This window comes from Aedes aegypti, chromosome 2, assembly GCF_002204515.2.
Source record: "Aedes aegypti strain LVP_AGWG chromosome 2, AaegL5.0 Primary Assembly, whole genome shotgun sequence".
NCBI lineage: Eukaryota > Metazoa > Arthropoda > Insecta > Diptera > Culicidae > Aedes > Aedes aegypti.
The window spans coordinates 96,497,539-96,624,114 of NC_035108.1; the positions used below are offsets into that span (position 1 = coordinate 96,497,539).

The window sequence follows — 126,576 nt, forward strand, 5'->3', positions numbered from 1 at the left end:
ATACAGGTTCCCCGAACACACCTATCAAGGTATTTTTTCTATCTCGTCTGATTACTTGAACTCATATTTGGGGTTGAATGACGCATAGTCTCGAAAAAAAGTGTCACTAGTAATAAAATAGGAAAAGAAGGAAAGCAAAGTAACTCATTGCAGATGCATTGATAAAATCAAGCCAGTAGTCACTACAGGTCCTTTTTCTTAAAACGAGCAAAACCAACATTGATTGTCAATGATGTAACGAAAGTTGACGAACGAGGCCGCAAATCTAGTATTATTTGAATGATATTTACAGATCTGCTAACACAGCGTAACAAAAATGACGTTTTTGCGTGTCGCAAGGATCAAATTATGTGTCTCTAGTAGATTTAAGGTTGCTGAATCTGATGCCATTCTCAGAAATGTTCCAGCACGTCACAATTTTTAGCTACAGGACGCCAAAGTTCTATGAAACACTGGTTTTATTGATGTTCACATAAAATCATATCAAACTTTTTTGTGATCTAATCCACCAAACATGTAAAATAAGACTTAAACTTTCATTTTAGATATAATTTGTTTGAAATTGCACGATTAAATTTAGATTAAATCGATTCTTTCAACATGCTTGCTGTTTCCATACAAAATTCTTCCTTTTTCTTATATGGGAAAATATAATACTTTTTTAAATCATCAAAACATAAATATTTCGCATCGAAAGTATTATAAACTTTGTTGATGAGTATTGTTATCCACATAAAGTTTGAACTCTGTGGCAAATTAAGCAAATTAATTGCCTTACAAGCTAGCAAACTTGCATGCAAGTTGGCTGAAATAGTCATTTTTTACATTTTAAACTGGCAGTATCTCAAAAACTAGACTTGCTATGATATTTTTGAAACCGAAATGGATTCAGCAACACTTAACTAACTGAGTAGCGGTATTTTGGTGCTAGAGACAAAAACGTGTTCCGCAGTGTAATTGTAATTATGACCCGATTCGATCCAAATGATTAATATAATGCGATTTGGTTTGTTTTCGTGAAAAAATCGAGTGATGTTACAGTGGGTAATAAACGTAATAAGCAATCGAATTGAAAAAAAAAGCTTTTTCATGAATAAATTTGGGAAAATTTGACCAGGAAATACTAGGAGTCAGCAACAGAACCATTAGCTGTTGCAGAAATAAAATATTTTGAAATCATCTTTTAGACAATCACAAATTTCTTTTCAGCCTTGCTTTTCAAATAAAACGTAAATATTAAAAATTTCAAATTGGTCATGAAAAACTGTCATGCTTTTAGAAGGACCTCGAACTTTAGATTATGTTTAGCAGACATAAATTTGTAATCCATTTTCCCATACTGTCGTTTACGAGCTTTCGCACATGCCTTGCTTGTTCCGTAACCAACAGGCGCAAAGAAGACCAAAGCGATAATTCGCAGAGTTTTAATATAACACTTATCGCTATAGGGTATAACACTTATACGACTACAGTTTTTGCTTCTGTTTCCACCAAAAAGATAAAAAGGCGGACGACATAGCGTATGAGGGTTTTTTTTTTGAAATTTTTAACAATCAAATTATCACGTATGGCGAAATTGGGAATCACGAAATTACAGATACAGTTAAGAAATTACTCCAAGAGTCCGGTGAAGTTTCATTTGACTTTCGCTAAAAATTCCTTTGAAATATCAACATTTCGTACTATTTTCTGCTTTTTTTTTGTCGAAAATGTTATCGTATTTCTTCAAAAACAGATTTTAGCCGTTAGTAATAACTTTGAGTGTAATTCAACCCAATATTAAATGCAAAAAGATGACGTTTGAAGTTTCATCAACATCACATACATCCAGTGGCGCGGGAAGTGGGTAGGACATGTACTACGCACAAAAATACCTGGGTAGGACAGTCAAAAGACTGTTCTGCCCATGACTCAACAAAAACAAAGATCAGCAGAAAGCTTGAAAAATCAATTAAATTATTCATCATCTGTTCAGTATACAAATAAACTCAATCAAGATCGTTTTTATTCTTATGGAAGATGGAATACACTATAAGGCTTTTCAACTAGTGAAACGTGATATGAACCCCAAAAGTAAACTGTAAGAATTGTAACAAGACCGTTAGAAACACTAATGGAGCAATCGTCTATGGAATTTCTGAATGAATCAATAGAAACATCTACGGACAACCCTGTATATGTTCTGCGAAAAATTTCCGTGAGCATTCCTGGAAGTAATCTTGAGAAGCTTCTGGAACATCCATAGAGAATTATCAGAAGATTCTTAAAGAATCTTTGGCAGAAGAAATAGAAGACAAGTCGCATCACGAGAGTAGTGGTGCTAGCGATTTCTGAAAAAAATTCCCATAGAACTTGCACAGCACCCTTTCTTAAAAATTGTTGGCTGATTCAGAATTGCCGTAGGAATTTCTGGAAGTAGTTCTTAGTTGATTCCTGAAAAATTATTGATCAAATTTCCACTGTTATTTTGTAGCATCGTGCATAAAAATGTTTAGAGTAGATTATGATGATTTGAAATTATGATGGGTTGAAATTTGAAAAAAAAGTCCGGATTCATAAAAAAGTGCCAATGATTAAGTTAAAAAAACAGGTTTTTATACCATTTAATAGCATCTCCCCACACCCACAAATTGCATGGTGCATGCACATTGTCAACATAATCATAAAATTTACCCTTATAAACAAGTTAACCGGACAATAACCACTGCTTTTTTCCATATCTTGCGTTGAGTACATACAGGCGTATTTACAATGATCAATATCTCTTCGTCGATTTACTCTTTGGATTAGTACACGAAACCTAATTCGGGACATTTTACGATACTGCATGGCGGAGGCTATTTTCTAATAAATAAACATTGTATTAGAACTGGAATTGGATTAACAAAACAATCGCCCGGCAAAGTAATTTGTAAAAAAATCGACGAAGAGAAATCGTAGATACGCCCTCATGATAGTGAATGCGAGCAATCATTCATTGACATTAAGACTCATTCAATCATCAGCAATCATCAAAAACGAAAAACCAGTTTTTTCGTTCATATTCAAAGAAATCCTCATAAAAATCTATCATCGTAATCCAGATAGCAAGTGTAATGCAATGATAGATTTTCTTGAATATTGCTTGAATTTTTGGCGAAAAAACTGGTTTTGAAATTTTGAAAAACTATGATGGTTTTTTTCCTCTTAAAATCGGATCTTAATGATCAGATTTCTCTCCATCAAGAGGGCGTACAATCGAAAAATTTTGCGAACTGGTATTGGTAATAGGAGCTGTCCATAAACCACGTGGTAATTTTTTTTTTCATTTGTCCACACAAAAAATATATATAATTTGTATGGACCGTAACAATTGGCCAGAAATCCCCCCTCCCCCCATTAATGATAACGTGGTTTATGAACGACCCCTTAGCATGGTGAGAGGCCAATGACTCACTTTTGCTCATTCGTTGAAAACAAAAAGGGCTAAGCCTTGGGCTAATGCAAGCTAAAAAAAAATCAAGTTAGCTTATACAAAAGGTTGAAATTCGAAAATGGGCCAAGCATTTAAAGTCACCATTTTTCCACATTTTGGGCAGTATGAAAAAATGTATATATAAGCGTTTAGTAATAGTTTTACTTTACACAACAAGCAAAAAATCACATTTTTTCTCTTTAATGAATGTCCTCGGATCCTCTGAGCAGAATCTCAAATAGAGAAACTTTAAAGTAGATGGAGTACCGTGTACCTTTCAATTCCGCTCCTAAATTCTTATCTTTGACAGATACGCGTATTTCGACTACCACTTGCAGTCTTCTTCAGTGTCAGTTACTCGTATCCACTGAAGAAATCGTCGCATCTCTCTACCTTAAATACTAACACCAGATAAGTACCTACACAATCAAACTACATAGGAAAAATTTTTCGACAGGAGTATACCTGTCGTGGTCAAAAATTGAAAAGGGGGGGGGATAACAATAATTATACAAATCCCTAACTACCTACCTATGTGTTCAAGCTCGTTTATATTTCTTAGGTACAAACTTAAACAGCCTTGATTGTCCGTTTCCTTGATCCCTATTAAGAAGTAGTGAAGGCTTTTGTTTGTAAATTTCTAAACTTTCAGCGACGTCTAGTTTCCAAGATGAAGATACGCTTCGTACGATGTTTATGTTATCGCTTGTCATTTGATGTCCATCCTGGAAAACATGTTCAGCCACTTTTGATTTAAAATCATACGCTAATCCCTTTTCTAATTCCTTGTCCGCTTTTTTTACCTCAGCAATATGTTCTTTGAATCTTATTTCTAGAGTTCGTTTTGTTTGTCCTATATAGATTTTATTACAATGGGGGCATGAAATTTTATATACTCCTGCTCTATTCAGTTTATTAATTTTATCCTTTGTTGATCCTAATCTAGATTTAAGCTGACTACTCCTACTGCTGAAAACCAAATCTACTCCATATTTTCGAAATTTCTTAGCCAAAGGCTGTGTAATCTTGGTATCAAAATTCACCGCTACTCTTTTTATTTGAGTTCTGAGAAATAGGAATTGAAAATGTGGTGAAATATTGTTCATTCACCTCTAATTTTCCCGGAACCAACGATTTACGGATTGGCCCTTTTGAAGAGATCTACGGCTGTGTTTAGAATAATAATAGTGAAAGACGATTTTCATACAAAATGCTCAACTTTGGTATGCTGTAACTTTGTTTCCCTATGATCAATCGGCATAAAATTTTGGCAGAAAACTACAAATATCCTTAATTTCATTATCACAAAATTTTGACGGTTGAAAACTTAAGGACCAGGTGAAAGCACTCAAAATAATAGTAATTTTAATATTTCAAATACCTGCTATATTTTGAGCTTTTCGTTTTTTATTTACTCATAATTTCAACAACAATTGGGTCCTAAAATGTTTAATGAATTCTTGTTTTTATTTAATAACACGTCTTGTTTAATAATCGTCACTGTGAGTGTCGACACAAACTCTGATTCATGATTTATTTATGTTTAACATTTTTTTTCAGAACACCCCTTATATACCTTTATTTTTGTAATTAAAAAAAACTTTGAATGGTTCGACACTACAAGTGTAGACTTGCGAAAGGTTCACTTTATTCAACAAACTTTGGATGGTTCGCCGCTGTAAGTGTCGGCATAAGAATAAGAGTGTTCTATGATGTCCCAACCAATTGAGTCTTTTGTTTTTTTTCAAATGAGTAAAATATAATAACACATGCTTTCGTACTGACAGCTGTAGGAATGTTACATTTAGGTATTTGTTCAACAAACTTTGAATGGTTCGTCACCTCAAGTGTCGGCATAATTTTTCTCTACATAGAAATTATATGAACAATTATATTTACGTATAAGCATGTACATATCTCACAAATCATTGTTTATCATGGTATAATCGCTTATCAAAGTGAATCCTTTGACCCAACGATCCTCCCCATTAACAAACATCCCTCCCAGTAACCTTTGTGGAGATGCAGAGGCAAGCACGGTCTCCAAATAGCAAAGGTTACACACTAACATTCCTTCCCCCAATCCCACCTGACTGCAAGGACGTGGCCGGCGCCGTTATTGACCCTGTATAAATAGAGGCTCTGAATTATGCACACTGAAGAAGATTATGGCCAATCCCAGCCGAACTTCTAGTTGATTCTTTGTGCATTTTCACTGACTTCGGTCAATCACGGAATAGCAACCATTGATATGTGTAGTCAGTCTAAGCTAAGCTAAGCTAAGCTATTTATTTGACAAAATTTAAATTCCGAGAGATAACATAACAAAAAATTGTGAAATAGTGATCAATTTGCCCCTGGATTACAGTACTTAATATGCTAACGTTTGTAACAATGATTTAGAAAAATAAATATTATAATAATTTAAAAATCTAAATAATTCCCAAATACATGGTATAAGGCAACACACGGAATTAGAGCAGGTCACGGTAAATGTATAAACAAGCCATTTTTTTACAAAAGTGTTGTTGAGTAAAAAACTTACAAAAGAAAAACTACTATTATTTTGAGCGATTTCACCTGGTGCTTAAATGTTTACCCGGAAGTGTAATTTTGTTATAATGAAATTGATTAATGGACACCCCCTGTATCTTTGCAAATGCGAATAATTTTACACTTTAATTGCGAACAATATTTCAATAACCTGTCAAAAGAGTAAATTATCACCTAAAATTTCAGAAAAAAAAATCATCACTAACTTTTAATCGAAAAGTTGAACTTTATCATATTGGGCTCGAAAATTATAACTTTCATGCCTCATGAAATAAGGGCTGAGAGGCGAATGACTGCAAGTTGCTTGATAATTTACTGCCCATAACTGCATATTTGTAACATTCGACAAAAGTAGGCATTGAGTAAATGGAATACCAAGTGAGCATTTTATAGCAGTAAGGGAGGAAACTAAAATTTCTAAAAATTACCAGGAACTCAAAAGTGATTATTTGAGGCTGATTTTTTGTACAACTTATATTGCATACTTGGTAAATAATTCCGATAGAAATTTCGAGGCTCATTTATAATCTTAATGTGACTGTTATGCGGTTATAATTACCAATGTGACAAAACAACTTGTAATTTTTTTTCGAATTTTCTAGAACAATATCACAGATTTTAGTAAGTTGATCGAAAGTATTTTATCATTTGATGACTCTCCTTGGTATTAACACCAATTTGTCAAAAATGTCGAATGTGACTGCAGTTATGGGCAGTTAAGCTTTTGATTGAATTCTTGATTATTTTTGTTGCTTTCGAAGATTTAGTTGATTTTTTGTGTTTTGCAAAATTGGTAATAACTTTCATATTTTCTGGTAATGCAGCATTTAAAAACCTAATTATAATCTATTGGACCATTGAACACCCCTTTGATTGCAAACATAGCACAGAAAATAAAAAGTATTCGCCTTTGTTTCTTGATCAGAATGAGAGTGGGTCAGCGAATGTTACAAGCACAGACAAACAGACGTAACACTTAGAACAAATCGTGATCAAAATCATAGTCACGAGGACATGTACGCCCAATGCTAAAATCTGTGTGTTTGGCCGATCGGCCGATGGCGGCAGTGTGTAAATGTCAAACGCGAACAAAAACGATGCGAGCGCTGCGAGTGGTGGATTGGCCACCTACCATATATTTGAATCGCCCGTTAAAAAGGTGGTCGATGGACATCGGTGATAGTGTGACGTCTGTTTGTCTGTGTTACAAGTGTTGACACACAGTGATCGGCGTCAAACAGTGGGTGGAGTGTGTCTGTCTTGTTTTCGTTCATGGCTCGTTATCTTCCTCGAACGATAAATGTCATGCGTGTTGTATTAATACAGGCGGATAAATGGGATGAAATTATGGCTTGTGTGTCAATGATCGTTAAATTTTCCCAAAGCCTGTGTTGAGGTATCCATACTGCCCCACAGGGGTGTCTACTTTGCCCCGCTAGCTTAATGATGATTGCCAAATATAACTTTTTATAAACCTTTTTTCTGGAAACAAAACAAGTTGTTAATGAATATACAATAATGCTCAACAATGCAACGAATAATCAACGAGAGAATGCGAACCGGGTGATTCGCGAAAACCACAGCGACGTAAAGGGACCAGCGATTGGAAGCTCGGTACGTGGAACTGTAAACTCTCAACTTCATCGGGAGCACACGCATACTCGTCGACGTGCTGAAGGACCGCGGTTTCGGCATCGTAGCGATGCAGGAAGTGTGTTGGGAAGGTCAATTGTGCGAACGTTTAGAGGTAAACATACAATCACGAGCTGAGAACAGCTTTCATAATGATGGGTGATATGCAGAGGCGCGTGATCGGGTGGTGGCCGATCAATGAGAGAATGTGCAAGTTGAGGTTCAAAGGCCGATTCTTCAACTTCAGTATAATAAACGTGCACAGCCCTCACTCCGGAAGCACTGATGATGATAAAGACGCTTTTTACGCGCAGCTCGAACGCGAGGACGACTGGTGCCTAAGCCACGACGTCAAAATCGTCATAGGAGATCTAAACACTCAGGTTGGTCAGGAGGAGGAGTTCAGACTGACTATTGGAAAGTTCAGCGCCCACCGGCTGACGAACGAAAACGGCTTATGACTAATCGATTTCGCCGCCTCTAAGAATATTACCATTCGTAGCACCTACTTCCAGCACAGCCTTCCATACCGATACACCTGGAGATCACCACAGCACCACGTTCTGATTGATGGACGGCACTTCTCCGACACTATCGACGGGGAAGTCGGTCCTTGCGACACTGACGAAACGAGTCTTCTCACCATCACTACACGAAGCTATATTTCATGCGCTCACTTCGTCACGTTGCAATGAGGGAGCTCTCACGAGAACAATTTTAATGTTGTTCTGCTATTAAAATTTCTATCCCGTTTTAATGAATTTCGGGAAGTAAATGAAGAAGAATGCAGCGTGGGTGGTCATACTGCAGCAAGGGACCCATCAGAACGTGGAACGTTATAGACGAAAACGGCAACAGCAGACCCGCCTCTTTCTGGAGAAAACGCCGCCTGGAGAAGACGGAGTGCGAGGAGATGGAACAGCTGTGCCGGTCCCAAGAAACACGTAAGTTCTATCAGAAGCTCAACGCATCCAGCAACGGCTTCGTGAAGCGAGTCGAAATGTGCAGGGATAAGGATGGGAGCATTTTGGCGGACGAGCGTGATGTGATCGAAAGGTGGAATCAGCACTTCGACGAACACCTGAATGGCGCTGAGAGCACAGGCAATGAAGGAGGGGACAACGGAGGAAATGCCTTCGTCAGTACTGCGGGCGATGGAAACCAACCAGCCCCCACTTTGAGGAAGGTTAAGGATGCCATTCACCAGCTCAAGAGCAATAAAGCTGTTGGTAAGGATGGTATCGGAGCTGAACTCATAAAGATGGGCCCGGAGAGGCTGACCATTTGTTTGCACCGGCTGATAGGCATAATCTGGGAAACAGAACAGCTACCGGAGGAGTGGAAGGAAGGGGTGATATGCCCCATCTACAAGAGAGGCGACAAGTTAGATTGTGAGAACTTTCAAGCGATCACTATTCTAAATGCGGCCTACAAAGTATCATCCCAGATCATCTTCCGTCGTCTGTCACCTATAGTAAACGAGTTCGTGGGAAGTTATCAAGCCGGCTATCGACAACGGACCAGATCTTTACTGTACGGCAAATCCTCCAAAAATGTCGTGAATACCAGGTCCCAACGCATCACATTTTCATTCGATTTCAAGGCGGCATACGATAGTATCGATCGCGTAGAGCTATGGAAAATCATGGACAGCTTTCCCGGGAAGCTCACGAGACTGATAAGAGCGACGATGAAAGATTTGCAAAATTGTGTGAAGGTTTCAGGCGAATATTCCAGTTCGTTTGGATCCCGCCGAGGACTACGATAAGGTGATGGACTTTCGTGCCTGTTGTTCAATATTGCGCTAGAAGGTGTTATGCGGAGAGCCGGGCTCAATAGCCGGGGTACGATTTTTACGTGTTCCAGTCAATTTGTTTGCTTCGCGGATGATATGAACATTGTCGACCGAACATTTGAAAAGGTGGCAGACCTGTACACCCGTCTGATGCGCGAGGCAGCAAAAGTTACACTGGTAGTGAATGCGTCCAAGACAAAGTACATGCTAGCTGGTGGGGCCGAGCGCGACAGGACCAGCCTAGGTAGCAGTGTTACGATAGACGGGGATACGTTCGAGGTGGTCGACGAGTTCGTCTAACTTAGATCCTTGCTGACGGCTGACAATAACGTTAGTCGTTAAATACGGAGGCGCATCATCAGTGGAAGTCGGGCCTACTATGGCCTCCACAAGAAGCTGCGATCAAAAAAGATTCACACCCGCACCAAATGTATCATGTACAAAACGCTCATAAGGCCGGTAGTTCTCTACGGGCATGAAACGTGGACAATGCTCGAGAAGGACTTGCAAGCACTTCAGTCTTCGAACGTCGGGTGCTTAGGACGATCTTTGGCGGTGTGCAGGAAAACGGTGTGTAGTGGCGAAGGATGAACCACGAGCTCGCCCAACTCTACGGCGAACCCAGTATCCAGAAGGTGGCTGGGCGGATACGATGGGCAGGGCATGTTGCAAGAATGCCGGACAGCAAACCTGCAAAGATGGTGTTCGCTTTGGATTCGGTTGGCACAAGAAGGCGTGGAGCGCAGCGAGCTAGGTGGGCGGATCAAATGCGTATCGATTTGGCGAGCGTAAGGCAGAGCCGAGGAGGGAGAGATGCGGCCACAAACCGAGTATTGTGGCGTGAAATTATTGATTCAGTGTAATCTGTTTAGATGTTAACTAAATAAATGAAATGAAATACACAGGAAAATAGTCATGTTTTTAAGTGAGTTTTGAAAAAATGTCACAACTTTATGTAAAAATTTTGTTAAAAAATGCTACACTTTTTTATATTAAACTTTGCAAAAAGTGAAGTGTTAAAGTTCATTTGTAGTTTTAAAAAATGCTTTTGGAAAAATACAAAGTAAGAATAACTGATTGCCTTTCGAATGCGCCATAGAGAGTTTCGATTGGACGTGTAATCACAGAGCATGGACACCTAAACTTTCGTACGGGATGTCAATACCATCAAGCCCTAGAAAGCTCAAGACTGCTTGAATAAGACCAATGGGATAGGCGTTTATAAATCTTTAAAAATATCAAATAAAACTTAGGAATAAAATGGTTACATATACAAATTAAACTAAACATTAAAAATTCATGTTCAAAAAAAAACCTAATTCTCAATCAATAACGTTCTCCTGTGCTTTAATCCTAACTGCATTTAGATAGAAGATACATGTAGGACAAATATAATTCTAAGTATTCAGAAATCAACAGACTAAAGCGCAGTTTTGGATTCAAAACTAACAAATCTTGCTGAATCACAGTTTCATCGCTAACAACGATGATATCTTATCTTGCACTATACTATAAAAACGCAATAATTTCCAGATGCTATTCCTGTTTACCCTCGATGATGTGTAAATTAGTTCACGCGTTTCGATGGAGCGAATCGTCATTATTCTCACACGTCCATCATTTATTAGCAAACAAGGATAACACATACCAGGTTTATCAACACCTTCCGTTCTGAATCGGCAGTTAATTTAACGCCGAACTCCAACTCGACAACATCCAGCACATTTTTCGTGTGCATCACACATACTCTCTAAAAGTTGGCAAAAATAAATACAAAATATTCTTATCATTCCGAAACTGTGTGTTTCTAACATCATCACATCGCGAGACATCGAATCAAAGTGGTTGTAGATGTATTAAGCCGATCCTCCACTGTACACACCACATAACGCATTTGTTATTGCTGATCGACGACATCGAAAGCTGCTCGCCATTCCACACGCGCTGCCGGTTAGTTTTGGCTATAGGTCGTCGCCTCAGTCTGCAAATATCGTTCAACGAGTTTGGCAGTCATCGGTGACCCACGGTGTTCGGTTCGATTATTTCCTGAAAGTATTAGAGGCAAGTGATATCCCAAGGCAAGTCCAGCAGTGCAACCATGGCTTTCCGAGTGATGGCGTTCTCCAACAGCCTGAAGCAGGCCACCGTGATCTCCGACCTGCTGGCCAGGTCCTTCTGCAGCGGTCCCAAGAATGTCGGCTTCATCGGGCTGGGCAACATGGGCGGTCCCATGGCCAGCAATCTCATGGCCAAGGTGAGTTTTTTTGGTGTTACGTAATGCGTTTGGAGAGGTCTGTAGATATGGGACTATTGTGTTTCAAATTTTGGATGAATGATCTCCTCTAGTAATTGATCAACGTTCTGAATGACGCAGCTATTTTTGATACGTGTATAAGTGTATTACTCCTGAGTTGCACATGTGTTGATAGGAAGGAGTTCCATAACATATGGCCTTAGAAACAAATAAATTTTATTATATAATTGGCCATAAATTTGAGGTCATTGGTAAAGAGCGATTTATTATCAGCGTAGACAGTGCAATTTAATTAACCCAAATTGTTCTACAGTGTCAATGATTCTATCACTTCAAAGCCGGTTCTTCTTATTCGTGCTCCTCATTAGATTAGAAAACCGGCTTTCTAACCGACCAGAAACAGCCGATCAGTCTCGGGGGCATGTCAGTGGGCTTGAACCTGAACAATCGTTTCCTTCGACTAAGGCACACACACACACTTGCGCATGCCTTCCAGAATTATCAAATTTATTACGTAAATTAATGTGCGCCAGGGTTTCCACATGATTCCATCGTCATCACCGTCAAAGTCAATGTCGTCGTCGCGCAAAAACGGCCGGTCGTTGTTGATGGGGTGATGTTTTGCATTTGCTCCACCCCGGCATTCTATCGGCACTGTGTTGCTTCCTATGTATGTACCACCATACCTAGTGATAATGGGAGATTTTCTGTTAAGGTTGTTTAAAAATAAATCCCAAAGACAAGCCGCGACGATTTTGTTTTTCATGCTGCTTCTTGTTAGCAGCCGACTTGTGCGTTCTTACTTTTTGTGAGACCAGTGGTTCTCAATCTTCGTTGAATGTCGATTTTGTTAGATTAGTTTCAAGATATATTAATTCTTATTGAATATGACTCAATTAGATATTGATATTGATATGCCTATTCATTTTCAGGCTTTAATTTTCGACATGACCACAGTTTATGCACTAAATTTTATTTTTATCCTATTTTTGGCACTTTTGATTCACTCCGGCAGGTGTTTTTCAACCTACAATATGCATCGTATAGAAATGTCTCTTATTGCAAATTTTCAGACGATTCGGCCGGGAGAAACCCCTCTTGCTAAAGTGAATCATGGAAAATTCTAAGTAATTCTATGCCCTTTATGACTTTGGGGCCTTTTTTAGCCTAGTGGTAAATTTTGCGGGTACACTGCAAAGCCATGCTGAAGTTGTCTGGGTTGGAAGTCCTGGATCTTTTCGTAATGATCTCTTGATTTCTTTTAGCATAGACTATCATCGTCTCTGCCACACCGTATATCGTATGCGAAAATGGCAATTTAGGCTAAGAAAGCTCTCAGTTAATAACTGTGGTAGTTGGAAAACTAAACGAAGGAGCAGGCTTTGTGCCAGTGGGGACGTAATGCGAAAAAGAATAAAAAAAAAAAGGATGTAAGAGATTTGCAGCAGCAGAAAACAAATAGCTAGTAAATATCCCAGAGCAGGGTTTGAGAAACCCTGCTCTAGGATATTTACTAGCTCGCGCGTCACTCGATGAATGACCGATACTCGGTCGGCCTTGATCTAGACGTTACACGTGAATCTATTTACTGTCCGATACAACAGCTGGGATTGTCGCTGCCCGATTGAAGTGTTGTGCCGTGCATCTTAGCAGGGGATATGCTTGGGGTGTGAAAATTGCCGGCGCCAGCGTAAGCTTGGCAAATTTCCCAGCTGACTTTTAGCAATACGCTTCCAGAGTTCCAGCAAACGAACTAGCGAGTATCGGCAGAGAAATTTTGTTTTTCATATGATTGGATTGGAACAGAACTTTCAAAATTCTTAAACAAATCTTGTACATTTTGCTTAAGGTAAAAACGTTTCATGTAAATTCGGAAACTACTTCGGACTGAGGATAATAATACTTTCAAGAATCACTATTTCCAACAAAAACTCACCAAAGTCACATTTTTCAAAAATGAAATGCTAACCAAATTCACTATTGTTGTTATGAAGAGAGAATAATCAGGATTTGATTTGATTTGGTTAACTTAGTGTCATTCCAGCTCGAAATCTTGACATTTGCTTCAGATGATTCCTGGTAGAATTTTCAATTGAATTTCCGGAATCTCTATAGGACATTTTTGTAAAATGCTTTGACAAATTCTAGAAGAACTGTTGAAAGATTACACAGCGTAACAAAAATGACATTTTTGCGTGTCTCTAGAATCAAATTATGTGTCTCTAGTAGATTTGGGGTTGCTGAATCTAATGCCGTTCTCAGAAATGTTCCAGCACGTCACAATTTTTAGCTACAGGTCGCCAAAGTTGTATAAAACACTGGTTTTATCGATGTTTACATAAAATTTAAAAAATGATTTATCAAAAAATATTATGATCTAATCTACCAAGCATGCAAAATAGGACTTGAACTTTCATTTCAGATATGATTTGATTGAAATTGCACGATAAAATTGAGCTTAAATCGATTTTTTCAACCTGCTTGCAGTCCATACGAAATTCTTCGTTTCTCTTATATGGCAAAATGCAACACTTTTATAAACCATCAAAAATTAACTTTTGAGCATCGGAAGGATTATGAACTTTGTTGATAAGTATTGTTATACACATGAAGTTTGAGTTCTGAGGCAAATTAAGCAAATAAATTACCATACAAGCTGGAAAACTTGCATGCAAGTTGACTGAAATAGTCAAATTTAGCATTTTCAACAGCCAATATCTCAAAAACTAGACGTGCTATGATATTTCTGTGAATGGCAATGGATTCAGCAACCCTTAATTAAGTAAACAGCGGTATTTTGGTGCTTGAGACAAAATCGTGTTCCGCAGTGTTATTGTTGTCTTTATTATATTTGTTGTCCTGGGTAATTTAACCAATTCAAATTCGTGGAAGAATTTCTTGCGGGCACCATGACAAAAATCCTGATCGAATAGATGAGAAAACTCTGAAAGAAATAAAAATATTTTCTGTATTTTGTATTCTGTATTCAGAGGTTTTCAAGGATGAATTTTTCATTTAGTCAGGTTGCTTTTCATCACGATTTTTAAAGAGACTTTGCCACCACGTCTATTAGAGATATTAGAGACGATATTTGGAGGAATTATTTAGCTGTAAAAAATACCTTGAGAAATTACCAAAGATGCCTTTAAAAGAAAATAAAAAGAAATTTAAGAAAGTATTTTTTTAAAGCGATTATTCATCAAATATTCATCCAAATAATCTGTATGATTCCTGTACAGGTAAAAGTTCTAAAAGAAATGCTTGAAAAATTTACTACAAGCTACTACTGGTGGTTATCTTTCGAGGTTGTTACTCATGCTTTGAAATTATGGAATCAAGTGAAAAAAATACATTTAGCATTTCGCATAAATTCGTAGGTGGTACAGTCCTAGACCATTGTATGAGGGTTGCCTCCTTCCCGTCCGTTACCTAAGTTAGAAATTTGGGACTAACCTCTAACTCTTAGACAAGATTGACGCATCCTTCAATAGTCGAGAACTGTCCTAGCCACGTCCTTGCGAAAGCTGGGGAATGGGAAAGGATGATTGATTGAACACCTACTTAAGACATATGCAGAGAACTCTACGACCTCTCATAGGTGTTACGGGATGTTGTAGAATGGTGATGGAAAGGGTAGTGCCATAGGATACGTTCGGTAAACGTTCTGGCCGACAAATGGTTAATTTTTACACATTTTGATCTTGCGCTGCTATTCAGAACAAACTCATCGAATTCCTTTTTTGAAACTCCTCTGCAATCCGTAGCTCCTCTAACAATTAACACTACGTAATACCGCCCGAAAAATCGACAAAAAACTGCAGTTGGTAATCCATCCCGAACCGAGTATCCACAAACCTCAACACGCTTAGCACACACAGGAGATAAAAAAACGAGTCGCGCGAAACGTATTCTACACGAGCAAAATGCGGGCAAATCGAAAAAAAAAAAACAAAACTGCACAAATCAACTTCAGAAATATTCTCAGAAAAGAAAAAATAACACTTTAATCGTTTTGATAAACGTGTTTCTACAGAACATTTGCACGTTTAGCACCATCCGCCGAATCTAATTTTCACCAGCCGAAACCAGAGTTGCTCGATGTCACTATCAATGCTTAAAATTTGCCGATTTGTACAGGCCGACTGCGATACAAATCGGATCATTCCATATCACATCAACATCATGCTGTCTACTCCATCACCAGTGCATTGATGGCGATAGACTATGGGCGAGATTTGTTCTAAGCTTTTGAAGAAGCATGTCCTCTGCGGTCTGTAAAGACTACAAGAGGGACCCCATGGTGGAATTCCGATCTGACTAGACTCAGGAAACAATGTAGAAGGAGTTGGAACAGACGCCGTTCAGCTGGATCAGAGTCGTTCAAGTCAGCTCGCAAGGCTTACAAGAAGGCTCTTCGTTCTGCTGAACGATCCGGCTGGAAAAACCTTTGTACAAATGTTTCCAGTTTGAGTGAAGTCAGTCGGTTGAACAAAATTCTTGCAAAATCTAAGGATTTCCAAGTGAACGAAATTCGCTTACCTAATGGTGACTTTACTTCTTCCGATGAAGAAGTTTTAGAATGTTTATTCAATACACACTTCCCCGGATGTGTGGACATAGCATCTACGGATGAACCAAATGTCTTTTCATGTAGTTACGAGTCTCTGGCCTCGGCTCGCAGTATCGTAACTACTGAATCGATTCAATGGGCACTTAATAGTTTTGCTCCTTTCAAATCTCCAGGAGCGGATGGGATTTATCCTGTTCTGCTCCAAAAGGGATTTGAGTCTATCAAACATGTTTTGAAAAAGCTACTTGTAAGCAGTTTTGCTACCGGGTACATTCCCAAATCCTGACGTGATATTACTGTAAAGTTTATCCCAAAAGGAGGACGTGCGTCGTATGAGGAAGCAAAGAGTTTTAGACCAATCAGTCTGACCTCTTTTCTTCTGAAATGTCTGGAACGCATTATCGATCATCACATCCGTGATGTTTATTTGGCAAACATGCCTCTTCATGTGAATCAACATGCTTACCAATCTGGAAAGTCCACTGTGACTCTTTTACACAAAGTTGTATACGATATCGAGAAAGCATTCGCTCAGAAGCAATCCTGCTTGGGTGTTTTCTTGGATATTGAGGGTGCCTTTGATAACGTGTCTTTCGATGCCATATTGGAAGCCGCACGAAACCATGGGCTACCTACAATGATTACCAATTGGATTCATCAAATGCTCAAAAACCGACATCTCTTCTCGACATTGCGTCAAGCAGCGATTCGAAAATTGAGTGTTTGCGGATGCCCCCAAGGGGGAGTCTTGTCACCACTTTTGTGGAATCTCGTAGCAGATACGCTATTGAGACAACTCAATAATAGCGGTTTTCCAACTTATGGATTTGCCGACGACTATCTAGCTCTGATAGTTGGTATGTGCATAAGCACCCTATTCGACCTGATGCAAAGTGCTCTTCAGGTAGTCGAGAGTTGGTGTCGCCAATATGGCCTTTCGGTTAACCCGAATAAAACATCTATTGTTCTTTTTACGGAAAGACGAAACCGCGATGGAATTCGACCTTTACGTCTTTTTGGCACTGAGATTAATGTGACTGATCAAGTAAAGTATGTCGGAGTCATTCTAGATTCCAAACTTTTATGGACAGCTCACATTGATTTCAGAGTCAAAAAAGCTTGTATGGCCTTCGGTCAATGCCGGCGAACCTTTGGTAAAACTTGGGGCCTTAAACCCAAATATATCAAATGGATTTACACAACAGTTGTTCGACCAATATTGGCATATGGATGTCTTGTGTGGTGGCAAAAGGGCGAAGTGAGAACAATCCAATCAAAATTGGGCCATCTCCAAAGGATGTGCTTGATGGCGATGTCTGGTGCGTTCTCTACAACTCCCACAGCAGCGCTCGAGGCCCTTTTCGACGTTGCGCCACTACACATATATCTTAAACAAGAAGCATTTTCTTGCTCTTACCGTTTATGGGTACTGGATCAACTGGAGAAAAATCCAGTGAATCGTAGATCTACACACACTTCGTTGTTTCCACTTTTGGTGAATTGGGACAAAATTGTCCTTGCTCCAAGTGATCTCACAATTGTTTGTCACTTTCCTTGCAGGACATATACCACACAATTCCCTTCACGGGAAGAGTGGACGTCTGGCTATTTGGAAAGAAGTATATCAAACAATATAGTATGTTACACTGATGGCTCCCTTCTTGAAGGTAGAGCTGGTGCAGGAGTATATTCTCGTGAGCTAAGGCTGAATCAGTTTTACTCACTTGGTAGAAACTGCACCGTTTTTCAGGCGGAAATATTTGCTCTTATGTGTGGAGTGCAATCAGCACTTCAACAGCGCGTAATGGGTAAAGTCATATACTTCTGTTCAGATAGTCAGGCTGCTATAAAAGCTCTCGCTTCGGCCAACTCAAGGTCGAAGCATGTTATCGCATGTCGAACTCAAATTGAGGAACTAAATTCAGTCAACTCTGTAAACCTTGTATGGGTACCTGGCCATTCTTCCATCGCTGGAAATGAATTGGCTGATGAGCTAGCTCGCGATGGAGCATCGCATGACTTCATTGGCCCTGAGCCGGCTATTCCAATTTCGAAGTGCTGGGTGAAGCTTCAGATAAACTCTTGGGCAGCAACTCAGCACAAGCAATATTGGAATAGTTTGGAGTCGTGTCGTCAAACAAAATTGTATATTACTGAGCCATCTCCAAAGGTGGCGAAGTATTTAACAAATCTGTCAAAGCAGAATTGCAGTCTCTTGGTCAGAGCGTTGACAGGCCACTGCCGACTCAACTATCACATGGCAAATATTCAGCGTGCTGACTCATTTGTGTGTGATAGTTGTGACTCCGATTATGGAACTTCGTATCACCTGATATGTAACTGTCCAGTTTTTGCGCAAATGCGATTCCAATTACTTGGTAAACACTTATTAAGTGAAACTGAATACAGAAGCCTGAATCTTCAGGACATCTTGTTATTCGTAACCCGCTGTGGTAATGAGCTATAGACTCTCTTTACGCTCATGCGTTTTGCAGTGCCCTTTTTAGGGCGCTGTTCGAACCCATTGTGGTATGGAGCTACATGCTCTCATTTCGCTTATGCGATCTTCCCTCTTCAAGGGACCCCACTCCTATTTCCTCCCATCTTTCCCTTCCCTTTCCTCTCCCATCGGGTAGATGATGAAATAGGCTCAAATATGGCGATGGCACAAATCTCCCAACTGGTGGGGAACGTGCCTTTGGAGCCGGCCTTCTGATACCTGATACCTGATGGGCACAGACAAACAGACGTCACACTCTCATCATTGTCCATCGACCATCTTTTTAACGGTCGATTCAAATGTTAGGTGGCCAATCCGCCACCCGCAGCGCTTGCTTCGTTTTTGTTCGTGTTTGACGTTTACACACTACCGCCATCTGTTGGCCCGTCGACCAAACACGCTGATTTTAGCATTGGGCGTACATGTCCTCGTGATTATGATTTTGATCGAGATTTGTTCTAAGTGTTACGTCTGTTTGTCTGTGCTATGGGTATCACTGATGGGTTAAGTTTAGCTTTAAATTAAGCAGATAAAATGGCAATTTATCAGTACAATATTTTCGACAGTGTTGCAGATAGATTGAAACTATGTGTTGGTCACTGAAAAACATCAATAGCATGGATAATGACCACGTGATCACTCATTCTGCAGTGATTTTGATCTAGAGTGCGATGTCGCATCACTGCTGTTGGTTGTCAAATCAAAGTGATATTGATAGCTCGCAAGTGATATTGATAGTTTTAGACCATCAGCTATCAGCTGATATGATTGATATTAAGCAACTCTGGCCGAAACGCGGAACGATGTAAACCGGACACAAAATTCATAACGCAGTCTCCTGCGCGCACGACTTGCTGCGATCCATCAAGTGAAAAAATTACATTTGATTAAAAAATAAAACACGATGAAAATTTAAAAATTTTAAAGGTGCTCTGAGATTTGCATAGGGATTCTGAAATTTCAGAAAAAGTTTTCGGATTCCAGTGATTTGAATTTACGAGAAAATTCTAGCATTACGATAGTCATTTCGATATTTTCCGGTGGAAATTTTTGGGGCTACGAGCTTTCAGTTATGAATCTTTTATAATGCTGTGGGAATCTTTAGTGCTTGGTTAGAAATCTCTGAGATAACGATGCTTGTCATCTGGTGTCTAATATTTGGAATTCTGTTCTATCCTATCAAATTTCAAATTTTTTTGAGATTCCAGAAGGAATCTGAGATTCTGGTAAGAACCATTCGAAATCCTGCGATTCCGATGAACATCTTTCGGATTTCAGTAAGAGTATTTAGGGTTTAAGTGAAAATCTTAGGGATTCAGAGGAGATCTTCAATGAATTCTAACTTTTATCAGAGGATTCACTACAATTCCCATAAAAAATCTATCATTCTCAAACTTCAATTCGGCACTTCAAAGGTTCTCACTAAAATCTCTTAGTTTCCCATTGAAAAACTCTATCTTAATTTAACCTAAATCTTAGCAGATCTACAGTGTTTTTTAAAGCTACTTTAGCAACAATATGCTTTAGCAACAATATGCTTTTTACTAAAGTCTATACTGCTGCCAAGACAACTGACCGTTGGCTCCGAGATGAACAAACCCAAGGCTAAAAATATTGTCAATAAAGATAGAAGAAAAAAAAACTTTTAATCCATCGGTTTTTTCCATAAAAATGAAAAATTCTCTAAAACAAATAAATTTAATTAATAAATCAGATAGATAAATATATTTATTTGAGAGTTTGCAGTCCGAGCCTGGCTCATCTCAAATCGGGATTTATTGTGGCATAAATGATCTGTAAGTAAAGACAATTTTTGAGTGCTAAAATTTTCTAATTAAACTTTGATTCATAAGCGACAAAGCAGTTTTTTTTCTCTGTTCGGATGCGCCACTGCGACCAGTACTTAGATCTATTGTGGCATTACCCGTATCCTTAGTGTATAGTGCATGTCGAATTACTCCATTTCCATTGATAGATAATGATAATGAAGCATCGATTTCTGTACAGTTTTTGTTTTGATTCCTCAGATATTGATAAAAATCGACTATGATGAAAAGGTCCCGCTGAGGGTATATCAAAGAAATTTAAATCTCAGCGAAGGCGCGCCCCTTAGCAAACATAATCGATTAAATTTCTGAGGAGCGAAATCGGTACTACTGATTTTTGACCATGCAACGGAACTCTAGTCACATCTTTGTTTCGCTTTTAGTTTAGTCCCAGAAAAATACTAGAAAAAAGGGGCTTTATGCTAGCAGAAACCGAATCAAGCTAGAAAATTTGTTTAGTAATCAGAATTTACGTGAGTCCTTGAATTACCAGTACTTACAGTCCTTGTTGAGTTAATACTCATGATTGTTATCCTGGCTTCAAGTGTAGTCTCGGGACTGACCAACTCCGAGTTGGACAAAGCAGTTAGAGAAAAGTTTTAAACATGTTACCACTGACCTTGACAGTAGAGAAATGACAAAGGTGAAAATTGTTGAAGAAGCATTGTGTAGCAAAGTAGTAATTAATACATTCATCATTTATAATCAGTGCATCAAATTGTCATCAGAAGAGACAAAAACAAACAACAAAGCAAGCGCGCTCACAATCGTTGTCTCAACTTCTGCGGTTTGGCATATAATAAAAAAAAGTGTCATGACAAACACAGGGAGCACCTGAGTGAGACTCGCGAAGTGGAAAAATGTCAACGTCATTTGGAGCCCAGATTCCGTCAAATGCAGCCCGTTGTTTTTATGGCAGAAAAAGTGAAAAGTATTGTATTCAAAATAAACTCAAAATAAATTCAAATTAAAAATTTCAGTCAGCAGAGTAGTTTTCCCTAAGAAGCTGATAAACCTAACACGGCTTGTTATTTATAATGTCTGCTACGTTTCCTAACACGGCTTGTTATTTATAATGTCTGCTACGTTTCCTTATATGAAATTTCGCTCAAAAGCCTATTTTTGCTTCGGTGTAATGCAAAAGCAATAAATTTTTGCTAAGATGTCCATGAGAAAATGAAGTACTCAAAAGTGAGTTCATTCCACTCAATTCCGGGGGTTCGTGCGTTAACCTAATTTTGGGTTGACGGGGTAGAAGTTGTTTTCATTTGCAGCCGTGCGAAAAAATACATACTGGCTAAGTTCTTTTCACTCAACCGGCAGATCAAATAACTCAACTTCCAGTACTGTGCCACTTACTCAAATTTGAGGTAACGCACTAAGGTTCGGTTTTTGGGTTGTTTTGCTCTTCGCTCTCTGACAACAATAGAAGGAGCGAATGAAATGGGGAGAGAAAAATAACTCAAAAGTAAGTTAAAAAATACTCAAATATGGGTTTTCCGTTTTCTCCGTGCAGAGTGGAATAGTAAAAAACTCAGCAATCAGAGAAAAAGAAGACCGTCTTCGCGAGTCTCGTCTCAGGGAGCAACTAAAAATTAATCAGTTATTTAAAACACAATGTCTGACAATGTCTTTGTTGTTGTGTGTTGGTTGAAAATTGATTCACTGCACCCACATAAAAAGATGAAATTTACTAAAGAAAACCAGTCTTTTAATGCTTGTAATATCCGAAGATATCAACTTGAACTTCTGATGGTATTTATCTTCAACTAATTTAATTTTAAAGCCCAGATAGCCGTAGCGGTAAACGCGCAGCTATTCAGCAAGACCAAGCTGAGGGTCGTGGGTTCGAATCCCACCGGTCGAGGATCTTTTCGGGTTGGAAATTTTCTCGACTTCCCAGGGCATAGAGTATCTTCGTACCTGCCACACGATATACGCATGCAAAAATGGTCATTGGCACAGTAAGCTCTCAGTTAATAACTGTGGAAGTGCTCATAAGAACACTAAGCTGAGAAGCAGGCTCTGTCCCAGTGGGGACGTAACGCCAGAAAGAAGAAGAAGAAGAAAAAAAAACTTTCAATAAATTTTTCGGATTTCATTAAAAAACGATATAATTTTTTGGTTTTTTAATACAAATTATAAAAAAAAATAATTTTCGCAGATTGGATACCGTATGCTAAGCTTGTAAACGAATGTGGTTTTATTTATGGTTTTATGATTTTCCACTTTTACTCAATTTTGAACAAAGTGCTCATCTTGCTTCGAGGGTTGATATACAGTCAGGTCTTCTATAAGACGCTGCCACCCACTTCCCTCCCATCGTTATTTTTCAGCTGTTTTCAATCGAATGAAGCTGGCTTTTCCTTTGAGATTGAAGCATTATATAGAAATTGCGGTGGGTGGTAGCGTTCAATAGGAGACAATAGATCACCTGACTGTACTCAAAATAATTTACTTTTTAATTATGATTCATGGTTTACGGCTAACCAGTCGAGTGGAAGTTTTAACAACTACCGAAAAATTATACAATACATATACTTTGCAATTGGATTAAATGGACAAATTTGCGAAAAAGTTACATGTCTTTTCGGTGAGAAACGAACTCACGACTCCCTGTTTACTAGATAGGGTGCGTAACCGTTACGTTAATTTTTCAAATTTGATAAAAGTTTTGCTATAATGAATTTGTTTACGCAATAAAAATTTTACTAATAAGGTGAAGATAAATCGAAGCCAAAGTTCAAATTTTCAAAAGCACGGATCTGGAGAACCAAACATCCGTTTGAGCTGAAAACCTAATCGATTGATCACCACCAGCTGCTGACCAATCGATTAAGTTTTCAGCTTAAACGGATGTTTAGTTCACCAGATCCGTGCTCTTGAAAATCAGAAGTTTGGCTTCATGAATCGAAATAATCAAATATTATATGAAAAGCTATATTTTTGGACTACTTCGTACTTTTGACAACAATTACATTGTAATGCTGATTTTTTAGTAGAAATTTTTGACCGTCATATCAATTTAATGTTATTCATCAGAACCCCAAATATTTTATTGAAAAACTTCGGTAAGAATCTCACAAACAAAGGGTGCTCATTAGAGTGGTTCAAAAAATCGTTTTTGCTCCACACCGCTCATTCGATTCTAGATCAAATCCTGAGTGTCCTCCCAAAATTTGAGCTCATTTGGATAAAAACTGAGACTGCACAAGCCCCTTGAAGTTTATATGGGAATTACTATGGGAAAAGCTAGCAATTCATTCAATCGGTCATAGTGTTTGCCCATGTGCTTTTGGAAATTAGAACTATGTTGATACTGTGAGATACAATAATCAGCTACAACTTTGCCGAAGACCGTTTTTAAATCGGACGCCCCAGGAATTAGCTATTGATTTTTGAATGAGTTGTAAAACTTTGGCTATAATTATTGGGCTGTTCTGCAGGCATCACTGGATATATGCAGTAAAACATAGTAGCCATGATTTGTGCGTGCTATCTTTCGCGCCAGGTGCAGCAATGTTGCCTGTTCAGAAGTTAAATGAGCACTGCTGAAGAATTTGTGACTGGATATAAATCAATAACTAATTATTGAGGCGTCTGATTTGAAAACGATCTTCGGCAAAGTTGTAGCTGATGAATGTATCTAACAGTATCAACGTAGCTCTAATCTCCAAGGGCACATGGGCAAACACTATGACCGATTGAATGAATTGCAAGCTTTTCTCATAGTAATTCCCATATAAACTTTTAAGGGCTTGTGCAGTCTCAGTTTTCATCCAAATGAGCTCAAATTTTGAGAGGACACTCAGAATTTGATCTAGAATCGAATGAGCGGTGTGGAGCAAAAACGATTTTTTGAACCACTCTAGTGCTCATATCATATCAACAATGTAGTAAGCTCTTTTTAGGTCGAAGTTACATGCTGTAAAACTATTTTTTCAGACCACCTAATTTTTTGGAAAAATGTTTGCCATAATTCTTGGAGGAATTCGCGGGGATTTTTTTTAAGAATCCATCTAAAAAATTCTGAATTTGACAGCCAAAACTGTAGTGTCATTCTCAAAACACACCCAAGCCGTTCCCATAGGGGACGTTAGCCACAAGGAAGGATGTTTCTGTTTCATATGGTATGCCCTCTTCAACATCTAATCCAATTTCTCTCGCCGTTCTCTTACGGTACCTATCCATCTAGTATTCATTGCTTTCTTCTCCATGCTCCTTCTTACTTCGAGCAAAATAGACCGATATGCCGATAAACAAATTCAAAAAAGTAGAATATTCTTAAAACTTAAAAATGGTAGAACATAATTAAAACCAACTCATTTGATTCACCTTCTTCTTTTCTGTTCCATTCGTCAGGGCCACAAGCTGCACGTGTTCGATATCTCGCAAGAGGCCAAGGACAACCTGAAGGCCAAGGGTGCCGTCACGTACGACAACGTGTCCGAGCTGGCCAAGGCTTCGGACTTTGTCGTCACCATGCTGCCAAACAACGATATTGTGGCCAACACCTACGACACCATCCTGGCCGGAGGAGTTAACACCAAGACCTTCTTCGTCGATTCCAGTACCATCGATCCCAATGTGGCCAAGGCCGTTCAGCAGAAAGTGCAGGCTGCTGGCGCTACCTTCGTCGATGCCCCGGTTTCCGGTGGTGTTCCCGGAGCTCAGAATGCCACTCTGACCTTCATGGTCGGTGGAACCCAGGAAGAGTACGAACGCGTCAAGGGACTGCTGGAGGGTATGGGCAAGAAGATCACTCACTGCGGCAGCTACGGCATGGGACAGGCCGCCAAGGTTTGCAACAACATGATGCTCGGTATCTCGATGTGCGGTCTGGCCGAATGTATGAATTTGGCCATCAGACTCGGCTTGGACCCCAAGGTGTTCAGCGACATCATCAACGCCTCCACCGGTCGCAGCTGGGCGTCGGAAATCAACAACCCCGTGCCCGGAGTGCTACCCAATGCCCCCGCTGGCAAGGGTTACGCCGGAGGATTCGCCACCGGTTTGATCACCAAGGATCTGGGAATCGCCTCCGCTGTTGCCACCACCTCCAACACTCCCATCCCGCTGGGAGCTCTCACACACCAGATCTACCGCACCCTGATGGCCAAGGGACTGGCCAACAAGGACTTCTCCGTCGTGTACGATTTCATGAAGAACGACAAAGCCTAAGAAGGCCTTCAGCCGTCTCCAATAGGGTCGTTCTTTCGGTAATAACTGTCTTCCAGAGCATGCATTTAACCAGTTTAATTATGACGAGCTTGTATCCTCGATGGGAGGATACAAGGCGCAGAGTTTGGTTTATTATACAGAGTATATGAATAAATGGTAACATTCACGTATATTGTCTATTCGTTGGTTTCCAGTGCCTTCGGTTCATCCGTGCTGATGACATCCTGTTTGTAGACGTATTCCTTCGCATAGGAATGGTCAGGCGTAGAGCAACTTTGCTCGCACGTGAAAACGGCCAATGTTCCCCAATCGATATTCTCGTTTTTCAAACTATTGAGCAGCTGAGGCATTATCTGAGGTAGTAACAAGACATATAGTTGTAGTTGTTGGTTGAATGATGAATATTACTATGAAGTATATCGTTAGGCCCTAACAAAAACTAGGAAATATCCCTAAGCTTTAGTAAATATACCACGAGAATCCATCAAGAATTTATAGGAAATTCCTTGGCATTACGTCTTACCAGCACAAAGCCTGCTTCTTAGCTTTCAATGAGCACTTCCACAGTTATTAACTGAGAGCTTTCTTTGCCAAAGTTGCCATTTTCGCATTCGTATATCTTGTGGCAGGTACTATGATACTTTATGCCCAGGGAAGTCAAGAAAATTTCCAATACGAAAAAACCCAGACACCTCCATCATGGTTTTGCTTTGAAACCGCGGACTCTGCCCACTTGGCTAAGGAACGCCCCGTCGGACATTATGCTGCTCTATTAATGGTTTTCAATAATTTTCTTCAGAAATTAATCAGAATTTAATTCAAGTGTTTGGTTTAGACATTTATCCAATTATTTTCAATGATCCGGACTTTCTATGGAATCCCTTCACGATTGAAAATCAGGTTACCTTTAAGAATTTTTCCATGAAGATTTTCGTTGAGGAGTTCTTCAAGAATTCAACCAGTAATTTCTAGTTAAAAATACACAAGAGTTTCCTCCTAGGATTTCTTAAGATTTCGCGAATATTTTCATTCTAAATTTCTGCAAGACTTCAACTATAAATTTCTTTTAGGATACACTCAAGAATTCCTCCAACTTTTCCCAAGATTATTTCAAGGAATAATGAGATGATTTCAGAAATTTTCCAAGAAGATCTTAAAGAATTTATCTAGGAATTGCTACAATTATTTTTCCAGACCATCGTCAAAGAATTTAAGAAAATTCTACGATTACCACTGATTGAACTACTGGTACAATGCATATAATAATTGAACTCCTTCAAAATTCTACGAATGAACTTTTATCCCCTAAAGAATTCTCAGATGATTCTCAAATTGCTTAAATAATATATTGAACGAAACTTTGGATAACATCTCACAAAATTTTCATAAAAAAACAAGACACCCTTAAAAAAATGTTAGAATAATCGTAAGTATTTCAGGAACAACAAATACTTAAGAAAATCCTAAAAGAAATTCCTGGAGAAACTGCATGGGAAATCCTCAGACGAATTTATCAAGGACACAGTGAATATGGAATAATCTCTAAAACAATTCCTAGGAGAGCCTATGGAGGAAAACTTGAGAGAAATTCTTGTAGGATTTTCTACACTTATCCTAGAACGACATTTTTTCAACCCTAGAAAAACACTTTTGGAATTTATTCTGTAAAACTAGCGATATCTGTAGACACATTTCTGAAGGAAATCTTGGGGGATTTTTTGAAGTAATTCCTGTGGAAGGTATGATAGTTGGAATGCTAAAGGATTTCCGGGAGCGAGTTATGTAACAATTCTTCTTAGTATCACTGGGATTATTTCAGGACGAAATCTTTGGGGGGTTTGCTGAAGGAGCCTCTGAGGTACAAGGACACGTACGAATATCCGAAAAGTCCTTGAAAATTTTCCTCGAACAACCTTTAGAATTAACTCTAAGATTAATAGCAAGAAGAAAAAAGAAAAGGTAGATAGATATCAATTTGCTTAAAAAAGGAGGCTTTAGAGACCTCTTACGCAAAATATTGAAATAGTGACCAAGTATCTATAACGAGACATGTTACAAGCAAACTAAAAATAGAGCGAAAGTCTTGATGTTAACCTTCATCCAACCAACATACTTTTGCATGCTGAAAACACACTAAAACCACTAAATATTTCGTTTCTTATGGATTTAGCTGAAATTTTAAGAAGTTCCCGAAAAGCACTTCTAGTTTAAGGTCTGAAAGTTTTAGAAATATGATTCACGTGGTTCCGGATTGTCTTTGGGTACAAAAATCTGTCACATCGTCCCTGCAACGGATATCTCAGGATCCTGATGAGCTAGAAGGTTGGCATTTTCGACGAAGTTGTTCAATAGAACAACTGAGAATTGCTGTCTGGAAATGGAAAATCTGTTTGGGAATTCATCCGCTAGGTGGCGCTAGTAATATTTTTTTTAAATTTTCTATAACTCAAGATCTTGATGAGCTAGAAAGTTGATAATCTCGACAAAGTTGTTCAGCAGAACAAGGGCTACCTGGCACTGAAAAATCTGTTGGGGATTTCGTCCGCTATGTGGCGCTATCAACACTTTTTCTTCAACTTTCTATAACTCAAGATCCTGATGAGCTAGAGAGTTGGTGTTTTCGGCAAAGTTGTTCAGCAGACCGTGAGCTATCTGACAGTAAAAAATCTGGTTAGGAATATGACCACTAGGAGGCGTTAATAACATGTTTTCTTAGTTTTTTTTATAGCTTAAGATCCTGATTAGCTAGAAAGTTGGTGTTTTCGACAAAGATGTTCAATATAACAAGTGCTATCTGGAAATGGGATGTCTCCAGGGAAATTTTAAGGAAAATTTTTCGAAAACTTTTGGAGAAATTTTGAAAACAATCTGTTGTCGATGTCCTAGATATATTACCAAGATAATTGAAAAAAAAAAGTAATCAATCGAATCACTGGAAAACATACTGTAGGTTTTTCTGAAGGAACTGGATTGCTGGAATGATTGCTGTTGCATGAACTGGTGTGGAATCTTAAATAAACTGTTGAAGCACTTATTGAGGAATTTCTGTAGAGTTCCTAATAAATTTCCTCGAAATATTCCTGGGGGTGAAATGCATGGAAGAATAACTGGAAAAATCGGCGCAGGATTTCTTGGATAAATCCGCCAACGAATTTCTTGAAAAACCTAAGAATAAATCTCCGTAGATTTTCTTGGAAGAACTTCTGTACAAACCTGAGAGAGAGGAGACAGCTGGCTTAGATTGCGAGCTCCCAAAAGTCAAGGGAACCTGTCATCAACTGTCACTGGAAAACCGCACATTCGAAGGGCAGAGCGTGAAAAATCGTCAAAATTTAGCCAAACTAAAACTGGATGTGATTGAAAATTTAGGTTGTTTTCTTGGGCTCTCGCATATAGAATCGCTGAATATTTATATATTGTCGATTGAACTCAATTTGCTATTGATTTTTTTAAATTCTATGATCTTTTTGATAACAAATGGGAAGTGAAAATGGTTTTGACCCAATTTATGCTCTCCGAACCATTATGCACAACCCAGGGGGTGGGAAACTCGGCTCATCTAAAATTGTGCCGATTTGTGCCGACTGTGCCGAAAAGAGCGACCGTATCGATATGTCATATTTGTCTGATTGCACTGTAATAACTGGCAACTCTGTTTAATCTATGGCAGATTGTTTTTGTTTATTTTAAAAATCACCGATTGAACGAATTCGACTGAACAGCATAAAATCTAAGGTTTTTGATTGACGGAGGTCGCTATTTAGATTTCTGGTAAGTTTTAAGTAAAAATGTGCCTTTGCCTTCAATAACACATTAATATAATTTTGCAGTCCAGTGGCAAAGATATCGCGCGGATTATGATCGTAAATTTGAATGCCAAGCATTGCGTTAAGGATCCGATGGATGATAGTGGATTTGCAAAATAGTTTCCGAATTGTAGTGGGTGGCAGTGATCGTGGAAATGCGGGCTTCGAGGTTCATCTACAGTGTGTTCGTTGTACTGCTAGAAGTGTTAGGATCAGACAATGGTGAGTCTTTCGGATTATCCTCCGGCAGAGAAACTGGAATGACTCAAACTCCTCTTCCGCATATAACCAGTACATTCTCAACAAATCAAGGACAACACGTACACCCTGATCAGCAGAGCGCACTGCTTCCGGCGATTGAACGGAACGCACATAATCGGGTGCAGTTTCAAACTAAGCGGATCCGTGGGCGTTCTGAGTCGGACATTGATTTTGTGGTGCGAAAGCATCCTGCCCCTCCTCGGTCCGAATCTGATGCCGCATCTGTTCACGCGGGAATACACCAACTGCGTAACCAAAGTGGTCTTCAATATTCCACTGTAGAACTGGTCAATAAAACAATGTTACGGAGTTGGTGCAGTTTAGCCAGGAATAGCGCTGTCCGAATCAATGAAGCAGATTTTTCGGAGAGGAAGAAGATACGTGTGATGTGGAGCGACCGGAAGGCAGTTGGACTCCTTGGGGGACGAGGCTGTTGGAACTGCTAGAGGATTTCCCCTTTCCGATCTACTACGTGGCTGATCCGGATGATATGGACAAGCTGTACGACTGCTTCGAGCTCAGAATCTCCGATCGTAGATTTGGATGCCCACCAGAACGCTAAGGATTCTAAAGATCTGACGAAACAGTGGAGTTTCACGAAAGGAAAAGCTGCTGTTCAAAAATGGCGACTCATCTGAAGCCCCATATGGTATGGGCGCATTCACAAATTTCAAAACGCTGAAGGGGGTGGGTCCTTCTGATGTTACAGATCATACAAAACCTCTAGACTATTTATACAAATAGCATTACGAGAGGGTGGATGAGGGTCAAAAATGACCATTTTCTGCGTTATACAGTTTATTAATAAACCCTAGATGAGAAGTTCTTGTGGAAATTCTGGACATTGTTGAGAACTAATCTGGCACGGTCATTATTATGAGTTGCGACCACACTAACCAATCAACAATGCACTGAAGGACGACTCTTCGGGAACGTAATATTTAGGCATTGCCGGCCTCTAAGAGTAGTGGAGAGGGAATAAAATGTATTGTAATAAAATGTATATTTTTATTATTACTGATTTAATCGTTTTTGAGATGAGACGTGACAATGGAACGCCGTTGACCATGCTCCTCAGTGGAAGCTTCAGTACACGGCGTGGGACCTGGAGCGGGTCAATGCAGACTCGTATTATCGATGTCAATTTTAAGCACTTTCTTCATCATTAGACTCCTCCATAACTTCCTCCTCTTCTTATTCAGCTGCCTTACCTCTGCCAGCATCTCCTCCAAGGAGGGGGGGGTCTTGTATCGACCGAGCACTGGATTTCATGCGAGTACCATTTGATCATCTTTTCCAGGTTTACTCCCAGCATTCCTTGGCGGAGATTTTGAAACTTCTCTTCAGAAGTGGGTCACAATGAAATCCGGCAAGATTTTGGTCTGGACGAATAAACTCTCTGAGACTTGTAACGCCGTTTTGACCCTCGGTGATCACGATAATTTTTCGGGTTTCATCGTGGATGCGATTGTTTACCTGTATAGCAGAGACACGTTCGTTAGATTGACCCTCTTCGGATGGTGGTACGTGGTACAGAAGGGTCTTCTGAGCCGTATAAATTCTTAATTTTATACTTACCAAACAAATTCGGGATAACAACAATCTGATTGAATCGCACGACCACTTTATGTAGTTAGCAAAAACAAAGTTGTAGCTGTCAAATCCAATTCATTGTCAATTAGAAGGGTGCCCAGATGTGCCGAATACTGTGCCGGGCACAGTGAGCCGAGTTTCCCACCCCCTGGCACAACCCAAACATGAGAAGAAGAAATCAAAGAAGCCAAGAAATTCAGCCAGTTGTCAGTGAGCTGTCTCCTCTCTCTCAGGTACAAACCTGGGAGGGAGAAACCAATACAAAATTTCTGTACGTCATAGTGAGCCGGTATTCCGCTGTCACAAACTGTCACTGTGAGCCCAGATCTCAAAAATTGGACTAACATGAAAAAAGCGCGTAACTGATTAAAACACATTTTCGCATTTCATCAAAAGTGACAAAAATCGAATGAAAATCAATTCATGCACACAATGCAAGTAATGTCACGTGAGCACCTTTCAATCTGATTGAATATAAAGCATTGCAAGCAGTTTTGCTTTTTCCAATAAAAATTAATATTTAGTGCATTGAAAACTGTGGCCCTTTTTCCATGTTTGTCAGGAAAGATCGAAAATACACAACAAAAGAAAACTAGCAATTTTCCCCAAGCCTGCCTTGATTGTTGTTGGAAAACTGAAGTTATCTTGCAGTTCAAGCAAACGTTGTTCTATATTTCGTGTGTAGTATCTGTGCCTCCCTCCCAGGTACAAACCATTGGAAGATCTCAAGAAACCACTAGCCCGCTAAATCGCCTTTTGGGGACTGTTATATGGCCATTATAGGACATGTCAGCTGTATAATAGCACTATATTAACACTCAGGGCAAATTAAAGTGCTATTTGGTTACTTGGGATGTCTACAAGTAACAATTAAAGAAATAGATGGAATGACCTGAGAGAGACTCGCGAAGAGGAAAAATATCAACGTCATATGCAGCCCAGCTTCCCCTCTCACGAAACGTCAAATGCAGCCCACCGTTTTTATGGCTGAAAAAGTGAAAAGTATTGTGTTCAAAGTAAATTGTTATTAAAAATCTCAGTCAGCGGAGCAGTTTTTTCCAAAGTTGCTGATAAATCTAAGCAGAAGATTAATTATTTCTAATGTCTGCTACGTTTGCTGGCATGAAATTTTACTCAAACGGCTATTATGATTCGAAGTGATGCAAACTCAATCATTTTTTGCTGAGAGGTTCATGTGAGGATTTGAACGGCTTGCGCATAATTGGTATAAACACAAAGTGGAATAAGAAAAAACTCAGCAATCACAGAAAAAGAAGACCGTCTTCGCGAGTCTCGTCTCAGGGAATGACTAGTGAAAACATATCTAGAGAAACAGCTGGGATAGTATCTGGGAAAATTTTCGGAGTAATTCCTGTGGAAATTACTGGAAGTAGAAGCGTTGGAGTGCTCAAAGATTTCTTGAAGCAGATTCTGGAGAAATACCTCTGAGTATTCCTTGCAAAACCGATGGCACAATTTCTGAGGAACTGCTGGAAGAATCTCTTGAGGAGTTTGTGGAGGGATCTCTGGAGGAGTCCCTGGAAGTATTCGAGCAGAAATCTCTGGAGAAATCATTACAATAATTCCTGAAGCTTCTCTTCAAGTAATCCGAGAAGAAATTCCTGAAGAACCTGAGGAATAGTCGCGTAATAGTCTTTGGAGGTTCCTCTTGAACATCTAGAATTTTACACCAGGATTCACTGCAAGCGGAAAAAGAACTTTGAAGACCATTTTGGTTAAAATAGATTGCATTGAAAAAATTGTCTTTAAAACAGTGACCAAGTCTTCAAAAAGAGTCCTGCTACCAGCACAGAAAAACAATGATGATACTTCAATGGGATGAATCTTGCAATTTTGAACACTACTGGAAATGCCGAACATATCGATAAAAACCAAAACCCTTTAACCCATGATTTCGAAAACATACATAACATTCCAGCGATCAACTATCAAGTATACTCATAATCTTCAATTCTACCACTTACCTGAAACTCGAAGACTCGACGACTGCCACAAAGTTCACAATTCGGAACTTCACTTGGCACAACCGGTGACAGCCAAAGCGGAGTTCCTTTCCTGTCGTACCGAAGCACCTGTAGCAAAAATTAAAGATTTTAGAAACCTAACGTTTTAACCAATACCTACATAATTACCTGATCTGGATCGAAAGCCACACGCTTCTTGAACTTATCGAAATGCTTATCTTCCACCTGTTCCGCGTAGGTGTCCATTTCACTCTCGGAGACCTCGCTCAGTTCTCCGATTTTTCCTTCTTTGACCAGCTTGTCGTATTCCTCCATTTGCTTTTTAACGTTCTCTTCCTCAGACAGCTTCTTCGCTGGTTCCTGTAAAATATGACCGTTTTATGACGATGCACGAACTGACATACAAGTGTCTTACGATTTCCTCCGGTTCCGTCACGATCTCGAACTGGGGAAACAAAATGGACGAACACTGGCCATCACTCGCCGTCGATGTCCCGCATGCCGCCTTGTGACTCTGCTTCCAGTCTATGCGTTGATGGATGACCCCGCAGTAGTTCACCTTTCTACATTTGGAGCACTGCTGTGGCCCACGGCAGCCACAGACTGCACAAAGTGGCACCGGAGATGGAACCGCCTCCGAGGGCTTGTCTTCATTCGGGGGGTTGAAGTCGTAGTAGTCATTCTGGCGAGGCAACTGACTGCGGAGGACTTTGATGTTACTGTATGGATTTGGAGAAAGGACGGTCAATAAGAATTCATGAATAGCGGGTCTGGTAGCGCTAACGTAGTAAAATAAAAGTGAATTTAGGTGACTGAAATCATTAAAAAAGGGAGCAAATAGAGTACATGATGTTTGGTCCATCGATTGTGTTGCTTGACTCCGATTAGGCGTGATTATATCATGGATCGCATCACTATTACCACCACCTCATCCCATTGACCAAATATCCTTTTCATGACAACTGTGGAGACGCAGAGGCATATTCGATCTCTAGTAACAATGGTTGTCTAACTAATATTCCTTTCCTTCCCCTATGACCGTATTGAGCGTGGCAGGCGTCGTTATTGACTTTCAAACTTTGAATTCTCTATTTGTGCACATTGAGAATTATTAGCTAATCCTGACTCCCGTTTATTAAACATCCTGGACCGACCGGGAATTGAACCCATACACCAGCATGGCATAGTGACTAAAACGTGACCTTAAAACTACCAAGACTTAAAATTGAATTGACTTGAAATTAATTACAGTATCATATCAAAATTGGCAGACTGTAATAATTTGGAATTATTCCTACTCTTAACTACCCCGTGACAGCATCCTCCACTAAGATCATAAAGATACATGCAGCTCGAATTGAACTTTTTTTGAAAATAAAATAAGCATTGGGCTTTAATGTTAACAGAGCTTTTGTGTACGATATTGCTTTTCCCCATCTTAATCCTCATTAAGACATCGATCAGTTGAGATATGAACAAAATAAATAAATAAATAAATAAAAAGGGCGATAAAATCATCTACGTTTGGTCTTCACCAATTTTTTCGGCTATGATAGATTTCTGCAGTGCGACTATGAATGCCGAGACTGACCCGCTCCACCAGCTTGGAGCCGTTGGTGTATCGGACCTAGTACCAATTGAATTTTCTGTTCAGTACCTCTCTGAAAGCGGTCTGTACTTCCGTGGGGTTGCACTGTCTCCGGAAATGGGTCTTAATGTTCTGGGCTATCTGGGATGTTGGCCACAGCGGTAAGAGCAGAGTTCGCATTCTGTTCGAGGATGCAAGTTTGCCCATCTTCCTTGGTCTTTTCAAGATAGCTGACGGTGCGGTTCCCGAGGGTCAGAGCGGCTTTATACCGGAAAGGTAACACACCGACTTCTGCGTAAGCTGAGTCAGCAGGAGTGGAAGGCAGCAGTCCAGAGATCGCCCGGATGGTGTTGTTGTACGTCGGCGCCAGTGTTTTCACTAGAATATCCAGTGCTAGGTTGGTAAACTCGATTCCGTAAAAGAGGCGGCTACAAATTACGGCGTCGGCTACCCGGTGTCGCATGGCGCGGTCACGGTGCTCCCCTGACCGTTATTATCAGAAAAAAATCTCCATCAAATCTGTACTCACCAGTCGTTTTCTATAACTAAGCTGCATGTCTGGGCAAAATTTTAAAAAAATCGTAGGGCCCGTTTTGAAGTTACGCCCTTTTGATTGTTTATGTCCACAAATTCAAAGAAAATCTGAAATATTTGAACGGGTTTTCATTAGCCGTGACTACCAGAAGCAATATACCATCAAAATTTAGTAATTAGTTGGTTTATTTATTTATTTGTAACTTATGGGTGGAGTTTTGAATGAGAAAATCAACAAAATTTGGAGTTACGCCCTTTTGGAGGTATAATAATTAAAAATACTAATTTTAAATAGAAGAATTAGGCATTCTAATACCATTAAGCATGTTCAAATGTTTTCAATGGCACATTGCATTTACATGCAGCAAAAGTGTTTCACCATTAACTGATTTTTCAATTATGTACCACATACAAACAGACGTAACAACTAGAACAATTATCAGCTTAAATCATAGTCACGTGAACATTTACGCCCAATGCTAAAAATACTTTATTTGGCCAACAGCGAACTAGGTGGCGGTAGTGAGCAAACGTCAAACTCGAACAAAAGTGATGCGAGCGCCACGATTGGCACGTCGGACAACTACAAAATATTTGAATTGGGCGCTATTCTGCTATGTTATGAAAAAATAGAGTGTTACGTATGTTTGTCTGTGTATGTATGAACTGCTATAACTCAACTAGCTATCCCCTCGGCTTTTCCGGCTAACTTTGTACTACCCTAGAACATAAACTTCAATTGGGTCCTAAAATGTTTGATAAAATCTTGTTTTTATTCAACAACACGAAAGAGCATATTACTTCAACTACTTTAGCAATTTTTCCCGCTCAAATAACGGCTATATCATGTTTAAACATTAATTTTAAAATTGGGTTCATAAATGAACCTTGACACTTGAGATCATGTTTGACGTTCGCTTAGTCGACAAAAACACCACAGGGGTTTTAGTTTTAACACTGGGTTTGTTCCTATCTGACATTTCGGAAGGGACACGGAAAACAAAATTCACCCAAAATTTGAGTTTAAGCCAAGAGGTGTGACAAAATCTAAAAAAAACATAAAAAATGTTTTTTGGACGTAAACCAACGGAAAACATTGGAAAATTGAGTAAACATGTGTTTTTGGCCTTAATTTAAGCGTTTGGCACTAAAATCGGGACAGGGCTTTAGGACCCTATTGCCGAGTAATGTAGTATGGACCAAAGTATGTCATTCAAGACCACTGTCAATACTTATGTTATCATTTATAGCATTTTTCACAAATTCATTTAGATTTTTCAAATATCTACAACTTTACATATATGTTCCCCGGTCTTTTCGATTACACAAACACGTAAAAGCCCTAGATAAATACAATAGTAAAAGCCTTATTTTACTTGTCTACCTTAACAATCAAAACTCTCTTGAGATGATTCTATAACTTAACCTCGAATTTCATTCCCCCCAATATCATTAATCCAAGTGAACGCACTATTACGCTGAATGCTATTGACCGGAATATATAAATACTTTGAAATGCCCCGTGAAATTCGAAGTAATACCATTCAACGAACTGGAACTCGATGTGATGGTCTTCAGGTTTACAGTATTTGGGGTAATGGAATTCAGAGTTAAGGGGTATATTTAAAAAAAAAAAGGTTTATAACATATGGTAAAAACAGAGTTCTTCATGAATTCTGCGTAAATCCCAGTTTAGGTTACCGAAAAATTGTAAATTGTTCTGTGGCCCTGTTGGTTACTTGTTGGTCTACTGATCATAACATGGTTTGAATCCTACACAAACTGAAGATTTCTATGTAAAGACTCAACAGCTGCTATAACCCTGCACAAACAAAAATCATACTTTGGGGACGACCCAAACTTTCCCAGGTTGACGAAGACAAAACAATTAAAATTAAGCTCTGTAAGTGCTGCGATTTCAAATTCCATTAAACAAAATGACAACGGATGCTGTAAACTTTGCATTATTTTTTTTTCATTTTGTATCGCTGCTTTCTACGTTGTAAATTTTGTTCTACTACTGCTACCCATAACGCCTACTATTTGTATGAAGTATTCGGAGCCTGTAAGGATTTCGGTTCCCCACTGTACGTATACATGCGTTTCGTTACACAACATGTACCAATGATTTGCATGAAAACTAATCTAAACCGTAAGTACATGGTGTTATATCCTAACATTTGTCAGTTGTAAGTTGTATGCGTGTAATCGAAGATGTACTAAAAGATATCGGCTCATGAGAGAAAATATAATTGAGTTCAGTCGAACTTCAGCCGCAGTTGTAAGCGGAGGCTATTTATATCGGTGTACTGTTTATTACAGCAGAAGTGAGAAAACCCCTTAAAAGAATTATAAATCAAAAATAAGTCTAATCGGCAAGATAAAAAAGTGGCGACGAGAAGTGAAACGGATCCACGGATAATCAGCTCAGACGGAAAGTTTCCAGGGTGAGCTTGGGTAAGTAAAGTGTACGGCCTTTGTAGACAACGTGCTTGTAAGCAAAAACTTGCTAGAGTAGTTGTTGAGCATAGGAAAAGCTGTGATAGCCCTAGAGGTGTCTATCTAAGCCATTTCAGTGAAATAGCAATTCCTGGTGGTGAAAAAATTACGTACATTTCAAATTTCTTAAACTATCTTTTATTTTATTTATAATTACTAATCTCCATTTTGAATTTTCATTCGCAGTTCTCGATCTGTATTCAAAGTCATTACGCTTTGTTCGCTAATAAATAGGAGACGACTATCAACGCCGAACAATATTGAAAGGATCGATAGCGAGAAGAAGGCTGACGGTCGTATACAGCAAGAGCGTGAGTGATCATCCCGAACAGTGAGAAGGCCAAACCGCCGAGAACAGCAAAAGCGTGAGAGATCACCTAGAGCAGGGAGAAGGCCAAACCGCCGTAAACATCAAGAGCGTGAGTGACCATCTAGACCAACTGAGTCGTGGGAAGAAGTCAGACGATCGAGAAAATCGTTGAGGCTTAGTGCATGAGCGAGCATCAGCGAGCGAGCAGTTAATCATCAGGGCGTGAGCAGTGCATGTGGAACACCGAACGAAGATTTGCATGATCGTTTGGATTGTAACAATATCAATCATAATCGAACGGAGTATCGTATCACCATCTCCAGAGCAAGTGAACGGACGACAGATCGTCGGGAAATCAGCAAGTGGCAACCGTCGTCGGCGGTCGAAGTATTCAGTCCAGCAAACATTTCCAGAGCGTGAGCGACAGAGAGTGGAGTGACGTCAGTCAGAGAACTGCGCCGGTGAGGAGTTGCATCGGTGAGAGCTAGTGAGTAGTGAGCTGCACAAGTGAGTAGTTAAACTTTTCATCTCATTAGTAGACGGTGATTTTACAGAACAATGTCTGTTCCTGGCATGATCGGAACGATAGACCACTATCATGTTGGTAAATCGTTTTGTAACTACATCGAGCATTTTGAAATCATGTGCAAGTTAAACAAAGTAAAGCCTGAGGAGAAAAAGCAATGGTTTATATCCCTTAGTGGTGATGATGTTTTCGATGAAATAAAATTGTTGTTTCCGAAGAAAAACGTAGATGATTTAGACTATGAGGAGATGATTAAAAAGTTGAAGTGTCGTTTTGACAAAACCGAGCCTGCACTTATGCATAGGTATAAATTTTACAATAAATTTCAAGGGCCAACGGAAAGTGCGGAAAATTTTGTTCTTACGGTGAGACTTTTAGCTGAAAGTTGTAACTTTAAAGAATTTAAGGACGAAGCCATACGCGACCGGCTCATTTTCGGTTTGCGAGATAAAAAATTGCAGCGTAAGATACTGATGGAAGATGAGATAAATTTAGATGCACTAGAGAAGTTGATTATTAGTGATGAAGAAGCAGGTCAGAGAACTAAAGAAATTGTTGATCCGAATGAAGTTGGAGCAGTTCTGTCGGTGAAGCATCGATTAGGCCAAAGAAAGGAAGAAAATGTAGGTAGAAGTTCTGACCACCGCAGCGGGCGTTTCAGGTCAAGAAGTAGAAGTTACGATCGTTCAAATAGTCGTTCTAAAAGTAGGGACAATAGTGCATCCACACGAGGTAGAACGGACTGGAATGGACACAGAAGTGCAGTGTGCAACTATTGCAAGCGAGTGGGACATATTAGAAAAAACTGCTGGTTCTTAAATAATAACTCGGTGAAAGTCGTTAAGCAAGAAGACTCTGCAGATGCAGCACCGTTCGACAAATTCAATAGAATACGTATAAATAATTCCAGTGACGAATCGGATATAGAGTGCATGAAGATAGGAGGTAGTTCTACAGTGAGCAAGCCGTGCTTAGTAGAGGTGGAAGTTCAAGGGCGAAAGTTGTTAATGGAAGTGGATACGGGATCAGCAGTTGCTGTGATTAGTGAAAAGTTGTATAAAAAACATTTTCGTTCTGTTGATGTTAATGCATGTACCAAGAGATTAGTAGTGGTTAATGGAACCAGACTTGAGGTTACTGGACAGCTGTTAGTAGAGGTTAAACTCAATGGACGTAGTAGCTTGGAAAAACTTGTAGTTTTAAAAAGTGAAACTGATTTTACACCCCTACTGGGCAGAGACTGAATGGAGACCTTTTATCCGGAATGGAAACAAGTTTTCATGAGTAATGAAAACGTTAACCATCTAGCTCTTGAACAGTTCCGTGAAAAAGCTATAGGTTTCAAAGCCGATCTCACCTTTAAGTCAGAGCAACCGATATTTAAGCGTGCATATCAAGTACCATACAAACTTAAGGAGAAGTTTTTGGACCATCTTAACATGCTTGAACAACAGGGGGTGATTTCAGCCACTAAAGCTAGTGAGTGGGCATCACCCGTTATTGCAATTCCAAAAAAAGATGGAAAAATACGCATGATATCTCTTTGTGGCCATAAGCTAACAGCTCATCGGAATCAATTGAAGATGATGCATGCACCATGCCGTCAATCGAAAGTGTTCGTAACCAACGCTGCATGGAATCTGGGAAACGCCGCAGAAGCGCGCACCGTGCCGTCAATCGAAGGAGTTCGTAACCAAGGCTCCATGGGATCCAGGAAGCGCTGCAGAAGCCTAGCAGAAGAAGCAGATTTCCTAGGATTTCTGGATGTCCCTTTGGTACTAGAAGATGTCCCGCCAGAGAAGAAACGTCATGTGCAGATACGCAGTCCTGTAGTGACGAGATCAAAGGCAAATTCTGACAACAAAGAAACATGAAGAGAAAGTAAAGAAATTTAGGGTCGTAGTTTTATCACGACGTCGAAGTATACTTGAAGTTATTGAAATGATTGTAATACATCTAATCGAAGATTGTTTTCAAATAATTCTTTATGAATTTATCTAAAAAGGGAAGAACTGTTATATCCTAACATTTGTCAGTTGTAAGTTGTATGCGTGTAATCGAAGATGTACTAAAAGATATCGGCTCATGAGAGAAAATATAATTGAGTTCAGTCGAACTTCAGCCGCAGTTGTAAGCGGAGGCTATTTATATCGGTGTACTGTTTATTACAGCAGAAGTGAGAAAACCCCTTAAAAGAATTATAAATCAAAAATAAGTCTAATCGGCAAGATAAAAAACATGGGTTCGCCAAACTAGCCGGAATATTGTGCTACAAAAACTAATTTGGTTAAATTGTGAAATTGGCTCCGTAATGCCTTATAGCACTTGAGCCTAAGTAAAATCAGCTAATTGTGAAACACTTTGGCGGCATATAAGCACAATGTGTCATTGAAAACATTCGAACATGATTAACGATATTAGAATGCCTGATAATTCTATTTCACATTAGTGTTTTTAATGATTACACCTCCAAAAGGGCGTAACTCCAAATTTTGTGGGTTTTCTCATTCCAAACTTCGCCCATAAGTTACAAATAACTATATAAACCAACTTTGATTCAAATTATAGCAATATATTTATTCTGATAATCACGGTGAATGAAACCCCATTTAAATATTTAAGATTTCCTTTGAAATTGTGGAATTAAACAATCAAAAAGGCGTAACTTCAAAACGGGCCCTACGATTTTTTTTAAAATTTTGCCCAGACATGCAGCTTAGTTATAGAAAACGACTGGTAAGCACAGATTTAATGGAGATTTTTTTCTGATAATAATAGGCAGGTGAACACCGTGGCGGTCACTGCGCGTCAGTGATCAATGCTACGGATCAACTGGACACGGTTTGTACAACTCTCCTTGACCGCAAGAAAGTGACTGTGGAAAGGAAGTTTTCGATCAAGTGTCACTCTTAGCACCTTAAGAGTTTTCTTTGAGACGATCGTCTTTCCGTTAGCCGTGATAGGTGTTTTTGGTGGGCGGTGATTTGAGTTGCAGATGTGAAGTCTCGGGCTCTTTTCAGGGGTGTGTGGCCAGCCCATTTGGCAAGATGTCGTCCGCGTATACTAATATATATATACCACTGAGATCTCAGATATACCCCTTTCGGTAGCACCAGAAAGAACCCACTCATTAATGCAACGAGGAAGAGTGTGACCGAAATGACAGAGCATTGAGGCACTCCGGTCTCCTCCCTCGTGACCTTTGATCGGTGATTTCCTATCAGGACCTCGAAGTTTCGGTTTGTGAGGAAATTCTTAATAAAATTCAACAGGTTACCGAAGGCGACAAGTTAGATTGTGAGAAAGTTTCGAGCGATCACCATTCTAAATGCGGCCTACAAAGTATTATCCCAGATCATCTTCCGTCGTCTGTCACCCATAGTAAGCAAGTTCGTGGGAAGTTATCAAGCCGGCTTTGTTGATGGCCGATCGACTACGGACCAGATCTTTACTGTACGGCAAATCCTCCAAAAATGTCGTGAATACCAAGTCCCAACGCATCACCTTTTCATCGATTTTAAGGCGGCATACGACAGTATCGACCGCGTAGCGCTATGGAAAATCATGGACGAGAACAGCTTTCTCGGGAAGCTCACGAGACTGATAAGAGCGACGATGGAAGGCGTGTAAATTTGGGTGAAGGTTTCAGGCGACCATTCCAGTTCGTTTGGATCTTGCCGGGGACTACGACAAGGTGATGGACTTCCGTGCCTGTTGTTCAATATTGCGCTAGAAGGAGTTATGCGGAGAGCCGGGGTACGATTTTTACGAGATCCAGTCAATTTGTATGCTTCGCGGATGATATGGACATTGTCGGCCGAACGTGAAATTTTGGACGATGCTAGATGAGGACTTGCAAACACTCGGAGTCTTCGAACGTCGGGTGCTTAGGACGACCTTTGGCGGTGTGCAGGAAAACGGCGTGTGGCGGCGAAGAACCACGAGCTCGCCCACCTCTACGGCGAACCCTGTATCCAGAAAGTGGCTAAAGCTGGAAGGATGCGATGGGCAGGGCATGTTGCAAAAATGCCGGGCAGCTACCCTGCAAAGATGGTGTTCGCTTCGGATCCGGTTGGTACAATTAGGCGTGGAGCGCGGCGAGCTAGGTGGGCGGATCAAGTGCATATCGATTTGGCGAGTGTGGGGCAGAACCGAGGATTGTGGCGTAAAATTGTTGATTCAGTGTTATCTGTTTAGATGTAAACTAAATAAATGAAATGAAGGTTACCGGATACTCCCCACTTGATTAGTTGCTTGAGGATGCTGGGGCCCAAGCCCGGTTGTATGCCTTGACAAGGTCGAGGGATACGATCTCTTCGTGTTCCTGGACCTTCATTACGTCATCGAGGATACTTCCGAGGTTTGTTAGGTATATATGTTGGCCGGAATGCATGTTGGCGGTAATCTAGTAGGCCATTGGACTCAAAGTGTTCCATCAGCCGACGATTTGCCATCCGTACTGCACAGCAGAAATGCCTCCACAGATTTCTAGTGATTTCATCCAGCAATTACTACAGCTTCTGTAGCACGACTGGTAGCGACTGAGTGGATTTATATAGACATCTTGGAAAAAAGAGATCTCTCATCTTGGAAAAAAGAGATCGAACAGGAACCAAGAAGAGAACAATCCAAACAAATAAATAAAAGAGAAACTTAAAAGTACCGTGTTTCTTTTAATTTCGCTCCTAAATTCTTTGACAGATACGCGTATTTCGACTACCACTTGCAGTCTTCTTCAGTGTCAGATACTCGTATCCACTGAAGAAATAGTCGCATCTCTCTACCTTAAATACTAACACCAGATAAGTACCACAATCAATCTACCCAGGAAAGTTTCGACAGGTGTATACCTTCCATATGGTGGTCAATTCAAGGGTCGTGGGTATATTCAAGATGATGAAATTATGGTTTCTTTTGATGTTAAAGCATTATTTCCTAGTGTGCCAGTAAAAGAAGCCATAAACCTTTTGGAAGAATGGTTACTTAACCAACCCAATGAGTCAAATTGGAAAAACAAAGTTCGGTATTATATCAAATCAATCCGACTTCCATACAAAAAAAGAACTATTTTAGCTTCCGTGGTAATTTTTATAAACAGACAAAAAGTGTACACCTATGGGTACATTGTCTCCGTTTTTGAGCGAGTTGTTTATGGCCAATTTTGAAAGCATTTTGAAAAAGAAAGAATTGTTACCACTTTAGACATTATTTTGGTAAGAGACTTCAGAGACCTTCAATTAAAAATAGTGACTTTTCAGAGACTTTTAGACCTAGGATTATCATTTCTATCATCAGATGCCCGTTTGAGTTTTGGCAGCATTACATTTTTGGGCATGTCAAAATCGAAGGAACACTGTAGTGATTTTAGTGACATGTTTTCCAGATGAAGTGTCTTTATTGATTTTTTGTTTCAAACAGTGACTCAAGCGAAAATAATGACTACTTCTTCTTTCTGGCGTTACGTCCCAACTGGGACAAAGCCTGCTTCTCAGATTAGTGTTCTTATGAGCACTTCCACAGTTATTAACTGAGAGCTTTCTTTGCCGATCGACCATTTTTGCATGTGTATATCGCGTGGCAGGTACGAAGATACTCTATGCCCTGGGAATCGAGAAAATTTCCTTTACGAAAAGATCCTCGACCAGTGGGATTCGAACCCACGACCCTCAGCATGGTCATGCTGAATAGCTGCGCGTTTACCGCTACGGCTATCTGGGCCCCAATGACTAATAGTCACTAAAAAGTGATTCGCTATCAGCCCTGTATTTTTTTATTTTTTTTTTACAGACTGAATAAGCTTAAAACTAAAATTCTCAATTACATCCTACAGTCTACTCACCACAATACCATAGACATAAGAATCGAAATCTTACTTGTTCTGATTGGGTTGATAGCAGGTGGCTTTCAGGCACACGAACAAATACAGCATCCGATGGAAGCACTTGTCCTGTTCTTCTAGAGGAGCATAAACCTGCAAAAAAAAAAGAGATCAATTTCAACATCCATTAACTTCAAACTCAAAATCGTTCCCCTCACCTGGCAGAGGAATATGCACGGCTCGCCACATTCGTCACAGGCCAAATCCTTCGGGGCGGGAATGTTTTTCAGCTCCAACCAGGCCGGTTTGCCACCCACTTTGCTGCGGAAGAACTTGTTGGCCAGTAGCCACTCCTCACATGATTCCAGGAACCCCAGGTCCACGCTGGTTTCCATCGTCTCTGGTGGATTATTGCAGCCGAAGCTTGATTTTTGATTCTAGGAAAATCTGTTATCACTCGTATCACACACTACCGGCACTGACCACAACATAAACACGTGTGGACGGCGCTTTTTCGTTTTGTTTTGATTACGCAGATTCGAATGTGACAGCTGGACTGGTTACCAAAAAATCGGGAAAAACCGGCCACCCTGTTTGCTGCAGTCAACCTAATCTGGTACTTCACGATTCGCTCTGAAGCACTTTTGAAAGAGAGGTGCAATTGCACTTCTATCTGTTTTGTTTTCACATCGATATTCGTCTACAAAGAGCATCCCCTTACATTAATTTTATTAGACTTTTTGAATTTCACGGAGCTTTAATTCCAAAAAAATATGACCGTGTTTAAGTTGCAACGCTTCCCGAACGTGTGCCGCCTTTGTCTGCAGGCGAAATCCTCCGCTGAAGTGGTGTCGCTGGACAGTTACCATCCGTCCGCCGGATGTTCCTTGGCCGAGATGCTCGAGGAAATCACCATCAAAATACCCTTCGTAAGTATCTACAGTGACTCGAATTAATAAGCGTACAGGGCACCGTTTTTACATCAAATTGGTGGGGTAAAGGTATCAAATGGTACAGGGTAACGTGTAACTTAGATATGCTTATAATTTGGGCAGGCTAATCGTTCTATGCTCATTTTCAATAGGATGGTGAGGAATATATGTACGGGCAATCACTTATTGCATTATTAATACACTACGGAACTTATTCATGATGACCATTATCATAACAATTACAAATTGGATGTTGTCCAAAATAGATTATGTTGATACACTCAAAATAATCCAAACGTCATTGCTACGAGAAAAATCACGTAGATCATTCCGAATTCATTTCACCTCCACTTCACCTGACTAAGAAAAAGATCACTAAACCATTCATAACCACCAAATAGTGACTCGGTAATTTTTACTGAGGTTACCTATCGCACTTACGTGAAATTCACGTAGGTGCCTAAGTTCATTTTGACATCTGCATATTGTACGTACATTCGGTGTTGAGCTCAAATCCTAAGATGGCGCCCGCTTGATTTTAGAAGAACACTGTGTAAGATTGATTCCAAGGTAAATATGCTTTGAATACCGTAATCCGGGGTATCATTGATCGGAATGACCCATCTCATAAAAAGTTCGCATCATCATTTGTTGATGGAACATTTCCAAATCATGAATGGTGCTTCTATTTCTTATATTCATCAGCAGATAAAAGTGAAGATTTTTGCGAAAATTGCGTTTACCTTATGCGTAAATTTGGCAACTTTTCGAAACAATGATTTCAATGGTTAAGGATGACACTACCAAACATTCATGTCTCACATAAGTTCTGTAAATGATATGAGCAAAGAAAATGCGGTTCTTACTAAAAACGGCATCGCCGAAAACGATTCCGGTGTCAAAACTTTCATAAGTATGTTCAATTTGGCAACATTACCGATATACTGTTAAGAATGTAACTTTCCCTTAGGAAATTGCCTATTTTTAGGCGTATTCCGTGGTTCGAGATGTTTTTAATTTTTAAATAACTCAAAAAGTAAATGACTTGTAAGCATTTGGCCTTCATATTCGGCTTCAGGGGCCATGATTTTAGTAGGTAACGACATTTTCAATATTACCGAACGTTGTTTACATAGGTGATCAATGTTACCCCATACAGCTAAATAAAAAATCACTTAAAACATTTTTTTAACATGCTTAAACTTTTCAAAAAAAACAAAATAAAGTATATAGTTACGAGCTATGGATGGCAGTACTTGTTTTAAAAATATAAAATTTGCAACTATTGCATTTTCGAACCCAATATTTAGGAAATATTCAAAAAAATCTCGCGTAACTTTTCAAAACGTCCTAAGTAACAAATGTAAACAAATCGAGATTATCATTGTAAATCATTTGCGTTGCACCACTTAGCAGCACTCGTTCTGATATATTAACAATAAATTAATCTATTAAAAGCTTAACAAAATGACCAATGTTCAAAACTGCATCGCTTTTAATCAATTGTTACATTGGACCTTTGATCAGAGAACCAACCACATGTCCTATGTAACATTTATGAATAAACACGATTCTAATGTTACATTGGACATTCCTGAATAAAGCTTTGGAATGGAGTTTAAAAGGTAGAATGATTTGTAGAAGCGTGTCTGAGACACTACTTAGATGTATAGAATGCCACAATAACTGCTTCTCAATCATTTCAGTCGATATTTTCAGAGTCGAACTGCCTCGCAAAATTGAAAACGCTCAAGTGACAAAAACAGAATGAGTTACACAAAACTGTATTTTGGTCTTCTTGCCAAACCATGTTTTACCGTTTCGCTGGATTGGATCAGCTGCAACTTCTCTTTTCATATTATTAGCGCATTGCGTGCATATAGGGGAATGATATTGAGCACAAGATTGAGCATCATGATGTCATTGTATCAATCTGATTCAGATGCATGATCGATCAAGCATATGAATATGCTTCCCGGCAGCAACACGAGCAACGTACATGCGCGACTTGCTCACACATATTTTCTGAGCGATCAATCCCCGAAGGGAGGAGAAGCTGTATGTATTTGTTAGGCGTGGGCTCCTTTCTAAAGTTCCTACAACAAGATGGACGGCGTCGTCATCGTCATCATTCCCCACCGCAATTTCTTGTTTCAACCGACGGCTGGTGCTGATTGCAACACAGCCGTCACCACCACCACGTCATGCAGTGGGAAACTCACACATGATCATGTGGGCGAAACCGTCCTAAAAACGGGGGGAAAATTGAGGGAGAATCAGTGAGAGAGCAAAATGTCCTACATACAGCTCAACGTTTCCCCTCCTTCTGTTGTTACATAGGACACATAGACGGAGGGAAGAAGTGATGTCGTGGGATTGAATGAATCAAAACAAAGCACAGCTGGTGTCTCCGATTAGCACACCGCAACAAAATGTCGATATTTTTCAGAGTCGCTCTGCCTCGCAATATTGAATACGTTCAAATAAATAACAAAAAGATAACGAGGTACACAAAACTGTATTTTGGCACGGCAGCAACACGAGCAACGTACATGCGCGACTTGCGCACATATATTTGCAGAGCAATCATTCACCGAAGAGCGGAGAAGCTGTATGTATTTGTTTGGCATTGGTTTCCTACAACACTGTGATGTAAATTCAGCAATCGATCCAGCAAAATAAAATTTGCTGAATCTTTCAGCAAACCCAATTCTCATCAAAGTGACAGCTAGTTTGCTGACCATCCAGCAAAGCATATTTGAATTTGCTGATCAACCAGTAATTGATTATTAGTTTTTCTTGTGGAATATTTTGCTGATTTCCAGCAATTTCAGGTCGCCAGCAACCGCTTGATGATAAATCTATAGCTAATGTTCATTACTGTTCTTATGAAAATTAAATAAAATGCTGTTGCGTTGCATTTCGTAGACATTTATTTTCACAAAAATAAACACTGCGCTTTGGGGACAATCATAAGGTAGAGGCAAAGCACCGTCTGCCGTTCCGGTTTTGTTACCATCCTAAAAAAAACACTCAAATGATTCTTCAATATTTAATACTTTACTGAATATAGTACTTACCAGAAATGATATTCCGAAGGATGTACGAAAAATTTGACTAGTTGGTGAAATTTGTATCGCAATTTCATGCTAATAACGAAACGAGTGCGAGAGATTTTTTTTTTTAATTTTAAGTTTGTCGGTTGACAAGAACAACTACTGTTTGCTGGTTTTTCAGCAAACAAAAAAATGCTGATTCGAGTACAGCAATTGTGTTTACTGGTTTACGGCAAATCTTCAATTTGATTGCTGGTTATCAATCATCTGACAAACAATTTACTGAAAATCAGTAAATCCGATGACGTTGACAGGTAACCAGCAAGTTAGATTGCTGAATTCCAGTAAACAATTTTAGAAATGCTGTAGATCAGTAAAATGGTGAATTGCTGAATTGGTTCCAGCAAACGAAATTGCTGGAAGATTGATGGAAAATTTGGTGTGTATGATTCACGTAAGAGCTACGTTAAAAGTGCGATGGAAAAAAATCACGTATGTTTTCACGTAACAATGACGTTTGGATTATTTTGAGTGATATAATAATTGATCCATACACCATATACAGTTAAACCTCCATGAGTCGATGTTCCATGACTCGATATCGACTCATAAAATCATACTAAAATCAAAATTTCATGGTTACTTTGATTGCTCCCTCAAACAGCTTTCCAAGTCATTTCTGTTCCATTACTCGATATTTCCATGAGTCGATGGTCCCTTCAGATATCAACTCATGGAGGTTTGACTGTAATCATTTATTCTTGATAAAGTATTTCGAAGTTGATGAAGGATATTTTTTTACCAACAAAAGAAAATTAATTTTCGTACAGAACACCATTTCTATGTTCTGAACGAAAATTAATTTTATATTTTGCAACTTTATACTGAATCGGCATTCACCGAAACCGGATGAAATTTGTTACTCACATTCATGTCCCCACAGGAACTGGCCTGCTATCTCCCGGTGGAGGTGTGCGAGACTTGTCTGGAGGTGTTCGAGTTCGTGTTCAAGTACAAACGGAAGCTGGATTTGATACACCGTTTCTCCCGCGCCCTCGCCGAGGTGAAGAACGGAAATCCGGAAGAAATGGTGGAGCTGTTCGACAAGGAAAGGAACAGACTACAAATTCTGTTCAAGGATTTGGACCTGTGTGACCGGGAGGACGTTGGTGCAGAGGACCTGCTGGCGGAATTCGACCAGTACGACATAGCTTCGACGATTTGCATCAAGGTAGAAACCGTTGACGATGATGCGATCTGTGAGGAACTGATGGATCTTCCTGTGGATGAGGTCGAGAACAAAACAATACCGTCTAGCTTTCTGGAAGAATTCCAAAGGGCGCTGGAAGATCAACAGAATGATGACGACGTTTGTGCTGAGGTTGATCCTGATTCGCAGGAAGAGCCTTGTCCGATATGGAAGTGTCCAGCGTGAATGCTAGTCAGAGTGCTGGCATTGAAGAAGATATGAAGTCTGAATACACGCTGATCGAAGGCGCCGAAGACGACGAAGATTACGAAATGGGGATGGATGCTGTTAGATCAGATGATGATATGGATGGACCTCCCACTAGACGACGACAGTTCCGAATACCAGAGGAGCAGGTGGAAGAGCAACAGTGCAACCTGAATTGCACTTTCAAAACTACATTCCCTTCTCAGTTCGAGTTGCATTTGGCGAGGGCCCATGCCGATGCGACGGATATACTTTCCTGCCATCGGGTGGCTTGCGAAGGGGAGCTGTGCGATTCGGTGGATCTGCTGAGGCAGCACAAGAACGACGTCCACAGTACGCACATCTGTATGGTGTGTGGCAAGATCACCAAGCACCTGATTGCGCTGGAGAACCATCTGCGGAGTCACGAACGCCTACGGGAACCGACGATCCGGTGTACGATGTGCGACGAGATGTTCCGCAGCGAGCTGGAACAGCAACGGCACGCAACCAAAGTTCACGTGGGTCGGTGTCTGTTCGAGTGTCATGAGTGCGGATTGGGATTCAAACAGTAAGTACCAATTTCAAAAGCTTTAGATAATTAATAGCAGTGTGAGACAAGATTTCGAAATGTGCTCTGGATACCGGGTAGTGGCTTTCGAAGGCCTGGGCAGATCCTAAATGTGCTGGAAGTATGAGGAAACGGGTTATCTTACGAGCACGAGATTACATGTAGAAACTGCCAATATACGCTTAACTTAAAATTATCTGCATACTTGAAGGCGAAAGCAGATCTTAGGCCAATTGGCCAATACACATAACTCACATATATCAAGAAGCTTTGTGACGATGCGATTATTGCAAAGCCGTATCAAGTTCCGCCTGATAACGAGCTCTGGGTTGCGCATAGAAGGTGGCAGCCGCGATACAAGTTATGAACAGATTTCCTGTTCAGGAGGTTGTGGCCAATTCTGGTTAAGGCTTCGTGATCGCCAAGATCATCAATATCATGTTATTCATTTGCTACACATCTGCAAGGTGGGCAGGTAAGTGGGTAGGATTTTGGTATTCACAGCTCTGGTTCGGAAAAGTTTTGATCGTTAATAAAATCAGCTTGATAACTTTCCACGGACCGTTTGCTGCTATAGGCGATAGAATCTAGATAGCGCGTTATAAGCGACATTCAGGGTAATTATAGCACAAAAATTTTTACATTCCATTTATCACCCTTTTAGTTTATCCTTGCGGAAACCTTCGGTAGCTGTTCAGACGCCAAGATTCTGACTATTAGCCGATGCAGGCAAACGACCTATACCTCCATGACCATCTTGAAGAATTCTGCTCCCAACCATCCTTGCCAGTGTCCTTGTTGTTCTTGAGCTGTTGATTTTTATTCTTGACATCCTTGACTTCATTTATAGGAGCTGGTTAGATTCAAATGTTCACTGCTGTGACCCTCTGTTCCTGTATCATTTGTACAATTCAGGTGCTCATCGTGGTGCTGTACCCACCATTCAATCGCTCCACGTCTGCCCGTCAAGTTTATGACATGCTCATCCCTGCATATTCAAGATCGCGGTACTTGGGAAAGGTGCAGCAACTCCATCTCTCGATAGCTTTATTTACTTCCGAAATAGGTGGGATGGCTGTTTCCGCTTCGCAGGTTTGGCTATCGCTTTACTTGAACATATTCTTCAGATCCAGAGTGACAACCGCGCAATAACGGATGCCCATTCTTTTTACCAAATCGTTTATTTAAAGGGTCACACGTCGTCGCCTGTTTGTAGCTCAATTGTGCTCAGTGGAAGAGTTTGATGCATTATCATCAGTCCATTCGTCAAGCCATCTGGATCAAGCAACACGTCGAATGATTTTGATGCTGCCGATATTTGTGACAATTTTTCAGCAGGTGGATACTTTGTGCCAGGGTGATAAGGTCCGGTAGATCGTTGGCATGATTTAGGCTGGTCAATGTACGAGACCATCGTGATCTCGTTTTCAATTGTAATAAACGATGGAATTTGCCTTAATAGATTCAATCTAAGGACTCGCACTCCGTTAGAAATTGTAATTGCTGTAATTGCTCAATCCACACCCTGGCAGACAATTATCCGCCCATCTAGACACGGGCTGGGTGAGGACCTACCAAGCCTCCCCCGTTAACATGTCCTATACCGTTTAGCACACCGGGATCTTCCACAAGCAGGCGCCGGAATTAAAGCGGTCCCACAAGCTTCAGATACATTAAATAGATATAGTCCCTCTGGCACTAAACCGAATGGCGCCCTCCGCTTCACCACTAGTACTGCTTCCCCACACGCCAAGCACAATATCGAAAGTAGTGCGTTGTATAGCAAATACAGTACACCACCTCCGACACTATGCCAAATGTACAGGAAAAACAGCACCAGTAAGAAAGCGGAAGGCGCACCACTCGGTTCAGTGCCAGAAGGACTATAAGTATAACGAAGAAGAAACGAAAAGATAGTAGAGTTGGATCGGTTATTTGATTGCTGAAACGAAAAAAACAGAAAAAACAGAAACAAAGTGTTAACATTAAAACGGGGTTTTATAATTGATAAATGTATCGATAGTTTCTCATCTGTTACGTTTCCTTATCGTAGCGCTGTCGATTTTTTCCATCTCCAGGGTGTTCGTCTCCGCTCGAGCAATGAGGACCATGATGAAATGAGAATATAAAAATGTGAGCATTAGTGTTGATCTAGTAATAGATTAATTTAAACTGCTTTTCATGTGCTAAGTAACTTGTAAACTCCTACTCAATTATGTTTTGTTGGCCTACACGTTTTATTTAGATACAATTTTTATTTAGAAAACTATTTGGATCCGAGATTTTAGGTGCAGATTGAGCATGTTTGATAAAACAAGCATCCTGTTTTCAGTTGAAGAATGTTCAAGAAGTTGATGATTCTGTTATTTATACTGGCTACATACAAGAATTCACTATTGATGTAATATATGGATATTGAAAGTTCCAACGCGCGATTATAATACTTCAGTTTTCGTGCTGTTGTATTGGTGTAAGTAGTGGGAAACCAATCAGTTTGGTGATTCTAACGGTAACAAATAGCAAGACGAAAGGAAAGTTGATAATCTATCATCATTATGATTTCAGTCCTAATTTCATGATCAGTTTAATAAATTCCGCGTATGATTCGGCAATTTTAACAATTTATACATGTGTATTCGAATAAAACAGACTACGGGCATTTATTACCTGTTGCAAGGTTCCTAAGTGATCATTCATTTTCATTTCATTTTGCAGCGTTTGGTGGGGCAATGAGAGCGCAAGTCAGTCCAAAGCCGGGGTAAGGGATAGGTAATGGCCGTAATAGTCTATGCGGACCACTTGAACACCATCGGAAAGGATAAGAAGGGTTGGGGTAGGGTATAGGGAATGGAGAAGACTTGACACAGTAATGCGATTAATGCTGCAAAATGTAAATGTGCTGAAAGCAATTTAATTTGAGTTTTGAAGTTTGATTTGACTTATTAAAATTCCAAATAGATCGGCCATTGTACAAGTAAGAAAGAATATGCTGATCGCTTTCTAGAAATTTTATAAACAACAAAATAACAACAATATGAGAGTGATGCTAAGGGCTGCTGATGGCACAATGCGACGCTTTAGGAGATTTTGATACTGAATGAACATTACTATACAGAGCGCAATTTAATCGATGGTGATAACTTTACAAACTTTATCTGTTTTTACACTGATTGACGATGCTGATTTACATAAAAATATTTTAAAAATAATTGATATTATTAGTTCATTTGTTTGTGTGATCTAAGTGTTAATAATGGAAAAATTTTACATACCCTTGATAATAATACTTCCCTGATCAGAAATATTATATTTTGAGCGCCCTTTTCGAAGCTATTCTATCCAGGTATCCATGTACTGCTTTCAATCCTGAAATTATTCTTATTGTGCATGCTCATGCATTATATTAGTGATGATCATAATCATGCAACAGATAAGAAGGAGAGAAAAAGAGAATATAGGAACAGTGATTAGTAATGAGTTAATTATGTAGTTTTGTTAGAATTATAAACAATTAAACAGCAGTAATGAATAACTTATAAAATTACTTTGCAGCATAGCTGAGCCTTTCGGAACGTAAGACCGATGTATAAAAATAATTTGTTTCGAAATTGTCCGCGTGGTCTTCTAGTGCCCCTATTAGATCAGAATCAGTCATAGACATACATATCGAATGCTCGCCATGACCCTATGACCAACATTTGTATATGTATAGACTTAGCTGATGTGGCTTTTCTAATAGGTAGTTCTTTCACTCATTGATTGTCTTCAAAACCTTGTCAAGTATAGAAAATTGATTTTATTTCATTTATTACTACATTAAAGCTACATTGTACTTATTAAGTATTAGGTATTATTTTATGTTTTTATCACTATTGATATTATCAAGGCCAGAATTCCCAGTGAGTGAAGAATTTTATAGTACTAGAACACCATAGAAGATCGCTTAACATTACCTAATCATGGAACGGCTTTTTGCTCTATTATTTTAGGTAGATGCTATTGAACTCCCTTTGCTCCTATCCGCAACCCGGTGCACGCGCCCTGTTGGTTTTCGAAAACCTCGTAGAAGATTACAAACCGTCAATGGCATTCCCAATTACTACCCCACATTGCACATTCAAGGGTCTGATTGTGCTCCTAACCCACCCTCAGTCTGTAATCTTCTCGCCAGTTTGAAATTATATTTTCCCGAAGTGAAAGTAATTTTGATGAGTGATAGCGTAGTGCAGCCCAACTGCATAGTACAGTAGTTTAACCAGAATCTTTAGGTCAGAAGATAAAATCTAAATTTTGTAATAAAAAGGTTGCCATTGCTTTGAAATTTACCCAACATCTAATCAAAACTACTAACAACAGCGATCAATTATCAAAATTCATCGCTCCCTGGAAAATATAATCCCAAGCCCAGGGTGTTGCAAGGTTCCTAAGTGATCAGATATTTATCATTTTCTACAGCCTAATTTAATAATACCTACATTGGGTTGTAACAAAAATTTGATCTTGGGATGTTGATTTGCCTCCTAATCATAGTTTCGACAATAGTCACATGCTTACTATCCCTTATGGCAGTGTTGTTGATTCTATTGTCTATCGCTCATCAGTTTCGCGCCACCCGGCAGGGACTTGGTCCTATGTACCCAATACTCTGCTGTGTCTTAACTTCACGCAATACATTCTGTAGATGTGTGATACAGTTTGCGGAATATTATGATTTATCACTTCGTTCAGATGGAAAATTCTGTTATGGTACCATATTCACATATCAGATAACTCCCACCTGGAACGATGTAATACATCGGAGACATGTAGATTCAGATGTATGTAGACGATCTATGCCTAGTTCGGCTCTGATCGACAGGCAATCAGTGTATTCAGTTTTTCAACTAGCTTGAAGCGATGAACGTATCAAGACAAGCTCTCCACTATATCTGCTAGCAATCACCGGTCGTCGATAGACATTTCGGTTCTTTTCTGCTAAAGAAAGACCCGATTGTATGCCAAAGACTATGGCTCATGCTTTTCAATACAGCTGGAAAAACAAGAACTACACCCAGCACCAAATAGTACGTAACTATGAGGCGGACCGGAAGGTTTGATAAGCAATCCCCACCAAGGACTCGCACTCCGTTAGAAATGCCCGAAAAGTAGTGCTTCCACTCCTCATCCCTAATGAAAGTAATCATGTGGTCGACGACGGTTGCGTGACTCATCGACGGTTGGAGGTCATGAACCCGCTCCGTCACTGCGTCATAATCCGCATAGACTGGAATTCTTGATGTTGTGTCATTACACAGCATTGACCGCTTCCATTTAAGGGTCAGATTGGTAGCGTGCGACGATCTCCTTCTATTTGATCTCTAAGAGCACACAGTTGCGAGAGTGGTTGATAGGTTTGACCTAGTGGTCCTAGGATCTAGTCCTCATACACCCTCAGCATATCCAGATGATACCTCGCTGCGTCTGATAGTGGCCGTAAGCTTCGACTCCGCGCCGAACCGATTTTTGGTCGTCGAACTTTGGGTCTCCACTCCTCCTATGCAAGACACAGTATACCAGATGAGTTTCCTGCATTTCGTTTCCAAGAGTACAATGTACGATTTCTCCCGGATCGCGAACGACAAACGATCTACTTCCTGGTGCGACGGAAACGTTTGATGACCGCAAAAAAATCCTCAACATCTGGTGAGAGTCATGGGCTTTGACTCTTTGGTTATAACCGCATGGCGTGTGCTTTCATCTTCGATAGGAAGAGCGTGGTATGCAGGAAAGCTGTTTTCATAGCTCTGTCAAGGTGGAGCGGTAGTCATCAAGAAGTTATTGCTCATCACACCTGACTTGGCTGCCATTTTCCAGATTTGGCTCGGATTTTTGGAGCGTAGAACTCATTGTTGACAGGCTTTGCCAAACATGCTTAATCCGCCTTGATGACCTTTGCATAATAGTGGCCTACTTTCCCATCTTCGACGTCCTCCAGTAAGTAGATGTTCTTCCCCAGGATCTGCCTCGCCAGAGCTGGAATAAATTTCGAGTCTAGCTTCTTGTTTATACGATCTGCTTTGGAAGATTGCGTAAAAATGCGTCTCCAAACGACGTCGCCAACCTTGAAATCCACCTGGAACGTTCTTCGATTGTATCTGTTTGATTTTTTCATGTTTTTTCTCTATTCGCTGCAGCACAAACTCCTGGATTCTTTTCAGTGTCGATAGACGCATGTCCTGTGCCTGTCTTTGAATCTTCTGGTGATTCAACTCCTCCTGAGTGTACAGGTGTGAAGTAGAAGGTCTCTTCCGAAGTTTGCAAAATGGGGACTTACTCCTGTTACTTGATGTTTGGCGCTGTTGATCGCTGCCGTTATAGCGGCCAAGTTGTCGTCCCATCTTGCATGGTTCTCATCCAGAACACAGGTGATGAGCACCCGATTGACGCGTTCAGCGTTGTTTATTATCGGCGAATAGAATGCTGTTCTCATGTGCGTGATTTTGTGCCGAGAGAGGAGAGATTTGAATGCCAAAGACTCAAACTGTCTCCCATTATCTAGGAGAATGATCCTAGGACGTGAGAACTTCAGAAAGACTTGCTGTTCCAAGAACTCTACCATTTTACCTGAAACTGCACTGCGTATGAGATGAGCGATGACGCACTTCGTTATCTAATCCACCACAACTAGCAGGACTGTGTTACCACGCTTCGAGCGGGTCAGTAGACCAACAAAGTCTACCGAACACTAGTTCCCGCGGTTTTCTAGCAGGTTTTAGACTTTGCATATTCGGGATCATGGTGGCATTTGGTGCTTTGCACACTTCGCAACTTCTGACGTACTGTCCAATGTTTTCTCTCATTTTAGGCCAACAGAAGTGAGCTTGGAAAGTGTTTATGAAACCCTAGATGTCCAGGAGTTGGTGCATCATGGTATCGTTTGATGATTTCTGCGCGATCCTTTACGAGCTGCGAAGGAAAGCAAGAGGCAATAAGTACGTCCGACGCGAGCGATGTCTGGTTGTTAACTGTCACATCCCTTGCTAATGCAATTTCGCGATCTACTCGGCTAGTCCCCGACAGTGACCCTAGTCTACTCCGGCGGAGATAATTCCCAACGGTGAACATTTTCCCGAAACCATTTTCTCGCTATAAGGCGGTCAAGTGCCGGGGTTTGTTCTTGGAATTCTGTATGGAGGGTGATTTCCGCTTACAGGCGCGACTCATTATCTAGTGCTTGGCGGATCTGCTCAACTACGCGCCTGATCAAAGATGGAAATCTACTGATCATGATAAAACAAATGATGCATCGTGGTTGTTCTTTGTCATGCGATCATAGCAACAACGATAAACCCTTAGTCGTCAAGCCATCACAACAAACTTCGCTCCGCGAAAAATGAATCGCTCGGCATGTGTGCTAACGATCAATTGTTCGCAAAGCGAATTCATAAATTTTGGAAGATTTTCACGCTTTCACTCTGCGATATGACTTCTAGCATACAATTTTTGATCCTAAAGTCAATCGTGCATGGAATGTGAGCAAGTTTATCCGTGAATTTTAAATTGATTCGCATTAATCGCAACTTGTTACAATATCCGACAAACCCTTTGTCCTACGACAAACAGTTTATCGGATGCTCGATATATCTATGATTAGCGCGCGTGGTGAGGTGTTGAAATCATGTTGCTGCAAGAACGATGGCCCTCTTGGACCGTTCAAATACCGTGTTGTTTGTCGTTAGAGCTGATTTTTTTCCATCCTTGCGCCTGATGGTCTCCTTAATCGTACGTCCTACGGTCCGACGAGTCCCGGCGTAAAGCATTGCTCTCTACATTTCGTTATGCGCTCTATTCGCCAGTTAGTCGTAAGCCAGACATTATTCGCACCACCAATCATATTCCAAAAATCGTGATCGCTTGTTGAACCTCCAGGCAATCGAACTTAACATGTTACAACGTTTTTTTTTATCAACTCGGAACCAAATGGTTTCAACTCGTGTCCGATACAAAGCAGATACTTCTTGAAGAAGTCATGGTCTAATAGGAATTGTGTCAGGTGGGAGTTCACTTCGTCGTGCTGGTTGTCCTTGGTGCTTGCCAACCGGATGGTAATAAGTTAGAACGCGCTGTTTATCTTATCTCGAATCCGTATGGCCTATAGCGCCGCGCTCCAGGTTTGGGTACCGTATCTTAGTATCGATGGTGATACGCCCCTTATTGCTTCTTGGACCACCTATGTTGGGCATAATATTTGTAATCGAATTGATCGCTTTCACCGCCTTTTCACATGCATGAAGTGTTTCTGCGTTTGCTGTAATAGGGGACTGCATGCCGCGGTTGCTAAGGTAAAAATTTCTAAGTGTTTGACGTTTCGTGGCCTTGTTGTTTACGGTTTGGACTTAGAAAATTTCTGTTCGCGTTGGTGAAGCAACTTAGCTATGCAACGCTTCCTGAGGTTTTCAAGCACTTGGGCACATCCACGTGTTCAATTATGTTGATCGGTTGCTATCAGGACAAATGAACATGATATTAATACGGGTGAAGTAGCGGAAAATCATTCGAACCACTGATTGGAAATGCCAAAAGCGGTCAAACACAGTGTAAACGGTAAACTATGCATTACGATATCTCAGCATATAAAGAAGACCGATTGAAATTGTATGCAATCATGGCTGAGAATCGTCCACAAAATCTGCCCATCTCCCGTTTGTTCCAAGTAAGTTAGTTATTATTATTGGGGCCGGACTCCACCCATTTAGATGGGTAATGTCTTCCCGGATAAAAACGTATCATTCAGTGAATGGAATAAATAATTAATGTACAATATAACGTATTGGATACAAAACAGCGTATTGTAATTGAATGTCGAAGCAATATTATTCTTATTTGGATATACAATTCAAAAACAATATAATATATTGGAACAGAACATTTTATTGTTTTTAATTGGTTTTATACCTTACAATTTTGGTCAAATTCCTATTTTCGCGTAAAACAACTGTTGCTTTTTTCTATGTAGCTTTGCTGAAAGAAATAAACAAAACAAGTTCAGAAAGCAAGAAATGTTGGGTGAAAAATATTCAAAAAGTAAAAATAAGTAGTTTTTTAGAAGTCACTTGACATTAGCTGTAACGACGTATGCAACCATGATACAGTTCGTTGAATTGTTTTTGTATTGTACAACAATACAAAAATTGCTAATCAAGACATTACATAAACATTATATCGTATTGTATTTTCAAAATGTTTGTATGAGAAAATATCTATATTTGTATTGTTACGATACTTAACCACCCATACATTATATTGCAAAAATCTCATATACCATACAGTGAACTGTTCAAAACAATATATTGTACTGTAATTGTATTGTCATTTTACATATACTGTATTGTATTTCCAATATATTGAATGGTACTGTTACAATACGTTATATAGTTTTTGTATTGTATTTTTTATCCGGGTTGGGTAGCCTTGTACAGGACAGTGCTCGCTTCCTTTCAGAATATGTCATGCTAAAAAACATCGACAATTACGTGGCTTTTGATCATGTTGATACCGTGGTGAATCAAAATCCGGACGGTACCAATATCCGGACACTCTGATAGTATTTAGCAAATTAAATATAAAATTAAACAATAAATGTAGGTTTGTAATTTATATTCATAGCTTTCAATATTGCTCTTCATTTTAATTCATAATTTCATCTACACGCAAAAAAATGTGCGGTAAAAACTACCATTTAGGGGGTTAACTTAAGCGCTCGCACCGGCAATTTTCAGCAGACCAGAAATGCGCTTAATTTTACCATGTCTGTAGTCGAAATCAGATTGTTGTAAATTATTTCTGTCAAATGTACCAGTAATGTGGTGGGATGTACCGTAAGCATAGTAAATTGGTCTGAAATTCCATGGTAGTTTCAAGAATGGGCGTAGTCAGCTAAAATAGTATTTTTTACCACAGAAATTTTTTTCGTGTAGTAATCCTTGCAATAAAATATTAAAAATAAAAACAAAGAGGCCTCACCAGTTGAACATCGTTCCTCAAAAGCACCAAATCCAATAGTGAAGTTTTTGACAAGAACGTCAGCTACTTTTGACTTACGAAGAAGTTACTCAATCGTGCAATTATAATATTGTACGTCTCTGAAAAGTGTTCGGAATAATAATGTTGAAGTGTAGTGCACGAAAGGGGGGGAAAACTTGTGCAAATAAGCATGTGCGTTGTGAAACTAGGCTGCCTCGAACGCTGTCCGGATTTATAGCCTAGTGATCATTAATCCGGACGCATCGAAAAACCTTATATTTATTGAGCTTTTGGAAAATATTATAATGTGAATTGGTGCAAAAATGTACAATAACATAACAAAAAGTGTAACAAGTTACCAGATAATGGATTTACGCAAGGAAAGTATTAATATTGAGGATCATTTCAGTGAACCAAAACTGCAGGCTGTTGGCACGGGGTGCAGGTAAAACTATAGTAATTTTCCTCAACGTTTTAGCCTTTCATATATTTTTAAGCATATGAATGCATCGAATTCTATTTTATTGAAGATTTTAGGTTTAAGTTGTATGTCTTTTATTAGTTTTTCATATGTTTTGTCTACCCAAACACTTCTGTCTGGATTTCGATTCAAAAACGTCCGGCATTTTGGTGCATGTGTCCGAATTTAAGAACACGACATGCTTCAGTAATTTAATGTTTTACATGTTATATAAATAAAAATAACTATAATTTTGGTCCATCATACAAAGTTTAGACGTGTACCTATGTGAATGACGATAACACATGTACTAAATGTGGCAGAAACATATTTAAAATAGCGTTTGAACTTTCGGCGTTGCTTAAGTGTCCGGATAATGATGCATCACGGTACAGGCTAGATGTAGCCCAAGCAACCAAAAGTTCAATCAGTTCACTTTAGAAGTAATTAATCAAACTCCAGTTTTCATAAAGTTTGTTCAAGTTGCTTATAGAGAGTTACATTTAACTGCGGTTCTGGAAGTTGTTCTTCAAAATCTTTCACAAGTAGTTAAAACCCCTATTCTGCTATGGCGACAGTCTTTAAGCCTCTATGACAATTATGGTCTCAGCCATTACCACGGACTCGAATTGACATTCAGGCAAAGGCTATCAAAGCATGCCCGTTTTCACTCTTGATTTCCTTTTTGAGAGACCTCGACACCGGACTGATCAAAAACGATTTACAAGGACAGTCTTGTAAGATTTACATTTTACTGTTTCAGGAAATTATTGTTAAGCCAACACTTGCTTACACATTCCTCAGAGCGCAACTTTGCGTGCGATCAATGTGACTTAGCGTTCAAAACTTCCAATCACCTCAAAAGGCACATACGGACGGTGCACGCTGAGATTCGATACCCTTGCGAGCATTGCCCCATGACCTACGGACGGAGGGATAAACTGCGGATGCACATAGAGCGGGTTCACGACGTGAGTATATACAACTAATTTCTCAGGTTGCATTCCAACACACATGTATTCCATTTAATTGCAGATTCAAACCTACTTTGTGTGCGACATTTGCTGTACCTCATTCGAATCGGACGACAAACTCCAGGAGCACAAAGTTCGCCACGAGAATGCCCAAGATCTCGAGTGTGGCATATGTTTAAGCACTTATTCAACACCGGAAGATTTCAATGAGCATCTATGCATCACGTATCAGTAAGTTTCCTTGATCTCGACTTTGGCCGATGGGTTTATTGTTCGCATCTTTGTAGGGACGACTACGTTTGCTGTAATCGTGACTTTCGGTACCATTCCTTCTACAATCGACACATGTTTTTGGCGCACGGATTGAGTACTAATGCACGTGTAAAACCGAAGGCCGGAGTCCTCATGGGAAAGCAACGTGCTCTAAGGGTAAGCGAAAACATATATATGTCTAACACCAGATGTACCTAACATTTCATTACTCCATGTCCGTTTCACAGAAACCTGTCGAGCGATGCACCAAATGCGACTACGTGTTCCCAACGCGGAAGCTCAAGAAGCAGCACATGGAAACCTGCGAAGGGCAGGTGGTCATTTTCGAAATCGAACCCGTTGCTGACGGAATCGCCGTACCCGAGACTTAGCCCTTATAAGATGATTTCTCTATCCATTTCCTATATAGGCAAAAGAACGATCAAACAAATTTGTAATTGGAGACATTGCATTATTCTTGGTTCGAGAAACTGGGGCCGAAATATCCTTTCTTACAATGAGATTTATCTAAAATACACTTTCGATCTCTTCCAAGGTACGTACTAATTGTCTAGCGTTGGCAATAAGCGTTTCGAATTACTCTGTGGATTAGATAAAATGTTCTGAAGGAACGTAAAAATATGTGCCCTCTCGGGCTCTGATACGACCAGTTTGGCAACACGAGTCCATGAGAATTAGCTTTTACGAGCTTTCTTACCAGCCGTTTCGGCGCAGTGGGCTTCCTAGCTGTCGAAGTTATCACTGTAGTAGGAATTGAAGTTAATTCTGAAAAAGGGAAACAGGTAATGTCATCAGCTTCAAATTTTACTAATACTATACATTACCTGTGAATGAGATTGATGAATTTTTGGGAAGGGTTTTGAGTTGCAATGTCGGTGATCTTCCGCAACAGCGACATCAGCTGGTTTGTGAAATCCGAGTGGAAGCGCTCAACGCGTTCGGAGAATGTTTCGGTCGGTTCCATCGATGTGGCGTCCTGTAGAGGGTACGATATACGTTGGGGTGAGTTTAGGTCTGATCTAGGCAATAGGACTATCCAAATCAGTAATCAAGTTTTGCGTTCTTGTGAACATAAAATAAGCTTGTTAAAATTGACATTTAGTTTTCTTTTTTTTTGAGAATGGTCAGCCGATACTGAGATGAACGATTATTATTTATGGAATGATTTTTTCTCCTTGTAATTAGTGTGGCTATCCAGGGATAGTGTGTTTTATGGCGTGTTATACCCAAGTTTTATTTTTGTGTTTATTTTTCTAACATGCCTTTTGACAAAATAATATGAATGTGTTAAAAACATCTTAGCAAATGCCAATATTACTGGAACATTTTCCAATAATGGAGGAAATGAAAGAGTCAATTATTTTTATCGTTCTAAGGTTATTTTAAATAGAACAGACTAACTATTCTCCAGGCTTGATAATACTCCTCAATATCATCAAAGTTCGGTGACATACTCTAGAGCAGCGTGCCTTTGCCTCTCTGCGAGGAAGCGAAAAAATACTAATTGTAAGCAGAGAGGCAACGAAAAACGAGTGGGGAAGATGCAGCACAAAACACAACAGAGCAAAATTCCATCAGAAAATAGTGCCATCACAACTCTGCGAGGCCTGTTTTGTTCGAGCGGGTTACTCAAGAGTTCTTTTAACGTGTGGGTTAAGGTGAGCATAGCAACAAGAGAGGAAGAGTACCTGCGGCCTACAAAGTTTTATCCCAGATCATCTTCCGCCGTCTGTCACATGTAATTAACGAGCGTGGAAAGTTATGAAAGTTAACGGCCGATCGACGACGGACCAGGGCTGCACAGCTTTTGGTGAAATAAAAGCCTCATTTCCTTTGACTCGTTTTTTAGCAGGATTTTTTGCTAAAATGATAGTAATGAATATTCGTAGCTATAAATCAGTTTATCCATCGACTTTCTGGACTATAAACTAACATACAATGCTTAAATTCATAATTTAAATTTGATTTATTGTTTGACAAAACAAGATTGCATTTTTCTCATTGTTTACTTTTTTGAGATGATGCCTTTTGAATTGTTAGTCTTGAAATATGTTAAACGTTTTTTTCTTCTGTTTTAATGACTTTTTGTGGAACATATTAGGTTCCTTATTTGACGCATCAATTCTTCAATGTGCCTAATTTGACGCACTATGTTCCTTATTTGACGCACTAAAAAATAATTGCTAAAGTTTAAAATATACAAGAGTTTTAGTATTCAATATTTCAATTTACTGAAAAAAGCTCACTCTAAAGCGCTAGAGTGAACATTAAAGTTAGATCTTTTGAAAAAAAGTTTTGAATGATCGGTAGTATTTTTGCTGTGCATTCAGTTCAAGTCAGAAAATAAAACCATTTAAGTGTAGAAAATAAACCGATTGAGTTCAATCCATAGTCAAGCGTTACTGTTTAGTTTAATGTATTTTCGTCGTGGTATCAAACAAGGGAAAGGTTTGAAAACAACGTTACGCTGGAACGGGGAAGAAAGTTGAAAAAAAGGAAACATTGGTCGAAAACTAGAACGAAAACAACCGATTCCAAAAATGGTTGTTTGAGAGTCTTTATTACAGCACGTGAACTACGCATACTTGTTCCTTGTTCTATGTAAACTTTATGGGCCGCGGCCCGCGGGACAAATATGCGTGCAACCAACGGCAGTATGGCATCTAAATCGCTCGAGAACCATATAAGGACTGTTCATTTTATAAAGTGGACACTTTGTTTATGCTATATCTTTTTTAATTATTGATAAAATCGTAATCGGTTTTCTGTGTACCGTTGAACTATTATTCTATAATGCTATGAAAATATAAAATCTTAGAAAATGCTTTTGGTTGAAGAGCAAAATAGTTTTTCAAAAAAACTGTTCGTCAAAGTTTACCATTATTTTTCGCAAAACAAAAATCCTTATTTTTATGAACAAATTGTATGTTTGTATCCTTTACTATTCGACTAAAGGTATAGCTTTAAAAAAATCAGTTATATTCCACCATTCTCTGACATTAGGTAACTTTTGTGATTTACCCATTTATGGCCAAATTTGCTGATACACCATCCTTTCACTCTCAGCAACAGAGAAAAGTGAAAAGCGTGTTCAAAACTAGTTTGGATTACTAAAGAAACTATATTTGTATTAAAGAGAGCTAAATCATGAGTTTAAACCACAGTCTTAAGTATAAATTTTACTGTTTATGGTAGTTTTACTAAAAAGTCTCATACTTTTAAAATCATGTGCGCATATTTATCATTCTACAGCAAATTGTAAACGGTTTTCTCCGATTTTTTCAATTGGTAATCTCAGAATAACATATTATGAAAATGATATATGGAAAATAAAAATGGATTTTATTACAGCAGTGTTGCCAATTTTGATGATTGTCAATGTACTTCGATAGGTCTTCTAGGAATAAAGCAATCGTGTTTCTATTGTGCTTTAAATGTGACGTGGGGACTTAATAAGTAACTCTATGAAGGCGTAAGTTATTTTTCATATTAATGCTATATTAGTACTTCCGTCAGGACGTACTTTTAACCAACACATTCTACTTATATCAATTCCCTTCAAATTTAAAATATTTTTCTTCAAAAATATACGGGAAAAATGATTTAACTATATCTGTAAAATTGTTGCTCCAAAAATAACTTGATTTTTTCCATCAGGATTCTGATTGATGATGCTTTCGAAGAACAAGCCTTTTTTGAAAATAAAAAATATAAATTATCGAATTTTCCAGCCAATTTCTAACAATCATTGATTTTGATAACCTTCAAAAATCGACCGTTCTAATCGTTGTTACACATTTGTGTGAAATTTCATTATTTTGGAGAATTTGTATTTTTACAACATTGTACAATACTAGTCGAACGATGTGCAGAAAACCGATTGAAATTTCATTGATAAATTAAAAAGATACAGCATGCACAAGCAGGGTGTCTACTTATTTACAGAAATAGAATCCCCTGATATTTCCAGGTTTTTCCAGGTTCTGGAATATAATTCCAGGTTCAAGAAATTATTAAAAATCCATAAGTGTTTGGTGAATTTTTAATATTAGATGATTAAACATTTGTTTTCAAAGATAGGAGTTTGGCTTTGAAACACTTAAAAAAAGTGTAACGAAAAGTATTTTCAAAAAATATCTGTTTGTTTTACGTGTGTAAACAACTCAAGAAAAAAATGGTTATTTTGTAATAATTCCACGAAAACCAAGAATTATTATCAAATGATCTGAAAGTGCCTGTCATCGTCAAAGTCAGATATTAACAACGATTGAACTTAAGAAAAAAAAAATTCCCTAAAATGGTATTCACTTTTATGAACATCAAAAACGTACTCGTGCCATTACGATTGCTCGTTGTGCTGTAAATTTTATTCACATATTACACCGATAATATTTCCAGGAGTTTGATTTGTGATGTTTAGCGAATTCTGTGAGTAATTCTGCCAAGAATTTCGTTTTAGATACCTTCATGAACTCGATCTGGAATTTTTCTAAGGATCAGAAATCCGTCCAATAATCGTTTCATGATTCAACGAATCTACAAGTTTTCCAAAAAATTGATTTAGATCATCTTCAAGAATTCTAACCTCGTTCAGAAATTCCTCCAAGTTTTTTTGATAAAGTATTTAAAGATCAAGAGATGTCTCCAGGAAAGGATCAAAGAAATTTGTCAGATTTATTGTAGAAAATTTTGAGAAATCCACAAGGAATGTCGAAATTTTGGATACTTGATGAAGCGCTTTCTAAGATTCTCCTCGTAAATTGCTAATATAACTGAAAAAAAAAAACATTTCAATCTCTGAATAAAGTCTTACAGTCTTGTTTTTGAAGAAATTCGGAAAGGTTATAATTTTAATAATTACTATAGTGTTAACTGGTGATGAAGTTGAGAAGAATTCATTGAGATATGAAAATTTCATTTGAAAAATTATTCAAGAAATGGAACCACAGGAATCATATTTTGATAAAATGATGGAGAAATGCCGAGAGAATTTCTGGAGAAATTTTATAAGAAATCGCAAGTTAAAATTATCAAGATATTCTTGGAAAAGTTTATAAGTTTATAACTCCGATTTCACCGAACAATGCCTGAAGGATTTTTGGAGCAATTCCTGAGTGTAATCGCGAATAAATTAAAAAAAGAGTCCTTATGAAAAAGCTTAGAATAAATGGAAAATAAAGGCGTATAAATTAGTATAGGGTTTCTTGGAAAAATGTCGAAAACATTTTTTTTTTTCAAAAACTCTGAAATAAATTTTAGTGGAAGAGCTCCTTTAGGATCTCTGCGAAACTTTCTAGAAGCTACAAAAAATCAGTGGGAAAATCATGTGATAAACGCTAGGTTTTTTTTCAGGATAATCTCTGTGAAAATTACTGTAAGTTTTTTTTTGTTAAGCTCAGGAATAAACCTTTGTGGAAGCGGTGGAAAGCTCTAGCAACTCTGGGCCAAATTCTTAAGAAATTATTTTAAGCATTAATTGAAAAATTGTTGGTAGCATTCCTGGAAGTATTCCAGAAGAAATCACTGGAAAAATTACTAGAATTCCTGAAGCATTCCTCGGGGTCTGAGAAAAATATCATTAAGAACTTGTGGAATAATAGTATTTGTATAATTTGTATAATAGTATTTGTAGGTTTCTCTTGAGTTTCTAGAATTTTGCATCAGAATTTACTGCAAGCAGATTCTCTAAAGCTGAAACTAGTTCTTCTCATTTGTTAAAACTATGCGTATAATAGTATTTGTAGGTTTCTCTTGAGTTTCTAGAATTTTGCATCAGAATTTACTGCAAGCAGATTCTCTAAAGCTGAAACTAGTTTTTCTCATTTGTTAAAACTTTAAAAATTGTTGCAAAGTCTATTTTTAAATAATTTTGAAACAAACATATGTCTGCATATGTTGAAAAATATATGCACTTTTCATCTCGTGATTAAGGCAAGATGCTTTATAAATTTAAGTTTTATAGAAAAAAAATCAATTTCCGGCGAAAAAATTTAAGTAATCCAAAGATATTTGATTTTTTCATTAAAAATCATGTTTTGGGTAGTTTTTGTTGAAAAGCTAAGTCAAAACCATCTTTTTAGAAAAATGTGTTGTATGAACAGTTTGAAAACAACTAAATTTGAAAGTAGATGAAAAACCGAATTTAGTACTATACCATTTAATTCCACTAGAGTTTGTATCCTTTGACAGATACGCGTATTTCGACCTCAACTGTAAGGCCGTCTTCAGTGTCGTGTACTAGAGTCGAGTCTAGTACACGACACTGAAGACGGCCTTACAGTTGAGGTCGAAATACGCGTATCTGTCAAAGGATACAAACTCTAGTGGAATTAAATGGTATAGAGGGGCCCAGATAGCCGTAGCGGTAAACGCGCAGCTATTCAGCAAGACCAAGCTGAGGGTCGTGGGTTCGAATCCCACCGGTCGAGGATCTTTTCGGGTTGGAAATTTTCTCGACTTCCCAGGGCATAGAGTATCTTCGTACCTGCCACACGATATACGCATGCAAAAATGGTCATTGGCATAGTAAGCATCTCAGTTAATAACTGTGGAAGTGCTCATAAAGAACACTAAGCTGAGAAAGCAGGCTCTGTCCCAGTGGGGACGTAACGCCAGAAAGAAGAAGAAGTACTAAATTCGGTTTTTCATCTACTTATAGGTATTCTACTAAACAGCTCGAAGATTTATTAACTAAATTTGCTTTGAAAACATGTAAAAATATTCGGAATCGATTTATAATTTTTAGTAAAATGAGGGAAAATTTGGATAAAAATATTTTTAACTTAGACTATTTTAGATTTTAGACAAATTTGGTGTTCTACAAAATTTTTATAAATTTAATTCGGAAGATAATGGTGCTAAGAGTTTCAAAACTGGTTGAAAAATAACAAAGTTAAGTTTACTTCACTGAAGGTCATTTTTTATAACTTGAAAATTCACCTTCAAAACGCTTGCGCCACCTTTAAATGTTAATATTTTTGGCTCAGATTTTGAGGTTTCTCTTATAATGTGATTTGAATTCAGTGAAGCACACGAATTTTTGGTTTTGAGAGCTTTTGAAGAATAAGCCGCGCCCTACTAAACATGTTTATGTTGAATAAATAAAAATCGTTAAAAGGACTAAACATGTCATCTAGCGTTTTGATAGCGGCGCAGCCGAAAATTTTTTGATTGAAAAGATTTTGTTTCACAAAAACGACATATTCTACCATGCACTATTGCTTTAAAATAATTTCCCTGAGTGTAGCCAAAATTCCCTGAGAATTCCAGGATTTTTCCAGGTTGAATAAAATTCCCTGATAATTCCAGGTTTTCCAGGTTTTTCCAGGTAGTAGACACCCTGACAAGGTGTCCACTTTATAAAATGAACAGTCCTTATGAGGTCATCCATTAATTACGTCATGTTATTAGAGGAAGGAGCTGTTCTGCAAAATGTGACGAATCATACATTTTTTTTAAGGTTTCGTAAAAAAGTGTGACGGATGGGCAGATGTTGTAGAAAATGGTATGTATTTGTGACACTTATCTCATGGACACCCCCTATTCTATAAATTTTACTTAACCAACCATTGAACCAACACCTCACCTCCTGACGTATTTATTTAAGCTTCCTCGAAACATTAGGGGACGTCCATAGACCGCGCTAAATTGTACCATTTTCAACCCCTCTCCACCTTGGCCATATTTTGTGTATGGAAAGTGCGAATATTTTGTATGAATCTTTGCGTTTCCATGAACCCCTCCTCTCCCTAAAACAGGGTGTCCATTCAAAATCAGTTTTCCAATTCCCGGATTTTTCCCGGATGCCTAAAAACTTTAAACCGGACTACATCAAAATCCTTCGACTTGCTATTTTTCCGACCTTTGTTAGTAGGTGCTGATATTTGATTTGACTTTCAAAATATTCGTTTTCAATTTCAAAAATCAAAATGCTCTAGCATGTTGAGTAGTTCAGAATTAGGTACGCAAATCATTTGCCACTTTTTCGTTTTGTTTTCATTCCATTAGTTCAAATTCGGAGGACTTGATCTAAGTTATTTATGAATTGTTTGAATGCAGTGGTGATTCCCTAACCTCAAATCTACCTGTTCCACGATTAGAAATTCTTGAACTTCAGCAACAAATTTGCATCTAATGGGTAGAGATTTTTAAAAAAGAAGGATTTTGATCATAAACTTTTTGATTTATAATCTAAATTTGTCGAAATAGTAATTTTTAGAAACGTAGAACAGGTAGAAAGAGAGGTTACGAGTCGCCACTGTTTGAATGATATTTTTAAAATTCTTTGGGTTCAAAATAATATTGGTTTGAATTCCGCAGGAGTATTGGACAAACATAAAAAAATGTCAGAACTAAGAACTGCTGCTTAAACTATTTTTATACTAGGTCTTTGACTTTGTTAAAATCAATTCAAATTGTTGATCAAAAAAATCAAAAGTCCCTTAAAATTTTAGAATCCGGTGAAAAAAGTATTTGGCACGGCGAAAATAACCTCCCAATTGATGGCTTAGTTCCGTTCAGATTAGACTTTATTAGTGAACTCATAAGTTCAAATTTGGTCCGGAATTAGGTTTTTGGAACTTTTATGCTGATTAAATCGTTTATGATGAACTCGTTATGAACTTTAGTATCAAGTTCAATAAAAGCACTAAACACACCTATAATGAACTTTAGTTTGATATGGAAGTACACATTAAGATCAAATGGTAACTTTGAAGCAACTTGGAAAGGATAAAGTTGAACTGGTTTCGAACTTCGTACAGTAAGATAAGATTAAGTACTAACCGTACCGGGTTGGAACTTTTTTTGGACTTTGGAAAAGTAAACAGAACAGAAGAAAAAAAAATTAAACATGTTTACACACTTAGATTTTTTTCACGAGCTCGGCTGTGCGAATCTCGGTTTCCCGAATTTAACCGAGACTCAGCTAACAAATTGTCCGGTTGCTTAGCAACGAAGCACGATTTACTGATACTCGGCTTCTATTTGCTGAGATCCCATGAAATTTGTTTGCCGACTACTCGGCTGTGCGGATCTCGGTTAAAATTAGCCGAGATTCGGCATTCTGAATTAAGTGTGTATATGAGTAGTTTGATGCACTGCACAGTTTCGACTGTATTACATAACACACTAAAATTCCAATTCAAATAGATGTAGGAAGAAAAGAAAATTCCAGCGCTAAATAGCGAGTGCATCAAACAACGGCATTTTCATCGGCAACAAGCAAAGTTCCTACAGCTTCTTGGGAGTTTCAGCTTTGTTGGTAATCCTCATTTAATCTTTAACCACAAACCTAGTCACTGGCGTGTATTGCATTATTACGTTTATTTTATTTTGTTATGACTTTATAATTACTTTTATTGCACAAGTATTGTAGCCCGTAGTTTACGAATTTGATAAATCAATCGCGATTCAAAACAAACTGAGGAATGTCATATGATTCAAGTTTACAAAAAATTCGTAATAAACTTGTTGATACTTTCAAATTTATATTGCATTCTATCTCCACTTCTTGAAGATTTCAAAGTTCCGATAATGTTCTATCTCTAATGTGTAAAAGCACAAATAGACGTATTCAGCATATTAGTGAAATCATAAGGATTTGCTCAACGCATTGAAGTAGCAGTTGTATGTACTCAAGATACAAAGCGGAGGATCCGTGTTCAAAACTGATGTAATGTTCTTCATAAATTTAACTAGAAATAAAATAGTGACGGGTGTTTCCTTTCAGAAAATCCAGCAGTAATAAAAATAATTACAATAAGGAAAAAAAATGCAACAGCTGCTTTTTAATGTTTGTGTAATATTTTTAAGTTTTTTTATTGAGTTTTACCATGCCTACACAGTTACGAATCACCCACAGTGACGGATCACTTTGGCGTTCAACATCGGATAACTCGCTCAAAACATTTACGTTGACGTAAAACATATTTTTCCCATGTTATACTATTTGTCTTCTACCATTTGTAATGTTAAGCACAACATTCAACCACTAAATAACGGTGTATTTGACAAATGTTTAGTTGGTAGCACACAGCTATCATTATATGGTGGTTTCCTGTAAGAAGTGCCGTCAGCATTCATAAGTTCCCACAGGTGGTAAAATTAAAATGTTATAGCATGTTTTATGCTCGTTCGCTTCGATTTAATATGAATTCATCTTTGGAAAACATTTTACTTGAATGTTTATTCTAAATACCGAATATTAGCACTTCTAACTAGTGATCCATAATATGGACCAGGAAATGATTGTTTACCACGGTTATGGATCACTTCCAAAGAATGTAAATTTCTGTTATATTATGCATTTATTTCGACATTTTCAGACAATAGCACTAAGGATAAAACTAATAAAACAACAAGGTTTGTAAATTTCATTTTTTAGCAGACAAAAATGGGTGGAAAACTTGGTGTGTAGCGCAAACAGTTCATGTCTCAGTTACTTCAATGCAGTATCACAATAAAAAGGGCATTTTACCTTTGTTTCCAACTCTAACACTGCTATTTTTGGCAGTAATATATGACACATTGTTAACATTCGCCATACCATGCAATACAGATGCATTGAGTTGAAAATCTCTTGATTTTGCGCACTGATCCGTAATATGTCACAATTTGATCCATAATATGAAAATTGATCCATAATATGGTTTTCAGGAACCGATACAATTTTTAATTTTTATGCAATCCTATGTAAATATTACACTCAAAACAGTTTACTAACCGAAGTTCCAATTTGAAACGATTCGATTCGTGGTTTTAAATTACAATTTTACGTTTTCCATGTCGTTTTATTGAATTTTATAGGTTGGACTCCACACTATTTGATCCATAACTGTGGGGTCATGGTATAGCATTCTATCAAGCGCAGAAAACAACTTGTTGTGATCTCAAGTTCGATTAGTAATTCAAAAAGTAATCTGAATAGCACGCTATTCATTAACTTATGATCAACTGATTAAGCCTAATTGTTCTGTGTTATCCGAAACATTGGTTGCTTGGGCTTCCAGTATTTATTTTCAGTCGGTAGCACTAACTACGAAAAGTCAAGGGAAATATCTAAATGTTGACCATAGCACACCAAAATAGAAAATTTTAATAGCCAATCCATTCACTTCACACCTTACAAATTATGCGTTAGGCATGACCCATAACCCTAAAAAAATCTTAATCTCATTGGATCCAAGGAAAGATGTTTTTAGCAGAAACTATACTTCGCCAAATGAACATTTCGACAAAGATTTTTTCATCGATTCACCGTTGCTCACATTGCATTATTGCAGAAAACTGATTTACTTTTCGTAACATGTTTTCGTGCTGTAGGAAACAGAATAAGTAACTTCATAAACAGCAAATATTACAGATTTGATTAATAAGGCGAAGTTAATAGCGAAATAGAGGTTCGAAGAAAAGAATCCGCTATGAAGGAACAGTGTCGATTTGATTGTTCCTCTATGAAGCTTACTAAAAAATTGACAAGTTGACATAAATCCATAACAGCATCTTTCTAGCAATCCATCTGCCCAAGAATAATTTACCAAGCCTTAATCAAGAATAAACATCTCCAATAATCCGCGGAACAGAAACTCGTAATAAATTGGCCCATACTTTTACTTTTAGTAGTAAAATCACTCCAGAAAAAAATCTTTTTAGATCAGCTTTCCACTAAGGGCATGAATTCTACTGAGAATAAAAAAAAATCTTCTATAAATCTTGTTTGTAGTGTTATAAGCTATCCACTACTTAACTTCCAAGTTATTCTCCAAAGCACCTTAAATTACCTGGTCAATTATCACATAGATTCCCGTAATAATCTCATCATGAATATGCCATGAATCTTTATTTAAACCTATCAAGCATCTCACCTAGAAGCTTGTCGGGAATCACTATGTGTCCTTCTTAAAATTTTTCAAGGATCTCAATGATGTTTAACAAAATCTTCTTTGAATTGGCTCAATATCTTGACGCCAGAAATGTTTAAATCATCTCAAAAGAAATCGGTAGAAATTGATACAAAAAATGCCATAAATCTCGTCAGGAAACCAACGATTTTCGTTAATTAGGATCACTAGAAACCATTTACTATCCCTCTAGCATCGCACCAAAAGTTAATCATAATGCAAAGTTTGAGTTGTCAGTTGTGTATCTTGTGGCAAAATTTTTCAGTTTTTCTACAGTACCTACTTAAAATTGAAAAGAATAGGGCGATATTCAAAACTGAAAAGGCAATAGATGACTCTTTTTCAGTGGTAGTAAAAACGAAATCCTGAAGCAAAGAAAGCACAACGGAAGATGAACTAAACACAAAAAGTTATGTATTCATATTACGCTTGATTTCTAATCACTACTTTTTCGATCCAGTTTCCTAATTGCGAGTAATATACGTTTTTCATTATTTCCCATACGTTTTGACAGTTCACCCACTACCATTCTTCCATGCGCTTGTGTTTGAAATTTGAGAAATTTGAGAATCCAGCGTAGCGCGATCAGTGAAAGGAATACACACATCAGTGTCGCCGCTAGGCGGCCAGCACAGATAAACTGAATGTAGGGGAATGTGGGGCAAGATGAGCACCCGGGGCAAGATGGGCACCCCTAGTTTGTGTCGTTCCTACTGATTTTTTTTCAATACATTATTTGGGGTTCTGATGAATATCATTAAATTGATATGATGGCCATAAATTTCAGCTAAAAAATCAACAGCACAACATAAATATTGTCCAAAATACATAAAAGTCCAAAAATTTACCTTTTCATATAAGATTTGTTCATTTAAAAGTGATATTTTTGTTGCGTAAACAAATTAATTCATACGTTTTTGACCGTATAGTTATAGAATAATCTTCTGTAGATAATCAGGAGCAAAACTTTTTATCAAATTTAAAAAATATCTCAATTGTTTTGATTACATTAATAAATTTACACCCTTGGGGCAAGATGAGCACCATGTTCAAAATTAAGTAAAAGTGTGAAATTATAGAACCACATTTAGCTGTGAGCTTGACTTACGGTATCTTCTTTGCACAAAACAATTTTTCTAAAAAATATACAAACAAACAACAAATTTAATCGTTTTTTAAGTAAAATCTTAGCAATTTATGAAAAGTTATTTATTTTCTGATAAAAGTTTTAAAAACTAAGCTAGTTGAAGATAAATATTATCAGATATTAAAGATAATAGCTTGGGATATTGCAAGCATTGAAAAATAATAGTTTTCTTTAGTAAATTGCATCTTTTTATGGGGGTGCCCATCTTGCCCCGCAGTCTTTTTGACCGATGATAAAAAAGCTATTTTTTAAAGTGTTATTTGGAAAACTATTTATCACTTTTTAAAACTTTTAATGGTTGGAGGTCAAAGTAATAATGTAAAAGATAAGGATGGTTACCAATTTTACCAAAATAATAACGTTTAAGTATGCTCAAATCGCGCTTATCCTTAGGGTGCTCATCTTGCCCCGCCTGACCCTACGAAGGGTTGTTGTCTGTACTTTTTTCCACTGGCGCCAACTGTTAGCGATTAAGATCAAAATAAACAGTCGTTACCCTATTGATTCACTTATATTCGTAATACATATGTTTCCCGGTGTGTTCTACAATTTCCCGCGTATTTCCCGTATTTTTCCCGGCCAAATGAAATTCCCGTGTTTTTCCCGCTTTTCCAGGATTTCCCGGATGGATGGACACCTTGCTAAAACCGTGACGTAATCTATGGATGACCCTTTACATGTGATTTCATAAAGCATTGCATTGTTCTGTGGACGGATGTTTTGAATGCAAGCGCCATAAATATTTCCTTTCCTATTTTCGATCCAACAAAACATGCTGAGCAAAAATCAAATAATAAGGAACATTGTGTGCCTAACTTGACGCACAAGATTTTCATACAAAAATATGTCTTAAACCTTAAAAATTGAAAAATGTCAACGTCAGTTCATGAATAAAAGGATATTACTGGCTGTTGTTGATGATATTGATGTAAAAGACCACAATATTTTAACGAAAATTGATTAACAATATTTAGCATTTTCACTAAGGAATGAAAAAATTGACGCACTGGTAGGATGCATTTTCAAATAAATTTAATTTTTTGCCTATTATTAATCAAAAATAAACTTTTTTCAATTGGAATCCTTCAATAACATGTAAATGGAGAATAAGCAATAAATTTTCGAGTGCTAGTTTGAACCAGAGTTTTTTTTTTATGATAAAATTAATTAGAAAATGCGTCAAGTTTGGACCCGCGTCAAATATGGTACGTTCACTGTAACGTTTTTTCACGAAATAAGTGAGAAAAACATAAAGGCGCATTTGATATTCTTCTTCGATACGAACTCTGATGCCAATTTTGCCCATCTTCTCCCTTGCGGTAACCGGGTGCATTTGAGATTGAGTGTGCATAAGGGCGATAGTGATAAAGGTTCGTGTGAAAGAGAGTAACAAAACGGCGAAGTTGATGATAATCAAACCAGAAGAACGAGGTCAAAAGGCGCAATTGCTGCTGTCAAACTGAGGGAGACTGAACTGAAATTTGATGAATGGCGCATGATGCATTTTTCTTTATTTTAACTTGTTGTTCATAATATGAAAATAAATTAAATGTTTTGCTACAAAGTAATATTGTAATCGATCGTACAAAAATGCATTATGCGATTGAATCGATCGGAAACATAATATAGAATTGAAAATGTTAATAATAGCTTAACTTAGCTTAAATGTTAATAATAGCTTAACGTGTTGTAAATGTTAATGATAGCTTAATTTAGTTTTACCAAATATGCATGGTAGTGTTATACTAATAAATAAATTTAAAAAAAGAAAGCTTTGGATCTGTAGTAAAGTGTCCATTTCCCGGCCATTTTGCTTGTCCCGGGATTTGGGACAACAATTAAAATTTGTCCTGGGAAATTCCGGTATGAAAATAATCGACTAAAGTTTACGTGTTCTTTCAGATAAGCTTTCCCAGCCTAAAAACGGCTTAAGTTAAAAAGAAATTAAATTCAAATCCATTGCAACCAAACATATCTTTTTGCTTTATTCTGAAACTTGATCTATTTATTTTCTTCATGATGCTTGTTTTATACAAACTATGGCCATACCCTGTATCAACTGCAGCGATTGACAATAGACTAGATGTCTCGGATATTATTGCAATATTCAAAACGAATATTGCAATATTTGGTGAAACAATTCCATACTTTTGGCGGGTAGTGTATGAACATATATATTTGACTATCGAATTTGACCGAGATCATTTGCAAATCATCATGATTAAAACCTAAGTCAGAAAAGTGGAAAAAAGTAATTGGAAAACTTGTGTATTTGGTATGTCTCTTGTATAAAATATTTCTGAACATTTTTTTTTCTTTGCAGTGGAAATGAAGTGAACCATTAGTCATCATACAACAGTGAATTGATTCTTTAAAAAAAGCTTATGAATGTGAATTAAAAATGAATTTTGAATTAAGTGCTGACTTATAAAGCACATTAGTGTAACAGAATGATACATTAATAATATGATCTAATGAATTAATGTGATCACCTTCATTGTTCATGAAGCAACGAAAAAATGAAACAACGCAAAAATGGTTTGCCCAACACAACGTTAGGTGTTGCGCGAACAAAAGAAAACGAGTTCACAAGCGCGCCCACATTCCATATAGATACCTGCTGGCATGCAAAGTCATAGTCCGACTCGGAGGACAGCGAAAAATCGTCGGTGGAGGCCAGCATCGAGCAGAGCTCGGCGTCAACGAAGTGTCGCTGTGCCTCCTGTGGCCCATTTTTTTGAGGATCCAATTGGGGCGGCAAACACGCACGCACGCACGTAATACACGCAAACGTTTACAGTATTAAGCAGCGTCCCCGCGTTAAGACAGGATGAGAAAATCGTAGAAAAGGTAGATATTGTTTTCAGTGCTGAATCACGTGGGGGTTTTAGAGGCCCAGAAAGAAATGGTTTGTAGAGGACTTACCGCCAGGAAGGTGCAAAACTGGATGCAGATGTTGCACAGGTTTATGATCGATTTCAGCAGGTCCTGATCGGTCAGCATGCAGTTCTCGATGCACTGATCCAGGAAATCTTGATGGTATTTCAGCACATCGTCCACGTTTTTGATCTGAAATTTGTAAGATGAGAAGTGTTAGGTGAACTGGTCTACCCCGTTTGGCAATCGGTTATGAAGAGAGCTGCTACCAGCTATAAATTATGCGAAAAAAGACCTATGTGATCAAGCAAGCAATCGAAACGTACCTGTTTGATGTTCTGGTAGAAATGATGCCAATTGGGTTCGATCACCTCTATCATCATGTACGACTCAAAGCTCTGGATGGCAATGAGCATCTTCTGCCGCAGGGTGAACGCCGATCGGTACAATTTGGCCGTTTGCGGTGCGAACTGCTTGGTGCGATTGTTGGCGATCCAAACCCGACACAGTATCCGTTCGACGTATTTCAAGTAGAACAGCTGGCGGAAGATCATCTGATACTTGGAGATGGTCCATCGGTTCAGCACGATCGATACGGGCCATTGGGCGTTGTAATTGAAGGTAAAGCATTCGATTCCTTTAAGTTGGGATGTATCGCCCAGGGTGTCCAGGAAGACGTCTTCTTTTTTGACGATTTTGGAAATTTGCGTCACAATTCCGTACGGCAGAAGCATGGTTTTGAGATCATCGTTATATTCGTCGTATCGTGCTGAGGACATGTTCAGAGTAACCTCGAGGAGATTCTCTAGTCGCATGGGGCGGAGTTCATCAACGTCTTTATTGAGATCTTCCTCGCAAATATCCATGAACTGGTCTATAAAATCTCCCTGCTGCAACAGAAAATAGCGCTTGACTGAGAACAGGCGCCCCATCAGGTTATACTTGTCCATAATGAGATTCAACAACGATGAAGAAGCGTAATTGTAAGCATCCTCTATAGCTTTGATGTACGTTTGATGATCGGAGTGAGTATACTTCAAAGAGACGCAAACATTCTGCTGATAGTCCACAGAGCTTCCACATTCCCGGATCACGTTGAGATACTTTCCGGTGCGAAGAATGATGTCAGCATATTCATTGAGGAAGCAAGGAACCTTATCCGTCCGAATGATGTACTGCTTCTCCCAATAGTCCATCATATCATTCTCGTTCAGATCCATCGCGTGGTGCTCCACCAAGAACTCTTTCCGCGTGTCATGAATCACCCCGTTGAAGATCCACAGCTGAAGCATTTCCATGTACGGCACGGCAGCCATTTCGATCAGATGGATCAACACCTTCCGACTCTTTTCGTCCCCTGTGGTGGCAATGATTTTATCATACAAAAGCGTAAGAACCGTTCCGCCGCGGCAATTGGTTTGACGAATGGCGGTCACCGTCTCGGCCAGCACTTCCATCGTGTGGAAAACTGGCCGCAGGAAATACAACAGCTTGTGAAACGTGAGCTGCTGCTTCAGGAACAGATCTTCCAACTGCGTTATAGAGAGATAGTAGTCTTTGATGATGGCTTGAAGGGCGGCTCGCAACGCTTGCAAGACCTGTCCACTTTCTAGAGAGCTCGATGCCGCGATAAAGTCTTGTACCTGAAAGGGAACGATTGCAGTTTCAATAAACGTTCAATGAGCACGGTTGTGAGAACCGAAAAACAAATCTCCGGTTTCCCGAATTTCTTGAAAATTTCCCCGATACTATTTCATTTTCATTTTGCAGCGTTTAAAAAAGGCACGGGCACATTATTATTATTCTAGAATTTTTTGTTTCCGGTAACTTGATATTCCCAAGTTCTTGCCGTTTTTTTTTTTAAAGTCCATAATATAAAAACACCCACCTGTGAATAGTGCGACGCCAATGGAAGAATCTCCCGCACAATGTCCCTCAGTGACTCCTCGATCTGATCCGACACTTCAAACTCCACCGGGAACAGACCCACCGTCGCCCGGACGGTTTTCTTCGGCCCGATAAGCGACCCCTTGACGCCCACCAAACAGTCCAGCAGTTCCTTCATGACGATCGGTTCCTGCGAACTCAGCGGAATTGCGGCCACATTCTTGTTCTGCATCGGGTACAGCTCTTCGTAGTTGAAATTCCACGAAAGAATCGTTCCCTTTTTGGCCATGTACTCGAACGTCTGCGGAACCAACACAGCCGGTATCACTCCGGACGAACGGTTCACCATCGATCCGGATGTGGCCTTAACGATCTTCTCCTTGATTTCCTGAACGTTCTCCGGAGTGATCTGCTGCTCCGTCACGATCCGGGTGGACGACAGAGGTGGACTCTCGAAAATAGCCGCCCGTTTCGAAACGGAATCTATAACCGGGGGCTGTACTTGGGCTGCCACCGTTGACTTTTCCGCCTGCATGTTCTTACAGTCCTGCAGGAAGTTGTTCAACAACAGTATCAAGGCGGCGTACGAATCCTTCGGATTGGAGGACACAAACTCGTCCACGTATTTGGCCCCATTCGGAATGGTTTTGAACAGCTGCGTGAGAAGTGCCCCCAAGCGTTTGTTACTGTATTTGGCGTCCTTGTTTCGGAACATGGTCAAAACGTTGTCCACGGAATAAGTGCATCTGTTAGGGGGAAACGGATCGAAAAATCGGCTTTACTGGTAAACGAAACAAGAACACACAACTTTTTACCCTGATTTTTTCACTAAATCGGTGAGAATTTTCTTCGCCTTCACTTCGGACATTTTATCGCGCTACTTATGAGTTCGAATTTACTGAAACATTTGCAAAACTTCAACTACAAAATTGTAAATTTCTGCGATTTTAGTTTTTCGGTTCTAACTAACGAACTGCAAAGGAATGTTTTGTTGGAAAACACAAAAACTGACGTTCTTCGTATCAGACGTAAAGTGCGAAGTACCAGAATAGTTCGAACTCAGTGTGAGCCAGAGCTGCCAGATGATTTGATAGAAAATCTGTATCCACCAGGTTAGAAAATCTGTGTCCCATACAAAAAAAATCTGTGTCCATACAAAAATTGTTGAAAGAAAATCTGTGTTCCATACAAATCGGACCTGTGTCAGAATAAAAAAATCTGTGTAATACAGATAAATCTGTATATATGGCAGCCCTGGTGTGAGCCAAGTTAGCATTTTTGGCTGTTTTGCGATTGGTAGCGCGCTACCAGGTCCGTCCTAGTGATCCTTTATAGAGAGATAAGGGATGATTCAAATATGACGTCCATCGTTTTTCAGGATTTCTAGACCCCCCCTCCCCCCTCTGTCACGCTTTTTCTAATACCTTACACATTGGCTGTCACACTTTCGTAGACCCCCCCCCCTCCCCTAAATTATGGACGTCATTTTTGGATGACCCCTAAGTGGAAGTAGAATGGAATGATTTGGCAACAGATCAGCAGTGCTGATTTTGCTCGGCGTCGAGAATAATATTGTAACACGTACATGACTTCCTCATTGCTAAAAAGTGTAATTTTTTCGGTATAGATCTTTGAGCTACATATCCAAAATAATAAACAGCCAAAATATCAACAACTAAAAATCACATAGACAAAAATTTAAAAAAGAAAAATATTTCATTATTTTTGCTTCATGCAAAATTACTTTTACCGAAATAATTTCAAGCGGATTACATTACTCCTCAAGAAAAGTTCAAAACAAGCATAACGCATGTTCGTTTGGCTCACACTTTGACAGCTCTCGCTTCTCGATTGGCTCACACTTTGACAGAAATGCCAGCTTCCGCATATCTCTCTTATAAAGGATTACTAGTCCGTCCTACTCGTACCACTCGGGCTCAGATTGAGTCTCTCGGTATTGACAATTCGAGTGACAATTAGAAGTTTGGCAGTCAAAACTTCGGCGAAGTTCGGCGTCGGCATTCTAATTTAGTGCTTCGCCGACGCATAAGGAATGCCTTTGTCGGCGTAGCACTTCGGTAGAATGCCGACGCCGAACTTCGGCGAACTTTTGTTAGTGATGGTCTAATCCACCGGTGTACTAAATTCACTCGGTCTGAGAATTGTGACACTTGAGCGGGGCACGCTCCCGTATGATCCCCACGTGATCTGGACCCGCTCTAGTGTCAAAATTCTTCGACCGAGTCAGTTTAGTACACCAGTGGATAAGACCATATTTCATTTCTCTTATGAACTTCGGTCTAAACAGGTCCGTCCCACTCGAGCTCAGATTGGGTACCACTTCTAGTACTGCATTTGGTCCCTCGGTAGTACAAAAGGTACCCAAGTTTGACAGATCGCAGTACACTTTGAACGGCATTCTAGATTACCTTATGAGCCATAAAATGACGGCGTCGGTGGTGTAGTGGTAAGCGTGGTTGCCTCTCACCCCAGTCGGTCGGGTATCAATTCCCGTCGACGCCGTTGGGATTTCTGAGACAAAAATCTCTGATCACGCCTTCCTTCGGAGTGGGAAGTAAAGCCGTCGGTCCCGGCCCATGTGTTGATGGGTTCGATATGTAGGGTTCCAGTTGTGTGTGGATGTCTCACTGGACGTCCGTGTTTAGGCATAGTACCAGAAATAGGCGGACGTTAAACTACAACTGATGCCGAACGGTGTCAGTTGGCCAGAAAAAAGAAGAAGAAGAAGAAGAGCCATAAAATTTTGGGCAACTGCAAGGAACATGGGGGTCTTTAATTTGTCTTTGGTGCAACGAACGAAAGTTGACTGTACATGAACTTAAGGCAAAGGTGGACAACTCACAGATTATGTTGGATGCAATGCAGACATCTCTACCTCCCCAGGAGTCCGAGTTTAGTAGAAAACTGGCTTCCCGTGTTACTGACATGCCAGATATCGATCAAATTTAGAACATTACGCTTCTCAAAGATTTTGACTGTAGTTTTTCCTTCATTCCCAAATGTTTCTAAATTTATCGACTTGCAATGCCAATTAAATGAAGTTTGATTTCATTATTGTTTTTATTCGTATTATTATTATTTATTTCAGATAATTCAAAACTGTTATTCAGTTACAATATGGTTATTCAAATCATTTGATGCAGTGTTGAACGTTCCACCTTGGCAATATCCACATTTTGTAAAAATTTTAGTACAATCATATTTAGTGAATCTGGTTAGCGTACTTCCTATTGGACCTGGGATCGAATCCCATCCCCGACATAGTCACTTATGACGTAAAAAGTTATAGTGACGACTTCCTTCGGAAGGGAAGTGAAGCCGTTGGTCCCGAGATGAACTAGCCCAGGGCTAAAAATCTCGTTAATAAAGTCAAACCAACCAACCAACTTCCTACTACCATGGGTAATGAAGTGTTGTCTCCCTCTGTGTATGTACGTTTCATATCCCTTTTAATCAGTCCAAAGTAATCTCAATGGGATTGTAAAACGGACAATATGCGGGCAAGAATATGGGAATTATACCCAATGAGCGCAAGTATTTGATAATGTTGTCTTCGCAATGTATGCGGGCGCCATCCATCACCCACACAGAGTATCTGCCAGGATACGACTGAATGGTGCCACTAAGAGCCAGAGTTCTGCAACAATCGAAAAATTTTTGACGCGTGAAGGTTCCTTCTGTTTCGAAAGCGTCAACTATTCCCGACTGTCCGATGAAACACAACGAAGATACCCTAGGTCGCCTTCGAAACTCACCTCGATAAAGCAAACTCCTTCCAATCACTCCGTAGTCTTTATTCCGGAGTATTTCAAGGTTGGCAAAAGCTACTTCGTCGAGAAAAAGTAGTTGATGGAAGTCCCAAGACAATGAAGAGAGCTCTTGTTGAAATCGAAGTATTTCCGTTCCCCGAATTTCAATAGCTCGTCTCACGAGTACTTTCCATGATAATCCGTTCGCATGGAGGATGTTGCAAATTGAAGATGCGCTTATGGAAACCCCAAAGTGATTGGCAAACAGTTTACGGGCCTCGTTTAGGTAAAGTACAGGTCGACGTTCATATAGTCTTATCAACCAGTCCCGTTTGTCCTTTCCAAACTTCCGGAATACACTAGCTTTTTTAGCTTTAGTTAGAAGTCCATCCTGCTCGAATTGCATAATCCATGAGCTGATATTTACAATCATTTATGGAAATATTTTCAGAAAATGCAATACTGGCTCACGTGTTTTGTATAATGTCCATTTTACCACCAACAGCTGTTCGTTTTACCCACATAGTACAGGTAAAATGAACATTTCCATCGCTTTTTGCTAAATATATAAATATATGAACATATAACTACAGCTTCCTTTGCGCAGAAAAGGCTGAAAAGAAGCCGATGTGCGTGTATAGAGGAAGGTCTTCTTTTGATCGTAGCATTGTACGTGCAAATCAATTCGCTTTCTTAGTAAATACAAGCTTCACTCTTGGTTATCAATGACTTTTAGGGCGAGATCATTAAATTAAGACTTGTAAATTTTCTCAATGCTGTTCATTCCTTTACTCCACACTAATCTCGAATCGCTCTCGCAAAGAGATAAGTTAATGCAGAGGTGAGGTTCCCAAACTTTTTCAGACCATGGCGCTCTTATCAGTTTTCTGGAAATGGCGCACCAAAATAAAACAAAAAAACCGCGAAATTTGAAAAAAAGCTACTTTTCCATGATTACATATAAAATATTTTTTGTTATTTGTTTTTTTATATATGTTAACTGGTAAAACTGTTAAACTGTAAAGCGCACTGTTAAACCAAACTGTTAAAGCAGGTCCGTCCCACTCGGGCTCAGATTGGGTACCACTTCTAGTACTGCATTTGGTCCCTCGGTAGAGCAAAAGGTACCCAAGTTTGACAGATCGCAGTACACTTTTCACGGCATTCTAGATTACCTTATGAGCCAAAAAATTTTGGTAACTGCAAAGGACATGGAGGTCTTTAATTTGTCTTTGGTTAAAGCGCACAGTTTGAATTAATGTCGTGAGCAAGGTATCTAGAAGGGAGGTAGCTCAATCTGTCAGATTCCTCATTCAGCCATTTTGAAATAAGAAGTGACAGCTGGCGAGTTTGTTTTTGTTTCAAACTTATACCATCGTTCATAGTTTCTAGGAATAAAGTCCAAAAATCATTAGTGTTGACGAGGTTTGCTTACTAGGCACATAGGTTGAGTATTTTTTTCATTTCACTATTTTCTCTCTATTCCATTATTCATTCCTGGAGCAGGGTATTATCAGGTCCGTCACACTCGGGCTCAGATTGGGTACCACTTCTAGTACTGCATTTGGTCCCTCGGTAGTACAAAAGGTACCCAAGTTTGACAGATCGCAGTACACTTTTCACGGCTTTCTAGATTACCTTATGAGCCATAAAATTTTGGGCAACTGCAAGGGACATGGAGGTCTTTAATTTGTCTTTGGTATTATAAAGTATAGAACATTTATTTTCCACTCACACATAGGTACACGTTTCCGACATTCCTTTGCCAACTTTTTTGACTTGTGGTAACACTGAAACGAACACTGAACAGTACATGCTTCGTCTGCCAGTGTTCTGTATGAAAACATATTTCACTTACAGATCTTCAATCCCGGAATATATGTATTTTTTAATTAAACACACTCTAATACCGACACACAGGCTAATGGACGCAGGAGAAAATTTTCACTTCACCATGTTTGTTGTTGTCAACAGTCCCTAACAATCCCATAGAAACGGTAGAGTGAAAACCAGTATAAACAAACTCGTAAGCCAGCTAGATCACCAGCTGTCACTTCCACCTTCCCCGCTGCTAACTACACCTCGCACCCACTGACTGCTTAGATTGCTAAACCTGTCAATATAAAAACCTTGGTCGTGAGGTACCAGATTAGGTCGAATTTTGCTTCAGCCGGTTTTAAACGTGCGCCATGTTAGCTCTGTTTGTGTGACGAACGTGAAACAAAAAGGAATCATTTAAAAACAGTCGACAAATACCGTCACTCAGCCGATGCTCGTGATTCAAACGTTTAGTTCAGATTATTTTATTAAGTGCCGAAATTAAGATTAGTTATGACGATAAGTGCATTGCTACATTTTCCCGACGTGTGTCGGTTGTGTTTGCACCATAAACCTGCGCCGGAAATGGTTCCCCTCGCCAGTACCGTACCGGAACTCGACGCCCAGCTATCGGATCTGTTGGAGGATTTCTGTCCCTCATCAGCAATGCAGGTAATGTAATCTTATCCATGCACAGTGTTTAAATTTGCCGATTTTGTGCGCTTTTTACATAACGAACAAACCGGTAATTAAAATTGTTTTATATTTTTATTTATGATTTAGTTCTTCTTTCGGAGATGTTTCTTGGTATGGTATATTAAGTCGCATCTTTTAATGCAAAAAGTTTTGTGATCGATCAGCCTAGCAGTAAGATAGGTTTTTATTTTTAAACAATTCGATAAATTCTCGCATAACTCATGATCTCACCCTAACAGCCTTTGGTAAACGAGTGTGTAGCATTCTACTATTATGTTCTGTTATGCGTTATTTGTTAAATTGAAAAGTGAAGAGAAACTCTGCAAAACATATTATTGCAATTAGACGATCACGAAAAATTTTAATGAGATATTTTTAGGTTTTGCCCGTCACTGTATATCTCAAAAAGTATAAGAGATAGAAAAATCGTGTCATTGTCAAAGTTGTTTCAATTTACCGTAAAATGGGGTGTTAAGGGATGAAAAAAAAAATTCCACTTGAAATTCGAGCAACTTCTAGTATGCCAATAATTGAACAAAATACAGTCCTACCATTCTCCCGGCGTGTATATCAAAAGTCAATTACAATGAAGACGATCCTATGGCAGATTTCTGAGATAATCATAAAAATGTGTGATTTTTGGCGAAAATGCAAAATGGGGTGTTAAGGAATTTGAACTTTGTATATAAAACTATATTCTGCCAACAGCAAAAACAAATATTTTGGTCAACATCGTTGATGTGTCCCTTCAACTCTAAAGGTCTTGTTCAATGTAAAGATGATATTACTTCAATATAATTCAAGTTGGAACTCCTGAAAATGCTATTCCTAACTGCTAAATCTTTCATACTTATTGATTCTATTTTCAAGCAAGCTATCAGTGCATCACACAATTGTCTTGAAAAGATTTTTATACTTCTATGCAATATTCGTATCCTAGAACAGTGCAGAGCAATCTTGTCATGACTTGTCAAAAGAAGGATAATTTCAATAAGCTTTAAGTGTGAATAGGGTAAGTGTCCAATTTGCCTTTTAAATAAAGCACCACACCAAATTCAGAGTTCCTTATTATAAAAAGTATCAGCTGATGGCTGATGCTCTAAAACTATCAATATCACTTGCGAGCTATCAATATCACTTACGAGCTATCAATATCACTTTGATTTGACATCCAACAGCATTGATGCGACATAGCAATCTAGATCATAATCACTGCAGAATGAATGATCACGTGGTAATTATCCATGCTTTTAAGGTGAAACATCTCAGAATCCAAAGATGGCCGTCACAATGGCCGACTAGTGCACCTACTCGCGTTTTCAAAGGCACTAAACTGGCGAAATAGTTGGCAAATGTGTCTAATATTCTTATTTTAAGCTTTCTGCTAGTGCACAAAGCTAGAATAAAAAGTTCACTGTTGCTGGATGCTTCCTTAGCGAGATTTGTGCCTTTGAAGTTTCAGTGCAATCTTAGAAATTGATTCCAAACTGTTTCACCTTAAGGTTTTTCAGTGACCAACACGTTTTTCTGTTTGCAGCACTGTAAAAAAAATCATACTAATAAATTGCCATTTTATTTGCCTAATTTTAGGCTAAACTTAACCCATCTATAGTCTATCGCCATCAATGCACTGAAGATGGAGTAGACAGCATGATGTTGATGTGATATAGAATGATCCGAATGGTATCGCAGTCGGCCTGTACAAATCAGCAAATTTTAAGCTTTGATATTGACAGCGAGCAACTCTGCACCAAATAACGTATTTGCATGTAACACCCAGTGGCATGATCGAGAAAAATCCTAACGAAAATTTTCCAATATAGAGCGGAAATCGTTCACACTATACCGCACACTATATATTTTCCAAAAAGAGCTCGGAAACAAACTTATATTATAATTATTTATCTAGGACCTAAATAATGCTTAAAAGAAGTAATAGCTCCAAAACCATCTCAAATAAGATAATCATTCTTTTATGCAAACTTTTCACCAATGTGAACAACTTTTGAAAATTTTAACATTAATCAGTTTTTATCTACATTTTCCTACCAATTTTACCAAATTTTGAAAAAAGTCATTTTTGGTGATATTTAGTGACTTACTAAATAGATCCCTTAACTTCACGTTGCAGTTCAACTTCACGGAACAACTCAAAACTATATTGAAATATATTACGGAATAAATTTAATGAGTTTAGTTACTTAGAAAAGTTATAATAGATAATTCCTTAACACCCCACTTATTTTCAAAACGAGACTTTTTTCATAAAAGTTTCTAAAAATCGAAACCCAGACATAATTTTAAGAAGTTTTTGTCTGTACTATGATCTCAATTAGATTTCCTTATCTTCTACCTTACTCGCGAATTTTTCTCAAATATATTTCATGGTTTTGTAGATAAATGTATTTAGACCATAAAATTTGAACAAAAATGTTTTGAAAGGTTTTAAAATTCTAGAAACCACAATACTTCATATTAATAGACAGCTCCTATTACATAATGCAGTTCAGGCTTTCTAGGTTTCTGTGATTTGTCGAACTTGATTGAGAAGTTCAATCCCTTAAAATCCCACGAGTCCTTAACACCACATTTTACGGTACCACTTCTACAACTTTGCTGAACTTTAGTACAAAACTTTTTGTGTATCAAAAGATGCGCTTTGGACTCTTCTCCGCACAAGTTATATTGCTAAAATCAATGGAAATTGTTTGGACTTGATCAAAACATCTCTTAATTAATTTGCACCGCCGACAGGAGGTCACATCCTTACTACCGTCTGCCATGTGTGAACATTGCCAGCACCAATTGTTGGAGGCTTACAAATTCAAGCAGAGAGTTAAATCGCTTCAAGATTTTCAAATCGCATTCCTAGAAGCGCGCCAAAACAACGATCCGGAACAACTCAGGGAACTTTTCCGCCTCAAATACGATAGCTTGAATTTACTGTTTCGTGAGCTAAATCTCATGGATCATGAAAGGGCTCTTCGCTGGGAAGATTTGATATCCTGTCAAGAGGAAAATGAAGAGGTAATTGAGCCAGAAAAGACCGAGGATCTCGAAATAATTGATGACGAAGATTCGGAGGACCGGAATCCTCAGATTCTTCATGTTGAATTAGTGGATAACGTAAGTAGCGATGAGGATATGTACAATTCGGAGAATAGCATGCACGTTGAGGTAGAATACTTGGATGTTGAGCAAACGGAGGCTGACGAAGAAAATCCTCCACCAGCGGAAGTGAAAGCCGAGCAAACCTTCAATAACGAAGACAGTCAGCTTCTCTCCCATTCCGAGGACTCGCTAGAGTATCTATCCTTCGATCAGGAACAGCAAACCGAGTGGAAGTGTAACATTGCTGATTGCGATCAGCGATTTGAAGAGAAAGAAGCGTTGCTCCTGCATAAGCAAGTTATTCATCAATGCTGCGTTTGCACCATTTGTGGAAGTGTGCTAAAGAATAAGTACTCGCTGGATAATCACACCCGGAGACACATGGGAAGACCGGATTTTGCTTGCGAGTATTGCCCTTCGACGTTCTACACGTCTCAAGAGCACAAGTTACACCTTAGCTTGGTCCATATTGCAACTAAAACAGCGAAATGTGATTTATGCGGGTTGGAGTTCAAAAAGTAATGTTCACGTGGTTTGTATGCTGGAAATCCAAATAACCAAATCCATCATTATTTATCTTCCAGTAAAACTTGTCTGAAGCGACACCTGAAGTCTCACTCGGATGTGCGAACCTATCAGTGCCCTTTCTGCGAAAAGGCCTTCAAAACCAATATGCATCTGCACAGGCACAAGGAAACGATTCATATGAAAATCCGATTCAAATGTACTCACTGTGATGCGTCGTATGGGCGGAAAGACAAGCTTCGTATGCACATCGAACGGGCTCACAATGTAAGATACTCCTTCTTGATTGTACAACATTCCCCGGAAACTGGTACCTAGTTAAAAATTGATTCGTTCCTGTAGCCAAATAGCACTTTGAGGAATGATTCATTCCGGAGAATGTTATAGAATCATCCTTCCTGCATTCCCCAGTTCAATCAACTGACCTCCTCTCCTTCAGATTCAAATGTACTTCATGTGCAACATTTGTTTGAAATCGTTCGCAACCGAGGAGCAGCGCCTGGAGCACATGAGCCACCACGAAAATCCCAAACCATTGGAATGTGGCGTCTGCCTGACGGCCTTCCTCACTTCGAAGGACTTCAAAAATCATCTTTGCATTTCCTACCGAAAGGATTACGTGTGCTGCAAGCGGGATTTCAAATTCCACACGTTCTATAACAAGCACATGTTTCTGGTGCATGGCCAGAAGACCAATGCTCGTGTGAAGCCGGCGAGCAACCAGTTGATAGCTAACATGCGTGCGGAACGGGTAAAAGAATACGGTGACCAATGCTGTTAAAAATTCACTTAATGATTCTTCATAATTTCAGAGACAAGACGAACGTTGTGCCAAGTGCGAAAAAACCTTCAGAACCAGGAAGCAGAAGAATGCCCACAAGGAATTTTGTCGAGGTAAGTTGAACAAGGATTCAACTGTAGAATTCATTCTGCCAAACTCCTTAAATGAATAAATGTCTCCGAAAGGGACGCAAACATGCATTAGGATTCAACTAATTAGTTTACTACCTTGTTTGAAGAACTTTTTACAAAAAGAATTCCCAGTGAACCACGTATCGTATAAGAATGTGCGTTCTAAATTACATATTCGTACGTCAAAAATCAAAATCCCACAATATGCCCAATTAAAATGAATGAATTCATTATCGTCAGTTAGTGTTGACAACAAAACATGTCGTAAATAGTATAATCTTCTGTCTCAGTTTCAGGCGAAAAAAAAAATTAAACTTATGGGAAGTAAGCACTTCAACAGAAAAGTAATCGCCTATCGCGATGCGTGGGAAATTTCTTGCAAGATATGCTCAAGAAAAGCATTTTTATTTGATCGAAGTATGCAGTTGAAAAGGAATGTCAATTCAAATGGAACTCACTGTAGAAAATTTCTTGACCATTTCTTTCCGCGGAAATTTTTACTTTTCTTGAGCTGAACAGCATACTTAGCTTTAAAAGGGAACTGCATCAGAAGCGGTTTTGATCCGTTGAGTCAGGCGTAAAAAATGCTAATTCTTAAAAAAACTGCCTATACAACAGATTGCTCCGTTGGGCAGGCGATCGGTAATAGGTTGCTAATGGTAACCTCGTGGTAACACAAGACTGTAATATCTAAAACAATTACTAAATATTTGCACAGCGAATACGCGCACCTTTTACGTGGTTCTATTGAAATTAATTTCAATAATTCTTGCGGAACATTACTAAAGGACCTATCTAACATTGAGAGGCTCTCTTTGTTTACTTTCTCTTTCATTAATAACTGAGGGCCGATTTCTTCACCTTCGCTTAAGCCGTAAACCACGTTTACCCATACATTTAAACCAAGTTTAAGGGCTAAGCGATGGTGAAGAAACCGCTTATGAGTCACATTAATCTCTTCTGTTGCGTTTTTTGTCTGAAACGCTAGTCAAGGAAATTGACATTCGATCTATAGTGAAAAACTTCCCAAAATCTTTAGTGTTCCACTGTTATAATCGAAAGAGAACGAGAGAGGAGAGAATCTCTCATTTGTACATAGGTCCTTTGGTAATGTTCCGCGAGAATTGCTCAGACATGGAACAAAACGATAGAACCGTTCGGTTGATTGCCGTCAGTATAAGAGCACATTGAAGCCTCCTGTATTTTGCCTGTGCTGGTAGCAAAGCTCAAAGCTTTGAGCCAACCCTTCTCCAGTAGAGAAGCTAGGTACAATACAGGACGCTTCGATGCTTACTGACTTTAAAATGTCTTGTTTAATTTTCACCACCTAATAAAGCTTCAATATTGTCGCTCCCTTGCGACGCCTATCACCTATTGATTTCCATAATTTGCAAAAATCTTCTATATACTCCATTTACCCGAGTCGCATGACCGCTATAGCCATAACAAAAATAAGATACCGTACACCCCCGTTAATTTGAACAGTACCTCATGCAAACCATCGGGGTTCATTTTTAATTTGAACATCTAGTCACCCTAGAAACGTGTTTCTGGTTACCTCTTTCACTGTTTTGTTTTGATTCTGCGTTCCGTTCCACAGCGTTCCATTTCACTTTACTCCGTTCCATTTCACTTTACTTCCGTTTGAACCATTTTTAATCTGAACGTTGTGCAAATTAGCGGGGTACAAATTAAAAAGTGTTCAGATTAAATGTGGTCAAACCAACGGGGGTCCCAACTAACATTTAGTGCAAATGTAAACATTCTCTAAGCCCTCTTTATACGGCTTCATGCTGAGTAAAGGCGCTGTATATACGAAGGAAAGCTTCTATGCGATCCTTTTACCAACAAATCTGGCGAATCTACTCAGCTATTTTTAAGCTGTGTTGGCAGCTTTTATTCATACCGATCATTGCTCTAACTCGACAGTTATACGACATGTAGCTGTGTAACATCTTCGAAAGGCGCTTTCTCAATTATTTCGCAACTGATGAATAATTTTTATACAGCTTCGCTGTATTGTACACTCAAAATAATCCAAACGTCATTGTTACGTGGAAACATACGTGGTTTTTTTCCATCTCACTTTTCACGTAGCTCTTACGGGAATCGTAGGTGACGAAGAATGAATCAATGAACAAATGAACTTGTACCATTCCATCGGAGACACGCGTAACAGCTACGTGATTTTTTCGTATATTTTACCAAGTAGTTGGATGGAACCTAAGATACGCTCCCGGTAAACTGTACTAAAATGTTGTATAGGTGCAATGCTGCTTTCGCATTGTTATTTTTCAATAAAACAAGTTAAACATTAATTCTTACTTTTATTTATTGAACCATCGGTATTTTACACAATGCTGGAGTATCGGAAAATCTGCTAACAAGTCTGGTTTTGTTGTGTGTTTTCGGCTCGATATTCTCGGAAATCCTTCGGCACACAATTACAGCCAACGTTTCTGTTTCAGAGAAAGAATATCGGAAACAATAAAAGTTATTTTTAAAAGCATCACAAAATAAATGTTTACTCACGCTTAAATTTAACAAGCGGGATAACCATAGTTGACCAGCGCCAGCTCATCCAGTACCACATACCAATCTGACCCGCATTGCTAGCAAAGATGCGACTCAGAAAAATGGCCCGATGATCTATTGAGAAGTAAAATTCAAATCAATTTAAGCCTTACTACAACAAATCAAAATATACCTTTCAATCAATCAAAAAATGGGAAGTCCACCAAATCTTGATATTTATTTTCACTTGACGCCATCTTTACAATTGATCACAACACAAAATGAATCGAAGAATGAACACGTTCGGAATGAATTAAAGCATGTACGTAGATTTCACGTAAGGTCGATAGGTTGACGCAGTGAAAATTATCGAAGCAACATATTACTTTCATTTATGAACCGGTAACTGTTACCTTAGTCAGGTAAAGTCAGAGAATGGTTCATTATCATGAACCTACGTGATTTTTCACGTAGTAACAACGTTTAGATTATTTTGAGTGTAGATTAAATATTATTCCAAGCTGTTTCACAGCTTCCAGAATTTAATATCATAAGTATCTGAATTAAATGTTACCAACGCTACACAATTAAAGTATCTGCCACCGCCTGGAATCGAACTCACGATCTCTGCATCCACAAGTCTTGACGTTGTCCTTGCTGCCACCACAGTATATATCGAAGGCAAAGAAAACACACCGTTTTGTTCTACATTGAAAACGGTTCTTATAACATTCTATAACGACGGTAAAAGATGTTATAGCCACGCTTACACGGCTTCATCAGGCTGTAAAAGGGTGTGAAACGTCAAACGCAATGTTTACATCCAACAGTTTGTGTAGATTTGCGATCGAGTGAAACTGCTGCTAAAAAGAGTGCGCGATGATTTTCTGTGATTATCCGGCGGAATACAACCCGAAGATCCACGGACCTTACGATCCTGTCCGTTACTACGGCAAGCCGGATACGCCTGGTGAAGTTGATCGAATTGGGTGCTTGGTTTGGCCACCGTGACAAGAACCCAAGGCTGCCGCTAGAGCCGTGCCTTTTGGAGATGGAAACAGAAATACTGAAAACCCAAGCGGCTGGGAATTGCCCCGTTCTTCCAGGTCATCGTCGGCGGAATGATGTTGCCATCAACTGCGGCAAACGGAAGCACCACAGGAACTACAAGTACCATTAAACGAAGGCACCCTGGAAGCAGGGCAGTGAGAAGCGGAACCTATCCATAGTTAATTATAGAAGCGCGATCCGCGGATAATAATTTTGGCAGGATCCGGAGGGTGGTTCCGGCTTGTGGAAGATAGCAATTAGGCATAGATTGGCAGACGGGCAAACAGTGAAAAGCTGCTAATTTTGTTCGGAGAATAAATTACATAATTAGCGAAAAATAAAATGTGAAAATCTAGGAAATTTCGTTTTTCTGTTAAATGATGGTCACTGCTCCTGAATTGATACTTCGAAAATTAAATATGATATTAATAGAATTGCAATAGATGCATCACAAGTTGTTGTTTTACAGCTCACCGCTGTATATTCGCTGTATAACTAACGATAAAGCGCTTCTTAATTATATATTGAACAGCATAACAAATCATATTGAATAGAAGCAGCCGGAATAATAATGGGGACTTTTATTTCACATCATTGGGTTGCTACCTGTTGCTACTATTTACGGTGTTGAGTTATAGCAGCAAAAGCGATAACTGACGAAGTTTATTCAGCTAATATTTATAGCTGCAAATCGTTTGCGATACAGCTGTATTAACGCTAATAGTTCTATTTTTGACGGCTTTCAATTTTGCCTGCGTTCGCTGCTTTAATTCAACTGTTATACAGCACAAAGCAAATAATCTTGGCTTATAGCGCTAAAATTGTTAGTTGGGTTGGCAGACTATCCGGGAATCGTATATCATGGCTTCTCCATAATAGGCCAGTGACAAATCTCCCGTTTTCACGATACGTGGTGCTCTCCAACAGTTCTCTAGCGCGTGCATCTTCTGCCGATTCTAGGGGCACAGTGGGACAGATTCCAGTATCTTCTAAAACGAATTGTTGTCGGACTATTTCGTTTAACTCTTGATCGGATTGGTGAAGTCCCACGAATGGACGCAAACTAGGTGCCTTCCTACATGGTCCGTAAATCGCCCAACCTAGTGCAATCCTCACTGCGATAGGCTCACCCGGTCTTCCTATTCGACTCTCGATAGGTGCGATTAATTCCAGATTCTGCAGACCAATGAGAAGCTTCGGCTCTGCGTTTCGGAATGACGTTATGGGGATATTGTCGAGGTACTCGAACTGGTCGGATATTTTATCCACTCGCAGATTTTGTTTTGGAAGATTTAGAGCGCTGACTGCCCAAGTAACCACAAGCATTAAGGTATTATCGTATTTTAACTTTAATTCAACGAGAGCAATGCATCATTGCTTTTATTCTGCAATATGCGTGCAATAATGCTTTAATTCCATTTTGTGAATGCAATGTAGCATTGCTTTATTGTAGCAATGAAATGTGCATTAATGGGTGATATATGGTCACCGCTCAATGCTTCATTGCATCATCTTACTCAATGCTTCATCGCAAGAAAAACGGCAAGACATCAATGCAGTATTTATCGTCGATCCTTCATTCACTCAGGCAAATAGACTTTAGAAATACTTAAATATCCCTTATGAAAATTCGCCACAAGAAATCTGGTTGAAATTCGTAGATTTGTCTTATGAGAAACCAGAATTTGGAAACAAAAAAAAAATAACATCAACCTGGAATTGAACCAAAAACCTTACGATTGATAGGCCCATGCGTACACCAAACGCCTATCGCCGACTCAATGTGACAAGATGCTAAAACGATACATAAAGCGTGAAGATGAGCCTCACACAATGAAAACAAAACAAAATCTCAACAGCAAAAGAGCGTTCACCAACTTATTGCGCACTTCACCCCAAATTGAACTATCACGAAATTTGTAGAGTGCAGAAAAAGTGTGATAAGAGTGCACGCTTGCAACGGATCATCTCAACGTATTTCTTGCACTTGTTCCTTGAACCACAAGGAATAAGTGCACTAACTACATTATCGTGATTCGACGTATCCCTGCTACACACTTAGAGGGAGCTTACACACTTGTGATGGGTTAACTTGGAGAGAAATCGACAGTATTTGCCACCGGCAACGAAAGGGCGCTGCTTGAAGTTGCACAATTTCCCGGTCAAGACATGCAGCATCCATGGTCCGGAGGATAGGCGCGGCGAGTCATCGAAAACATCTCACCTAATTTGGGTTCGAATCCCACCAATCACACAAAAAAAAACAGACAAATAAGTTCGTAAGCAACACTGACCCTGACATCCAACGAACAAAACAAAACAATAATATTTTTGTGTTTCTATTTTTGATCTTTAAATAATGGTGCATTAAATACACTTTGGCTAAAGCTTTTATACGGTACAGACAGTAACTATACTTTAGCAATTGCCAACATAGAGCTAGGAAATGTAGCCGTATTTACACTTTAATAGCGCCCTTTTCCACTTTAATACTGCATTAATGAGACATGTAATGCAGTATGACTTTATATGCCATATTTTATAGTAGCATATAAAGTGATATTGATGCAACTATATACAGCTGTACGGTTACTTGGGTGTGCGCGCATCCAGCAGTTTGAATTGCTCTTGTCCACCTTGAGCGGAAATCATGAGGTCGACCCGCTCTGATGTACTCTCTTTGCGAGTCACATTTGAGGTCCATGTCAATTCCATCGGTTCCGGAACGCCAACAGCTCCAAGACTTCGTGTTATGCTTGCATCTATTAGGGTGTGCGAGGACCCTTCGTCCAAAAAGGCGGAAGTATCAACACTTCGCGTACCGTTAAAAAGCGTCACTGCTACAACGCGGAATAACACGGCGCTTGGTGCAATGCGATGCGCTTTACAGTCGGCTTGTATGGCAGTTGTCGTCACGTCTCGGTGGAGTAAAGGGTGATGTCGCACACGACAATTCCCTACGTTGCAGTAATATCTGGATTTACAGGCCCAGTTACCATGGTTGGAGAGACATACTTCGCAAAGTCGATTACATTCAATCGCTTCCATGATCGCTTCCCAACGTTCATCTAGACTCATTCGCTTGAAAACCTCGCAATTTCTTACGCGGTGATCGAGTTTTGAACAGATCGGACACGGTTTCCGCGAGGAATTAACGGGCGGAAAATTACCGTTTTCATTATGGGTATGAATATGGGCTTTTTGATTTTGCTTAATCGGTACGATAGATGTGACCTCGCTTGCATCAACTACTAATCTGTCCATAAACTCTCCAAACTCTTTCAAGGACGGTTCAACAAACGCTCGCTTATGTCTAACCCATTCTAGTTTGATAGCCGCCGGTAATTTGTCTACTAGTTCTTCCAGTAGCGTTGGGTTCGTTAAGTGACCGCGCAGGTTTGCAGCTTCTAGGTGATCACAAAGTTGCTGAACCGCCATGCCAAAGTTAATCAAACTATCAAGACGCTCTGGTTTTGGTGCATCCAGACGTCGCACTTTCCCTAATAGATTTCTCGCAAGCAGCTCCGGTCGGCCATACAGTCTTCGAAGGGTTTCTATTATTGAAGGCACCGCATGTGGGAACATTAGTTTGGTAACCATCGCTTCACGTGCTGGTCCTTTGAGACAATCTCTCAATCGAATGATGTTTTCGACTGACGAGTATCCGCATGCAGCATTGGAATCTAGGTAGCTGCTATAAAAAATAGGCCACTCTTCGGGATCCCCCGAAAAGATCGGCAGGTTTTTAGGCCAAAGTTGTCTAGCGGCTAGCTGGTTAACAACTTGGCAGCGCGATTGACTCTTCTTGCTCGTTGACTCGGTTGGCGCATTCATACCCGGGAGTCCCTCTCCGCGAGTCGTTTCTAACTTGGTTTGCTTGGGTTTCTGGTGTACCCTTCGAATTTTTAACCACCGGTGCTTGCATATTACCTTCTTACTCGTTTGCTGACTCTTCCGTAGAATTTTCACTTGCGTAGGATATTTTCCCCTTTCAGCAACATTTTTCTGCACGGTCTCGCTGCGAGTTTGTTGGTCTTCAAGCCATTTCCTTGTCATGGATTTTCCGCTGCGGGAGGTGCACTGGGTGAAGGCTTCACCTTCTACCAGTTGTTCCTCCAGGTCATGCTTCTCCTCCAAATACTGTTCTAGTATCTGCAACTGCTTCCTCGTAATCGCATTTTCCTGCTCTTCTAGCTCTCGTTCCTTACGTAATCGCTCCCTTTATTTCTGTATCTCTCTTCGCTGATTCTCCAGTTTCTGTTCTTCCAGCTTCTGTTTCTCTTCCAGTCGCAGCAGTGACATCTGTGCTAAGGCTCGGGAGCTTTGAGTGCCGGACTGCACAGATGCCTTTACAGTATCAGCTCTTTTCGGAATTCCAGGATGCTTCTTAGGAGTTTTATTGTTGGTCGATGACGCACTAGGCGGTAAGACATCTTTCGGAGCTTCATCATTCGGAACCTTCGCTTTCTGGGCCTTTCCACTTTTCTTGGAGTTAGCAACAGACGACGTCTCCGAAACCATTGGAACTTTAGGTTTAGCAACAGTTTTTCCCTTCCGATTCTTCCCAACATTTCCAACGTTCAATGTAGGTCAGGGGGCAATGGAGGGCATGTTTCGCAACACCAAGGTCTTTTCTCCACTCCTGGCGAAACACCTGCGCAGCCCAGATGATACCAATCTAGGCATGCGTCGCACATCACCATGTTATCACATGCATTCGACCGGTCGCACTTTTTGCAGTCGAATCCATCGTGTTTCTGCGACATTTTGGGTAAATCTTTGAGAATTTGTTCAGATAGATAGAAGTTCCTTGAAGCAGCTTTATTCTCAATGGGCAGCTCAAAGCTGAAAACGATTTTTTTTATTTATTATAATTTCACTTTCAATTCAGTGTAGTTACTTACATTTAGTCTTCCCTTTATCTAAATTTATCCGAAGCTATTTCTTCTCTTATTTCGTCTGGGTAATAGGGGTCAATTCTAGTGATGCAAGGGAATTCATTATTTACTGTTAGATGACGACAAACTTTTTATAATGGTATCTTACCCACTGTTTCTCTTTAAATTCAATACTGCGCTACGTTATTTTAAACTAACGCACGAAAACAGTTTAACTAATTTTGAACCTCAACAGTTAATATATAATTATTATTTGAATAGGTTTTCAATATCTGATAGCAATTGTATCGCGAGTCGCACATGTTACTGTTTCTGCCTGTCTTTTATTCCCTACCTGACCTTTCATCGCTGACGTTTGTTCACTGTCAAACTTTTGTCCGACTGTTTCAGGCGATGCAGTGGTACCAGAACAACCTCCATTTAATACTTCTGTGGTTATCCTGGCCGGTCCCCTGGAAAAAACAACTCTAAACTGGGTATTTTTACTCTACGGAGTTTATTGAGATAACACCTATTATCAAAGAACTTACTTGAAAATGCTTTGAGATTTGCTTTTCTTTACCAGAGCACTAATATCAATAATAAACAATCCTATGGAAACGATAGCAACCACAGGTAACCACTAGAGGGGAAGTCACATCAACGAACTCGCCAGCTCGCCGACTGGCCAGCTGTCATTTTCAACCCACCATCCACTGGTTACCACTCCCCGCATCCACTGACTGCTTAGATTGTTGTACCTTTCTTCAATCCAGCTTTTTACGCTTGCTTGCTATAAACTTTGATTCACCCCCTTCTGACATGTTTTGTCTACACTATAATTTTTATAGCTGAGTCGTAGTAAGCTTTGCGAGTAATGATTAATTTTATGTTGACAAGGTAACATCAAATATATTTATTTTGTTGTTAGCTGGGGTTGAGAGAAAATCTGGAATTATTTCTATTTTCTTATTATATAATAATGGTTCTTACTTTTTAGGTTTAGGTTTGGTGGAAGCATGTGAGAGGAATTGGCAGACACAATGGTGCTTTGAATATTGTGAAAGAACTGCCGATGGAGCTAAGAAAATGGCACTGGAATGGAATTACTTACCGTTTAACTATTACACACTATTGAACGAATTTAGTGTCTGCGTACCTACTGTTCCACATAGAATGTGGAATATTTATTAAATTATACAGTCTTTGGTGCATCCGTGACTATTCCTGACTGTCTTTTTTCGAACTCTTTTGCTCTAAATTTTACATTCATGCGTTCATTGAGAATTAATCGTTTATGAACGTTTTATGAACCATTTAAAGACCCCTCTATATCTTCCTGCATCCCGCCATGAACAATTTTCCGGTAAGTCCCTAAAGGACATACTATGTTTAAGTTATACCATGTCGGTTATACATTGCGTAGTACATAACCAACATAGACGTAGAAAAATGTTCGAACATCAAAGATCATTTTTCTCTTGCATACCTTCTCATTCTGAGAAACTTTGGCCAAAACGGCCCATGTTCTCAAGCGTAGTTATATAGAGAAAAAGCTAACTATGTCAAGAAAATCAGTGCGAATCGGCGAGGTCGTTTCTCTGGAATTACAAATACATTAGAAAACACTGTTCATTGGATCATTGACTAGATATCCTTTTTCACAAAAAGTTTACGTGTTTTCTGTACGGTTTTAAGGAAACAAAACTCGACCGAAGCTATCTAGAATTTGTTCCGAATAGTTCAGTCAAAAATGGAGTACAAAATATTATATGTCGTAATTGAAGCTTCAATTCCTTTTTACTAGCAGCAGTATTTTTTCCTTTAGTAAAGTGAAAGGTCTCTCGGTGTCGGGTGCCTAAAATTATATAAAAGGAATGAAGTTACTGCAAATCGGTTATTTATGTTTTAATTTGGGTTATACGAAGCACAGAAAGTTGAACTCCAAAACAAATACGTACAGTGAAAATTATTGACAGCTCGATCAACAATTAAAAAAGATTGCCTACTAAGATCATGCTATAAAATATGTAAGCAGGACATTTCAAAATCGAATCACCCTTCGCAGTTTTATAGCCAGCGTAAAAAGCTGGATATACCTTGAACACAATCTTTTTTGCTGAGATGTTCTTGTGACGGTTTGAATGTCTTTCGCATGATCGATGTAAACATAGTGGAATTAGAAAAAAACTCAGCAATCACAGAAAAAGAGGACCATCTTCGCAAGTACTCCTTGTGCTGTAAAAATCATCATTATGCAACTTGTTGCGTAAACTACTAAGTGCTACTATTATGCAACACGAACTGTACATGGCGGTAGTGTGACACGTCAAACACGAAGAAAATCGATGCGCGCGCCTTTAGATGTGAGGTTTGCAGCATAGTAAATTTGAAATGAATTATCGAATGAATGGACGATGGAAATTTCAGTGTTTCGTCCGCTTGTCTGTGATTCTATTTTCAATAGAAAAAGTCGAAGAATTCGTCCTTATTCTAGAACCCGCTTGAAATGATCAATTTTGCGTGACGTAATTTTTACACACTCTTGAAAGGATAACTTCGCGCATTCTTCTTGTGTCAAATCAACTCAAAATCAAAACAATCACCTGTAAACAACACTTTCTTCGTTCGGTTCGTTCGGCTCGCATCAGTGTTTAGAATATTTCCGTTATTTTGTTCCTGCCTTCCGTTTCGGTGCATGATTCCGGCCGTCCCACGATGGCCACGTTCAACCTGTCCACATTCCCGGAGGTGTGCCGGCTGTGCCTACAGTCCAAGCATCCGGATGAGCTCGTTTCGGTGGACACCGTGCGGCCGCTGTTCGACCGCACATTGGCCGACCTGTTGGAGGAACTGACCTTCAAGATTCCGACGGTAAGATTACGCGCGGTATTTCAGAGGAATACCAATGAAATAACGAATCATTCTGTTTCTAGAAAGTGGTGCCGTACTTCCCCGGGGAGGTGTGCGCCATGTGCCTGGAGGTGGTCGACTTTTTCTTCAAGTACAAGCAAAAGATGAACTTTATCCATCAGTTTCTGGTGGCATTTGTGGAGGTGAAACTGGGCAGTGATCGCCCTTTGGTGAAACTGTTCAACGATCACAACGATTACTTTTCCATCCTGTTCAAGGATCTGGATCTCTGCAACAAGGAGGAACTGCTCGTGGAAGATATGCTGGGCGAGTACTCGCAGTACAAGATAGCTTCGATGCCAGTTTTTAAGCAGGAGACTGAATTGGAGAGTGCTTCGGAAGAGGAATTGACTGTGGAGCCGGAAAGTTTTGATTTTGAAATTGAAGTCTTAGAAGAACACGAGGAGAAAGAATCTGAAGCGTATTTGGCTGAGCGCTTGCTGGAAGAACTAGGGCAGGTTAAGCAAAATGCTGCAGGTGAAAAAGTGGTGGAGATTAAAGCCGAGCCTGTTCAGTCACTGGGCTCTGAGGGACTCGATGATGTAGAAGAAGCGGTATATTCAGAATCTGAGCGAATAGACGACTCATCCGAGAAATACGAAGAAGTTACACAGGATGTCGAAACAATAAGCCAAAATACCGAAGAAATCCTTACAGAAGAGGAGCAGAGTATCGCACGAGCCCCAGTCAAAAAGGTTGATCAAATCGAGCCAAAAGAAATGTTCAAATGTGGTAAATGTAGATACAAGACCCAAGTTAGAGAAGCACTGGTAAAACATAAAAAACTCCACGAAGAGAACGATCACCTGGAAGGAATACACTGTCGCCATTCGTCCTGTTTGAAAGTATTTGCCTCCAAAGAAGACTATCAGAACCATCTCAAAGAAGGCCTCCACAAGCAGCACGTTTGTGACATTTGTGGTGCCTCGCTCAAACACAAACATTCACTGGAAGTGCATCTGGCGCGCCATGCAGGAACGACCCGCTTCCAATGCACCTACTGCTCGTCTTCCTTCTACACGAAAACGGAGCTTCGGAACCACGTTCGGTCAATTCATACCACTGACGAGCGATGGGAGTGTCAAAAGTGCAAATCCGTGTTCAAGAATCGCAAGCTGCTCAACCAACATCTGGAGTCGCACGTGGAAGAACGCAACTTCAAGTGCGACGCGTGTGATTTCGCGTTCAAGACGCTCCAGCATCTGAAGAGGCACATCAGCACGGTGCACAAGGCGGTTCGCTTCAACTGTGTGCACTGCCCGGCGTCCTACGGTCGGAAGGACAAACTGCGGATGCACATGGAAAGGATTCATAATGTAAGTTTGTTCACAAAAGGTACAGGGTGTCTATTCAAAATAAGTTTTCCGATTCCCGAATGTCCAAATTTTGCGATAAGGTTTTCCAGACGTTTGATAAATGTTTATGGTATATTAGATATGTGAACTCGTGCATCGGTCCATTCGACTGCTGGACGCCTACTTTGCCCCTTTGGGGAGCATTCCATACGACAGGTACGTGCTCAGAAGCATGAAGCAAGGGGAGAAGAGTCGGTGGAAAAATTCGTCGACCGGTTCCGCGACTACGGAGGAGCCCTCGACATGCGAATCACGGAACAAGTGTTTGATAACTGCCGTTCCGACGAGCTGCGCGATATAATCGAGAAGACAAAGCTGTTAACAGTACTTGCAATTAATGAAGAAGCTCGTATTCTGGAAACCGTTGATGTCACCGAGATACGAAGCTTTCTTGAATTAGTGAACTACGTCGGTAATTTCATTTCAAACCTTTCAAGCCTATCCGCGCCGTTGCGTCAATGACGGTAAAAGGATTGCCATTCACTTGGACGAAAGAAGTGAAACGTTCGTTTGAAACGATCAAATCTGCTTTGGTGAAAAATGAATATCTGGGTTATTTCAGCCCAAAGAACCCAACTACCTTGATCACTGATGCGAGTAACAATGGGCTTGGAGCGGTTTTGTTACAAAACATGCATGCCAAACTGAAGCTTATTAGCTACGCCAGTAAAAGTTTAAGCAAGTCTGAAAAGAAGTATTCGACGCTGGACAAGGAGGGTTTAACGATCGCGTGGGCTACAGACAGATTCAAGATGTAGTCACAGGGCTGCATTTTACCATATTGACTGACCACAAGCCACTGGTCAATATATTTGGTCAGACATCCACACCTAACCAGCGACAGTACCGATGGGTTCTGAAGATGAAAGCGCACCGTTACAAGATGAAGTATGTTCCCGGTAAGATAAACAAAGACGCCCCTCTATCCCGGCTATCCGAAGTCCTTGGCGGGAAACCATTCGACAGGAACTCAGAAGCAGACCTTTGCGCGGTTGTGGAGGTGAATAAAACAGCTGCAATAACGATGGACGAAATAATTCAACGATCACAAGAAGACGAAGAACTACAAGGTGTCAAAACTGCTTTGCACGATGGAAAATGGATAGGAAGCATAAAAAAAGTACGAAACCCTCCTTCGGAAGAACAGAATAGTCGTGCCACAAGATCTCCGAGAAGCCATCTTGACGCTGGTTTGGTGGCTTGACGTTCGACAATTCAAGAAACTTTTCTAGTCAAGAATTGAGGACTACTTTGTGGACAAGGGAATAAGGCTAACGCATAGATAGATTTAGCTCACGGTTTCGCGCATGTTTTCGTCGCCGGAGATTTTTTTTTTCCTGTTTTGGAGCGTCTTGCTGGGTAGTGCTTCGTGAAACCCAAGCAGGACAGTTCGGTTTTGCGTCGTCCGATAGATTTAGCTCACAGTTTCGCGCATGTTTTCGTCGCCGGAGATTTTTTTTTTTCCTGTTTTGGAGCGTCTTGCTGGGTAATGCTTCGTGATGCCCAAGCAGGACAGTTTTTACATTCAGAAATGGAATAGTGAAAAGTGAAAAATGAAAAAGTGATTTGTTTGATTTGTGTCCTCAGTACTGTTGGTTTTTGGCTGCCCTAAGTTCACCGAACCATCCGGAAGTGACAGGCAGCACATAAATTTAGAGAATCAATCCGGTGAGTTTGTTCCAGTATGATACTTTTTCTTTTGTGAGCCTTCCGAATCGTTTTTGTCCGCGTCGTGGAACTTCTGATCGTTTCTTGAATGGAAAATGTTATTTTCGGAGTTTGATAATTATGTTCAGATTGCGCATTCTGTCCGGGCGAGTGTTACGCAACTAACAATCGGTTGTGGATGCTTTTTAACCGTTCGATGACCCTGGAGGGATCGATTCTGCTTTTCGTATAATTTTGAGCAGAAATACCGACTGTGTTATCCTAGGGTGTTTAGCTCGAACGCGCTTCCTTTCGTTTTTGGATTATCTAAAAATACAGTACCACCCAGTACAGTTTTTCAATGAACACAGTTCAGTTTTTCAATAGGCGTGATTTTTTTTTTTTTTTTTTACGTGTATCGTTATTTTATACAATCCGATGACCCTGGAGGGATCGGTTTTGCTTTTTACTGGTTATTGAGCAAAAATATTACTACACAATCGACAAGCATTTCGCGAAATACTATTTATACTATAAATAAGCTATTGTTTTCTCTTTTGATTGCCGGCATTCAAAAGATTAATTTGAAAACGCTTAAACAACAAATATTTATGGTCTATCGCCAGCTTTCCAGGCGAATCCTGACAATATACCTTCCCCAACCTCCAACTCCGTAGCACTTATGAGGGTGTCGCTGAGTCGGTGGCCTCTCATTAAGTAAGTGCTACATCAACATTTCCTTCCCCTATCCCAAGTTACGGTAAAGATGGGCGTGGCCGGGAATAGCGATATTCATGCTTTTAGTATTCTTGTTTATGATTTGAACAAGGTATACTCCCCTGCCTTGTTCTTGAAAGTAGTCAGGATGAAATTATTAAAAAGAAACATGAATGTTGCTAGTATCCAATCTACGAAGTATACCGTAACTACGCTAAGGGAATAAGGCTAACGCATACTACACCAACTACACCACACTACCCGAACGCAAACGGAGAAGTCGAGCGTTAAAATCGTTCGACTTTGAAAGCTTTGAAAATTAGCAAACAACAGGGAACAAGCTAGAAGGAAGCTCTACAGGAATAGCTGTATATTTATTCTGTCATTCCACACTCGCTAACTGGTGTTTCACCAGCACAATTGATGTTTTGTCGTCGATTCCGAGATTTGATCCCACATCTTCAGATGGAATTGTTCGATGATGAAGAGATGCGTGATCATGTAAATCATTCCAAATTCATTTTACCTCCGCTTCACCTGACTATGATAAAGATCACTAACCAATTCATAACCACCAAATAGTGACTCGGTGAGGTTCATAATATTGTTGACAAATCTTTCTTTGATAATTATTCAAATGTTCTAGCCGTAGTTCTTAGCCAAAGAATTGTACTGATAGTGTCAACTGAATGAATGATCACTGGAAGAAACTATTAGTGATTAAGTAAGAATATGATGAATAAGTTCCAACTAGACCTGTGTGCCGAAATATTTTTAATTGGCGGGGCGTGAGGCGTCACGCCGTTGATAAGTTTCGGTTTCCTCAGTTGTTAACTGAGAACTTTCTTTGCCAATGTTGCCATTGTACGATGATACTTTACGCCCAACGAAGGCATAAACATTTCCTATTACACGAAAAGATCCTGAACTGGCAGGGGATCGTACCCCGGACACTTTCAACATGGCTTTTCTTTGTAACCGCTGACATTACCATTAGGCTAAGGAAGATACTCTGTGTCCTAAAATGTCGAGAAAATTACGATATAAAAAAAATCTCGAGCGGTGAAATTTGAACTCATAACCCATCAAGATCATGCTGAATATTTTCGCGTTTAGCGCTATGTAAATTTGGGTGCATATATTCATCTTCTTCTTGACATGAACGTCCTCACTGGGACAGAACCTGTTTCTCAGCTTAGTGTTCTTATGAGCACTTTCACAATTATTAACTGAGAGCTTTCTTTGCCTAAGTTGCCATTTTCGCATTCTTATATCTTGTGGCAGGTACGATTATACTCTATGCCCAGGGAAGTTAAGGAAATTTCCATTACGAATAGATCCTGGACCGACACCTAAAGCATAGCTTTGCTTTGTAGCCGCGCACTCTAACCACTCGGCTAAGGAAGCCCCCTGGGGTGCATATATATAAACTACAATAAAAAACGATGGAACCGTTAATACACCATCACAATAATTCAAATAATACAGCGATTGAAATTGTTGTCCTATATTCGCCGAACAGGAATAATCTTTGAAGGACCTTGAAAACCTTTAAAAATATATGAAAAAATATATGCAATAAACCCTGAAAAAAAAAAATAGAAATGTATGGTGAAATTCTTGCAAGGAAACTTATGGAAATATTGTTGGTGGCAAACACTACGAAACGCGTTTGTCCCAAGCACCAAAATATCACTGTTTACTTAATTTGGGATTGCTGACCCATTGCCGTTTTCAAAAATTGCACACCATGTCTAGTTTTTTTTAGATATTGGCAGTTAAATATGCCAAATTTTACGATTTCAGCCGACTTGCATGCAAGTTTACCAGCTTGTATGACAATTTATTTGCTTAATTTGCCTCAGACTTAAATTTCTTGTGTTAAACAAAATTTATGAACAAAATTCATAATATTTTCGAAGCTCTACAATTATTTTTCGAAGGATTGAAGAAGAGTTATATTTTACCATTTAAAAGAAAAGAAGAATTTTGTACGGAGACTGCAAACATATTGACCAGGTAGATATAATCTAAATTTAATCGTGCAATTTAAGCCAAATTATATCTTCAATGAAAGCTTCCATCCTATTCTGCTTGCTTCGTGGATTAGATCACTTTAATATTTGATAAATTATACCTGCCAACATCAATGAAACCATGTTTTATACAACTTTGGAAACCTGTAGCTCAAAATTGTGACGTACTTGACAATTTCTGAAAATGGTATTAGATCCATCAACCCCAAATCTACTAGAGTGAAATTTATGAAGCATCTCCTGATTCATATTAACAGAATATATTTGAAAAATTTATTCATTACTTTCGATCGCTGAACAAAATCTAAAAATAGTTTATGGACGAAAGCTTGAGAAAAAATAATGAAGGACCGGAAAAAGTACTCGGAGTCATATTTGGAGAAATAACCCCAGAAAAATGTGGAAGATTTATCAAAAAAAAAATGTGTAAGAAGATTTTTTTCATTTTTTGCTAGACTTTTGAGAGAACTCTTCGAAGATTTCTCAAAGAATCCTGAAAAACCAAGGACCTTATCAAAATTCTAGTAGCAATATATGTGCTTACAAAGACTTGATTGGAAGATTTTTTTTTGGAGAAAACTTTGGAGGAAATACAAGAAAAAATCTTGTGAGTATCATTGTAAGTATTACTGAAGAATTTCTGTGATGAGTTCTAAATCCTTAGAGGAAATCGTTACATAATCCCAAGATAAGTTTATGGGCGAATCCATGAAGAAACGCATTGAGCATTTTCTGTTAGATCTCCAGGAATACTACTTAATGAAGTATATTGAGGTATCCCTAAAAATGTTTGAGGAGTTCTTAGAGTGGCTTACGAATCTCTGGTTTAGTTCTGAAAAAATGCAAACAATATTTTTAATAATTCTCCTGTTGAAAAACAAAATGAACGATACTTGGAAAAACTTTTAGAGAAAGACAAAGAAGAGATTTCACTTATTTATAGAATTAATGTGAATCATGAACTTTTGAACAAATTTACAAGCGGTATTATGCACGTGAAAGGTAAAAAGATTTGTGAATTTGCTGCAAAAATCCTGAAATAATTCTGAAGGAGCTCTAAGAGGAATATCTACTGTGCGCGGAGCTTCGATTAGCACACCGGGTTTTTTAACAAACACAATAAATTTGAGCCGATTAAAATGTAAGATAATAATAAATAACACTGCGGAACACGTTTTTGTCTCCAGCATCAAAATACCTCTTTCTACTTAATAAAGGGTTGCTAAATCCATTGCCGTTTACAGAAATATCATAGCACGTCTAGTTTTTGAGATATTGGTTGTTGAAAATACGAAAATTGACTATTTTAGCCAACTTGCATGCAAGTTTGCCAGCTTGTAAGGCAATTTATTCATTAATTTGCCAAAGAATTCAAACTTTATGTGTATAACAATGCTTATCATCAAAGTTTGTAAATCTTTTGACCCGGAAAAGTTATTATTTAATGGTTTAGAAAAGTTTGGTATTTTGCCATATAAGAGAAACGAAGAATTTAGTTTGGAGACTACAAGGATATTGAAAAAATCGGTATAATCTAAATTTAATCGTGCATCTTCAATCAAAATACATCTAAAATGAAAGTTTAACTCGTCTTTTGCATGCTAGATAGATTAGATGACATAAAAGTTTGATAAAATCTACTTAAAATTTTAGGTAAACATCGATAAAATCAATGTTTTATACAACTTTGGTGACCTGTAGCTAAAAATTGTAACGTGCTGGGAAATTTCTGAGAACGGTATCAGATTCAGCAACCCCAAATTTACTAGAGACACATAATTTGATCCTTGAGACACGCAAAAATGTCATTTTTGTTGCGCTGTGTAACCCAAACTCGAGTTAGGATGAATAACTGAGCACGTTATTCTAAGGCAATCATGTTATTTCGTAAGAAAATTGTTGTTATTATTTTCTAGTATACAATACAATTCTCCATTCAATAAAAGTAGTCAAATCAATAACATGTTCAGAAATCTATCATTCATCAGGTTAAAAAGAACGATTAAAATATGCGTAACGTAATCTTGATTTAAAATATAATAATTTTTACTTGTGAAACTACTACAAATTCTACAAATTGTTACAATTTTCTGGTGAAAAAACAAGCGGTGTGTTTGGTAAATGGCTTTTTTCAGCAATGGTTACTTATTTAGTTTATCAATTCAGTAAAAAATAACATTGAAAGTACAGGTGTGTTTACAGATATTGCCATGACCACCATACAAGTATTAATACTCTTTAATGAATGTTCGAATCCTCTGAGCAGAATCTCAAATAGAGAAACTTAAAAGTAGATGGAGTACCGTGTACCTTTTAATTCCGTTTAATTTAGTATCAATAGTTTTATTTTCCAAAAATCCTCAAGAAATTTCTTGAAAGAATTTTTGTCAAAAAACTAAAGGATTTTTTGAAAGTATAGCATAGAAAATACTAGAGAATCCGGGAACTGTTTTTAAAGAATTTTCCATGAAAAAAAATTTAGATGAACAATTGACGGATAATGTCGAGAAGTATCTTTGTTAGTATTCCGGGAGACATCGAAAGAGAAGATCCATGTGAAAATTTCTGGAGAAACTCTAGGAGAATCGATTGTTCTGATTAAATTTCAAGAGTAATCCTTAGCGAATTAGGTACCTACTCATAAATTCCAATATCCGATAGTTTTTTTAAAATCCGTAGTGTGGTTACTAAAGGAATCTCTGTAAGCATTCTGAATTCTTAGAGTAATTGCTGGTCTTATTGACAGTCTGAAGTAATATATAAAGGAATTCGTGCAGTAAACTCCGAAAGAGTTCATGGATAAATCCGTGTAGGTATTCCAGGATAAATCCCTGAAGAATCTCTGGAAGGTTTCAACATGGAGTTGATAGAGAAATTGCTAAAGTCCATAGAGAAATACATAGAGGAATTCTTGGATAAATACCTTGTTGAATATCTGTAAGAATTCCTAGAGGAATTCCTTAAGCAACATTGAATTATTTTGTAGAGGGTTTTTTTTTATATAAGTATCAAGTTTAAAGAGCCGAATTTTTGCGCGCCGCCGATGCCTCATTCAGCATCGGCGTGACGTAAAATGGATCGGCGGCGGCGGCTTGGCACGGCTGCGCACAGTTCTAGTTCCAACCAGTGGTTATAGTTTTAGTAAACATTGAAAGTAAGTTCATATTTTGGATATTTTTCGCGACCCATCAACGACTGGCTCACGACCCCCCAGGGGGTCGCGACCTACAGTTTGGGAAACTATAGTGTAGAAACATGCAGAAAAACGTGAAAAAAAATTGATAAAATGTAGATTTATTTTAGAATAGATTTAGACAAGAGATTTTCATTTTTTCCAAAAAGTGTGAACATTACTTACATCGATTTGAAAGAAGTAAAATAGAAGTCAAAGATTCTTTACAGGATTCAACTAAAAGTACTAGAAATCATTACCTATCTCTTAGACAATTTTTTAGTTCGCCCATATAACAATCTGAACAATTTCATTAAATAGAACATTTCTTCACCTTCCAGATTCAATCCTACTTTGTCTGTGATATTTGCGTGCGAACGTTCAGCAACGCCAAGGCACTCGCCGAGCACAAGAGCCACCATGCCAATCCAATGCCACTGGAGTGTGCGGTCTGTTTGCTAGTATTCGAGGACCGCCAAGCGTACGACGATCATGTTTGTATAACCTACCGTGACGATTACATTTGCTGTGGAAAGGATTTAAAATTTCACATCAACTTCAATCGGCACATGCTTTCGGAGCATGGCGTTAAGACGAATGCTAGGGTGAAACCCGCAAGTGGGATGCTGGTGGGGCATGTGAGGGCTACCAGGCGTAAGGGACCTCCGCACTGTCGGATGTGTGGGAAGGAATGTTCGACGTTGGTTCAGCGAAGAAAGCATGAAGCGAACTGTTGCGCGGGGAAACGTGTGCCGCTTGTGAAGATAAGTGGCGATAGAACCAGTAGAGTGCAGCAACAGATGGTGGAGGAAATGGGTGAAGAAGAACATTTGATAGAAGACGAGGAGCATCTCGAGGATGATATGGTCGATGAAGAGTTACAGTTTGTTATTGATGAGGATATGGATGATGCGGCGGTTGCTGAATGCTGACACAGAAAGATCCGACGGTATGTAATTGTAGATGATTAATAAATATATTTGTTGCGAAGTTTCAAAGGGGTTGTAATGTTAAGATGACCATCCATGATTGTTAATAAGAGCAATTTCTGTCCGTACGTAGACAATGCCAACAATATTTCTTTCATGTTCTCGAGAACATTATGCCATACCTGATCAATGAGTCATTACCAACTGGGCACGTGTCGCAGGTTTGGAACAAATCTTCAGTGATTCCTATTCAAAAAGTAGCTGAGACGTTTAAAGCTGAAGAGTATTGCACCAAAAGAGAACAGCTTTTCCGAGAAACTCACAATGTGATGGACTTCCGTGCCTGTTGTTCAATATCGCGGTAGGTGTTATGGACAGAGCCAGGCTTAAGAACCAGATTTTCACGGGATCCAGTTTATTTGTGTGTTTCGCGGATGATATGGACATTGTCGGCCGAATATTTAAAAAGGTGACAGACCTGTACACTCTGTCAAAGACAAAGTACATGCTAGTAGGTGGAACCGAGCGCGACAGGGCTTGCAAAGGTAGCAGTTTTACGTTAGACGGAGATACGTTCGAGGTGGTTGACGAGGTCTTCTACCTTGGATCCTTGCTGACGGCTAACCGTTAACCGTTGAAATACGGAGGTACATCATCAGTCGAAGTCGGGCCTTCTATGGCCTCCGCAATAAACTGCGGTCAAAAAAGATTAATTCCCGCACCAAATCTCGCATCGTTTATGATCTCGCCCTAAAAGCTATTGGTGACCAATGGCACATTGGTTAGGTGGCCTATCGAAGACTCTTCACCAACCAAGAAAGGCAAAAGTAGCAAATGGATTGAGCTTTGAATGAACCCGCGCGTGTGGTACTCCTGGCTCGCGAACTGCGGAGTGTCGGCGTGAACGTGCCAGCTATCCAGGAAATACGCTGACCAAAAACCGGAGAACGTGAATTCCGAGTGGTGGATCCCATCGCCAACACTTGACTCAAGTATCACATCTACTACAGAGGCGGCGACTGAACAGAAAGTAGAGTTGGCTTCATAGTGATCAGAAAGCAAATGAAGCGTGTTATTCGGTGGAAACCGGTAAGCGAGCGAATCTGTGTGTTGAGAGTAAAGGGCAAGTTGTTCAACTACAGCTTGATTGGCATTAATGCGCCAACGAACGATAAGTCCGATGACATGGAAGATGATTTATTTGAGAGCCTAGATACGGTCTAACAAGATGTCACGAGTTTCTTGAACTAAATAACAGAACGCAGCGCTTCAATATCCAACGCTTGTCGACTGATGGGGTTGCTGCACAGTACCGCCAGTAGCTAGACGAGCAGTTGGGAAGAATAAACGTTTCCGAAGATGTCGACATCCTGTGGAACTGTATCCACGAAGCTGTGACAACAACGGTGTGGGAAGTGATTGGCACTAGTCAACGACGAAGACAAAACGACTGGTTCGGCGACGAGTGCTAGAGAGTGACAGACTAGCCGTATGCTTGTGGCCGGCACCCGACAGAATAGAGAGCGGTACAGGGTAGCGAGAGCCGAAAAAATGCGAATCCACCGCAGAAAGAATAGGCAGCACGAAGAAAGTGTGGTAGCTGGAGCTTAGGATAGCACGAACAAGAACGATTTGCAGAGATTTTATAGAACGTTCAATGGTGCCCGTCATGTGAAATGATCGAGAAAGGAATTTGCTGACCCATAAAACGGCAGTGGCTGCCAGGTGGAAAGATCACTTTCAGCAATTGTTGAACGGTGGAGTTTACTGTTCAACAGTGCACTCGAGGGTGCTATTAGAAGATCTGGCGTTCAGATAAACGGTTCTATCATCACACGGTCGCACAAGCTCCTTGGCTTTGCTGACGATATCGATCTTATTGGAATCGATCTCTGGTCAGTGGAGGAGGGCTTCGTTCCTCTGAAGAGGGAGACAGCGAGGATAGGCCTGACCATTAAATCTACCAAAATGAAGATCATGATTGCTGGTAGAGATAGAGATAGGCTTGGTGGTGTAGGTGCTGATGTAGTGTTTGATGGGGAATGTGTTTGAAGTTGTTGAATAATTTGTTAATCTTGGAATATTTAGGACATATGACAACGACGTTTCTCACGAAGTGAAAAGAAGTGTTGCGGCTGTCAACCAGTGTCGAGGAAACTTCTTCACGATGAGGTTAGAAAAACTCAACACGTCTTTTAGCGTAGTTACACTAGCTGTGAAGCTATATTTCAATTATTAGGTGCAGATTCTTTACATTAACCAAAGGGGCTTACATTGTAGTATTGGATAGGTTAACAATTCGTAATTGAATTTAGCAAGAATTCATAAATTATTTCGCAAAGCACAATTCTGGTTGATTATTCTAATTCTTCCACGTCACTCTAGTCGAAGATGACAGTTTGTATTACTTTAAGCGCAGGGTTCCCCAGCAACACACATGTTATAATTGTGTATTATCAACTGATATATGACCAAAACTAGTCATAAATAAGTTGATAATACGCAATTATAACATGTGTGTTACTGGGGTTGATCTGAGCCGTTATCGTCCCAAGAGGTGACCGGTCCGCCATCTGTCGCCTCAACGTGAGACTGGATGAGGTTCCCTCCGGCTGCAGTCTCAACTTTGATCATCACGTCGATAACGGCAAGATTGGCAGTTGGTCATCTGAACTCTCCGAACATCGTTTCTACTCTTGCTTGTCTAGATATATCATCTCTACCAGGAGTAACTCAAACCACTTTACCTCGTACCCAACTGTTGCGTTTGAGCTAATCGACTAAAAACACTAGGCCACCGATCTCGATTGGTTTCGTCTCCTTGAACCACTGGTGGTTGTCGAACTCCGTTGGAATCACCAAGTAAAAAATGATTAGGGGTGAGCGCTTCTTGGTTTGGAAATTCCAGGGGAAGGGCCTGCTATTGATCATACTCTCTATTTCCAGTATTACGGCCTCGAAGGTTTCGTCGTCTGGTAAGTTCGGTACGGACGTGAATGAACAAAGCGTTTTTATCGATCGTACCAATCGTTCCCACATCCCTCCCATGTGAGGTGCGGATGGCGGATGGAACTTCCACCTTGAATAAATTGTGAATCTTGAATCTTAATGTCTTAGTGAAGGACTCAGCACAGTCTCATTCGCAACACCACGGAAATTGATACCGTTGTCTGAATATATTTCAACAGGTGCTCCTCTCCTAGCGAAGAAACGTCGGATGCACATCTTGCAAGGCACAGATGTCTGGCTATAGGCTACCTATAAATGAATCGCACGGGTTGAAAGGCAAGTGCAAACTGCGATCCATCTTTTCACGTGAGTTCGACCTTGCTTGACGTACATTGGACCACAATAAGCAAGCCCGATATACGTGAATGGACGTTGAAATGCTTTCAGTCTAGCTCGACGAAGTGGGCCCATCTTTGGAGGCCTTGGGGTCGCGGTGTACACCTTGCACCACTGACATCTGGCGCTAACCTTTTTCACCAAATTTCTCAGCCCCGGAACGTAGATCCTTTGCCTAAGTTCATTGACTACTAATTCTTGATTCTGGTGGTTGAACTTGCGATGATAGTAATCTATAAAGAGAGTGGTCACTGGATGGTTCGCAGCTAGTATTACTGTATACTTAGCTTCAATCGGCACATTGGGGGTGGCGCCGATACGACCATCCATGCGAATAACACCATCTTTATCAACCATGCTGCCGTGAATCGCAAGTCAGACCCATCTGTAAAAAGTAGGCATTGAGAAAATGGGCTTTGAAGTTTCCAAACTCGTTTTCTATACGAATAATCAAAAAATTCCACAGGATTGGAAAATGTTCAAATCTTAATAAAAGTTTCACAAATTGCTTTTCACTATGATATCTCTCGGAGAAAAATATAAAGATGATCAAAACATGGTTCATTTTTGTGTTATACGGTGCGGAAATCTGTAGCGGGACTGATATGCGGTTACTTTTCATTATGGGACAATTTGACTTGCTGTTTTTTTCCTATTTTTCCGAACAAATCATATTATCTCATTAGGGCAGGTGAAAGAGCATTGGAAGATATGTTAAAACTGAACTCAACTCAACTTTGACGAAAATGCAGATGGGACTGACTCGCGATTCACGGCTGCATGGGGCTCTGCAAAAACACCTTTCTGTCTCTTTCACTCTACCTGAAATTTGTATAAAAAATAAATATATATGTATAAATCCCATACAAAATCAAAACAGTGCAGTGTCCTATAGGCGACAACTTGTACAACGGGCTCGATACCGACACCGCCCCCGAAGGCTTCTGATTATAATGATGACTCTATAGCATGGCAATCTCCTCTGGATACGTTGCGGACGTTTTCGGATTTCAACAGGAACTCTTTATCAATCGTCAGCTTAGTAGACCAATGTAATCCCAAAATAGATTCGGAATACTCGTGATTATCTGTTTTCCATTCCTTTACAGATGTCTTATCAGACTCTCCCAAACGGGCTCTGACTTTCGGAGAATTCGAGATAAAGTTCCGTATTTCAAACCCTCCTTGTTGATGTACGAATGTCACATTGGTAGCTAGTTGAACGATTTCTTCAATGGTGTCACGATTATCTAAAACATCGTCAACATTGTGCCCATTTATAATTGCTTCCGGATATTGGGCTTGATGTTCCTTGGCATTAATGTGCTTATTCTGCGCGGCGTGTGAGTCGAAACGAGCTTCTCTCACCTCGAGTGACGTGAGACGCCTAATGTTAATCAAATGGGAGCGAGTCGACAATTGTCACCTCATTCGACTCGTTTCACCTCACACGCGGTGCAGAATAAGCACATAATATTTTTTATGTAATGCGCCGAACATGGAGAACAAGCGGAACCGAAGCTGGCAAATCACATGACTAATATTGTTGGCTCATCGCAACATTTCTCTCTATAAAGAAAAAGCTGGGACAGTTGATCTTCAGGGTGAATCTTGAATCGAAGATACATCTCTTCGATGTCTCCGGCAATTGCGTATCTGCGACCGGAAAAGCGATATATGACTTCCGCTAATGGTGTTAGCAGATCAGGGCCCTTAAGTACCATCGTGTTGAAAGATGTGCCACGAACTTCAGCGGCAGCGTCCTAAATAAGCCGGAGTTTCTCTAGCTTTTTCCGGTTTAATACGAGTCCCAGCGGAAGCAACCATGTTTTGTCTTGATTCTTCTTCTTCTTCTTTTTCTTGGCATTAACGTCCTCACTGGGACAGAGCCTGCTTCTCAGCTTAGTGTTCTTATGAGCACTTCCACAGTTATTAACTGAGAGCTTTCTGTGCCAATGTTGCCATTTTTACATTCGTATATCGTGTGGCAGGTACGATGATAATTTATGCCCAGGAAAGTCAAGGAAATTTCCTTTACGAAAAGATCCTGGACCGACCGGGAATCGAACCCAGAAACCTTCAGCATGGCTTTGCTTTGTAGCCGCGGACTCTAACCATTCGGCTAAGGAAGGTCTTGATTGGACTCTGCTAATTCATTAGGTGTTGAACGTCTTGCATAACACAGAGTAACAAAAATTACATTTTTGCGTGTCTCAAGGATCAAATTATGTGTAGTAGATAGTAGATTTGGGGTTGCTGAATCTGATACCATTTTCAGAAATATTCCAGCACGTCACAATTTTTAGCTACAGGTCGCCAAAGTTGTTTAAAACACTGGTTTTACTTATGTTTACATGAAATTTAATGTACAATTTATCAAACTTTTTTATAATCTAATATACCAAGTATGCAAAAAAAAAACTTGAACTTTCATTTCAGATATAATTTGATTGAAATTGCACGGTTAAATTTCGATTAAACCGATTTTTTCAACATGCTTACAGTCTCCATACAAAATTCTTCGTTTCTTCTATATGGCAAAATACAACAATTCTCTAAAACCATTAAAAAATAACTTTTGCTCTTCAAAATTATTATAAACTTCGATGATAAGTATTGTTATACACATTGTGGGGTTAGAATGCACCAACTCGAGACAGCAAAACGCAGAAGTTAGGGTTGTTTAGCTTCAAGCTACAATAATGGAATTTATTAGAGTTCTGTATGTAATAAAGGGTAATATAAACTCACAAATTTGGTGACCGTTACTTAGAAATTAGCAAGACTGGATCACGATTTCCTAGCGTGGCATATACCGTATTGACCAATAATCGAATAAATTCAGAGATAGTTCTTGTTTCTGCTTAATAATTATCGCGAATTCAAAAAGGTTTTTAAGAAAATAGTTTTGGGAAATTTCACACTTTCACAAAGCCTAGATGACGAAGGATATTTTTGTTGAACTCCCAATAGCCGTCTGTCATTCATCGGTAACGTCATTTGTCATCTCTGTTGTCATCGGTCAGGTAGCGCTGTTCTGGTGAAGGTTGTCTAAACGAGGGGTCTTGTCGGCGCATACCCCCACCCGTAAACCTTGGTGAGGATCTGCAACTTCCAGAACTCCAGGGAAAGGTTTACGTTCGTCCAAGACATCTAGAACAGCTAGCTTGACAAGCTGCTCTTCGCATGACCCCTGTTGATGTTCGTACCAAAGCTTGCCTTACTCTACCATCTCGTCCGGGGTAAACTTCTTCGATTCGACCCCGTATCCATTGATTCTTTGCTTTTCCGTCAACCACTACGACCAGGTCTCCTACCCCTATGTCCTTGACGCCCTGGAACCACTTACATCTGCGCGTGATGACTGGAAGATATTCCTTCAGCCACCGATTCCAGAATTCATTGGTGATATATCTGGCTAGTTTCCAACTGCTACGAAGGGTTGAATGGGTGTCCATGATCTCCGTAGGCAAGAATATCAAGCCGGTCGAATTGCCCAATAAAAAATGGTTGGCGTCAAGGCTTCTTGATCCGCAGATTCTAGCGGAACGTAGGTCAAAGGTCTTGAGTTAATCATTGCCTCCGCCTCTAATAGAATTGTTTCCAACGTTTCGTCGTCTGGTCTACGTGGCCCATCCATTATTATTCCGATTGCAACCTTGACCGAGCGCACAAGTCTCTCCCATGCTCCACCCATGTGCGGCGTAGAGGGTGGGATAAACTTCCAGGCTGTCTGCGCTGTGGTGAACTTTTCCGTCATTGCCTACTTTGTTGCCTCGTTGAGTGTCTTCAATTCATTGCTGGTTCCCTGGAAACATGTTGCATTGTCTGTCCAAAATTCCCTCGGTAAACCGCGGCGAGAGACAAAGCGTTGAACGGCCATAATACACGACTCCGTGCTCAAAGAATGCACCAATTCTAGGTGAATTGCTCTGGTGGTCAGGCAGGTAAAGAGGGCCACCCACCGCTTCACGTTACTTCGTCCTGACTTTACTAGGACTGGACCAAAATAGTCCAATCCAGTGAAAGTGAACGGTTGGTTGAATGCTGCCAGACGCATCTCAGGAAGCGGAGACATCGCGGTTGGTCTCGGGGCAGCCTTTGCGATGCGACACACTACACAGTTTTTAGTAACTCTATCCACCAATCTTCTCAGCGTCGGGATATCGAAACGTTGGCGGATTTCGTTAACAACAGTCTCACGGTTTGCGTGCCGGAAACGGCGGTGGAACCAGTCTACAATCAGAATGGTGATCGCATGCTGCTTTGGAAGAATTACAGGAAACTTCGCTTCGCACCAATTCGACCACGACTCCGCAGGGTTCCTCTCTCGTCAATGAAAGGCCATTTAGAATAGATATCGCTGGACTTTTCCACCACAAAATGACGACGATCCGGTGGGCCTTGAGATTTTTTCAGAACAACAATTTCATCAGGGTACGTCTCGACCTGTGCTAATTTCCACAGCATTTCTTCGGCTCGTTGAAGTTCGCCACTGTCGAGAATGCCAAGCTGCAGTCCAATTCCTTGCTTCTTTCGGCGAATGTTTTCGACGAAACGAAGCACGTATGCTGCTGAACGATGGAGCTTGGCCCAACTGCTGAACCGATCGAAGTCTACAATCGGATCAAAATGAACGAAGTGGAAATGTGCAGGTCGTAGCTCTTCGTTTGTTGAAGTAATCGATCGTTGCTGCGGCCAGTTCTCTTCCGAGTCGTGGATGAAGCTTGATCCCTTGTACCAAGGGCTGTCCATGGTTAACTGCGGACTTGTTCCCCACTTGGTGGCTAAATCTGCAACATTGAGCTTCGTCGGCACCCACCTCCACTGCTGTTGCTCTGTGGAAGTCAGAATTTCACCAACGCGAACGGCAACAAATTTGTGGAAACGCCTATGGTCATGGGAGCGAATCCACGCAAGCACTATACCCGAGTCACTCCAGCAAAAGCGACGGAAGATCTGGAACTCATGCTGACTCTGAATAGTGTCCAGCAGACGAACACCAAGAATGGCTGCTTTCAACTCAAGTCTTGGGATCGAGAGTGTTTTCAACGGAGCTACTTTGGTCTTGGCGCCGACAAGCGTCACCTGCGTGTCATCGGCTGTCTCCAGGCTTTCTTCTTATGCTTATCGTCACCGGGCACTTGCAGCACACCTCCGGCAGAAGGCCCCTGCCTGGCCACGCATTTCTTGCAAACATACCTGACGTCGGGATGTTTTACGGTACCATCTACTCCAGCACAACCGAAGTGCTCCCACAGTCTGCAGACACTGCACTGGACCATCTCGTTCTCCGCCGTATCAGGACGGTCGCGTGACTGGCAGTTCCGTGGGGCGTCGGGGTTATAAGAATCCGGATATTCCATTCTTGCTACCACAAATTTCTTGAAGATTTGTTTGAATTCTGTGCAAATTAAGCAAATAAATTGCCTTACAAGCTGGCAAACTTGCATGCAAGTTCGTTAAAATAGTATTTTTTTTGCATTTTCAACAGCCCCAATATCTCAAAAACTAGACGTGCTATGATATTTCTGAAAACGGCAATGAATTCAGCAACCCTTAATTGAGTGAATAGCGGTATTTTGGTGCTGGAGACAAATACGTGTTCCGCAGTGTAACCCTTATCTAAATGACTAGCGATTAGTTCTGCAACCCGAGCTGCGAATGTCAGATCTTTGTTGATCTTTCACTCAAGGTTTTTTCAACTTCGTTGGATTCCAATATAACGGTCGATGGCGCGATTCCCTATCCGCAAGAAAATACTGCTTTACTAGATCGTGGTTCTTGTCCACACGCTTTATATGAAACGCACGACGAGCCAAGTCGATTTGGATGGACGACTGACCAGCATAAATACACTAATCCAGTCTCGTTTTAGTCGCTATAGGGAGTCCGCGTGGCCCTTCGTGAATTTTGAGGGGAGCAGCCAAGAACAGATTTTCGAGCCCTATAAGCAACAATGGTCGAGCGTTTTCATAGTCTTCAATGGGTAAGTTGTGGAGATGCGGATAGACATCGACGAGTTCACGCAGTTTAATGGACTGAATTGGTACCTCCAACTTGTTAACAGTCCTGGCGTTGACTAGATCATATTGTTTCGCTTTGCCTCTACCGAAAATATGCAAATTCATTACACGAGATTCACTTTCGACTCGCGTTATATCTCCGGTACACCGTAAATGCAGTGGATTGGAAATTCTTCTCAGTCCAAGTTCATCTGCTAAAGACTTTCATATAATTGTGACTTCCAAACTTTCATCCAACAATGCGTAGGTGAGTATTGGGTCCGAGGCTCCGTAGACCGTCACATGAATAATTCTATAAATCGCTTTATGACTTACGCTGTGAAGATTTTGGGAGTCGGTTGTAGTGAGTCTTGAGGTGTTTGTTTGATAGTGCAATAGGGGATGGTGACGGACTCTGCAACCGGATATGGAACACTCTTTAGGGCGGCGACACGGCCACGGAGCATGACTTTTCAGGCAGGATCTGCACAATTTGTGTAGTCTAACAGCCTTCCATCTCTCATCTGCAGAAATTCCATCGAATTTGACACACTGTTCCACATGATGACCTGCCTTGTCACAGATTACGCAAACCTTTACGTTTGGACATTGAAACTCTTTACTGCCCATAACTGCATATTTGTAACATTCGACAAAAGTAGGCATTGAGTAAATTGAATACCAAGTGTGCATTTTATGGAAGTATGGGAGGAGACTAAAGTTTCTAAAAATTACCAGGAACTCAAAAGTGCTTATTAGAGGCTGATATTTTGTACAACTCATATCGCATACTAGGTGAATTGTCAGAAAATAATTCTGATAGAAATTTCATTGCTATCACATTACTAGGCCCATTTATAATCTCAATGTGACTGTTATGCGGTTATAATTACCAATGAGACAAAACCACTTGGTATTTTTTTCGAATTTTCTAGAACAATCTCACAGATTTCAGTAAGTTGATCGAAAGTATTTATCATTTGATGACTCTCCATGGTATTAACTCAATTTTGTCAAAAATGTCGAATGTGACTGTTTTGCAGTTATGGGCAGTTTAGCTTCGTCACATTCCTCGGAGTCATGATGGTAGTACCCAGGTAACATTGGTAGCTGAATAACAGTTTATTCAGCTGAAAGAAGCTGCATAATCTACATTTTAGTTGAACAAGCTGTTGTTCAGCTATCAATGTTACATGGGTAGCCCTTGACGGTTTGTCCATTGCTACACTGAGGCAAAAATCTCGTATGATTTTCATAAGATCGCACTAATGAACGCGTTTTTTATTATTTTTTTGTTGGTTCATAAGACACTTGTGTATTTCATTCGACGAGATTGAGATTCATAAGACAAGTGTAATTTTTTCATAACAATCAATTGTCAATGTCATAAGAACGCTTATGAACCCCATTGCTCATCATTGTGAAGAACCACGTGAGGCAAATTTTCTCATTTCACTATCAGAAATTCAATATGACTTCAGAAATGGACGTGTTTGCTGATTTGTCGTTGGCTGACTCCGTTTCTAATGCATCAAAGGGTAAATATTTTCTATTTATCATCAATTCCGCTGTAACTAACACTTTTTTTTCGAACAGATTGAGGAATTGGATCCAAACAATAAGATTTGGGAATGAAAATTCAAAACAATTTGTATGACGCGTAAGAAATCACAAACCCCCCTCATCCATTAATCCGCCCCTAACGTAAACCTGCAACAATTCAGGCGTTCTTCACAACTTTTCTCAATAATGTTTCGCTGCTATGATATACTTCTTTGCGTTCAAAATAGGTTAGCCAACTAGAGAAAATCGAATTTTCATCCATTTTGTCGTATCGCAAATCGATTCTAATGCCTACAGTCGAATTGCGGCGTGACAAAATGGATGAAAATTTGATTTTCCCAAGTTGGTTAACCTATTTTTCAACGCGGATTAGTATTATTCATTCATTGAAATTTATAATCTAAAGCTCAAATTACACAAGACAGTCTTATGGAACCAAGAATGGTTCAGAACGTAATTCATAAGACTATCTATGGATTTTGTTATCAAGTCAATGATGGTTCATAAGATCATCTTACGAAATTGCTTCGAAGTGTATTATGGAACAACATCTGCCGAAAACCATACGATGGTCTTATGAATTTCAAAGATTTTTCTTGTGTCGTAATTCCATAAGCAAATCTTATGACAGTCTTACGTTTGCTTTCCTCAGTGTACGCGATCTTGCTTCTTCCACTTTGCCCGTTGAACATACTCCGGGACAATACACTGTTACCTCACTTGTCTTTCTCATAATGTCGGTCATGAACTCCCCGAATACACCTAGATCCATTGCTCCTGCTGCATGTTTATAGTCGACCCACTTCAATTTGATGTCCAGCTCTTGTAGAAGGGACGGAGTAGAGAGGTGATTCTCTTGTCCAGCTGCCACTAGATGATCACATTAATTTTGAACGGCCATACAGTAGCCAGTTTTTTCTAACCTCATCGTGAAGAATTTTCCACGACATTCTGTAAACATTGCACTATGGGCCAGGGACGCAATCTGGCGGGACAAAATTAATAACTCGGTAACGAAGCGTTTCCGGTATTTGGTGTCTTCGGCAAAATTTTTTGTAACTACGAGGACCATCTACTGACATAAACGGATAGTTCGTAAATCGTCCGCATAGGTGGCGCCACAATCTAACTTTTTACTGTGACTTTCTAGAGACTTGGCATGTTCGGCAAAGTTGTTTATTTTGATAAAATAAACAACTCTCTCGAAGACGTCAAAATTCCACAGCCTACTGTTTTCGAGTTATTGGCAAAATTGGAGAAAATTAGTGAAAAACGATTTTTTCACCGAATTCGACATTTTTCCTAAGAACCATGTCATATAATATTTTTTGCTGATAAATAAATAACAAACGCAAGCTTTGGTGGAAAATTTTTAATAATACGACGCATAAAACTTAAGAAATCATGAAAAAACTTGAAAAATAGAGCAATTTTTGAACCTTAATATCTCCAAAAGCGCAAAAAAACGCAAGCTCAAATTTTCAGGCAGCATAGAGAAAATACTTGATGAAACGGATGTCAAAATTTCAGAGAAGTATATTTTGGTGTTTTTGAGATTTTTAATTTTTTTTACGGTTTTCTTTTTATTACGCGAATAATATTTTCGTGGCAAATATTTAAATGTATTTTAAAATTAGCGGAAACATATATTTTATTATTTCATGCAATTATTATATCTGCTCACAGTACAAGCTGGCTTTGGATTTCATCTCGAATTCGTTGTTACAATTTTCCGGAAGCTCAAAATTTAAGCAAATCCGGTGATTAAACACATATTTAAGGTTAAACAACCTAAAAGTTCTCAGAATCGAAGGGTTCTCCAAATTGATACCTTTGATCTGTATCCTCTATTTCGAAACATCCAAGGATCAACGCTCTTTCCGCTTTGAAACAAATATACAAGCTCCGGACAAGAGATCGTGCGCTCTGAAATTGTAGTATTCAGGGATATCGACATGAATATGCTTTAAAATTTGATTTTCCGTGTTAAAAGTAACACATTCACAAAATAAATTGCTCACCTCGTATTATGATGACAACAAATTACTGACACATGATCAAGTTTATCATGGCATACTATATCATTTAAATTATTTTAGAAAAAAAAAATGTACCCAGTTTTAATCTACACTTTCATCTACATTACTCGAAATCAACACAAGGAACTGCTCTTAAACTGAATTTCATGGCTACTATGATGGCTATTTTAAACAGTTTTTCGAAAGTTTTTGTTCCACGACTCTTTATTTCTTAATGTCGATCGTCCCTTCAGATTCCTCATGGAAATTAACTGTATTGGAGTAATTTAATCATTGTAAAAAAATGAAATATCTCAAAAACACCAAAATATACCTCTTTGGAATTTTGACATCCGTTCCATCAAGTATTTCTCTATGTTGCCTGAAAATTAGAGCTTGCGTTTTTTTGCGCTTTTGGAGATATTAAGGTTCAAAAATTGCTCTATTTTTCAAGTTTTTTCATGATTTCTTAAGTTTTATGCGTCGTATTATTAAAAATTTTCCACCAAAGCTTGCGTTTGTTATTTATTTATCAGCAAAAAATATTATATGACATGGTTCTTAGGAAAAATGTCGAGTTCGGTGAAAAAATCGTTTTTACTAATTTTCTCCAATTTTGCCAATAACTCGAAAACAGTAGGCTGTGGAATTTTGACGTCTTCGAGAGAGTTGTTTATTTTATCAAAATAAACAACTTTGCCGAACATGCCAAGTCTCTAGAAATTCACAGTAAAAAGTTAGATTGTGGCGCCACCTATGCGGACGATTTACGAACTATCCGTTTATGTCAGTAGATGGTCCTCGTAGTTACAAAAAATTTTGCCGAAGACATCATATACCGGAAACGCTTCGTTACCGAGTTATTAATTTTGTCCAGCCAGACTGCGTCCCTGGCCCATAGTGCATTGTATTACTTTAAGCGCAGGGTTGATCTGAGCCGTTATCTTCAGGAGAGGTGACCGATGCGCCATCTGTCGCCTCAACAACCAGCTTGGGTCCCGCTACTTGCAAACGGAAACAAAATTAGTCCTGTATAAAACATTGATTTTTCCGGATGCTCTCTACGGACACAAAGCGTGGACATCGAAATAGGCAGACCGGAAAGCCTTCGGTGTTTCCCAGCGTAAAGTGCTGCGAACAATACTCGGTGGGAAACTCGAAAATGGTGTGTGGCGCATGAATCACGAATTGTATCAAGTGTACAAAGATGCGAATATTATTAAGCGTGTGAAATACGGCAGACTTCAGTGGGCTGGTCACTTAGAGCGAGTGTCGGGATAAAGAATTATGAAAATAATATTCAGCAGGGAACCAGGTAGAGGTCAGCGACTTCGTGGAAGACCACGAATACGCTGTAGCCATCAAGGTAAAGTAAGGTAGGTGTCTAACAGTTCGATTGTAATT

General features: G+C 39.4%; 6 protein-coding genes and 1 long non-coding RNA gene across 9 annotated transcripts; 4 read left to right on the forward strand and 3 right to left on the reverse strand.

Annotated features, from left to right (window-relative positions):
- The first annotated feature begins 11,118 nt into the window (after positions 1-11,118).
- LOC5578900 (probable 3-hydroxyisobutyrate dehydrogenase, mitochondrial) lies at positions 11,119-25,944 on the forward strand. Its single transcript, XM_001664060.2, has 2 exons — positions 11,119-11,688; positions 24,947-25,944. Exons 1-2 carry the CDS (start codon positions 11,533-11,535, stop codon positions 25,763-25,765), a joined length of 975 nt encoding a protein of 324 aa, XP_001664110.1. The 5' UTR covers positions 11,119-11,532; the 3' UTR covers positions 25,766-25,944.
- LOC5578898 (programmed cell death protein 2) lies at positions 12,182-45,232 on the reverse strand. 2 transcript variants are annotated; one of them, XM_021841613.1, is made up of 6 exons: positions 44,904-45,232; positions 44,741-44,838; positions 33,826-34,129; positions 33,579-33,770; positions 33,411-33,518; positions 12,182-12,374 (listed from the first exon to the last, which is right to left on the reverse strand). In XM_021841613.1, the coding sequence occupies exons 1-6, from the start codon at positions 45,078-45,080 to the stop codon at positions 12,258-12,260; spliced, it is 996 nt and encodes a 331-aa protein (XP_021697305.1). In that variant the 5' UTR covers positions 45,081-45,232; the 3' UTR covers positions 12,182-12,257. The 2 variants fall into 2 exon arrangements, with proteins under 2 accessions (XP_021697305.1, XP_001664109.2); XM_001664059.2 differs by lacking the exon at positions 12,182-12,374 and adding an exon at positions 25,826-26,118 and having other exon boundaries at positions 44,904-45,230.
- LOC110675805 lies at positions 31,139-31,641 on the reverse strand. Its single transcript, XR_002499813.1, has 2 exons — positions 31,411-31,641; positions 31,139-31,308 (listed from the first exon to the last, which is right to left on the reverse strand). It is a non-coding gene; the product is annotated as an uncharacterized LOC110675805 (long non-coding RNA).
- Positions 45,233-49,616: 4,384 nt separating the features above from the next.
- Positions 49,617-62,828, forward strand: LOC5578901 (zinc finger protein 354A). Its single transcript, XM_021841612.1, has 5 exons — positions 49,617-50,679; positions 61,905-62,112; positions 62,177-62,346; positions 62,403-62,544; positions 62,616-62,828. The coding sequence occupies exons 1-5, from the start codon at positions 50,090-50,092 to the stop codon at positions 62,757-62,759; spliced, it is 1,254 nt and encodes a 417-aa protein (XP_021697304.1). The 5' UTR covers positions 49,617-50,089; the 3' UTR covers positions 62,760-62,828.
- On the reverse strand, positions 62,819-81,225 carry LOC5578902 (gamma-tubulin complex component 2 homolog). 2 transcript variants are annotated; one of them, XM_001664056.2, is made up of 7 exons: positions 81,015-81,225; positions 80,201-80,945; positions 78,639-79,955; positions 78,361-78,504; positions 78,053-78,157; positions 63,213-63,364; positions 62,819-63,153 (listed from the first exon to the last, which is right to left on the reverse strand). In XM_001664056.2, the coding sequence occupies exons 1-7, from the start codon at positions 81,065-81,067 to the stop codon at positions 63,111-63,113; spliced, it is 2,559 nt and encodes an 852-aa protein (XP_001664106.1). In that variant the 5' UTR covers positions 81,068-81,225; the 3' UTR covers positions 62,819-63,110. The 2 variants fall into 2 exon arrangements, with proteins under 2 accessions (XP_001664106.1, XP_001664107.1); XM_001664057.2 differs by lacking the exon at positions 78,053-78,157 and having other exon boundaries at positions 62,913-63,153; positions 81,015-81,189.
- Positions 81,226-86,208: 4,983 nt separating this feature from the next.
- LOC5571594 (zinc finger protein 157) lies at positions 86,209-91,111 on the forward strand. Its single transcript, XM_001653662.2, has 5 exons — positions 86,209-86,459; positions 89,238-90,112; positions 90,179-90,386; positions 90,559-90,870; positions 90,932-91,111. Exons 1-5 carry the CDS (start codon positions 86,301-86,303, stop codon positions 91,070-91,072), a joined length of 1,695 nt encoding a protein of 564 aa, XP_001653712.2. The 5' UTR covers positions 86,209-86,300; the 3' UTR covers positions 91,073-91,111.
- A 10,946-nt stretch (positions 91,112-102,057) lies between these two features.
- LOC5571603 (zinc finger protein 184) lies at positions 102,058-112,302 on the forward strand. Its single transcript, XM_001653663.2, has 3 exons — positions 102,058-102,346; positions 102,409-103,701; positions 111,654-112,302. The coding sequence occupies exons 1-3, from the start codon at positions 102,191-102,193 to the stop codon at positions 112,242-112,244; spliced, it is 2,040 nt and encodes a 679-aa protein (XP_001653713.2). The 5' UTR covers positions 102,058-102,190; the 3' UTR covers positions 112,245-112,302.
- Positions 112,303-126,576: the final 14,274 nt, after the last annotated feature.

Bases quoted from the DNA above. Each gene is read 5' to 3' on its own strand.
- LOC5578902 (XM_001664056.2), bottom strand. From the start codon at position 81,067: ATGTCCGAAGTGAAGGCGAAGAAAATTCTCACCGATTTAGTGAAAAAA. The intron at 79,956-80,200 runs GTGGGTGTTTTT...GTTCCCTTTCAG, and splicing joins TGGCGTCGCACTATTCACAG to GTACAAGACTTTATCGCGGC. The intron at 78,158-78,360 runs GTAAGTCCTCTA...AATGGGCCACAG, and splicing joins AGTTTTGCACCTTCCTGGCG to GAGGCACAGCGACACTTCGT.
- LOC5571603 (XM_001653663.2), top strand. From the start codon at position 102,191: ATGGCCACGTTCAACCTGTCCACATTCCCGGAGGTGTGCCGGCTGTGC. The intron at 102,347-102,408 runs GTAAGATTACGC...TTCTGTTTCTAG, and splicing joins TGACCTTCAAGATTCCGACG to AAAGTGGTGCCGTACTTCCC. The intron at 103,702-111,653 runs GTAAGTTTGTTC...TTCACCTTCCAG, and splicing joins ACATGGAAAGGATTCATAAT to ATTCAATCCTACTTTGTCTG.
- LOC5578898 (XM_001664059.2), bottom strand. From the start codon at position 45,080: ATGGAAACCAGCGTGGACCTGGGGTTCCTGGAATCATGTGAGGAGTGG. The intron at 44,839-44,903 runs GTGAGGGGAACG...TTTTTTTTGCAG, and splicing joins CGTGCATATTCCTCTGCCAG to GTTTATGCTCCTCTAGAAGA. The intron at 26,119-33,410 runs GTAAGTGGTAGA...TTACTACCTCAG, and splicing joins GTCGAGTCTTCGAGTTTCAG to ATAATGCCTCAGCTGCTCAA.
- LOC5578900 (XM_001664060.2), top strand. From the start codon at position 11,533: ATGGCTTTCCGAGTGATGGCGTTCTCCAACAGCCTGAAGCAGGCCACC. The intron at 11,689-24,946 runs GTGAGTTTTTTT...TCCATTCGTCAG, and splicing joins CCAGCAATCTCATGGCCAAG to GGCCACAAGCTGCACGTGTT.
- LOC5571594 (XM_001653662.2), top strand. From the start codon at position 86,301: ATGACGATAAGTGCATTGCTACATTTTCCCGACGTGTGTCGGTTGTGT. The intron at 90,113-90,178 runs GTAATGTTCACG...TTTATCTTCCAG, and splicing joins TGCGGGTTGGAGTTCAAAAA to TAAAACTTGTCTGAAGCGAC. The intron at 90,387-90,558 runs GTAAGATACTCC...CCTCTCCTTCAG, and splicing joins ACATCGAACGGGCTCACAAT to ATTCAAATGTACTTCATGTG.
- LOC5578901 (XM_021841612.1), top strand. From the start codon at position 50,090: ATGGAAGTGTCCAGCGTGAATGCTAGTCAGAGTGCTGGCATTGAAGAA. The intron at 62,113-62,176 runs GTGAGTATATAC...ATTTAATTGCAG, and splicing joins ACATAGAGCGGGTTCACGAC to ATTCAAACCTACTTTGTGTG. The intron at 62,545-62,615 runs GTAAGCGAAAAC...TCCGTTTCACAG, and splicing joins GAAAGCAACGTGCTCTAAGG to AAACCTGTCGAGCGATGCAC.